This window comes from Triplophysa dalaica, chromosome 7 (genome assembly GCF_015846415.1).
Source record: "Triplophysa dalaica isolate WHDGS20190420 chromosome 7, ASM1584641v1, whole genome shotgun sequence".
NCBI lineage: Eukaryota > Metazoa > Chordata > Actinopteri > Cypriniformes > Nemacheilidae > Triplophysa > Triplophysa dalaica.
The window spans coordinates 24,617,227-24,733,593 of record NC_079548.1 but is presented as its reverse complement, the minus strand read 5'-3'; the positions used below and the strand labels follow the sequence as shown (position 1 = coordinate 24,733,593).

The following is a 116,367-nucleotide window of genomic DNA, read 5'->3' as shown; positions in this document are numbered from 1 at the left end:
TTACTAAAGGCTTATTTTTGCCTTTGTAATCGTTTATTTTGAAGAGTATTAATAACTTTGATTGCTTACTGTTTGTGTAAACGATATGTTTTCTGGCCTGGAGATAAAGTGTTGGATCCACAATGTAAAAAGTGTATGTGTGGTATACATACATGTATCCACATTGTAATGTGTATTTGTAATTATTTATGTTTTATTTATGTGTGTTCTTCTGAGCCCTGTTTATATAATTACTGTAGTACACTGTTTTAGAGCAGTGTCGGTCTCTGCCAAAAGGGAGCGCACATGGGCAATTCCGTGAAGATGCCAACCATACCACGAAAAAAATACGTTTTTACCAGCGGTTTTTACTATGGTAACAGCACAGATTTTAACATTTGGTTGTTCAAATACCCATGTTTGATCCTTCTTCAAATTAGTAAAGCATTTGTTTTGACATCCATAACGCGATATATTCATCATAAATGGACACATGAAAATGAATATAAAGTAGCCTAACTATTTCATGTTCTATAAAGAGGCATCCCTTCTCCATTCATTGGGTATTATTGGTTTAGGATTGTGCATTTTACTTTATAGAAAACCTACAAAGTTTATCGTCTCCAAAAAACCGCATCAGTTTTTGTGAGAATCTGGATTTCGTCCTGTCCTCCACAGATACTGCATCTGTGTTTATTCCAATATTCATCATATGTATTCTTATTATTCACTTCTATTCATAATATTTGCTCCTTACTTTCTTGTTGTTTAACCTCGTTGAAAGTTGTATTATGTCTTATGTTGATATAAGCATCTGTTGTTCTCCATATCAAGGTTCCTAATGATGCCTATGGACGATTGTTTTGTTATTGTAATATTAAATATGTAATCATATCTGATTGTTCAGGAGGAAAGACTAAACAGAAAGTCTGGTGATTTTCCACTGTTTTGGTGGTTTTATATGACGCCTCCTGATGCAAACTTATAAGTATTAGTCCTTAATACAATAAACTTTGGACTCTGATTGAACAAGCACTGGTGTCTGTGTCAAACTTTGTCTCCAGGCCTGAAACTCTGTGTGTTCCGTCGACTAGACTCTTCAACCGTAGAATATTGTTTAGACAAGGGGACATAAGAAGTTTACATTCTTTCAGTTGGGGGCTCGTCTGAGGGGAGACTCTTCTCTCATTGAACCAAAGAGAACAAAGACCTCTGGGGTGCACTGACGATCGGTCACAGACCTACATTAAAAGGGGTAAGTGTTTTTCTATACAGTTCTGTATGACTTACAGAAATCTAACGCTTACCCTGTAGGATTCTTGTGTGTTTAAATTCATGTTAGTGGGAGTTGATTCTCCCATTGTTGTGACAGCGAGGCTGGCGACAGTAATTAATAAAATAATTATTAACGAATATGAATAGTTTCAATTCATGTTAGTGGGATTCGACTTCCCATTGTTGTGACAGTGAGGCTGGCGACAGTAATTAATAAAATAATTATTAACGCACGAATATGAATGGTTAATGCAGTCTTGATCACACTGTAATTTGGGATCAAAGTGTTAGCTTTGAGGAGGCTTTGTTACTAAAAAAAAAAAGAAATAAAATCTGTTTAATGTTTATTCTAAAAGATAACATTCTTACAGTTAAAATTGAAAATATTATTGATATCACTGTTACTGCATGTATTGAAATATTGGTGTCAGAAAAGGACGGTGAGGAGGATATCCCCCTCTGATGACAATATAATACATGCAGCACTGTTGAAACGGTTGGTCGATTGAACACGAGGGTTTTTCTTTGTTTTGTCTGTAGGCCTACTGTACTGTTTTATCACCGCCGGGTATAAAGTGTAAGATGGGAAATTCTGTTTCGAGGCCACTGCCGGGCGAAACGCCAGTCGCATTTATGTACAGAAATAATCAAGGATTTTATACAGATCCATATGTTAGCAATATCGCAGGATGGTCGGAGGGAATAAAACCGAAAATTGATATTCCCTATCCGAGGGAAGGTTCATTTGCTGATGAGTGTATGTTACTGGCAGGGGGCATGTCAAATGGAGGTTGGGGAGACCCAACATGGGATTATCCATACATGAATAAACCTTATGCAGTATGGAAAGACATGAAAAAGGTTTGGGACCAAGGTCCGGAAAAATCTAAAATTATTGCGTATGCAAATCAAAACCAGTGGCCATTTGAAAAGCCGCCGGGATATACAAACCCTTGCCAGACACAGATTAAAGTTAATTGATAAACCTAATGTAACTACAAACCCTCAAAATTCAATGGTCTGGGTAAGAGCTGGAAACACGCTAAATGATAGACCGTTAAGAAAAGTTTGCCTTCCCCACAATTATCAATTGAAAATGATAAAATCACAAACAGCGATACAGGGCCAAACCCACATGCATTGTTTGGGAAACTTTTACAGATGTTGAAATATTTTTTTAGACAGATAAGAGTGTTTCTTGATCAATTTCTAGGGAGTCAACAGGTCTTATCTTTTGAAAGAGGCAGCAAGAGAGACTCAGCCTCATTCAAACTTGCATGATATGACTTTAGAGAATGTCATGTTTATAGGCTATCTAGGAAAAAGGAACATTGAACTAACGTCTGTAAATCCGCAATTGCCTTTTAGCCAAAGGAAGAAGTCAGAAATAATCTGCTTTCATTGCGAAGGAGGGGCCATTACAAACGAGAGTGCAGACAGTTGCACAAGTTTCGCACACACACACCACAGAGCAGACATGAGAACACGGGTGCTTCATATGCCTCCGGTGGCAACATGCAAACAGGGGTGAACACCATGATTAACCCTTTGTTATGGTCTCAGTTCAGGGATGAAACTGGTTTCATTGACATGGAACCTTATCGGGCTAAATTTAAAACAAACAAGCCTGTCTACATTAAACAATACCCTTTGTCTAAAGATAAGGAACAAGGCATTCAACATTTGATTGAAAATTTTGTCAAGCAGGGTGTCCTCGAACAAACACACTCACCATATAACACACCAATTGATCCTGTTTTGAAAGCGGATGGGAAAACTTGGAGATTAACTCAAGAATTAAGAGCAGTTAACCAGTTAATCATACCACTCGCACCAATTGTGCCTGATGTTTTGACTGTTATGAATTCAGTGCCACATTCGCACAAGTATTTTACAGTAATTGATTTGTGTGCACCTTTTTCTCTGTACCTGTAAACCCAGATACTCAGCCTTTGTTAATATTTACATTTAAGGGGCAGCAATATTCGTGGAAACGCCTTGCACAGGGCTATGTAGACTCACCCGCTGTCTTTTCTGCAGCAGTGCACAGAACTTTGGCCAAAATGACTGATCTGCCTTCATCAGTTTGTGTTCTTCAATTTGCAGATGACATCCTCGTGTCGGGGGAGACGGAGGAGGACTGTTGAAAAGCATCTGTGATAGTTTGCAATGTACTTGCTGAAACAGGTTTTAAAGCCTCGAAAGAGCACGATAGGCACCTGAGGGGTCTGATAGATCACAAAGCTCCGCCAAACACAGCATTGGAGTGGACTGCGGAAGCTGATGAACATTTCAATGCTTTGAAAGCAGCCATCATGACAGCACCAGCATTGGGCCTGCCGGACTACACCAAGCCTTTTCACTTGCATGTTAGGGAGACAGTGGGTGCAGCCTTAGGGGTCCTATTGCAACTTCATGGCTCAACATATAGGCCAGTTGCATATCTGTCTAAAAAGTTAGATAACATAGTCACAGGTATGCCAACATGTCTTCGTGCTGTGGCTGCAGCTGCTCTGATTGTACAGATGGCTGAGAAAACTGTGCTGTCACACCCTTTAATATTATATGCATCCCATCAGGTAGGTGTAATTTTACACAACATGCAAACACAACACATGACAGCGCAACAACGCTCAGGTTACGAGGCTACTCTGCTGGCAACGAAAAATCTTAGCATTCAAACGACAGCAAACATTTATCCTGGTTTGCTGGGTATTTTGGGTATGGTGGCAGATTTTGGCAGATGGCAGATTTTAATGTTGAACATGATTGCATCTTTGAACTGACCACCTTTTACTCTTCTAGGGTCGATCTGTTGGATACGCCCCTAGAGGGGGGAGAACACATTTATGTTGATGGGTCTTGTTCAAAGCCATCTGACGGTGTCTACCTCTGTGGCTATGCTGTGATTTCCGAGTCAGGAGAGGTAAAAGAAGCTTTTGCTCTAGATTACAATTCGGCTCAAGCTGCAGAGTTGATAGCATTAATACGGGACTGTGAGCTAATGACAGGAAAGAGAGTAACAATTTAGTTCTTCACCATTATGCCAGAATGTGGAAAGCGAGAAGTTTTAAAACTGCTGATGGAAAGCCAATAGCACATGCAAATCTGATAGGACAGTTAACTGAAGCAGTTCAGCTTCCGCTCGAAGTGGCCATAGTAAAGGTCAAGGGTCACGCTTCGGGGGGGATGAGAGATGAACAGGGTAGGATGGCACTACCAAAATTAGGGTTAATTATCCTAATTAGCCATTACCATGGGTTATCTCACACCAGTTGTGCAAAAGTAGTTCAAGCAATTAATCAATTGTATTGTATAGCCGATGTTCATAAAACAGCAAAGCTTGTTTTGGATGCATGCTTGACATGTGCTCAGGTAAATCCGCACAAATCAGCTAAGCACGATGCATTGACACATCCGGAAGCTCCTTTTCAACATTTACAAATTGATTTTACGCACATGCCGCCAATAGGTAACTTAAAATATCTTTTGGTAATTGTTGATCGATTCTCAAAGTGGCCTGAAGCATTTCCATGCGCAAAGGAAGATGCTAAAACAGTGGTAAAAATCTTAACGAAGGAGATTGTGCCAAGGTGGGGCGTACCGGCCAGATTGGAATCTGATAACGGGACGAGTTTCACGTCAAAGGTAACACAGCTCTTAGCAAAAACATTGTCTATTGATTGGCATTTTAATATTCCATTTCATCCGCAATGTGCAGCAGTCGTGGAGAGATGTAATCGAACACTGAAAACACGACTAACTTGACTAGCTTTACTCGATACGGGAAGAAAGTGGGTTGATTTATTGCCCGCAGTCTTGGCAGAAATAAGAATGACCCCATCTTCCACAACAAAATTGTCACCGTTCGAGGTACTAATGGGTAGACCTTTCCCGACCCTGTGGGTCAAAGGCCGGTCTGGTATTTCTTGTTTAGGTGATCTTCAGGTGATCCAGGAAGACTACGTGACCTCCCTAGTCGAAAAATTAAATTCGATATGTGCTGATGTTTCTTTGTGCCTTCCTCTTCCAACAAAGGTTGGAGAACCAAAGTACCACGGACCAGCAACTGTGATTGCCGTCACACGGACAGGAGTTCTGACGGACTACCAGCCACAGTGGATACACGCTTCCAGAGTGAAGTTGTGTTCTTCAGGAGAGCAGCAATCTCCAATTTAACATAGAATCTCAATAGGGGATAAACCTTAATACATCTCAGGGTAGAGAAAGCACTGACTAAGCTGAGGACAGAACTACCTTTTGTGTGGTAGGGGCCACCCAAAGCAAGAAGATAGGAGGCCCATTGAGCCAACAGTGCTGACTCCGTAGCTTCCCCTGAGGTGCATTGAGGGCCAAATTGAATCATTGATATTATCCTAATCAATTTCCTATGGAATTCTGGGATATCAATTCTTGGTGGTAATTAGGCATATGCCTTAGCCTTATTGCAGAGAGGAGTCTTAGCAGATGAGGTTAGAGGAGATTGTTGGGTATGTATACAGCTCCACTCAATGTGGAGAATGCAGGAGCTTACAGCAGACATGCTAGTAAATGATAAGGGTGACTGCAATATGCCAAAACAAATGTCTTTAATTGTACAAATGACTCTGAATATTCAAGAAGGAAGACCACCAACATCCGTAATGCGAGACTATAACTGTTCGTATACATGAGAACCTTTTCAAGGTCCTGCATTTTATGCTCGTCCCGCAGAATTATGTGTGTGTTCCAAATCAGGCAGACATATAGTGGGGATGTCCGATTGTAGAAATAAAATAACGGACATCATAATTGCACCATACAATATCTCAATAAAACTACTGAGGGATTTTTTATGTCCATTTTCACACTTAGACAGTTCACCAGGAATGGTGTGGGTTTGTGGTGAAACTGCATATTACCATTTAGATGCAGGGGAATGGAAAGGTTGTTGTTATGCTGCTATTTTGTCCACAGGAACTAGCATAATGGAAAAGACAAATCTGGCCACATCTTTGAATAGACATAAAAGGGAAGTAAAACTGCCAAATTATTATGCAGGCCATAAGATTAGTGATCCATGGACTACTCCTTGGGAAAACGTGGGATGGTCCCTAGCAGGTTTGTTTACAGGAACCGGTACTACTGTTGCTCTGAACAAAAGTAGTGGTCTGGCATGGCAAGTTCTTTCTTTGGAAAATGACACAGCACAAGCTTTAAACTTAATCTCTAACGAATTAAAGAAAATGAGAGATGCCGTTGTGCAACATAGACTTGCTTTGGATATATTAACAGCAGATAAAGGAGGAGTGTGCAAAATGCTAGGAGTATCTTGTTGTTTTTCAATTCCAGTTTATGCAGACAATGTCACCGACGTTGTGAAGCACATGAGAGAATCAGTTTGTGAACCCACACCGGTAGATGCAACATGGTTTCAATGGTTGGACAGCCTATCCGGGGGATGGGGATATTGGATAACCGGTACAGTAATTCCAGTTGTGATGACCATCTTAGCCTTGTTATTATTTTGTCCATGCATGTTGCAGTATGTGGTCGGATGTGTTAAAAGATCTGTTACTTCCTTACAACCAAAGGAACCGATCGAATGATGTTAGCAAAAAGAACGACTGACGTCAACCAGGCTATGCTGGTCAGACGCACATCTAAAGATCGTTATCGTCCGAAAGATCAGAATCAAACTTGGGGATCCATATTTGATCATAACAGCGATACGGACAAGGATGATAATGATTGTGTTCAAACACATGAGTTAGAACCAGAGCCAATACCGGTGATAGAAGAACCAAGAAATGTTGATGAACGTGACAATGTAATGGAAGGAGATAATGGGCTTGACGATTCGGGAATTGAGATTGGCATGGTAGATGATGAAGAGTAGATATAATTATGTTTATGTTTTCGTTTTTATTGAGGGTGATTGGTGTTGTTATGTTTTTATTACAAATCAGTCCGATTGATCTTTTACCTCAAAGAACAGCTTGCAAACCAGAAAACCACACAAAAATACGCAAATGCAACTATCCTTTATTAAAGATTTTGTATTAACCTTTTGTACTACTCTATATATATTTGTTCTTTAAAGGGACACAGGACGGCTTGTAAGACCGTTGGTCTGAAAGTGGCCATTGTGAGAATCTGGATTTCGTCCTGTCCTCCACAGATACTGCATCTGTGTTTATTCCAATATTCATCATATGTATTCTTATTATTCACTTCTATTCATAATATTTGCTCCTTACTTTCTTGTTGTTTAACCTCGTTGAAAGTTGTATTATGTCTTATGCTGTCTTATGTTGATATAAGCATCTGTTGTTCTCCATATCAAGGTTCCTAATGATGCCTATGGACGATTGTTTTGTTATTGTTATATTAAATATGTAATCATATCTGATTGTTCAGGAGGAAAGACTGTTGGTGGTGTCGCAACAATCTTTAGAGACTTTCTTACCGTTACTCGGAGAACAATGCATACATTTAAATCATTTGAAATGCTTGCGTTGAACATAACAGTTCCAAACAAAAGTAAAAAATCATTGGTCTCTCTTACATTGGTTACTGTGTATAGACCCCCTGGGCCTTACACTAATTTTCTGATAGAGTTCTTTTTAGAGGTCTTTAAAATTGCATGGAAAGAGAGTGCAAGCTGTTACAAAAAGGCACTAAAAGCAGCAAAAGCCGAGCACTTCCGTAACCTCATAGAAAATAACAAAAACAATCCAAGGTTTTTATTTAGTACAATTGCTAAATTAACAAACAAACAGACTCCACCTGACCTGGGTATTCCGCCGCACCTTGGTAGCAATGAATTCATGAATTTTTTTACCGAGAAAATCGAAATAATACGAGACAACATAGCTAAAACCAAACCTCCAAGTTTGTCGGAAGAATTAGTTTCAACCGTCACCCAAAAAGAAAAGCTAGAGTGTTTTTCTCCTATAAATCAGGAAGATTTAATTAAAATTATTGCAACATCCAAACCGACGACATGCTTATTAGACCCCATTCCGACTACTTTATTAAAAGAGTTACTACCTGCTGTAATTGAGCCCATTTGTAACATAATCAACTCGTCTATTAATCTAGGACATGTCCCAGGACCCTTTAAGCTGGCTGTAATTAAGCCTCTTATCAAAAAACCAAATTTAGACCCAAATGAACTTGGAAGCTATAGACCGATTTCAAATCTCCCGTACTTGTCTAAAATACTAGAAAAAGTAGTGTCAACTCAACTGTGTACCTTCCTACAAAATAATGACATGCACAAAAAGTTTCAGTATGGCTTTAGACTGCATCACAGCACTGAAACTGCGCTCGTTAGAATTACAAATGACCTTCTTTTTGCTTCAGATAAAGGTAACATCTCACTATTAGTCCTGCTTGACCTTAGTGCTGCTTTCGATACTGTAGACCATAAAATACTACTAGATCGTTTACACCATTATATCGGTATTCAGGGACAGGCACTGCAATGGTTCAGATCAAACTTAACAGACCGATATCAATACGTCCATTTAAATGGGAAATCGTCAAATCTTACGCAAGTCAATTATGGATTACCTCAGGGATCGGTTTTAGGACCCTTGCTTTTCTCCATATACATGCTGCCCCTCGGCAACATTATTAGAAAACATGGAATTAGCTTCCACTGTTATGCAGATGATACTCAGCTATATATCTCATCAAGACCAGATGATTCCTTTAAGCTATCCAAACTGGCAGAGTGCATCGAGGACATAAAACATTGGATGACTAGTAATTTCCTCCTTTTAAACTCTAGCAAAACAGAAATATTACTTATAGCACAAAAATTAAGTAAACAGAATATCTCCGATTACAGCCTGCAAATTGAAAGCTGCACTGTTACTCCAACAAATACAGTTAAAGACCTAGGCGTTATATTAGACGGCAACCCGTCATTTAAAAATCACATCTCAAATATCACAAAAACAGCCTTCTTCCACCTTAGAAATGTTGCCAAATTACGAAATAGTTTATGTGTTGCAGACGCAGAAAAGCTTATTCATGCATTTGTGACCTCACGGCTTGACTATTGTAATGCTCTACTTAGTGGTTGTCCTGTATCATCGATAAACAAACTACAGTTAGTTCAGAATGCAGCTGCCAGAGTTCTTACTAGGTCAAGAAAATACGATCACATAACCCCAGTTTTATCATCGCTTCACTGGCTACCCATTAAGTATCGCATTGATTTTAAAATTATTTTAATTACTTACAAAGCCCTCAACGGTTTAGCACCTACTTACTTAACCGAGCTTTTATCACGTTACAACCCATCACGCTCGCTGAGATCTCAAAACTTAGGACTTTTGACAACACCTAGAATAACAAAATCCACCAAAGGTGGACGAGCTTTCTCATACGTAGCACCTAAACTCTGGAATAGCCTTCCTGATACTATTCGAGGGTCAGACACACTCTCCCAATTTAAATCTAGATTAAAGACACATCTTTTCAGCCAAGCTTTCACTTAATGCATAGTAAATGAACAGCAGCTACGCTAATTATTCTCTTTATTCTCTTTCCGCCTCTGCCTCGGGATGCCCATCCCGAGGTAGGAAGAAGTTCCACCATGTCCAGACGACCGACAGATGCCCATCCCCAATTTGAGATTACACCAGATACAGCTGCAGACTGACTGACCATCCCAGCTCCATCTAAGGCAAATCCACCAGCTGCCAAGAGAAATATGACCATCGGACCATCCCAGCTCAGACCACTACATCCCCAACCAAGAGCAAAGACGGACTATTTGTCTTATTAATGCTGAAGTTACAATATTTGGTATTAAATGCTAAACCTAAACCACACGTCAGCAGTCTGAGTGCAGCTATGACACGTCAGAGGGGATCTGGCCCTCCCGGTTGAGCCTGGTTTCTCCCGAGGTTTTTTTCTCCATTAATCAATCATTGGAGTTTGGGTTCCTCGCCACAGCAGGGCAGTGTTGGCCTGCTCACCGGGAGACTGCATTCATTCATTTATCTATTTATTTATTTAGAAATTAGATGTTATTTATTAGAATGAACTTACTCGTTGTATAAATACCATGCACTGTGCTGTGTTTTAACTTTTCTGTTTTTCCTGTTTGCCCCTGTAAAGCTGCTTTAAAACAATACACATTGTGAAAAGCGCTATATAAATAAACTTGAATTGAATTGAATTAAACAGAAAGTCTGGTGATTTTCCACTGTTTTGGTGGTTTTATATGACGCCTCCTGATGCAAACTTATAAGTATTAGTCCTTAATACAATAAACTTTGGACTCTGATTGAACAAGCACTGGTGTCTGTGTCAAACTTTGTCTCCAGATCTGCAAACTCTGTGTGTTCCGTTGACTAGACTCTTCAACCGTAGAATATTGTTTAGACAAGGGGACATAAGAAGTTTACATTCTTTCAGTTTTTGACTGGAGTCACGCCATCTGCGGTTCGAATAAATGCGGTCACGCTATCTACGCTTTAAAATAAAGTGCATGTCTACACGGGGTTTAACGGTAACGATCGGTTAGGACCTGGTTTTACAGTAAAGATTATGTGAATTAATATGAAGTTTTCAGGCTGTTTCATTGTGTAATAATTGCACCCCAAAGTCACGACTTATACTAACAGACACATTAAAAAAAATCATAAAAATATTAAATCAAATTGTTTTCTGCAAACTCCACCAGATTCTTGTTCTACATCTCCCATAGTACCACTGTGGTGATTTTTGTGTTATTTTAATGTTTCATTGTGTAATAATTGCACATCAAAGTCTCAACCAATATTAACTTACAGACATATTTTAAAAATTCATAAAATTATTAAATCAAATTGTTTTCTGCAAACTCCACCAGATTATTCTTCTACATCTCCCATAGTACCACTGTGGTGATTTTTGTGTTATTTTACTGTGTCATTGTGTAATAATTGCATATCAAAGTCTCAACCAATATTAATTTACAGACATATTTTAAAAATTCATAAAATTATTAAATCAAATTGTTTTCTGCAAACTCCACCAGATTCTTGTTCTACATCTCCCATAGTACCACTGTGGTGATTTTTGTGTTATTTTAATGTTTCATTGTGTAATAATTGCACATCAAAGTCTCAACCAATATTAACTTACAGACATATTTTAAAAATTCATAAAATTATTAAATCAAATTGTTTTCTGCAAACTCCACCAGATTATTCTTCTACATCTCCCATAGTACCACTGTGGTGATTTTTGTGTTATTTTACTGTGTCATTGTGTAATAATTGCACATCAAAGTCACGACCAATATTAACTTACAGACATATTTTAAAAATCATAAAAATATTAAATCAAATTGTTTTCTACAAACTCCACCAGATTATTCTTCTACATCTCCCATAGTACCACTGTGGTGATTTTTGTGTTATTTTACTGTTTCATTGTGTAATAATTGCACATCAAAGTCTCAACCAATATTAACTAACAGACACATTAAAAAAAATCATAAAAATATTAAATCAAATTGTTTCCTACAAACTCCACAAGATTATTCTTCTACATCTCCCATAGTACCACTGTGGTGATTTTTGTGTTATTTTACTGTTTCATTGTGTAATAATTGCACATCAAAGTCTCAACCAATTCTATTAATTACTAGCGGTCGTTGTTGTATTAATTTGTTCATTGTAGAACATATCTTTATTATGATAACAAGGTTAATTTTTTCAAACAATCAATCGAATATTCCTTTAACAAAAAATATATTGCACCAGATATAAGGAAATGAGTGTGCATGTATACGCATACACACACACACACACACACACATGAAATCACACGCACACACACACACACACACACACACACACACAGTCTGTTCTCATCTCTCCACATGGAATAACTTAGTCAGTTATAGTTGGATTCTTGCCAGTCTTTAGTTAAAGTCCTCTCCTAGAGTCCACTACACGCCCATAAGCTCACGCTTTGTGCTTTCAATGTACACTGATTTCAACACTAACCTGTTTCCAATGCTCTCCAATCTCTGGACTACATTTGAAGAAAAACATTGTTTGTGATGTTACATTTACTCATTCTATATTAAGCAACATCATCCCAAGTACCTGAACATTTCAATGTCAGCACAAACATTTAGTATAGTATAAGATTAACTCCAAACCTCTATAGCGTACATTTTAATTAGTGCAGACTTCACAATTCCACTCTTCTGCTGTGGTGTCCAAAGCTGTGTGTGGGACAGACACACAGTTGGGGTGGTACCAGTTATTGCAGTTGCTGCACTGCACCATCACCTCTTGGCTGTGTGAGGTCCTGCAGATACAGTGAACGTACACCTGGAATGTGGGCCTTTCAGGTTTTGCTTGTATTGTCTGATATGTAAATACTGGAGCCTTTTTGTTCCTCAATGCTCTGTACAGTGTTCGTCTCATGTTTCTTTCTTGAAACTGGCACTCTTCTGGTTTGACTCCATCACATAAGACAGTTGCAAAGGCTAATGCAAAAACTCCGCAACTGCTAGATGACTGCTGCATTTGTACGGCAGGTTTTTTTATCTTAAACTGGGGGGCTTGTGGACGAATCAACCAGGACAACTTTTAATTTGTCTGCTTGGTGATGTTTGTGTTCAGGCTGTTATATAGGCAAACCTCGTCTGGTCCACAGAAAAGGTTACTTGCTGTGATCCAGTGGTTGTCATTTATGTTCAATATTTGAACAAATGGTTTCTGTGGTGTCCCAACCACACCCCCTTGGTGAAGACACTGATAGAGGAGGTTGGACTGAAACCCATCTATATGAGGGAACTGTTGAGAAATGTAAAAACAAGCTGCATCAGTTTCATCACTGCTGAGCCAAGTTTGTGGGTGCAGGATGCTTAACATTTGTCCTTCTTTGATCACTACTTCTTTCACCAATTTTCTGGCTTGGATTAATTTCTCTGGTGAGTGATCTCTCCAAAGTGGTCCATAGGACTTTTGTCTTTTTGCTTTTAGTGGTTTCCTCCCTTTCTGTGGGATAAACACCTTAAAAAACATTTAACTTAATGTGATACTTGAATAGGCATTTCCAACTCCCCTTCCTCTATATATAGACAGTACTCCCTTACAACACTGTGTTGTCAGTGTATGTTACTAGTTACCAGTATGATCAGTTAAATTATCTTTGCATACATCTGTACATTTATTATGTGTATTGTTGTGGTCAGTGGCGGTTTTAGGCACAGGCGAACCGGGCAGCCGCCCGGGGCGCCAAATTTTCACGACACGTGGGGGGCGGCACAAGCACTTGAAAAAGAAAAATAATCCGCGCCGCAAAGCAGGTTTCTATTATGTATAATATAACTGTCTGTGTGGGGAATTGGCAAATCGCCGCCCCTGCTTGCTGAGAAGCGCAGAAGCTGTGTGAAAACTGTAAAGGGGAGGGGCTGATCCCCTGATGGACAGTTCACCTCTCCCAAATGGAGCGGACAAGGAGGGGGGCCCATTTAGTGGGCTAAAATCAGTCACACCTTGACTTTCTTCTAAATAACGCACATTTCATTCATAATTTTAAAGCACAGGCCTATTTTTCCACGTTTTTTTCTGCATTGTGTGTGAAATGGCTAATAAAAAAAGTTAATCCAAAACGATTATGTGGAGGTGAAGTGGTTTAGTCTTGATTGTCGAGTGCCAGATAAACATGAAAGCGATGGAGAGAAAAAGGTTTAAGCCGTCAGGTGCCCAATATAAGAAAAAATCAAAGTAGAAGCGGAGAAAGGAGCAAAAGATAAAGGTATGTAACTACGTTCTCTCTGTATGATTACGGTGACGTTATCCATCATCAATGAAGGGCTAATGTTAATGGGTGGTAACGTTAACTCTTACGTTTGTTAGCCTTCTTGCTATGATGCTTATACAACAATAATTCGGTCTTAACTCAACAAACACGAGATCTAATTTCACCATAAGATTGTGCTTTGCAACAAAACTGTTACAAGTAAAGTTATTATTTATTTCCATCATTGGGGTTAATGTTGGGCCCTGTAATTAGCCAACGAAATTAACATATGTCTGGATGTGTTCAAAGGCAAACATTTGCTATAACTCTGTTGCGTGACAAAGAATATAATTTGAGGCAGTAACCAAGGAGCTAATTGTTCCTCCCTGAGATTAGATTAATAAAGCGTCTAATGAGTCATGACAGACATTTGGCATGTAAGGGCATGTTTATTTAAATTTGCAATTCATAAGAGTTATACTGTAGCCTACTGTCTTTTGATGTCAATTTCAATTGCAAATTCATGGGCACTTCTAAAGTATTTTGGAGAATCCTCTGTCACTGGTCAGCCATCAAAAACCATCAGCCTCCTTGAATTTTATCACTTTTATGCATGATAAGGATCTATCAGAGATCTACCCCAACTTTTGGACTGCTCTCAGGATTACACTTACTCTGCCAGTCACTGTGGCTCAAGCAGAGAGGAGCTTTTCAAAAGTTGATCAAGTCATACCTGAGGTCAACCATGTCTCAAGAACAGCTCACTGGCCTTCCTATCATCAGTATCAATAACTCAATAGGGGGCAGATTTCGTATGATGACATTATTGATGATTTTGCATTAAGGAAGGCCAGAAAGGTCAGGTTTTAGTTTGTGTTTTCTGTTCTCAGTGCAATAGTGTAATAATTAGATTTGCTTTTGTGTGATGAAGGATTTGTGCTATTTAGAATATTTTTTCTATATTTTATTTGTATATTATTCTTAATATTTTAATGTTGTTGTTCTCTGGTCGTGTTACATCATGATACATATGTACATCATGTACATATGTTGCAACATTTATGTACATAGAGTATATTTAAGTTCTGATAACTTATACTGATTTGTGCAGAATTGTGTTTTTAAAATGTTCTGTTGAAGGATTTGTGCAATTGAGAAATATAAGGTTCGTCTTACACTTATATAGTTATGGTAAAACATGGCTTTTTTTCTCTCGGATGGGTGGGAGTAGATGGGGGGGCACCCAGAGCGGATCTCGCCCGGGGAGTGATTCAATGTAGAACCGCCACTGGTTGTGGTGAATTTTAATTGTCAAACTTTTGAAAATGCAAGTGCACACTACAAAAGACAGTACCTTTCAGTTTACCTTCAAAGTATCTTTCTCTTGGCTCTCTGTCTTTGCTTCTTGAGCTAAGACTGATGGTGTTTTCTGTCAGGAGAAGGTGTGCCGGTTGTCCCCTGAGCTGTAGACACCTGGTTTATTTTTGGGAAAGACATTAGAAACTGGACATTTCATTGAAGAATGTGGTATCACTTAAGTAGCGTATCCTAAAGGCTGGTACAATCAAATTTTTTCAATATGTCCCAGACCAAAATGTACAGTTTTAACTATAAGGTGTAAGTGTACACCTGAAAAGACAGTACAGCCAAGTTCACCTCAAAAGCATCTTTGTCTTGGCTCTCTGTCTCTGGTTCCTGTGCTGACACTGATGGTGTTTGTCTGTCAGGAGAAGGTCTGCCGGTTATCCTCTGAGCTGTAGACACCTGGTTTATTTCGGGAAAGACATAACTAGTAAACTAGAAATATCTTTGAAGAAATTGGTTTTACTAAAGTATCCAAATGTGCTTCATATTACCACTGCTTTTTTAAAATGGAATGGCTTGTTGATGGCGGTAACATAGACTCCTCTCCTTCTTTGCTTTCGCTGCCTCCACTTCTCCTTTAAAATACGGTGCTCCTACAAAATGAAATGTATAGGAGTTCTTGTATATTTAAACGTTTATTTGTATGGTAGTGACATTCTTCAACATTTGAACATATTATTTGTACATATATTTGTACAACTTGATATATACTGTATGTTAGAAATATATACTTTTTATTTAAGCTAAAATACCAAAATTTGTTTGTTTAGAGTGTGTTTACTTGTTTACTAGATAATGTATATCTTTCTCTGGGGCGATGCATCTTAGACTTCTCATACCAAAGGAGCAATTTCTCACGTGTCTGCGATATGTAAAATATTATCATTTTTCGACACATAACACTTACATATATTTAAGTACAATAGACTGTTATACCTTTCGTTTAGTGATACGTTCCGCATCATTAAATTCTCTCAGAAGTGCAGTGTGGGTGTCTTTATAGGTCATTATGAAGTCATCAAGTCTGTTCAGTCGTCTGCCTCTAAAGCGAATTTTCTTCAAGTCCCACTGACTTTTTTCCATAATTCCTTGAGTCTTGTTGTCTTGTGTGAAATTCTGATAAGAAAAATAAAAAAGGGTTTACAGTACAGTACCGATTGAAGTTATAGGTTTAAACATTTAAACACTAGATTGCATATACTTATCCAAATGATATCACACCTGGCATTTTTTCTTAGACATTTTGGAAAATTTCTTTGAGAAAAGATGATGGGGGTCCTTCACCATGCCTGCCCAGGTCCCCTGAAGAGACAGTTAAACACATTAGGTTTACAACTTATTTGATTTATAAGTCTTTCCCTGAATGACTCTTTTAATCACAAAAAGTGTAACTGACCCAGCATCATGCTTGTCCATAGAACTGCATGACTCAAGAAGTGTGCAGCCAATGAGGAGATGAATGTCTCAGTATAGTACACATTAGGATCCCCTTTCTTGTTGAGGGGTGCAGTGCCTATGACCTCCATGAAATGCCTGTGAAAAGGCGTTTGACTGAAGGTGTCCTAAAATATGACATTTACATGATGTTTACATTAGTGATTCTAACCAGGTTAACAGAAAACATTATTTCAAGACATGTTTTAATGTGTTTACAGTGTACCTCAAGGTCCTCAGCAACTATGCTGTTGTCATCAACCACTGACTCTCCTACAGTGGTCAACAAAGCCTGAATGTTGTTGAAGTGTTTTTCAACATTTTCTGAGCTGCATGGGCTTGAGAAGATGACAGTGCAGCTCAGGAGCATATCATCAAACTCAGCAATGGACCTTGCTGTGGTCAGAAGTCCCAAAATATGCATGGCCAGCTTGTAGTTTTTTGGTGAACTGAAAGAAAAAAAAATTAAAACATTCATCATAAGTCATCATAAATGATGTATTGTCCTTAATATGGTTATGTACTTTAAAAAAAAGTGAGATTTTACTTATTGCTTTTTGCACAGGGATTTAGCATTTTTCATGATATGACTAAGACAGCGGTGGAGTATAGGCAGATCAAAGTCTTCAGCAGTGCCTTTCCCTGTCAGAATTCTAAAATAACTTTGGAGCAAGGCATTGAGGTTGGTTTGGCAGAAGATGAGTGAAATGGCATGCATGAGCACCAAGGATCCATCACATATGATCATAAGTGGACGGATGTTTTTGTGACCATATTGCTTGGCATGATCTGTTTGGAAAGCACTCAGATATACACAATTGATGAGGTTGTGTGGTCACAGGTCACATAGGTAGCTGCTGGAAAAGGAGAGGAACCCTTATTTGTGTTTCTGACCACTAGCTCATATATGTAAAAAGGACCTGTGCTGTCTTTACTTTTCTTCACAATCCTTCCAGTTGCGTCTAGATAGACAATGTCGCATTTAGATCTTTGGTGGAATATGTCAATGCTTTTCTTGGACCAAAGCATCACACCCTTCGGATGAAGGATAACTTTCTGGATTACCTCATCCGGTTCATCTCTTTTTTCATTTACCATCATCTGGAGACTGACAGTTTCATTTCTATGTTTCCTGTCCTTCATTCTTTGTCTCCAGGAAATGGATTTCAAAACACCTGGCGAAGGTGCCTCATCTCGACAGCCAGATTCTACCACAGATTCCCTAAGGTTTTCTATTTTCTGAAGGTAGAGTGCCCTTGGTAGTGTGGTTTGCAATTGCTGACTTATTTCCTTTTGGGCATCAGCTCTTACAGGTCGCCTTTGGAGCTCTCTTTTATTGTGCACTGACATGTCACCTCTGAAGGACACATGTGCTTTAAGTGTTTTCTCACTGTGAACAAGAACTTCAACTTCTACTGGACAGTCAGTAAACATACAATGGCCAGAGCATTTAAAAACAGGTGCGTCCCTGGTTGATCCTTGTATTTTAACCCTGTGGCCTGTAAAGGCAAAACTGCAATATGGATGGACTGTGCGAATGCCTGAAGAGATAATGTTGGTCCACTGCAATCCCTTAAAGTGATCTTTTTTTGTTTTTTTCTTAGTGTTTTCCAGGCAGTTTGAGGAATAAAAAAAAAGAATGTGGTGCAGGAACAAACTCTGTAAAGAATTCATTTTCTTTGTCAAGACTGACATCATCAATGCTGTCAATCCAACTGTCACTGTCTTCCATCATGGAATCTCTGTTGTGGACCTACAAATGAATAAGTATTCATTCATTCAAGACAATTCCATATAATTTCTCAATATAAATCATTTAGTTAGTTGTCTAAAACAGCTTACTGGTGGTACACAGTAAATGCGTATACGTTTAAAAGTAAATACTACGCTCTTAGAAATGAAATGTTGTATTTAATTAATAAAGTTATGTCAAGGGGGGGCACGGTGGCTTAGTGGTTAGCACGTTCGCCTCACACCTCCAGGGTTGGGGGTTCGATTCCCGCTTCCGACTTGTGTGTGTGGAGTTTGCATGTTCTCCCCGTGCCTCGGGGGTGAGTGCGTGAGTGCGTGAGTGAGTGCGTGAGTGAGTGAGTGAGTGAGTGAGTGAGTGAGTGAGTGAGTGAGTGAGTGAGTGAATGAGTGAATGAGTGAGTGTGTGTGCCCTGCGATGGGTTGGCACTCCATCCAGGGTGTATCCTGCCTTGATGCCCGATGACTCCTGAGCTAGGCACAGGCTCCCCGTGACCCGAGGTAGTTCGGAAAAGCGGTAGAAAATGGAATGGTCATTTTAGTTGTGGTATTTCAGGTCATATTGTTGTAGAAATTTCTGATAAGTTAATATTTAATTTATTTTTCATTCATGCTCTTACAGAAAAAAGATTAGCTGACTTAAGAAACGTTTTAATGTGTTGCTGCACAAGGTAGAGATTAATAGATAATTCATGCTCTTACAGAAAAAAGATTAGCTGACTTAAGAAACGTTTTAATGTGTTGCTGCACAAGGTAGAGATTAATAGATAATGTAATTTTTTGAAGAAGAGACAAGCAAGAAACTGTAAAATACACACTTTTTTTAAGTTGAAATATGTAGGCTATATAACTATTCTTGTTATGTAAAGACAAATTTTGAAACAGATGAAGAATTATATGTCTACATTCGAAAAGACCTGAAAAGTTAAGAATATGTTAATAAACAGACGTCGCTCATAAAATTTCTGCCTACGAGTTCTACACAATCGGGACCCGTGACATTTTCATAAAATTATATTACCTTAGATGTTTTATTCACTGGTGCAAATAAAATACTCGAACACAAAATGAGGTTGGTTTGTAATTGTAGTAGCTCTCCAACTTTTACATAGTAGGCCATCCATAACATAAAAATTAGCACTATGCCATCTAGTTGCTTTCTGTGAATATCAGGCAATAGTTATTGGATTTTCTTAATCACTTTGATGTCCAAGGCAGACTGTGGCTGCAGATCTATGCTCTCTATATAGATCAATGCTTCTCAAACTGGGGGAGACATAGATGGATCCAGGGTGGCATTTTATAAAGTATAGAAATTTATTATAGTTCTTATGCAATCAACAATATGAATCTTAAGAACACATTATGCATATTAGTATAGTGTATATAGATAAATAAATATACATAAGCAGTTACATTTACGTCATGCCAAATTTACATTTACATGTAGTCATTTAGCAGACGCTTTTATCCAAAGCGACTTACAGAGAATTCAGGGAGCAATACGCAATACAATAACATCGTAACATCGCCCAGCCCTAGTGCCCTATAGGTCTGCACTTCCTGACGTCACCAAGTGTGGACTCGGAGGAGGTCCAAAAGACCGGAGTACGCCATTTTGGACGAGGCCTATGTTGAATAACGCTCCACTAAGCCTATCCCATTATGCATCATGTTAAGGATAAAAATGGCGACACTATTGGATGAACCTGTCAAGATGTCACGGAAAACTTGTGACATGGCTAAAACAAATATTATCGTTTAAATTTTGGTGTAATGCAATGTGTATACACGATGTAAGGTAAAAAAATGCTGTATTTTCCACATACAGTTGAAAGAAAAAGTATGTGAACCCTTTTGGCTTACTTGGATTTCTTCATAAATTGGTCATAAAATGTGTTCTGATCTTCATCTAAGTCACAACAATAGAGAAACACAGTCTGCTTAAACTAATACCGCACAAACATTATACGTTTTCATGTTTTTATTGAACACAACATGTAAACATTCATAGTGCAGGGTGGAAAAAGTATGTGAAACCCTAGGCTAATGGCTTCTCCAGGAGTTAATTGGAGCCAGGAGTCAGCCAACATGGGGTCCAATCAATGTGATGAGATTGGCTGTGTTGATTAAAGCTGGCCTGTCCAATAAAAAACACAAACCAGTTTTGAGTTTGCTGTTCTGAAGAAGCGTCGTCTGATGTGAACCATGCCTCGCACAAAAGAGCTCTCAGAAGACCTACGATCAAGAATTGTTGACTTACATAAAGCTGGAAAGGGCTACAAAAGTATATCTAAAAGCCTTGATGTCCATGTGTCCACGGTAAGACAGATTGTCTACAAATGGAGAAAGTTCAGCACTGTTGCTACACTCCCTAGGCGTGGTCGTCCTGTAAAGATGACTGCAAGAGCACAGCGCAGAATGCTCAATGAGGTGAAGAAGAATCCTAGAGTGTCAGCTAAACACTTACAGAAATCTCTGGCACATGCTAACATTTTTGTTGACAAATCTACAATAAGGAAAACATTAAACAAGAATGGACTTCATGGGAGGACACCACAGAGGAAGCCACTGCTGTCCAAAAAAAACATTGCAGCACGTTTGAAGTTTGCAAAAGAGCACCTGGATGTTCCACAGCACTACTGGCAAAACATTCTGTGGACAGATGAAACCAAAATTGAGTTGTTTGGAAAGAACACACAAAGCTATGTGTGGAGAACAAAAGGCACAGCACACCAACATCAAAACCTCATCCCAACTATGAAATATGGGGGAGGGGGCATCATGGTTTGGGGCTGCTTTGCTGCCTCAGGCCCTGGACGGATTACTATCATCGATGGAAAAATGAATACCAAAGTTTATCAAGACATTTTGCAGGAAAACTTAAGACCATCTGTCCGCCAACTGAAGCTTAACAGAGGATGGACGATGCAACAGGACAACGACCCAAAGCATAGAAGTAAATCAACAACAGAATGGCTTCAACAGAAGAAAATACGCCTTCTGGAGTGGCCCAGTCAGAGTCCTGACCTCAACCCGATTGAGATGCTGTGGCATGACCTCAAGAGAGCGATTCACACCAGACATCCCAAGAATATTGCTGAACTGAAACACTTTTGTAAAGAGGAATGGTCCAAAATTTCTACTGACCGTTGTGCAGGTCTGATCTGCAACTATAGTAAACGTTTGGTTGAGGTTATTGCTGCCAAAGGAGGGTCAACCAGTTATTAAACCCAAAGGTTCACATGCTTTTTCCACCCTGCACTATGAATGTTTACATGTTGTGTTCAATAAAAACATGAAAACGTATAATGTTTGTGCGGTATTAGTTTAAGCAGACTGTGTTTCTCTATTGTTGTGACTTAGATGAAGATCAGAACACATTTTATGACCAATTTATGAAGAAATCCAAGTAAGCCCAAAGGGTTCACATACTTTTTCTTTCAACTGTATCTACAGTGTTGACAAGCTTTCGACCTGTTTTACTACACAAGTTTGTATCCTCACCATGTGTATGTCAAGAACAGTTTTACATTTCTTAAATTGTTCTTCTTTTGCAAACCTTTTGTATGGTTTCAACCTTGCATTTAGTCAGTGCAATGTTGTCAGGCATTTACACTTAAGTTTTTAGAAGTTGTTTTGTTCGTCACTGTTTTATGAATATTTACAAATGACAAATTTGATTTGATGTGTCAGTGACGTTTGTTAGCTTCATTACATGTTTTACCAAATCTAACAAATTAATCCGATGGTCGTCATTTCAACTGCTAGCCAGTAAATATAGGACAGCTTTTTCATATTCTGATATAATCTACAGAAAGTGATAAAACAGACATGGTAAGGCTACGGATTAGTATTAAATTTTATTATATAAACTTTCTCATTTTAACTTTTTCATTATGTTTTCATTAGTTTTTCAGCCTTATTTTCTTATTTTACCACTTCTTAGTTATAATTAGTTCTGTGTGATTTTTGCTAAATTGTTCAGATAGCCTTAGTTTTAAATTGTTATTTCATTTTGTACAAAAAGCTAATTCTTACGTTTTGACTTGTTCAATTGTCTTATTTTTCTCACTTATTTATCCAAAATATCTTGCTTTAATGCTGGTAAGATCAGCTGTTTTAAGTTGTCTCATTGTTTGTGCCTTGTTTAAGGGTTGGTGTATCTTTGCTTTGATTTAATAAAAACAACTAATTACATCCAAAACCTTCTTCATCTTAAATTCTCTATTTTATTACAAATCTAGTATTTTAGCTATTGAGTATGTGTTTTATTTTATACATCGGCACAATATTTGGCACAAAGCATGCATGCAGTCCTTATGATCTAATTATAAGATTGTTATGCTGTAGCTCAGTTGTATTTTACAAAAGAAAGCATCTTGATTTAGATTAGTTTTTCTTTGAAAGGAGGAAAGGAAATTTGTTAAAAGTATCAATCAGGAAACCTGTTTCCATGGAAAGTATATACAAACTTGTTATTATAATGGCAAATAAAGGAAATATATTTATTTGTCCTGAAGCCAGAAATTATTCAAAGGAAACTATCTTCCAATGCAATGTGCATTTTCCATGCCGCCGTTCAGTTTCAGGAATAGGTAAACTGTAAATTAATTCATCAAAAAGATTTAAGTAGATCATTGTCTTGCTGTTTCATTTACCGAGAAAAAACTAATTTTGATTTTTACAGACCACATTGACCCCACCTATCCAAAATCATACAATTTTAGCCCAAGCTCATCCATAATTTTTTTAAATAATTATGTTTAGTGTATGGGGGGAACGGTGGCTTCGTGGTTAGCACGTTCGCCTCACACCTCCAGGGTTGGGGGCTCGATTCCCGCTTCCGACTTGTGTGTGTGGAGTTTGCGTGTTCTCCCCGTGCCTCGGGGGTTTCCTCCGGGTACTCCAGTTTCCTCCCCTGGTCCAAAGACATGCATGGTAGGTTGATTGGCATCTCTGGAAAAATTGTCCGTAGGGTGTGAGTGCGTGAGTGAATGAGTGAGTGTGTGTGCCCTGCGATGGGTTGGCACTCCATCCAGGGTGTATCCTGCCTTGATGCCCAATGACTCCTGAGATAGGCGCAGGCTCCCCGTGACCCGAGGTTGTTCGGATAAGCGGTAGAAAATGGATGGATGGATGGATGTTTAGTGTACCTTTGATTTGTGAAGTGTCAATGAGTTGCTGAGAAGCACTTGTGAGATCAAAGATTTTACAGCTATATGTTTGTTGTTTTGCTCTTTGGCGGTATTTTAAGTTCTTGTTTTGTGTCTTTTGTTACAGTGTCTGCACTGTTAAATCAGGGGAAATATAACAACTTACTTTTCGCCTTTAGTATATTTTACTTAAATCAAGCAAGTAGCGGCAAGCGAATGAATTACTTTACAACACCAGCTAGAGGAAGTGGAGAGCTGATCCTATCTGTACGCAGGAAAGATTCACAGCATGCGTTGCGCCAGACTGCATTAGGAGAGTACATTTTTAAAAATATGATTATTTTATATGTTTTTAGTAAAGTTAAATACTTGATAGTGTTTAATGTTCACTTCTCTTAGATATTTAGAAGAGTTTGACATATTTTTTCAGTTTTGTGGTTACCACTGTTTAGAAGATAGGTGCATGTGATTAGGGTCTGCGATGCTACATGTGTTTTTTACCAATGAGCATAGTCTGTGCATTCAGTTCTGAGTTCTCCTCTTGATCATTTTGTGTTGCACAAGTCAAGGTGTTTGATTTATGCATTTTTAGAATAATACTTATGTGAAATAAATATTTGAATTCAGTGAACTTAAAAGTACAATTATGGATAAATTAAATTAAATTGGTAATAATAGTTAATTCTTAGTACTCCACACTAAGTGAAGAGTACATCTGAACTAATTTTTTTAGTTGAACTCAACAATACCATTTCACTTTACTTAGTTTTTTAAGGCAAACGGTTTGCATGCTGTTTTTAAGTATGATCAACTAATTAGATTTTACAGTGTGTTAATTTGTTGATGTCCCAATCTAAAAAATACACAAAAAGTGTGTTTTCAATTTTTTTTTGAAATGTTACTATCCTACCACATGTGCTACACTTTAAAGTACTATGTCTTAGTAAATTCCTTTTACATTTGTTTCTCTTTTGGTAGTCTTCTGCAGTTGTAACAATATAGTTCTTGTCTTCAGATTTTACAATTTGGCGCTATTTTTACACTCATTTCATTCTTTCAATTTTGACAAATTTCACAACGGATGATAAAATGCATTCAATTCTTGTTTATGTCTCATTTATGAGGAATTCTTGATTCATACTCTACAAAATGTTTATCTTGGTTTTGCACTTCCGTCTTTTTTTCTGCCATCAACGATTCTCTCACGGTTGGGCATTGCAACGTATTTACATAGCGCAATTCATACTCCAAGCCAAGGTAATTCAAAAGGCTTTAAAAAGAATTGATTCACAAAGAAAAACGATACTTAATGAATGAGTTCTTTAGAACGTAAATTTGTTAAAATCACAAGTGCTTTAGAATGCATAATAGAAAAGTTTATTTACACATGGGTATTAAAACTACCTGGTGTTACGTGTAGTCTAAGAACAAGCGCACAGCGACCTTGTAGAATATCCAAAAGAGAACTTTAGTAAACAATCCAGGAGCAAACACAGGAACATTAACTGAGGAATACATAGGGCTTAAATACATGGGGAAACGCAATCAAGGGAAACAGAGAGCAGCCTCCGGAGTCTATCAGCTGGGCAGCAATTTTTGGCGGCTGGTTAGTCGGCTCTAGAGGCCGGGCAGCAGGCTTCGCAGACCCCGGATTTCTGTGCGCTCTGTCTCCGGTGGAGGATCTTGGAGAAATCGCGAGGTGAGTCGGATCGCTTGCCACGTGCATGGATGGGATTGGATGATGATCGATCTCATCTGGGATGGTCTCGCTCAAACTGAGTTGAGCACCCAATAACCACCGGATGAGATCGATAAACTGCACAACGGGTCTGTCCTTGAACTCAGGACACAGAAGAGAGTCATAATCCAACCCAAACAAAAAACACGATTTAAGCGAGCGATCATCCCAGCTCACCTCGCGACTCAGAACGAGGAAGTCCTCCACATATCTCTCCAGAGGACGGCCGTCCTGGCTGATGTGGAACTTCAGATTGGAGAGATGTTGAGCTGCAGATAATCAATGTTTTTCTTTATGGTCGGTTATTCATTGACGTGTACTCTAAGAACAAGCGCACGAGGACCTTGTAGAATATCCAAAAAAAGAACTTTAATAAACACATCCAGGACCAAACACATCCAGGACCAAACACATCCAGGACCAAACACATCCAGGACCAAACACATCCAGGACCAAACACATCCAGGACCAAACACATCCAGGACCAAACACATCCAGGACCAAACACATCCAGGACCAAACACATCCAGGACCAAACACAGGAACATTAACCACACGAAGCATAAACAATAACCGACAAGGAACTGAGGAACACACAGGGCTTAAATACATGGGGAAACGCAATCAAGGGAAACAGAATCAGGTGAGGAACTAATTTACTAAAAAAGACATCAAACACAGAAGGCAAAAACAAACCAAAACATAGAACAACCATGAAACCTAGTAGATAGGTTATGAATTTCTTAAAAGTTAATTATGTATGATCTATAAGCTTGTTTCCTATGGGGAACAAAAAATGTCCACTACATTTTGTTCCACACACCGTTTGCCCTTCCCACACAAACAGGTTGCTTTTAAGAAATTCAAAACCTATCTACCAGGTAGTTTTAATACGCATGTGTTTTCTCAAAGTAAAGCATCTTTAAACCACAGTCTATGTTGGTATAATAGCACCTGACAAATGTGTTTCTAGTCAGATGAAGTTAGAAAGACTAAGTCTGATGAAGATAGACAGAGATGGAGTGAGCTCTAAACAGAGACAGATTAGAATGACTAAATCGGACGAAGATAGACAGAGATGGAGTGAACTCTTAACAGAGACAGAGCATCTGAACCCAACTGTGATTTTCTCTCTACAATAAACTTTGCTCATTTTATTATAGCATCACTTCATCTCCTGCCTGCTGTTCTTCCCCTCTGACATCCATGTCTGCAGGATAGTTAGATCTATCAGTTTTGGCATATGAACAATATGGAACACTACTATGGTATCATTTGGATCAATAAAAAGATAGTAAAATCTATCAGATCTATCATACCGAGTGGTGACATCTGACTTATCAATGTGGTAAAATCTTTGGTAAACTATTTGTCTTTGGAAAAACTAAACTTTTGAGGTTGAGGCTAACAATTGCAAGAATTGCCCATAACCATGATGGCCAACCAAAGAATGTTCGATTATATTTAACTCAGTACGCCCCAAGGAGTCTAAAGAGAGAATTCTGCTGTTTTAGGCCAAAGGATTCAAAGTTATAACCAGTTGCAAATTTTTTAGGACCAATAGATGAAAAGGAATAGATGTGTGTCTAGTCTACAATGACATATATGTTTTGTATCAATATGCCAAAGTGTTGGCAAGAGATGGCCTCAAGTCCATTTTGATATATAAATTTTATCTTTAAAACTTATTTTTCCCCCCAAATGACTGTCCATCATTGTAACAAAATAACATAATTTTATGCAATTAGACAAATTATAATAATCGGCCTTCTTTTCCTTTTAGTTGTGATTCTTTTTAGTACGCATTTCAAAATAAACGTAATTTCCTTTTGCATTATGCATTCTTAAGCACTTGTGATTTTAACTAATTTATTATGATATTTATTTATCATTAAGCATCGTTTTTCTTTGTGAATCAATTCTATTTAACGCATTTTGAATTACCTTTGTGTATGAAATGCGCTATATAAATAAACATTGCATTGCAATGCCCAACCGTAAGAGAATCGTTGATGGCAGAAAAAAGTATAGATGGAAATGCAAAACAGAGATAAACATTTTGTAGCGTATGAATCAAGAATTCCTCATAAATGAGACGTAAACAAGAATTTTATGCATTTTTTATCATCCGTTGTGAAATTAGTAAAAATTTAAACAGTGAAATGTTTGTAAAAATAATGCCAAATTGTAAAATCTTAAGACAAGAGCTATTGTTACAACTGCAGAGGACTACCAAAAGTGAAACAAATGTTTGAATTTACTAACTACTAAGACGTACTACTTAAAAGTAAGTGTAGCACATGTGTTATGTAGGATAGTAACATTTCTAAATATTGCTTCAAAACAAACACAAAACCAGAACTTGCAATGCCACCATAGAGCAAAATAACAAACATATAGCTGTAAAATATCTCACCAGTGAAAAATTATGGATGAGCTTGGGCTAAAATTGTATGATTATGGATAGGTGGGGTCAATGTGGTTTGTAAAAATCAAAATTTGTTTTTGCTCGGTTAATGAAACAGCAATATTATGATCTAATTAGATATCTTTTTCAGGAATTAATTTACAGTTTACCAATTCTGAATCTGAACGGGCGGCATGGAAAATGCACATTGCATTGAAAGATAGTTTCCTTCGAATAATTTCTGGCTTCAGGACAAATAATTATATTTCCTTTATTTACTGTTATAATTGCCATAAAAACTGCATACAGACTTTAAAACAATAAATAATCAGACTTTCATGGATATGTAAAAAGTGTTGTGTTGACACACACAAACACTGGTTGTTCTGAAAATCTTGTAACCAAACAAGTTTGTATATACTTCTTTCCATGGAAACAGGTTTTCTGATTGACACTTTAAACAACTTTCCTTTCCTCCTTTCAATGAAAAACTTATCTAAATCAAGATGCTTTCGTTAGTAAAATACAACTGGGCTACAGTATAGCAATCTCATATTTAGATCATAAGGACTGCATGCATATTTTGTGCCAAATATTGGTGCCGATTTATAAAATAAAACAAACATACTCAATTTCTAAAATACAAGATGTGTAATAAAATAGAGACATTAAGATGAAGAACGTTTTGGATGTTTTGGATGTCATGTTTAATGCACAATCCAGCACACAAACTGTCAGATCTGTCTGGAAAAGCATTTTCCAAACACAGGAAAATACAGTGGTATTTAAAAAACTGGCCAGCATTCTCTTTATATTATTTTTAATATGTTCAGTTGGTTTGTGTCAGAAAGGGAATTATATTCAGTGAAAAGCAAGCAACACAAGAAAAGGATGACAGTTATATAAAACATGCCCAGGGGTTTCAACTTATACTTTGTTTGTGTAAAGTTTAGAACTGAAGAGTACCGTTAAAAAAACATTTAATCATTTATTTAACACTTACAAATAAATGCCCTCAAAATAATGTGAAATGGAAACACTATCTGTTCCGACTTCTTTGCTATCAGATGTACAACATGAAATAATGGTGATGAAGATGGGTGAAATGAAACGAAACTCCTATAGTCTCAGTCTGATGCAGTCTCATGAGTTAAGCTTTGAAAAGTGGATGCAGGGGTGTTTGAGTCCCCCAAACATTATTGGACCTATTACCATAAACACATCATTAACTACAACTCTATTAACAGAATAGCTTCTATACACTGTTGTGACTCAGTCTTAACTCAACAGGATGCCAAGAAGTTATTGGACAATTCTACATTTTTTAAAGAATACAGTAAAGATCTTGAATTTTGAAAGGAGCGCTAAACAATTGTTTTTTAACCCATGGTTAGAACTATAGGACATGGCACCATCCTTCTTGAAGATCTTAAGATATCATCTGAAACTTAACATTTATTAAATAAAACATTGTAAAACTATGACAATTGAAGATGAAGATATTGACTAGGTTTTTTTTTGTTATTCCTGGTTTTAAAAGTTTAACCCTAAACCAGATGTAGTACATGTTCCTTTTTTATGCCAAAAATATCAAAAAGAGTCACTAACACAAACATGAAAGATTTTCTGTCACATTCTGAAGAATCAACTGCATTAACGTTTGTAACGAGCAAGGCGGGACGAGAGCCATGCGAACGATGTGAGCGATAATAAGTGTCAGCTGCGCCCGTATCTCTCACCGAGGATATCTTGTCATTGTAAGCACATTCTTTTTTTTAAAACATAAAATATTCTATATAAAATGTTAGTGGAACATTTTATGCAGCTCCCGTGCCCCTCATGTGAACTCTGGCGTCCCTCTAAGGGGGTCGCGGACCCCAGGTTGGGAACCACTGGTTTATGCTACAATGATAAAATGGTGACCCAAAAAATTTAATCATTTATCAGATAAAAATCTTAAACCTGGAATCAACTTACTCTTAGATGAAACATCACATAACCATTATCTCTCTCAAATTTAAAAACACAACCGTCAGGTTTTCAAACTGTGATGTGAGAACAGCAGGGTGTCATGCCAGCAGAATGAAAACTCATTTTATTGCAGGGATAGGCCTACAACAACAAAAGTTGTAGAATATAAACTGTCAAACAAGACTGACAGATCATACATTACCAACCATAACAGTAAATTCATGACGAGGCACCATCATGCCACGTAAGCAATTGATAACCCGGGAACATTACATTATCTCTAGTCCACCATGCGGTTACGATGTGTGAACCAGTAACGTAAGTGCCCAAATAAACATCCTGAGCACAGCATAATCATAACTAATAAGCTCAAAAGTACAGGACAGTAAGAAAAAATGTACATATAAGATTTGTATAGAAGGGATATAAGAGCAGTAGAAGGAAGGCTAGGTCTCCATCCGTTTTGCAATCCATTGCCTCTTGGAGCTCGCGCCACCGAGTGTAAGTCCATCAGATACTGATTCGTGTTAAGGCTCGTGTCCGATCACTCTCTCTCTCTTTCTCTTTTTTTGCTGGTTCTGCCATAGTGATGGTCTGGAGACTTGCGTTGAACTGGATTGTTCGTCTTGTTATTGTTAGCGGTTGGCTAACTTCACCCAGGCTACGAGTAAAACGTTACGAATGCCGTAAAGTAGGTGATGGGCAGGGCTTGTAAACAGTGGCGGAGCTAGAGTGTTTCACATGGGATGTCCTGGGGGTGGCCAAGGCAACTTCAGGCGGTCCATAGACCATGACAGAAAGTCAGTGTGTAATAGTGATGCGCGGATGGCGGTTAAATCCGCGGGCGCTGCGGATGATCCGCGGGACGGGTGTGTCGGGTAATAAAAAAACAAAATTTTGATTAATTGCGGGTGGATGATACCATATACAATATTAACAAAATTTCTCAAAAAATACGAATTTGTTTTAAATGCATCTTAAAGCAGGCGCTAATTTGCAGTAATTTAAAAGAAATGCGCGCGTGGTGGCGACAGAGGACGGCCTATTTCTTAAAGCAGATATGGGGGCAAAACAGATCCGAGAGAAATTTAAAAATGGAGAAATAAAAACAAAACAAAAGGTGGGAAAGAAAAGTAGCCTACCGTGTGGGAGCCTTTTAGCGAAGTGGTTAACAAGGATGAATCAAGTGCTTGGTATGTAATATGCAACGGCTGTTAGGCACTGTATGAAAGCCATAAGACTGCTTCTTATATGGTACATCATGTATGTGCTAAATCGAAAGATTAGATTTAAGCATTTACAGACAAAGACAGTGCTATAAAATTTACTGAGTAATTATTCGGGTTCGGGTCGCGTGCGAATATCTATATCACAGAAAATTAAACGTCAGGGCGGGTGGATAATTTATTTGAAGCAGCGGATGCGGTTGACATTTTAGATTATCCGCGCATCTCTAGGTGTCATGGCTCAATGGGCCAAGCAACAGTGCTAAAGCAAAGTCTGATCTATAACTGGAGCCTCTTGGAATTGCTCCCAAGTTCCTCTTTTAAAAGCAACCTACAATTGTATTCATTCATGCAGTTCAACTGTTTTAAAAGGACTTTTCTAGGCTAATTCATTTGCTAGCCTTGTTAATTACCACACACAATCATGTTGTCACAATATAGTTGAATGCAATATTTTTGCTAAGTGTTATCAAAATAGCAACTGAAGATTGCACATGATCAACATTCTAGTGTAAACTGATTGCAATTAAAGCATATTGATATAAGTTTGCAATTCATTTATGCAGATACCTTTACACCAGCTAAGATACAGACCTCATAACATATACATATGGGCTTCGATTTTTTTAATCAATCTTTGTCAATATTGGTATATATCCTTGCAGATAAAAGGTAAAACTGATTTGTATGTTAAATGGCTAGTAATTGCCAAACAAGGAAAAAAAGATTTAGTGCAACTCAAGCCCTGCAAGTGTAGTAAGAAGAATTTAACCTGATAGTTTAATACAGATGTTAAGACTTGATAAAAGGATAAATGGAAAAAGCTGATAAGCAATGATGTGTACATTCAACAAGCATCACATATTCATAACATGAGTTCACTGTAGTTGGAGAAAGAATAAAATAGCACTTGATCTGAATTAGGGCTGTCACGATTATGAGATTTGGCTGATGATTAATTGTGAATTAAATTGTGATTAAATAATTGTGAATATGGCAATTAATTGTGTTTTAAAGCTTTGACAATATAACTATTAATGACAATTAATTTATTCAATGAGGAAAATATAAACTTTAGGAATGTAATTTTTTTATAATTAGTATTTACTGAAGAGTGACCTTAACAGAGAAGACTTGAATCTTGAGCACTTAGACTAGATATGAGGGTCTGCTGTGTAGATGCAGGAAGTCCGGAAACAAAACAAATCAACCAAAAAAAAAAATACAAGAAATTATGGAGAAATGTCAGTGAGTGCAGATCAATGACGGTGGATGTAAAATGCAGAAAAACTGCAGATCACCCTTGTTTTTAAAGGATTCACAATAATTCCGGGTATCTGAAATAATTGTGATGGCTTCAATTAATTGTGATGAGACGATCATTTAGTAATTGTGACAGCCCTAATCTCAAAAGTAATATAACATCCAGAGCAGTGGTTCCCGGCAGGTTTTGCATTTGTACGACAAGTCCAATTTCAGGTTGAATAGGGAATTTACAGTGCCTATAAAAAGTATTCACCCACTAAATTTTTTCCATATTTTGTTGTTTATGCCTTTTGCTAAACTACTATACATTATATGTTTTTACATTAATATATACTCCATACACCCTATGGACAAAGCAAAAAACAAAATTGTGACAACTGAAATAATTACATTGCATAAGTATCGCCCTCGGTCCCTTTGCTGGGACACTTGTAATTTAGCACAGAAGCATTCCGCTTGTTGATGTGGCAAATTCAAGTGAATGAGTATTCAAGTTCAAGCTTTATTAAGATCCCTTGCATGCAATTTGGATGCAACGGAAAGCAGAAAATTAAACAGACTCACAGAATGCATTCCCATAACACAGAATACAAAACCTATATGGATAAAATAAAAAAAAAACACTGAAAATTTCCACCATTTATCAACCGGATTAAGTATTTGTATCGATTACAGTGTATAATATGAGCCTGAAGGGAGCATAAAGAACTCTGAATACAGAAAACGCTCAATGTCCAGAATAACGGAATGTGACCTACTCAAAACATTCCGTTAAAGAAGGATTAGAATTCTTTGCCTATAATTTTCCTATGTAAATCATTTTTATGTTTCACACAGAGATTAAAAATCCAACAGCTAATAGAAAAGGACACTACTGGCTCAATATATTACCTAAAAAACAATTTGTCACGAAACGTGTGGTGATAGAGAAGAACCCAAATGCAGGCAGCGGTACGGGGTAACAAAATATCTTTATAAAACACAAAACAAAAACCCACAATGGGGTAAAATACAGGGGATTAACAAAGACAGCCAAAACAGGAACGAAAAACTCACGTAGGGTAACAAACTGTAACAAAAAACTCTCAGGAACAGAGTGCTGGAGCAGAAACGCTGGGACACAGCGTATGGAATAAATCCTGGGTACAGCAGTTCAGACGAGCAAAGTTACAACTATGTACAAGAACAAACGAGCACAGGACAGAGAATACAAGGGGATTAAATAGGGAGACGAATAAAGGATAATTACAATAGGCAGGTGTGGGTAATAAAACACTCAAGGGAAGCTAACGAGGAGACGAGAGGGGCGGGGCCATAGACGAGACACGAGAAGGCGCATGACAGCCAAAATCTAAGCCATGCCATGTCCTTCTCACACAAAACCCTAGACTTAGTCATGACTCCGCTGCAAGAATAAGAATAAACATGACATGATAGCGGAATCATGACACAATTCCATCAATGTCCTATCTATATTAAATGATCTTAATTTAATTAAGCAATATAGGCGTTGTTGTCCCCTTTTACATGGAATCTCTGTGTTCACGTCCAAACATTTTATTATCAATTATGGTCCCCAGATATTTGATATTTTTCCACACATTCTCATCTCTAGTGAGGGTAGTCTGGTAAGAGTGTGTTGCTGCTCTAAAGTCAATAGACATGTCTTTTGTCTCCGATACATTTTGTTGCAATTAAGCATCATCACACCACTTTGTAAAATCTTCAACCACTTGACCAAAAAAATACTTTTATAATTTCTTACACAGTCATTTGTATACAAGATATATAAAAAAGGAGGCAGCTTTTCAAGGAAGGACAGCATCAAGGCACTACTAAATCCAATGTTTTCTTAACTTTCTGTCTCTTGAGATACCTCCATCAGGTCGGTTTTTAAAATCAGTATGAATATATCCTACGCTTTATCATTCACTGTCCCACCATTTTATGTGTATGCTCTAGTGATTTCTAAAAAATAATATGGCGGCCAAAAAAGCGGCTAGAGCACAGTTTTTGTGTAAATAAAGTTATTTTTCTGTTCTTTCTGTTTTTTCTAGCGAGAAATTAGTATTGTAGTTTTAACATATTCGATTAGTTAAAGGTGCGCTTTTTTACACTTCAAACAGAATTCTGTTACGCTGCCTCTGAAGGCTGTCCGAATATGCTTCTCGGAGCTGCCTTCTTGCTCATCACTGCCCCCGAAGTCCTTGCCTCATGAGGCAGTTAGGCAACAAGTCAGCTACCTAAGCTTTTGGACACAGCCTTTGACTTAAGTGCTGACAGGTGATCAAGAAAAGGATAGGTGGAAAGCTCTAATATGAAGATGGTGTTTTATGCAAATTACTAAACTTGTGCACGCGGCAGCTCATTTAGAATACAAATTCATGTGCGTACGCGTATTGGGGAATGAGACCCATTATGGGTTTAAGATACATTATATTAATGCAAGTTTTTCCTTTATGCAATGTACACTGACGAAACTTAACTGAAATATATTATTTAATTAGGTATATTTTTATTTTAAATATTATTATCAGGACTGGAAACCTAAAATTACAATATACCAGAACAATTTGGTATAATACCAAAACGTGGAGAAAGGATGTATTTGATAAAGTTAAGGTATGTTAATGCACACCTACATTGTTAAATGTAAATCGTTTATATCTATGAATTACGTAAAAGCAGCAGTCTCCCAGTGAGTAAGCTGGTGGCAAGGAACCATATCAGAAACATTTCAGAGCAAAAAGAGCTTTATGACAGAGTGGCCAAACTCGAGCCTCTCCTCAGTGAGACACATGAAAACGTTTTACATTTACATTTATGCATTTGGCAGACGCTTTTATCCAAAGCGACTTACATTGCATTATCCTATACATTTGTTTCTAAGTATGTGCAATCCCCTGGGATCGAACCCACAACCTTGTTTGTTTTTGAAAAAACAAAAAACAATTAAAAGAATCTTTCAAAATGTCAGAAACAATATTCTTTGGTCTGATGAATCTTAGTTTCAAACATCAAGCCTTCAGGAAACGAGCGCTGCTCATCGCCTGCACAACAATTTCCTACACAATAAAGTGTGGTTTTAAAAGCATCAGGCTTTTTATGTGTTTATCAGCAGCAGGGACAGGGGAACTTCTCAGGATAGAAGAAAGGCTCAAAGGCATAAAATGCAGAGATTCCCTTAATTAATGATGTTTAATCAACAAAGTTTGGGAGGTTCGCTTTCAGCAACGTCAGGATAATAGCTCAAGATAGGAACCACTACAAATAGACATTTACATACATGCATTTGGCAGACGCTTTTAACCAAAGCAAATAACATTGCATTATATTACACATTTGTTTCCGAGTATCTGCAATCCCTGGGATCAAACTCATGACCTTGGCGTTGCTAACTCCATGCTCTATCCACTGAGCGACAGGAAAGCTGTCTTACCTGCATTCTTCCAACAGTCTTCAAGCATCCCTCCAGTAACCGGCTCCTCACCAAGAGCCGTTTTCTCCCGCAGGACAACGGTGGGAGTGCTCTTCCCAGACTGAAGGTGAGTACTCCAAGTTTGGAAGAAACTGCTGGGCTCTGAACCCACTCCCCTGACAGCACGCCATATATGTATACCTTTTACTGCATTATTATCTGGATAGGCAAACTCGTGAACAACCTAGACCAGAGAATTCAGAACCTCTGACTGGGCAGAAGGTTTCTTCTTCAACAGGACAATGATCTTAAGCACATAGCTAGAACAATGCAAAAGTTGCTTAAATACAAGTCTGTCATCTGTTTTCCTTGAGGGCTCCAGAAAATGGGCTTGAACCCAACTGAACATCGCTGTAGAAACCTTAAAATGTCTGTCTACTGATGTTCCCCCACCAATTTAGCAGAGTTTAAGATGATCTTAGGAGATGAATGGCAGAAAATACAGATGTGTAAAGCTTGTCACATCATACCCAAAAAGACTTCAGCTGTAAAGGTGTTTTAACCAAAGAGTTAAGGGTATGAATACTTTTGCAATGTAATTATTTTAGTTATTTCTTTTAAAACAAATTTTAAATATTTTTTGCTTAATCATTATAGTATATGGAGCGTAGATTGATGTGGAAAAAGTTACCTGAATTAAATTAACATACGGCAGCAGTATGAAGAAAAAACGAAGGGGGTGAATATCTAGAATTCAACTGTATCATGTTCTCACAGCCTGAACTCAAAGCACAACACTCTGTTCCTAGTGAGCCCGTATTTAATGTAGCATGGGCCCATTCACCATTCACCATTCAGTATTTCAGGTTGTGAGTCACCGCTTTTGATCCAGCCCATTGCAGAGGGACAGTGATTAACCACTAGAGATGTCTTATATTTAAAGCTCTTTGAACCCTATCATCTTGAGTAGGCTACTTGTATGGGGACTATTCAGGGGGCTGGGTGGGGGGCTACTGGCTGTCCTTCTTAAAGCACAGTGAAATTGATCTCATTGCATAATCAAAGGCCACACAGAGGAAGGATAATGATGGTACAAGTAGACCTAGTGTGTGTAAGCATGACATTCATTATCATGAAATTGTACACAGGTGCAAACCCTAGAAATTCACCCTTTTGGCTTGGGGTTTCTGGCTCATAAGCTGTGATTGTAGCTAACTGTACATCACAAGGATGCACGTCATCCGATACGGTACCCTGAGAGCACTCTGTCATACCAAAAGTCTACTGGGTTTGTAGGTCATGTCTCTGGATCAGGCCATTATGCTTAGTTGATTTTCATACTAGGACTTTTGGTAAGCCAGTATGCATCAAACAGAGGTAGCACATTGCTTCACACTGACATATTAGGCCTTCCAGGTTTTGTGCTGCCTCTTTATTGTACTACTGTAGCTCACATCTCATGAACACTTGCGATTTGTAGGATTTTTCACTGCTCACTGAGCGATATGTAATTGTAAGCTCAGGTATGGTCTTGTTCTTTTGGGACTTGATTTATAAAAATGTCTTCACATGTCTTCAAGGGATTCCTCAGGTACCAAGGATTCCTTGTCCTTGGCACTGGATCGTGTGTCCGTGGCAGAGTGCATGTTAGGCAGCCAGATGTCATCCATGTTTGGCATTACAAAGATTTTCTGGGTAGGATAATGGAAGTGTCACAGAGTCAAGGGAACATCAAGTACAGATCCTGACAAAAAAGATCTCAAATTTAACCCTAAAAAACGAATAATGATATTCTCTAAATCAATTATTCCTTAACTGTAATTTCAATGATCAAATCGGTGTGTGCTTTCTGTCAAGACCAATGTAAAAACATTATAACTTCTATGTCTATTGTTTCCAGCAATGTGTGTATAATGTGATTCATGCAATGCATGTTCTTGTTTAAATCTCAAATATGTGTACCTGAAACTCCTGATCTAGTTTTTTCTCTATCCAGTCTGTCACATGAGCGAAAGTGACCTCTCTCTCTCCCAGTTTAGGTCGAGCCTTTAGTTCCAGGTGAGGAGGTCTTCTAAAGCCATACCTAAAAAAGATAAATCATAAACACACATCCATCGAAAGATCTAGCTTTACTTGCACAATGTAATACAATTTACAGTCATGACAATGACAATGACATTTCTTTTTACATTGTAAAATAAACTCTGCAATAATCCTGACTGAATAGACTGAAATCTGTACAAATTGTATTTTAATAGACTGTTTCAAAGCAACAAAATATACCAACATTACTGCGCATGAGCCCTTTTATGGCCCAAACTAACTTCTGGTACACATCCGCAAGGAATAAAGTACCTGTAGATTATTTCTGATAACATCAAAACAAATAACAAGGAAAAATAAATTAGCTAGCATTCTGATTTTAGGTGTACATCTGATGTTCACTCTTTAACTCACTCTGATTGGAATCAGCTGGTGGAGAGTTAGCGTTGATGCTAAGAATGCACGTTTATACTTTGTACTAGATTTATACTTTGTACTTGTTGACAGTTATTTTCCACTTTTTGAGAATAAACTGATTAAATGAATGTCATAGACAGTGGAGCTTTATTTTCAATATATTAATTAATTGTATTAAAAGTAATAAATGTAATTAAACATGGCAAACAATTGTTTTGTTCTCTTTCTTAAAAACTAATACAAAAATGTGACAAAATGAATTATGACATTTAATTAAACAATCCATAAAGCCACACAGTTGTAATATAAGTGTATAATATAAGTAATATTATAAACGCAGGTTATATTAAGTCAGTGTGAGAAATCGTTCACTCATTTTCATTCACTTACTTCCCCATATAGTGGACTATTTAGCATTTGCTATAAAGGGAATAGTGAATGAGTGTACAAGTGAGCGAGTTCAGATGCAATTATAGTGTGGAAGCGAAAAAACTTGGTACACCTTCCACCTGCAACACCTGTCACCTGAAGGATCCTACCTATGTTGTACTGTCAATTGAACAATAGTGAACCCTAATTGACACAAGTTTGGGAGTCCAAAGTCGGTCCTGGAGGGCCGGTGTCCTGCAAAGTTAAGCTTTAAACCTGATCAAACAAACCTGAATCAGCCAATCAAGGTCTCACTAGGAAAAGTAGAAAGTCGCAGACCAGTGTTGAAGCGGTCGCATGTGCATCAACATGAGGGGTATTACACCCGTCGAGGACGCCATGAATTGTTTCAGGGGGACTGTTGGCTGCCTGAAGTGTTCCAGGCAGTTCAAGACCTACTGGGCGCGTGCTGTGGACAGTCGCGCCGTCATTGACAGAGTTAAGTTCCATACCGAGAAAGAGGATGCTCTGCACTCGGGAGAGCTTGCTCTTCTCTTGGATGACCTGTAATCCGAACTGATCTAGGTGCCGGAGCACCAGGTGTACACAACAGATCTCACAAGTGTGCCAAGATAAGCCAGTCGTCGAGATAGTTTAGTATCCATAAACCTTCCTCCCCTCAGGGAGATAGGGCGGCTTGGGGACAGGGACAGATCGAAAGGGAGAACAGGTCGATTGCCACGAAACCAATCCTGACACCTGATAGATGTCTGGGTGTGCCTCTGCGTGAGCATCCTGAACGGCAGCTTGTGAAGGTGATTTGTTCAGGGTACGCAGACTTATGGGGTGCAACCCGCCGTTTTTCTAGGGAACGATGAAGTGCGGGCTGTAACCCACTGAACATCTTGGTTTTGAGGGACGGACTCGATACCCGTTTCGCCAGAAGGGTGGTGACCTCTACCCGAAGTACGGAGATGTCTCTGCCTCTGACAGAGGGAGAGATGATGCCCCGAAACTTGGGAGAGTCTCTGGCGAACTGGATAGAGTAACCTAGATGAAGTGCCCTCATTAGCCACCAAGATAGTGTGGGCAGCTCTCGAGCTTCCAGGGACTGTGACAGGGGGACCAAGGGGACGGTCTGCTAGATCATTCCCACGGGGGGTGGTTCGTCGGCTGGCAGAGCTAACCATATGTCGCGGGGGGTCCCCGGAGGGAAGGTTGGCTCCGCTTTTTTGCCTGTCTGGCGGGACAGCTGCACGCACTGTCGGTTTGAGAGTGGTGGCAGCTGTCATGTGTGTACGACCCTACGCCTCGCCAGGGCGTGAGGTCGGGTTGCCGGGCACAGTCCAGTGGAGTGTGCGATAGGCTACAAGTACACCCGGGGAGAACAGAAAAACTCTGAAAATGGTCCGGCTTTGGTGACGAGGCAGCAGGCGTCCCTTACCGACCGATCAGAGCCGTGGCTGTGAAGGTCGGGCCCGATGTTGTTCTCCCTGGTGTCTTCCCGTTAGTGTCCCTTCTCGCGAGAAGGTTGCTGATGGGGTGGATGTCGAAGGGGTCCTGGGCTGCCGGGAAGCAGACGTCACGCGGGATCTCGGAGGCCTCTAGGCGGGCGAGTCGCGGCGCGGAAAAATTGCCCCTGTCTGCTTCATCATCAAAAACTGCTGAGCGCAGTCCTAGACGGCGTTACCAACAACCCACCCTGCGATATGGGTGCATCAAGAAAGCGGACTTTCTAGGGTTTCACTCTTCTGTGCAAGGTACAGCCGGGGGTGTCTCTCCTGGACCACTACCGTGGACATCGCCCGTCCCAGGGCCCGTGCCGCCACCTTGGTCACCCACAGAGCGCTGTCAGTGGCAGCACGGAGATCCTGCATTATACATATAGTTTGCCCACTTACAAAGAATTTAAGGGTCTATAAATTGTTATATTACGTTTATTTTGACAGAACAGAATATCAACCAGAAAATCCAGAAAAAAAACACATGATATAAGTGTTAGAAATTGATTTGCATTTCATTGAGTAAAATAAGTAGGGTGCAATGGTGCTAAAGGTACACCTTAAAGACTTGAACAGCGGGACGATAATCACACACGCTTTTCCCTGCGTCTTATTAGACGAAGTTCGTACCCCAGCGATTTTCACTGCCGATGGAATCTATTGAACGTGCAAATTCACTCCCTGACATAGATAGCACTTAATGAAAAACAGAAATACCCGGTACACAAGGTGGCACTGCTCAACTTTATGCTTTTATCATTCACTTGTCACACAGAAGAAGAATTCATCTGGCTTCCTCTTTGTCTGTAACATATTGGTGTGTACCAACAGCACACCAAGGGGTATATTCCAAAAGAGCTTTCATAATAAATCCAGACAGAAAGAAATCCAACAAGAGTAGCAACAACCAAACGTAACTACTTAAAACTCGACAATGTACACAGGCAAACACAGAGCTTAAATACAACGGATAAAATTATTAGGGCGACTGAAAACTGAAAATCATTCACAAGACCTTAACCTCAAAATATATTGAGTAATTTTAGTGATTCTCATGTACTGATTGAATCTACAACATTTGGAAAGATTCTAATATTCAATCAAATTAGCAATAAATCATCTTCAGTGTTCTGGTTGAGGGGAGGAGGTTCTCATCCAAGATTTTATGGTACATGGCCCTGTCCCCAGTCATCATGTACCCGTAGCAGGGAAAAAGGCGTCTTAGGCGTCTACTCTTGAGTGTATGAAACGTCTTTGGTCCAGCACCTGGACTCATTTTGCCAACTCAAATCAAGATAACAGCTAACAGCATCGTCTTTTAAAGGTAAGTGATTATAAATGTCAGCATTATCATATGTGTCAAGTATTGAAAAATGTCACGTGAAACAAGAGCTTATTCTGTTGGTTCAGTGAGCTATTTTATTTCTGCAGGTACTCCTGACAAGAGGCTTCCGTAAATGTACCCTCAAGTACCGACATTGAGCACCCCTATGACCAGCAGATGGTGTTGTATCAAGATTACGCATTACTACAGATATGATCTGTATAAAATAAAGTTGCATTACTGCAATTTCGACAGGATCTTGTAGAATGTGTTATTCATACCATATCCTGTCTGTTGGAGGAGGCGGAATATTGACAGCGAGAGTCCCTCGGCACTCCTGCACCTCCACAGTGAGGAGCAGTGGGGTGTTGGACACCTCCTCCATCTTCTTTTTGATAAACTCGGTCTCTGTGGCTTTCTGAAAATACTTTGACTTTGCGATCTTGTCCACAAAGCGCATGAGTTTGCTGGGACGGTGTCCCCCAACATAACTGTGAAAACAATATTATTGAGAGTATATATTACCTAGTGTGTGTTTAGAGATATTTGCCTGTAAATCTCACCCTTCCACTCCTGGAATTTCAGGCACTTCTGCAGCGTCTTCTTCATCAGATGATCCAGCACTGGATGATTCCTCATCACTATCGGCCAGGAAGTCAGTGCGTGGTCTGGGTCTGTAACATGCACACACAAACATATGGTGCTTTTACAACATATTCCTGCCCAGTTAACGACACATTGGTACAATTTGATTTAGACTCAGAGGAAATAATTTAACATTCCAACAATACAATGGTGAGAGAATTAAATCTTGATTATAATTGTATTTTATTGAAGGAAAGTTGTTAAAAAACTATTTGTTCAGTGATTTAAGTATTATGCTAAAGTAAACACATGTAGCATGACTAATAAATGAAGTAGAGGTAGGCCTAATGGAAATATTTCAGATAAACCATGACCATCAACTCACCATTAAGTTCACATCCACAAAGACATCCAGAGAAACCAAGAACAAAAAAGAAGTGATAAATACATCCTATAGTAACAATAATAGTAAAAAACACAACACCTTACAGGATAGAGGCTTAGATCAGTTGAACAAGGGATACAACATCAAAAACACTAGATACACTATGTGCAGTTGTCAAATAACTTTCCATAAGCTTACCCTTCTTTTCCCTGTTCTCCAAAACCTTCTCCTTCCTTTCCAAGCCTAGTCAGGTTCATCTTTGTTTCAAGGGTCATAAGAAAGGAACCATTGTAGAAGATCTCCAAGTCAAACCAAAGGCCTAAAGGGGTTTAAACTGTTAAATACTCTCTTTAAAATGAATACAATTTTGTCTTGATTTCTAGTTATGAACATCTTCCAAAGATAAATACTGTAGAATACATGCAAACTGCAAAATGTACTAAAATGCGTAAAACAAGAAAAAAACATCAGCCAAAGGGTAATTGTTAGGGTGTGACAATACACTTATTGAGACGAGACACAAGACTGAATTCACAAGAACGAGACGAGATTTTGTGTGTTTTTTTAAAGAAATCCTCAATGATGAAATATTTTATTCCCTTTTAACACAAAATGTGAAAAACTGTAGGCATTATAAAATTGTCTTGTCCTTTATGGAACAAATGAAACTTGTATTTTAATGAAATATATTATGCAGTAATAAACAATATGAAAAAACTGCAAATGTTTATTCACAAACTCAACTGACAAGCAGTAATTGCACAAAAAATATGCTTTGTTTCTCAACAGGTGCAGTTTTAAGTAAAGAGCTGTGGTTGTTTTCTCTTTATGCTTTTTGCATAGTGCTGTAGTTAGCAGAGGTGGAGATCATATCACAATCTGGCCCTCACTGACTGAACTCTCACAGCCTTTAGTGAAACAGTTAAAACTACATAAACACATGATGTTTTATGATCACATTGCACATATGTTAGACACGGATGATCCGTTTTTGAAGAGGTTTGCAGGTGAATGTATTTAAAATAACATAACAGCGCCCCAAAGTGCTGCTGGCAGCGTGAAACCGCTAAAAACACTAGTGTTTAATGCGCAAGGCGGTGCAGACACAAGAGGCGCGTGAAGGTTGAAACCCTAATGTCTAGCACGTGTTAACATGGAGAAAATACGTTGTCTATATGAATGGCCGGGACAGTCAGCTCACAGCAGTATGCACATACTTTGTACAGTTATTACGTGTTCTGTACAGTTATGAAAACAGGTCGCACCACAACAAAATATGTACTCACACAAATGCTCCCAAATATATCTAAAGGTTGCACAGGTTAAATTTAGGGAGCATATGCAACTAAAACGGTCGCAATTTTCAGCCCAGCACTCCATCGTGCCAATTGCGTGAGGATATTGTGTTCCGATTGGTGCGATCTCGTGCCTAAGAGATAAAATATGTTATATATAAAGTAATATATAAAGCATTAAAACAAAAAGAAACATGAAAACATATTGTTTAGCCCATCAAAAACATAATAAAGACTTTGAAAAATAGGCAAAATAGGACCCCTTTAATGTTGTCAGCAGGGTTTCAAATTAACACCCACCTAATGAGGGTAAAAATTGACGAAGGTGGAAACTACGGTCAAATCACTAGCATATTTGACAATTTACTTATGTTTCATGAATAAAGTTACACTATGATTTGTGTAAAGTTTATATAACTTGAAATTGTCAGGGATTTTCTTATAGTAGTAAACAATTTGTTGTCTGGACTCTGTCCGTCATGTCACGGTTGTTCTTGCTCACTGGACAGAGTCATGAGAGTACCACGTCTTTCGGGTTTCTGTTGTGTTGTGTTTTGTGTGGAGTCACATGGCTTTTGTTTTGACTTTGCGCCCCCTTGTTTCCGCTCATGCTTGTCCCGTTAGTGCTCATTCCCTTCACCTGCCCGTCACCTGCCCTGAATCATCATCCTTCGTTAGCCTTCCCATACTTAATGCCCCTTTGCTCTCTGTCCCTTGGCGGTTTTTTTATCATCTATAACCTTTTTTTATGATCCTGTTGTGCAGTAAGTGATAAGTTATTTTTCTAGTGTTACCCTTTTCATAGTCTTGTCTGGTCAAAGTGGTCAAGCGGTTTTTGCCTCAGTTTGTTTTTCCCCTAGTGGGAAGTGTTTCTTTTGGTAAATCCATATTTTTTTGTTTTCCCATCGTAATTTTGTTTTTGTTTACATATTAACTCATTCTCCACCAGCCTTTAAAAAACATAGTTGCCAGCCTACGCCAGCGATTTTTTACATTTTCACCCAAGTTTAATGGCTCACAGTAAATATTCTGTAAAGAAAATATGGATAAACAATATCTCATATGAAAGAACAGAATCTCAGCTTTTAAACAAAAGAAACCATATTGTTGTATCTTCATTTGTTTGTTTTTTATCACTCCGTAGAAGTGGGTAGGTTTCTTCAAAAATGCTTCACTTTGATTAAACAGCCGAGATAATTAACGTTTTTTGTCAAAGATTCCGCCCAGATTCCACTAAGAACAATCATTGCAAACCTCTAAAAGATATACATTCTAGGTTCTGGGATTCTGTACTTTTTCCCAAAGGTGTGTAATAGCGCAACCTGCTGTACAACAGTACACACACTGATTGCCGTAATAACTCGTCTTTGGCGGGGAACCGTTTTTTTTGTAAATTACGAGATAACACGTCAATGGCAGTGAAAGAGTTAATAAAGCATTTTTGTTAACCGTTTCCTGTCATGAAATACAGGGGAGATAACCCAAATGCAGGCAGGCGGGGTGGTAAAGGGGTAAACCAATATTTATTTTACAAAAGACACTACAAAAGGACAAAACAAAACCCACGATGGGGAAAACAAGACTGGATAAACTATAAACAAGAACACAGACTAACTAAAGTTAAAAAAAAACTACTGGTACAAACTCAAAACTAGACTTACTAAAACTATAGGAAACAGGAACTTGGCAGACAAGGTAACTTTTACAGGGAACAGCATACATGTACAGACACAACATTGCATGCACGTTCAGACAGCTTACAATAACAGACAAAACAATGACCGACACATGACGACGAAACATGAGGTCTATTTAAAGGGAAAAACACAGGATAATTCATAAGGACCAGGTGATAGGGATGAAACACTGATGGGAAAGCTAACGAGACGAAAAGGGCGGGAAACACAGACGAGACTCGGAGAGAGAGTATAGTAGTCCCCTAGGGAAACTATCTCTCCCTCCCCATAAGGCTATGCCATGACTCCGCTGCAAGAACAAGAATAAACATGGCATGATAGCGGAATCATGACAGTTTCCTGCCAGCACTTGGGGTCTGTCTTTAAAAAAAATCCTAGAATTGCCCTGGTGTAGATTCTTTAACTTGGTTGAAACTTTTAATTAATTTATGAGGTACAAAAACTCTATCAAAACGAGAGAGCCTGGTCTAGCAGCCCGTCCTGTACATAATCTACTTATCGACTTAATCATACACTAGATTTGATTATATCTCACGGAGCCGATCTAACCAATATCGATATTATACCTCAATGTGACGATGTTTCCGATCACTATCTTATATCGTGTACACTGCGCACTGCAGAAATCGGTTGTATATATCGTTATCGACAGGGTAGAACAATCACCTCAACTACTAAAGATAGTTTCATAAGGAACCTGCCAGATCTGACTCCTTTAATAACCATGCCAACCAATATAGAATCGCTCTACGACATGAACAGCAACATGGTTGCTATTTTCTCTAATACATTAGAAGCGGTCCCACCTATGAAGTCAATAAAGATTATTGAAAAGATCATGGCACCATGGTACAATAGCACCACTCGCGCCCTAAAAAGAGAAACGCATTAACTGGATCCCAAATGGAAACAAACCCAATTAGAGGTCTTTAAAATTGCATGGAAAGAGAGTGCAAACTGCTACAAAAAGGTACTAAAAGCAGCAAAAGCCAACCACCTCCGTAACCTCCATAGAAAATAACAAAAACAATCCAAGGTTTTTATTTAGTACAATTGCTAAATTAACAAACAAACAGACTTCACCTGACCTGGCTATTCTGCCGCACCTTGGTAGCAATGAATTCATGACATTTTGTGCAGAGAAAATCGAAAAAATACGAGACAACATAGCTAAAACCAAACCTCCAAGTGTGTCTGAAGAATTAGTATCGACCATCACCCAAAAAGAAAAGCTACAGTGCTTTTCTCTTATATGTCAGGAAGATTTAATTAAACTTATTGCAACATCCAAACCGACAACATGCTTATTAGACCCCATTCCAACTACCTTATTAAAAGAGCTACTACCTGTTGCAATTGAGCCCATTTATAACATTATAAACTCGTCAATTAATCTAGGACATGTCCCAGGACCCTTTAAGCTGGCTGTAATTAAGCCTCTTATCAAAAAACAAACTTAGACCCCAACGAACTTGGAAGCTATAGACTGATTTCAAATCTCCCTTACTTGTCTAAAATACTAGAAAAAGTAGTGTCCACTCAGTTGTGTCCTTCAAAATAATGACATACACGAAAAGTTTCAGTCTGGGTTTAGACCGCATCATAGCACTGAAACTGCGCTTGTTAGAATTACAAATGACCTTCTTATTGCATCAGATAAAGTTAACATCTCACTCTTAGTCCTGCTTGACCTTAGTGTTGCTTTCGATGCTGTAGACCATAAAATACTATTAGATCGTTTACATAATTATAACGGTATTCAGGGACAGGCACTACAATGGTTAAGATCTTACTTAACAGACACATTTCACATTTCACATTTTAGTCATTTGGCAGACGCTTTTATCCAAAGCGACTTACAGTTCACTTATTACAGGGACAATCCCCTGGAGCAACATGGAGTAAAGTGTCTTGCTCAAGGACACACTGGTGGTGGATGCTGGGATCGAACCAGCAACCTTTGATTTACCAGTTAAGTGGTTTAACCCACTAGACCACCATCTCACCAGATCTCCAGACATATCTCACCAGACAGATATCAATATGTCCATTTAAATGGGAAATCGTCAAATCAAGTAAGGTAAATTATGGATTACCTCAGGGATCGGTTTTAGGACCCTTGCTTTTCTCCATATACATGCTGCCCCTTGGCAACATTATTAGAAAACATGGAATTAGCTTCCACTGCTCTGCCCAGCCAACCCCCAGGGGGTGCTTGCTTTAGTGATGGATGGAATGCCTGTTCTTAACCAGTGTCTGGGTAAGAAGGAAGGTTGGTGAGGTACCAGTTTCTTAGCCATGTGTTTGGGTAAGAAGAAAGGTAGATAGCACACTGACCCAACCTCTTGGAGGGTGAGAAGGTGCTTTCGCAGGCATATGCCCCCCCGGATGCCAGACCTACATGTCACCACGCAGGACGTGGGCTGACACCGGGTTTACGCAAAGGTTGTTAACCCTTGCGAAGGTGTTTGGGCGTAGCCCAACCTGCAGCTCTACAGATGTCTGCTAGAGAGGCACGTCTGGCCAGTGCCCAGGAGGCTATACCCCGTGTGGAGTATGCCCTCAGTGGGCATGGGAGATTCTGAGATCGGAATGCCGTCTAACGGCATCCACGAGCCAGTGCGCCAGCCACTTGATACTCTGGACAGCAACTCCCCCTGAACCATTGCCCTGACAGAGGACCTGCCTTCTCAGGGGAAGGACACGTTCTGGCATCCCAGATCAGACCTCTGGAACACCCATGTCTGGTCTCAATCCTTTTCTGTTTTTCCTGTTTGCCCCTGTAAAGCTGCTTTGGAACAATGCACATTGTGAAAAGCGCTATATAAGTAAACTTGAATTGAATAATCTGTGTCTCAAATCCCAAACGATCTAAAAATGTGGCACGGAGATCCTACATTAGTCCCGGGTCGGCCTTCCCCTCGTGGAGCTCTCTCAACGCCCTTTTCTACAGGAGTCAGAGTTGATTGGTTCTCAAGGGTCAACCCCATCTGTCGTTCTCGACAAAACATCGAGAGACCGACAGAAGGGAAGCAAAGTTAATAGCCAGATAAACAAACTGTAACACCCCAGAAATAATGGTACATGCTACTGTTAGCGTTATATGCATAAGCTAAACACAGACATAAGGTACGAAAATATTTCTTGAAGTTAAGACAAAAATGAATAGTCACACTTACAGGTTGTGATTCGGTGGAGCAAACAGCTCCAAATAGAGTTGGTATTGGCCGCTCTTTCAAGGATAGTCGTTTCACATACCCTGCAGTGAACGCGCCAATATTATTAAAGCAATCTTCGGTGAAATGACACGCGCACAGTTAAACCCTGGGGTTATACTCCTTTGGTATCGTTCGAAAAATGAAGTGTAACCATTTTTCCCTCAGACGTTCTTCCTTTGGTAGTTGAAATAAGATGGACTTAGTTTCACACCGTAGAACACAGGCTCTAGACATAATACACACGTATCACTAACGATTTTCGTGTCAGTCTCAGCAAAACCTAGGTGGGGACTATGTATAGGGACGTAGATATGCGGGTGTACTAGTTCACGTCTCGTTTGTGTGATTCAGAGTCGACTCCCATTTTTACAAGCAAATAACTTTGTTATTTATTCACCTTCGGACTTACAACTTGGCAGACAGCTTACTTTCGAACACGGCAACATAACAGACTGCATAAATGTCATTTTCATGGTCTCATGCTACCTACTCTTTAATGAGATATTATTTATTAGAATGATCTTGCTTGTTCTATAAACACCATGCACTGTGCTATGTTTTACCTTTTCTGTTTTTCCTGTTTGCCCCTGTAAAGCTGCTTTGGAACAATGCACATTGTGAAAAGCGCTATATAAATAAACTTGAATTGAATAATCTGTGACTCTCCTAACTGTGAACGGTTTACGAAACAAAGTTATACACGTTTAAAAGCTTGCAAAATGTACGTTTAAAAAAAAAGCTTATCAACAACTAAAAAAAGTGGCTGGTGTAAACAATGGTGCTGCTTATATTTGAATGCTGACCGCCACATGCTGGTATAGAAAAGTTACACTTTTAAAAATAACGGTGCTTCTTGATGTCATATAATCTTTTTGTCTAAATGGTTCTATAAAGAACCTTTAACATCCAAAGAACCTTTCTGTTTCACACTTCGGAGTTCTCATTCTCTCCGACAAGCCCCGCAGTCGATTTGACCTGCAGAATGTTTGTGGAGTTCGCCCGCCGTCTGCCCTGTTATTGTCTCACTGGTCTTACTTCTGCCTGCCCGGTAATCAAGCTGTCTCTTCCCCAAGGATACCATCTGCGCCTAGGAAGACTACTGCCTGACACCGATCTGTCTCAGCCCTGTGAACCTGCGAACTGCCTTAGCCCTGCCGCTGGACTTCCTCAGTTGTAGTGTCTAGTCTTTAGCTAATAAACTTTTCAAGTATCCGTCTGCTCTTGGGTCCATCTCTTGTATCCGTGACAATATATATTAAAGTGAATAAAAATAAGAATAATTTAGGGCATGACCCCAAGGGGGTCCTCGGCGGAACTGCAAGGCGTCCAAAAATTACTGTTTACTCATAGGCAACCTTTTGTTTAAAATGTAGCATGGGTACAGAAATTTTACAACCAATGTTCTCTCTAAGCTGCGCACGTCCTCGGCCGCGCAGACTCCTTGAAGGACTCGCTTATTGCAATTTTAACCTGTGTGCGGACAAAAACATCCATTCAGGATGCAGAAGCAATAGAAGAAAGTTAACGGTGTATCTGCTTCATTGTCTCCCTTCCAATAAATTCAGAGTACACATGAAATGAATTGCGTGAAAATAAAGTGCATTCTCATAGATTTCTGAACTTTTGTTAAAATTTGTTACAGCTAAGCATTAATTTGACAGGCAAATGACACCACACTGACAAAACTATTGTACGTGTTTAATATAAAAGAAACACCCACTGTGTACTGATGGTAAACATCAAACACGCTTTGCCAAAAATAACACAGAATTTTTGCACGTTGCTCTCCTTAGTCTGATATCATGCTCTGCAGAAAAAAAAAATGTTAATTTTCGGCGCTCAGAATTATAAAATAGCGGTGTGTTCTAGAACACAGAGAAGTGGAAGAAAAAAAGAAATACACTAAATAAAATGGCCTTCTTTTTAACAGAAACCATGAAATCTGCACTGATTTCTTTCGTATCCAGAGACAACCTCTACCTCAACTCTCAACTCAACTCAACTCAACTTTATTTATATAGCGCTTTTTACAATTTTCGTTGTTACAAAGCAGCTGTACATGAGACACATTTAATACAAGTATAAATTCTAAAGCAGCCCCCCCGGCCAGGCAGATAGTGCAAAACAGGTGGTGAGGAACCCAAAACTCCCATCGTGAAAAAAACCCCTCTGGCAAAAGCTGCTGCCTCTGCACAAGCTCAACAGTGCTTGCACAACAAGGCTTAATAAAAATATAAAAATTAAGGATTTAAGATTATCATTAACAATCTAATAGCATTTGAAATGTTGTAGGAAAAACAAAGTTGTCGCGTCCTTTATCCAGCTCTATCCTCTTAGCTCTTGTCAGGTCACCGCTTCCCATTCTCAGCTCTGCCATTTTACCTCTACCTCCCCTAGAATAGTCTTTGTGCCATTAACCAAGGTCAGTCATCTCATTGAAGTCTTAATTGTACAACAAAAACAAGAAAATTGTCCATATCACAGTAAAATTAAAACAAATGATGCTGCTCATCCCTTAAAATAATAAAAAACATCTATATTAATAATACAAATGATGTGTATTATTGCATAATAATGTGTATGAAAAAAAATATGATTACAGTGTTTGAAATCAACCAATCACATTCAAACTTAAGTTAATTATGAAGTTATACACCCGCCATCAATTCAAGTCACTAATTTATCCTTAAATTATGAATGTATGAAACGGGAACTTAGCAATGTCACAAGGGCTCGAGCGCTCGGCCATGAAAAACAGGGGAATTCTCTCAGATGTGAGAATCAGCAAGGGAGTTCAGTCAAGGTAATCCACAAAAAAACGGAGATAAATCCGCCCAACGAAAAACCTCCTGCTGATGGCAGGTAAAACGAACGTAATTCCGCCCACGAGGGCCAAGTAAAATCAACCTGCTGTGGGCAGAAAAACAAACGTAAATCTGCCGACGAGGGCCAGGATCTTCCAACTGTAGTGATGTCCCTTGAGCAGAGAGATAGTCACCCTAAGTGGCTCTCACGAAGTCTCTGAAGTTTAGATCGACTCCCTAGGATGTTGAAGTGAGTTCCCTTGAGTTAAGAGATGACATCCAGGATTCCTGGAGTTTTGACAGTGAGCAAGACAGAGGTAGGCACTTGGTGCGGTCACACAACTCAGCAGCCTAGACGAGACAAACGGGTTACTGACATGCAGATCGGACAAGGCAGGACAGGGCAAGACAAGACAACCTTCGGTAAGAACCAAAACGGACTGACACAGGACACAAGAAAAACTGGGTATATAAGGGAAAACCCACGTAGAGATAACGAGGAACAGCTGGAGAAAAGAGCGGGAAAATCAGAAAACCAGGTGAATCAAAGAACATAGTAACAAGGTAACAAGAGGGCGGGGTAAACAAGGAACTCAGACACATGGCAAGCAATAACAAAGGACAGAGAAAAAACACCACAAGCACTAGACCCGAGACCCGAGTATCCCCCCCAGTGGCCTCTGCGAGTCTGTCTTCCGGTTTCCACCCCCAGAGCAATGGGCAGTGCGAGCGGGCCAACCAGGATCTTGGTAGAATGCTCTGCTGTCTGACATCCTCTTTCCCGAGTTCCTGGTGCTCTCAACTCTCATGGATTGAGTACGCCCACAACTCCCTTCCGTCGGCAGCCTAAGGTATGTCCCCTTTTGAATGCTACTTTAAGTTATAATCGCCCTCTATTTCCGTCACAGGAACCCGATGCTGCGGTTCCGTCTGCTCTGGTCTTCGTCCAACGCTGTCGCTGCACTTGGGAGAAGGTCAGGGGGGTTCTGCCCAGATCCGCAAGATGGACAGCTGATCGTCACCGGTCCAGGGACCAAAATTGAGGACCCCTATCAGAAACCATGTCCACCGGCAAACCATGGAGGCGAAAGACGTGGCCCACCATCAGTTGGGCTGTCTCTCGGGCGCAAGGCAGTTTGGGTAATGGGACGAAAGAACCGTCTTGGAGAAGCGATCCACCACCGTGAGAACCACAGTGTTACCATTGGAGGAAGGAAGCCCAGTGACGAAATCGAGGGCGACATGGGACCAGGGGCGGGAGGGAATGGGCAACAGACGGAGCAGACCAGCAGGAGCGCGATGAAGGGACTTGCTTTGAGCGCATATCGGGCAGGCCAACACAAACTGTCTGACATCGGCGACCAGTGACGGCCACCAGAAGCGTTGACGAATGGCAGCCAACGTTCCCTGATTACCTGGATGACAGACCAACTTGGAGGAGTGACTCCAGCGAAGGACTTGGGAGCGCAACTCAGCCGGCACAAACAGCCTGTTCGCCGGACACTCAGTTGGTGCTTGCACCCCTCGTTCCCCCTTAACCACTCACCGTTCGATTCCCCAAGAGATTGCCCCAACCACCCTTCCCTTAGGGAGGATGGTTTCTGCCCAAGGCTCTCTTTTTGGGGCCTCGAACTGGCATGAGAGAGCATCTGGTTTAAGATTCTTGGAACCAGGCCGGTACGAGAGGGTGAAGTCGAAACGACCAAAAAAGAGTGTCCAGCGGGCCTGGCGAGAACTTAACCTCTTGGCTGAACGGATGTACTCCAGGTTCTTGTGATCCGTCCAGACCAAGGGATGCGCGGCTCCCTCCAACCAATGGCGCCACTCTCCCAATGCCAGCCTGACCGGTAACAACTCTCGGTTACCAATATCCCATGGATCCCAGGAACCGTTGGAGCGCCTTGCCACAGTCGGGTGTGGATCAATCAGCAACAGCACTGGTTTTAGCGGAGTCCGCCTTTATCCCGCCAGATGAGATGATTTTACCAAGGAACGCAACCGACTCAGAGTGGAATTCGCACTTTTCCGCCTTGACAAATAACTGGTTCTCAAGCAACCATTGCAGAACCCGTCTAACATGTTGGGTGTGCACCTGGAGAGATGGGGAGAATATAAGAATATCATCCAAGTACACAAAAAAAACTGATTAATCATGTCACCCAAGACGCTATTAACAAGGTCCTGGAAGACAGCGGGAGCATTGGTCAAACCAAATGGGAGAACCAGATACTCATAATGCCCCGTAGGAGTGTTGAACGCTGTCTTACACTCATCGCCCTCTCGAATGCGGACAAGGTGGTAGGCATTGCGGAGGTCCAATTTAGTAAAGACCTGGGCTCCCTGCAAAAGTTCAAAGGCAGAAGACATGAGAGGTAGGGGATACCTATTCTTAACAGTAATGTCATTCAGACCTCGGTAATCAATACAAGGCTGCAGGGAGCCGTCCATCTTCTGAACGAAGAAGAACCCCGCACCCGCAGGGGAAGATAAGTGCCGTATGAGACCAGCCCGGAGGGATTCCTGAATATAAGTGTTCATGGCCTCTCTCTCTGGTCCAGAAAGTGAAAAGAGCCGCGCCTTGGGCGAAAAAGTGCCAGGAAGGAGGTTGATGGCGCAGTCGTAGGGGCGATGTGGAGGAAGAGAGGTGGCCCGGGACTTGCTGAAGACCGTGCCGAGATCATGGTACTCCACTGGGACGCCTTTAAGGTCTGCGGGCTGCACCTGCGGAGAACAAGGAACAGAGAGAGAGGAGGCAGGAACCAGTCAAGATGCATGCTTCATCCCCCTGAGCTGTTCGAGCAAATATGTTAATCATCTCCTCGCGGCAGAGTGGAACCGGAGAGAAGCGTGATTACATATGCCACCTTAGTGGCTTCCGAGGTATAACGGCGAGGCTGTAAGGCAAAGACCAGGGCGCACTGTGACAAGAAGGCTCGACAAGACAAGGGATCACCATTATAGATAGGTGGGTTGTTAGCATGGGGCTCTGGGTCAGGGATTCAGCCGGCAGGATCAGCCTGAAGCTCTCCAAGGAGTGACGTGGGTTCAGCCATACGATTGTTCAGAGCTCCTATCTCCTGGGCGGTAGCATGTAATCGGGAAGCCTGTTGTCCTAACAACGCCCCCTGCTGAGCTAGAGCCGAGCGAACGGGATCAGATCCTGCTGACTCCACTTTGGTCAGTCAGTTCTGTTAGGAATGACTCACGAGTCAAGTGCAGGTTAGCTGAAGCTTTATTTAGATCCCCGGTAAGGAATACACAACAGTAGATATGACAAGAAATAAGGAATCTGAGGAAACGGGAACATAGCATATCACAAGGGCTCGAGTGCTCGGCCGTGAAAAACAGGGGAATTCTCTCAGATGTGAGAATCAGCAAGGGAGTTCAGTCAAGGTAATCCACGAAGAAACGAAGAGATAAATCCGCCCAACGAGGGCCAACGAAAAACCTCCTGCTGATGGCAGGTAAAATGAACGTAATTCCGCCCACGAGGGCCAAGGAAAATCCACCCGCTGTAGGCAGACAAACAGACGTTAATCCGCCGACGAGGGCCAGGATCCTCCAACTGTAGTGATGTCCCTTGAGCAGAGAGATAGTGACCCTCAGTGGCTCTCACAAAGTCCTTGAAGTTTAGATCGACTCCCTAGGAGGTTGAAGTGAGTTCCCTTGAGTTTAGAGATGACATCCGGGATTCCTGGAGTTTTGACCATGAGCAAGACAGAGGTAGGCACTTGGTGCGGTCAGACAGCTCAGGAGCCTAGACGAGACAAACGGGTTACTGACATGCAGATCGGACAGGGCAGGGCAAGGCAAGGCAAGACAAGGCAAGACAAGGCAAGACAAGGCAAGACAAGACAAGACAACCTTCGGTAAGAACCAAAACGGACTGACACAGGACACAAGAAACACTGGGTATATAGGGGAAAACCCACGGAGAGATAACGAGGAACAGCTGGAGAAAAGAACGGGAAAATCAGAAAACCAGGTGAATCAAAGAACATTGTAACAAGGACACTAACAAGGTAACAAGAGGACGGGGTAAACAAGGAACTCAGACACATGGCAAGCAATAACAAAGGACAGAGAAAAAACACCACAAGCACTAGACCCGAGACCCAACAGATAGAATAATGAACAGCTTCAAGTACCAGTCAATTTGGGCCCACAACCTTAAGGCTTAAGTGTCTTAAGTGTGTAGTGCATTATACTTCCTCTTAAAATAAACGGCAGAACTTGTGTTCTAAAACATATTTAATATTAATAAAACATTTCTAGCGAGACCAATGATCAATGGCTTCACAGTTTGATATTATTGTGGACACTGCGGAATCTGGTGGTGGAGGGTGTAACGATTTTAGCTGCATGTTAAAATAAGGATGAGTTTAACTCACCAAATAAGATTCTCCACCAGATCTATCAAGATCACATACATGAAATGAGTTATTTAAAACGTCAATTTCAGTTTAGCTCAAAGGAAAATACGTATAATAATCGTCATTACACATACATATTTTACAATTCTGATTAGCAGTATAGTGATAAAAATCCTATATGTATTCGTACAGCAAATGCATTGATGATTTTGACACTAACTTTGTCTCATGACCATAAGTAACGTGACTTTACCAAACAGAAGTAAGAGGAGAGGTAGCATAGATCGAAACACAGTTTAAGTGACCAGTTTTGAGCGTGAACACAGAGAACCCATCACAAATGCCTTTATGGTTTTTATTAAACTCTACTCTACATGGTAAACATAATGACAACACACAAATACATGAAACACAAACGCGTTAGGACGTGCAGAGAGAGAGGGAGAGGGAGAATGAGAGAGTGGCCGAGAGGCAGGTAAAACATGTCTGAAAACCAATAAAAACCAATAAAATCATTAATAACAAAGAGGCACACTCTTAAGCAGCTATTCTAATATATAATCGGATACTTGCAATCTCGATGTTGGACCAATATCTGTATGCGCATGGATGGGAACCTATTTTTTTGTTTTCAGAATGCAGTCCTGTTGAAACGCTGAGTTTGGGTTCTGAGTCCAAAGTTCCATGGCCTAATCGGACTCCCCAGAGGGGAGCCCCAAGCGGGGGTGTCTGTTGGAGTGTTCTCCGTGTCCTTTCCCTTCCAATTCCTAATTCCAAAAAGCTATATTCCGAAGTTGATCGGTGATGGTGTTTTAAATGCATACATGCCCTGCCCCCAGATGGTCTGCGGGCGAATGCCATGAAAGTGATAAGATTGCCAGAGAAAGTTCCTTTGTTTCTCATGGCGCCTCATTTGCATAGCTCTGACAGGATGGTCAGTTTGCAGTTAATACCTAAACTTAGTTATGGACATAGTATGATGCATCCTATGTTTTTATAACATAGCTCATCATATAGGGAATTCAAAGCAGAGTAGTAAAATATGAAACATGCAAGGCAAGGCTGTGAATCATCCTAACGTATGAATACATCAAATGAACCCTAAATCAAAACTTGTATATCTAACAGTTATAGACTATTTAAAATGGCACGAGCGCCAACACACAACCTAGACATTTAGATAGATTTACAGAAAAGGATAGTTTAAATCACATAAGTTCCTATTTGTCAGAGAAGTTTCTCTGGTTAGCCTCAGATGTTAATTTAGAAATGACACAGAAACTTATCACCACTGCTTTGAAGCCTATGAGTCGTAAATATCCTACAGAGAAACCAAATGGTTATCACACTCTCGGTCCAGGACAATAGGGAGTGAGGCTTTTCTCTCAATGATCCAGTCACTACAAGGGGCTCATTGGTTCATAACTTCCACATGTTTTGTCCCATGTTTGGAGTATCATCACCCACACTCACGCTGCTGAGGTGACCTCTTACTGTTTAGATTGTGTGAATGAGAAGGAATTCTGGCTTCTCCCTTTCCCACTAGTCCCATCCAGCTCTCCTTCATTGGCCCTGGGTCCACTGGCACCTGATGTCACCTCAACTCTCCCTCAACATTTCAAAGATGGTGGGTCGGATGAGCTTCGGGATCTTCAGCAGCCAGCTACCTCGGGGTTGGTGGATCCCCTGTCTCTGCCTACAGCCCTGGAGACCCGGAATCAACCTCGGACCTTCGACACATCGGCTCTACCTTGGCTCCTCATTCCCTGGCTTCCACCGTAGCCATCCCAGCAGCTCCACCAGGGCTCCCTTGTCTGTCCGGCTCTGCCTTGGTCAGTAGTCGACCGTCCATCACCTTGGGACTCCACTCCTCCGACTTTGACTGGTCACTCCAAACTCTTTGGCTCTGTCAGGGTCCTACTTCCCTTTGGCTCCACCTTCATCCTTTGTCACTCCGGATCGCCACGGTCGTTCGGATCCCTGAGCCATCGGCTCCGCCTTGAACCTCTGGAACCTTAGCTTCACCTTGGCTCTCCGTCTGTCTCTATCCTTGGCTTCACCCTGCGATCCTGGTTGGTCTCTGGGTCTCCACCTTCCTCCCCCTGTCTAGTTCTTTTGCCTTAGACTCATCTTCATCACCTGTCACTCCCTCATTAGCCTTGTTTTATGTAATCCCCGTTTAGTTCAGTTCATTGCCGGTTATTGTTTTTTTTTACCCGGTGTGTGTGGATACTCCTTTGTTTTCTCCTTGAATATATTTGGAATAAATGTGTATTGTGGATTATCTTCTTCATCGTATACTTTCTATTGCACAACGTACAGTGACATACAATGCAAGTTTGCAATGGAGCTTTAGATACATTTAAGCAATGGTTACTATAATAAAGAGAAATAAATGTGAAATTATGTAGAATACAGGGTATTAAAATAATAATGTAATAAAGTAATAATGCAATTTTCCTCAATACTGTAAAGACTAGAGCTGCTAGTCAAAGAGCCACCCATCAGAGGGAGCCATCCCCTGAGTTCTAGGATGGATCTTCATGCCACACCCTTACTTCCTGTATCAACCATACTTAAGCAAACCATGCCTAACATACCATGCGAAGTATTGCCAGTTATACACTATCTGCCTTACCGAGCGTTTATACCATTTGGATTACCTGTTATGACCATTGTTCTTGTTACTGGATTTACGTTTATTAGATTACCCCTATTGTCTTGGTTGCTTATTTCGATTGACCTACTGTTACGGATTTACTGCCTGGAATACAACTACGGAACTACCTACTGGATTGTGTTACGTTTACACTTCAATAAACCCCTGCATATGGATTCTATCCAACTTGTGTCGAATACCTTACAAATAGCATGTACATTAATGGACATGAACTGAAATAAATGCTATGTTGGATTTTCAACAAAATGCAGACAATTGTTCAACTGCAGGATTACCATTCCTATTAATTTCCAATGTGCATATTATTTACATGATATAAGTTATGATGGTTAACAAGACGCTGGGTAATTTACATAATTATAATGTAAGTATCAATCCATAAGTATCAATTAGTCCTCATGACAAATAATGTTAGAGTTACTGTCGCAGGGCCATTTACAATATTTTGATGTTCGAAATATCAACACGATATGAGAAATAATGGTTAATAACATGTAATAGAAAGGTAAGTGGAGTTATGGCAACAATAATTCTGCCTTAATGATGTTTCCTCAACCGAATACCATGACAGAGCAAGATAGCAAAAGCGCTTTAATACCTGGTACTTGGAGCATTAAACTAGTAAATTGTTCATTTTGATGAAGTAACAGCCAGTACAAATCAAACCACATCAGCAGCCACAGTGTTAATGCTCTTGTTAGTTTGGCCTTTCTTAATATCATGCAGATCGTAAGAGACGAAAATCAATTTTCACTGGCAGAGTCATTGAAAATCAGAGTTGAGACACTCCCATAGATGTCGTTTGAAGAATGGAATGTTTTTGAACAAAAAAATAGTTTAAAGGTGGCTTTTGTTTCTGTGGTTAAATTTTTTTATAACGACTGCTCATAAAATAAAAAAAATTATCCACCCTCTCCCAGTATAAATGATTTAATAAAATGTCCAACTGACTTCAATTGGTTCAATTTTCTTTGTAGTGTATTTACTTGCAATCAATCTGTTAAAATACTTGTGCAATTTTATGTAAATGTTTTAACATAATTTAACCTTTATGTTATTATTTAATTTAAAACAAACACTGATTAATACTGTCTCTCATCAGACAAAATGTTACTATAAATGTGATCAACATAATAATCACTGCATATAATGTCTTGGTATTTAGGGCAAATTGCTGCAAAAACCGCTGATTGTAGACTGACAGTTAGACCTATTGAGAGGTCCATGAATCACGTGATCACGCGGCAACAAGATCCCAACTCTTTTTTTAGCGGCTCTGCTATTAAGATGTGTAGTATTTTGTCTCCAGGACATTTTTCTGCATTATATGTCCATACAAAGATGTGGCTTATTTTGTTAAAAACGTCTTGGTAACGTATGTAACCTCAGTTCCCTGATGGAGGGAACGAGACGTTGTGTCGAGAACGACAGATGGGGTTCGCCCTTGAGAACCAATCAACTCTGACTACTGTGGAAAAGGCCAATGAAATTTGGCGAATGAAATTTGCATGCCGGGCTCCGCCCCCGGATATCCCGTATAAAAGGAAGCCGGCGTGCAGCATTCATTTACCTCTTGTTCTGAAGAGCCTGAGAGCCTCTCACGACTGCAGCAGAAGACGATACGTGTTTGTGGCATAAGGGACACAACGTCTCGCTCCCTCCATCAGGGAACTGAGGTTACATACGTAACCAAGACGTTCCCTTTCTGTCGGTCTATCAACGTTGTGTCGAGAACGACAGATGGGGGTGCCTATGGAAAACGCCACAACGCTGTATCGCGTCACAATCTCAGCGAAGCGACGGAAACAAGCCTGGGCGTGTCAGCTCGAAGCTTCGTGAAACTGTAACCTTCCAGTGTGGTGGTCGGGTGGTCCCAGAGTTTTCTTGGAGAAAGATGGGTACAGCCCTGACCGGTAACCTTTCACGGACAGGGCCTTAGCTCTCTACTGGCGAGAGGCCGTCCGGCTCGGGTTTACACCGGGTGAGCGCAATTCTTAATCGGAGAAGCGCTGCAGAGGCCACCTCCTCCCCGTGGGGAGGAATATGGTGGAGATATATAAATGGTCTCGTCCTTGGAGGAGAACGCATGGAACCTGCGGACTGGGTAGTTAACCGCGAGGTGGAGGTCCACCTGGGGAAGCTCATGGGTTACCATGTGTGGGAACCATTGTCATGAGGGTATAGGAGACGGAACAGCCCACGGGGGGGGGGGGGGTGTTACTGAGTCTGATAGCACCAGGCCGGTTAGAACTATCTGTGATAGGTCACATGGTATCCCGGCCTAAGGGGGAAGGCTGCTCTGCCCAGCCAACCCCCAGGGGGTGCTTGCTTAGTGATGGATGGAATGCCTGTTCTTAACCAGTGTCTGGGTAAGAAGGAAGGTTGGTGAGGTACCAATTTTCTTAGCCATGTGTTTGGGTAAGAAGAAAAGTCTTACTCAGGTGAGGAAGATCGGAACCTCCGAGGGGCTCTCAAGAGGGAATGGAGCGGAGATGAGGCCGATTCCGCCCTCTCGCGCCTGTTAGGAACCTGGTGACCAGGTCGTGTTGCCCTAGAAACTTTCCATCAACTGATTCGTGATGAGTGGCAATAGCGACTACATACACTTCCAGTGTGGAGGGGAGATGTTAGTCTCCAGTTTCGTGAGAAGGGGAACACAATCCTGGTCAAGCACCTCAGTGGGTCTTTCTCGTTGAGAAAGACACCAGGACGAGAAGAGGCACCGTCTAGAGCCGTGTAACCGCCTAGTAGATGGGGTCCTAGCCTGGGTGATGTTCTCAGCTGTATAGGGGGAGCAGCCATCTCAGGATCTTCTCATCCCGTCTAGAGACCAGACATGGGAGTTCCAGTGGTCTGACCTGGGATACCAGAACGTGTCCTTCCCCTGAGAGAGCAGGTCCTCTGTCAGGGGAATGGTTCAGGGGGAGTCGCTGTCCAGAGCATCAACTCTGAAGCCAAGTGTGGTTAAACCAGTGCGGTGTAACCAATAACACTTGGTGCTCCTCTTCCCTGACCTTGCACAGTGTCTGTGCAAGGAGGCTCCTGGGGGTGAAAGTGTGCTTCCGCCCACATGCTGAGCGCCAGGGCATCCGTGCCGAGGGGGGCCTCAGTCAGGGAGTGCCAAAGCAGACAATGGGTGGTGTCGCGGGAGGCAAAGAGGTCTATCTGTGCCTGTCCGAACAGCACCCAAATGAGCTGGACCGGGGATGGAGTCGCCACTCTCCGCAAGGCCTAAATTGACGAGAGAGCGCGGCGGCTGTCTGGTTCAGTTTGCCTGGGATGTGTGTGGCCCGCAGGGAGCGGATCACCTGCTAACTCCACAGGAGGAGGCGTCGGGCAAGTTGTGTTAGCTGCCGTGAGCGTACGCCACCCTGGCGATGTACGGTACGGCTGTCATGCTGTCCTGGAGCACCAACACGTGCTTGCCCTGCACTAGAGGCCGGAGCCGCACAGCCCACAACTCTAGGCAATTGCATGCCAGCGCAGACGGGGGCCCATCCAGTTCCCCGCTACTGCGTGCCCGTTGCACACTGCACCCCACCCCTGCAGCGAGGCACCTGTCGTGCAACGTGCCTCGTAATCTGCCCGAGGGGAACCCTGCCCGGAGGAATTACACGGAAGACCAAGGGGTTAGGGTGCGTCGGCAGCAGGGCGACATCACCATGCGCCTGCTGTCGGTGTGCCACGCTGTCCTAGGAACTCAACTCTGTAGCCAGTGTTGAAGCGGTCTCATGTGCATTAACCCGAAGGGTATTACCCCCGCGGAGAATGCCATGTGTCCCAGGAGCCTCCAGTTCCAACACTGACTGGGCGCGTGCTGCGGACAGCTGTGCCGACAGAGTTTAGTTCCATACCGAGAAAGACGATGCTCTGCACTGGGGAGAGTTTGCTCTTTTCTCTGTTGACCTGAAATCCCAATCGATCTAGATGCCGGAGCACCAGGTCCCTTTGTGTACACAACAGATCCCACGAGTGTGCTTGTTCAAGGTACGCAGACCGGTGGGGCGCAACCCGCCGTCTTTCTTGGGAATGATGAAGTGCGGGTCGTGACCCACTGAACATCTTGGTTTGAGGGACCACTCAATGCCTGTTTCGCCAGAAGGGTGGTGACCTCTACCCGAAGTACGGAGGCGTCCCTGCCTCTGACAGAGGGAGAGATGATGCCCTGAAACTTGGGAGAGTCTCTGGCGAACTGGATCGAGCAACCAAGACGGACCGCCCGCATTAGCCAGCGAGACAGTGTTGGCAGCTCTCGAGCTCCCAGGGACTGTACAGGGTGACCAAGGGGGCAGTCTGCTTTATCATTCCCACGGGGGGTGGTTCGTCGGCTGGCGAAGCTAACCATCTGTCGCGGGGGGTCCCCGGAGGGAAGGTTGGCTCCGCCTTTTTACCTGCCTGGCGGGACGAAGGTACGCACTGTCGGTTTGAGAGTGGTGACAGCTGTCGTATATGTACGACCTCACACCTCGCCAGGGTGTGAGGTCGGTTCGACGAGCACAGTCCAGTGGAGTGTGCGATCGGCTGCAAGTACACCCGGGGAGAACGGAAAAACTCTTTGAGTAAGTGGGCGCCAGGCCCTGAAAAGGGCCCGGCCTTGGTGATGAGGCAGGAGTCGTCTCGTACCGACCGATCAGAGCCGTGTCTGTGAAGGTTCGGGCCCGATGTTGTTCTCCCTGGAGTCTTCCCGTCAGAGTCCCTTCACGTGAGAAGTTTGCTGACGGGCTGGAGGTTTTCCCCCACGACCTCTGCTTCCGGGGTGCCGCCTGTGGGGGCACAGGAACCGGAATCGATGTCGAAGGGGTCCTGGGTTGCAGGAAAGCAGACGTCACGTGAGATCTCGGAGGCCTTTAGGCGGCCGAGTCGCGGTGAGAAAAATGTGATTAATTGCCACTTCCTGCTTCACCGTCAAAAACTGCTGAGCGCAGTCCTCGACGGTGTTTACCAACAACCCACTCTGCGAGATGAGTGCATCAAGAAAGCGGACTTCCTTAGTCGCCGGTAGAGCGCTGTCAGCGGCGGCACGGAGATCCTGCATTATACCCAGGTCGGCCTTACCCTTGTGGGGCTCTCTCTACTGTCGAAGAGAGAGGACCGGGCCCGAAGATGTTTGTATTTGTATTTTTGTTTTGTTTTGGCCCGTCACGGCCGACTGCCGGCGAACAAAACAATAAATACAAAAATGTTCGGGCCCGGTCCTCTCTCTTCGACAGTCCGGTCGCTCGTTCTCTTATATGCTCCCGATCTCCTACGTGATTCGAATCACGGCCTCGCCCCGCCTACTCCACTACAGACACGATATAGCGTTGTGGCGTTTTCCATATGAACTCCATCTGTCTGCTCGACACAACGTCGAGAGACTGACAAAAAGGGAACGTCTCGGTTACATCTGTAACCTCATTTCCCTGATCGAGGGAACGAGATCGTTGCTTAATATCGTAATGAATTTTGGCATAAAAGAAAAATCTATAATTTTGCCCCATACAATGTATTTTTGTCTTTTACTCAAAATGTTCCCATGCTACTTAAGACTGGTTTTGTGATCCAGTGTCACATTTGAGATAGCATAAGGGTGAGGGAATGATTTTCATTTTTGAGTCTTCAAATTCAGCAATAGTACAAAGTCATATTGGGTTAGCAGTTCCAGAAGAAAACTTCTCTGACATATCAAGAGCCGTGCACCAGAATCTCATATAATGCAGAGTAAATCATGGGAACAGATATGCAACAATTATTTATAAAAAAAATACTCATGCAAATGTGTAACTAATCTAGAGCAGAACATTTTTTTTACCAAACCCTGGCTAAAAGTTAAGTAACCAACGGAAATAAAATTAGGGTGCAATGGAAGAAAATTCATTATTTTAGGAATGTAAACGTCTCGGTTACGTCTGTAACCTTCGTTCCCTGCTTGGGGGAACGAGACGTTGTGTTGATAGACAGACTGGGGTTTGATTCTGAGAACCTATCATCTCCGAGATAAAACTAAAAGGCCAATGGGGATTGGCCAATGGCCCGCCCACGCCAGTCTCCGCCCCGTACATACAGGTATAAAAGGAAGATGGCGGCGGTCATTCATCACCCTTTGTGCTGAGGGACCTGAGAGGTGCTCCTTGCAGCGGATCAGCAAAGCGTTGTGGCATGAAGCGTCAGGGAACGAAGGTTACAGACGTAACCGAGACGTTCCCCTTCAGTCGGTCTCTCGACGTTGTGTTGAGAGACAGACTGGGGACTTATCTTAACAGGCCACGGCGCTGAGCCGTATTACGACCTCAAGCTGAGCGACATTGACTAGCTTGGCGAGTCACGAGTGAGCGGTGCAGCGAGATGTAACCTTCCAGTGGATAGTAGTGGACATACTGAGAAGCCAGTACTGACAGTCATCACGGACAGGGCGTTCGCCTTGTAAGTGAGGCGCCATCCGGAGCCGTCACACTGGGAAAAACACTGCTCTCCTCATGGAGAGTGTGTTACGGAGACCACATCCTGCCGTACGGGAGGTAACATATGAAATACTGACAGGGGATGCAGTCCCCACTCTCCGAGGCATTCACTGACGAGAGAGCGCAACGGCTGTCTGGTTCAGTTTTCCAGGGATAACGTCACGTCATTGCGGAAGGCAGCAATATCACTGGGGGGAAGCCCGGAGAGAGAGTGTACTCTCCATCCCCACAGCTCTCCTGTCAGGGCCGCTCTGAGGCAGTTACCCAACAGGGTAGAGGCCTCCTCCTGCGAGGGTCCGCATCTCTGACGGGCCATCCTTGGAGGGCCCAGTATCAGAGGGACCACCGTGGGGAGGCAGGGCTGATGGCTGATATTCTTCTTCACCATAGAATATCTCCACAGTGTCACCATACAGAATACAGGTAGGCCCAGGGTGTAGATCAGGTCTTACCTCTGTAATCTATTGATGGTTTGGAGGATCTGAGGATTTTGGGAATAGATATGCCCATGTCCAACTCGGTGAGGGTTAGCTCATTCATAAAGTACGGGAGCTGTAAAGTGACAAAAGTACACAAGTTACACTTTCGCAATAAATATTTGGTTACAATGTCCGACCTGACCACACTATGCTCACCCTAATCTTACTCAGCTTCTTCTGAATCTTTTTGGACACCATGTCTGCCCAGTATTTCTCTCCAAGAAAGTCCCAAAAGATGCGGCCCAAGAGAGCATTGACCCAGGCTTCTGACTCGGACTCCTGGCCATGACTGGCTGGAAACTAAAAGACAAATAGTTTCTTAGGCGTAACTTCAAAAAGGACAAAAAAGCACAACAAAAGAATTATAAATGTAGCACATAAAAGCGACACATTTGTTTCACACTACACATGGAAGAATCTCAACCATTACAAAAGAAGAAGCACATTGTGCGTTCAGAATTTCAGGTGTGTACACCATTCATTGAAGCGAACATTTACTTCTAATAAATTATGAAAAAACCTTAACATACATAGCCATGCGGGAATCAGTCAATCCGCTATATTTCTTCTTCATATGACAGAAGTTTTGTGCATTTTCCACATAATAAAAGAAGGTTTGGAACCATTATTTTTGTGTGAAGTGTCCATTTAAATGATGAATTTGTTTTGTGCAAAATAAGTCTGTTTAAAGTAAAAAAAAACATACCTGTGAATAAGACAACTTTTGATTAGACTGTTCAATTACTTTTGATGCCATGAAAAAGGGGGGAGTGACATATTAAAGGCTGTAATTCCTAAACCCTTCAGTTAATCTACATGTAAGTACACTCATAATAAAGATGAGAGTATGCCCCTTAGGTCAATATCCATTATATAACTGTAACTTGAATACATTTGGGTACACAGCTAAAATAACATACTGTTAAACTGTTCTAAGCTGTTTGACAATAGCCATTCAGAGACAGCCTATGTGCTTGTCGAGATTTATTGTACCACATTTTAATTGGCTAACTAAAATAATAATTAAAACATTCATGTAGTTCACTATAAGTAATTACGGTAACACTTTATAATAACTGCACGCTATGAATCATTTGTTAAGCATCAGTACATAGTTAATTAATCATTTATGAAGCATTGGCCCCACATTAATAGACTTTAGTAAGCAGTTTATAAATACAGCTATAAATGCTTTGTTCTTGATTTCTAAGCATGTATAAAATAGGCTTAATAATCAAATTTTCATACTTTATTAAGGATGAATTCATCATTTCTAAATTAAGGATTACATTACTTACAAACCAGTTAGTTAGGAGTTGTCAGTGGTTCATGAGATCATTTAGAAAGTGTTAGTAAATGATTAATAAACTCTTCGAATGCACATTTATACATCTTATTATTCTGACATATAGTAACAGTTACTTAATTGGTTAATGAATGCTTTTTTAACACACATTCCTGCTGTAATTCATGATTAATTAAGGTAGTTATAAAACATTTACTAGTTGTTAGAGAACAGTTTTTTGTGAGCTCATCTAAAGTGAGGACTATGTATGCCTTGTAAAGCATTTACAAATGAGAGTTGCATATCACTTCACAGTTATATTTTTTCTGGAGGTGTGCAGGAATTAAAACATTTTCATAAGTTTATTTTTCATTTTATATCAATTCATTTAATGTTAATTTATATGTTCAGTTGTACAATTTTAATATTGCAGAGGTTCATTTTTTATTTTATATTAAATCGTTTTATATTCATTAATATGTACAGTTGTACAGTTTAATTTCTTTTGCATCTTGAAATAAATATTTCTATGTTCTGTATCCCTCTGTGTTTTTTTTCCCGATTTCTGTTTAGAAGAACTGAGCCTTTAACTCTCATTTGTAAATGATTTACAAGGCATACATAGTCCTCACTTTAGATGAGCTCAAAAAAATAGTTAACTGACAACTAGTAAATGTTTTATAACTACCTTAATTAATCATGAATTAAAGCAGGAATGTGTGTTAAAAAAGCATTTATTAACAAATTAAGTAACTGTTACTATATGTCAGAATAATAAGATGTATAAATGTGCATTCAAAGAGTTTATTAATCATTTACTAACACTTTCTAAATGATCTCATGAACCACTGACAACTCCTAACTAACTGGTTTGTAAGTAATGTAATCCTTAATTTAGAAATGATGAATTCATCCCTCTTCAGGGTGCTGGAGGGTTCATGGGAATTTGCCCAACCAATCCACATGTGTTTTGTGGATTTGGAGAAGGCATTCGACTGTGTCCCTCGCAGCATCTTGTGGAGGGTGCTCCGGGAGTATGGGATTCGGGACCCTTTGCTAAGGGCCATCCGGTCCCTGTACGACCGGAGCAGGAGCTTGGTTCGCATTGCCGGCAGTAAGTCAGACTTGTTTCCTGTGCATGTTGGACTCCGGCAGGGCTGCCCTTTGTCGCCGGTTCTGTTCATAATTTTTATGGACAGAATTTCTAGGCGCAGCCAGGGGCCGGAGGGCGTCGGGTTTGGTGACCACACGATTGCATCTCTGCTCTTTGCGGATGATGTCATCGTGCTGGCCCCATCAGACCAGGACCTTCAGCATGCACTGGGACGGTTTGCAGCCGAGTGTGAAGCGGCTGGGATGAGAATCAGCACCTCCAAATCTGAGGCCATGGTTCTCAGCCGGAAAAGGGTGGCTTGCTCACTTCAGGTAGGTGGAGAGTTCCTGCCTCAAGTGGAGGAGTTCAAGTATCTGGGGGTCTTGTTCACGAGTGAGGGAAGGATGGAGCGGGAGATTGACAGACGGATCGGTGCAGCTTCTGCAGTAATGCAGTCGCTGTACCGGTCTGTCGTGGTGAAGAAGGAGCTGAGCCGCAAAGCGAAGCTCTCGATTTACCGGTCAATCTACGTTCCTACTCTCACCTATGGTCATGAGCTGTGGGTCATGACCGAAAGGACAAGATCCCGGATACAGGCGGCCGAAATGAGCTTTCTCCGCAGGGTGGCCGGGCGATCCCTTAGAGATAGGGTGAGAAGCTCGGTCACTCGGGAGGAGCTCAAAGTAGATCCGCTGCTCCTCCACATCGAGAGGGGCCAGCTGAGGTGGCTCGGGCATCTTTTCCGGATGCCCCCTGGACGCCTTCCCGGTAAGGTGTTCCGGGCATGTCCCACCGGGAGAAGACCCCGGGGAAGACCTAGGACACGCTGGAGGGACTATGTCTCCCGGCTGGCCTGGGAACGCTTCGGTGTCCCCCCGGAAGAGCTGGAGGAAGTGGCTAGGGAGAGGGAAGTCTGGGCATCCCTGCTTAGACTGCTGCCCCCGCGACCCGCCCCCGGATAAGCGGTAGAAAATGGATGGATGGATGGATGAATTCATCCTTAATAAAGTATGAAAATTCGATTTTTAAGCATATTTTATACAAGCTTATAAATCAAGAACAAAGCATTTATAGCTGTATTTATAAACTGCTTACTAATGTCTATTAATGTGGGGCCAATGCTTCATAAATTATTAATTAACTATGTACCAGTGCCGGCTGCTGATCTTTTAAAGAGGGGAAGCTCATTTCGGCCTAAATCATAAAAATTGTCCATTTATTTATATGTAAATTCTGCCCTTTTCAAGAAAATGCTCTGTAACCCATGTCAAGAGACATGGCCAGCAGTACATTTTCTTTTTCACAGCACTTCCAGTCGGCCAGCTAACTTTGTCATACCAGGAGAGCTGAAAAGACCTGTTACTTTTCCCTATCTTTTGCACTAAATCAATCTTAGGTGTTGATCTGCCCTGCTGTTTAATTCTAAGTTTCTCCTCGTAAGGAAGACTTTCTAATGGCTTTGCCAAAATCAGGTCGACAATATTAGCACTGTCTGCCATCGTGTGCCGTTTGCTAGCTGGCTAGTTCAGACTATATGAATTAATGAACAAACAATCTAATATATATATATATATATATATATATAACTCAACGGGAGGAAATGTGGGAATTATGTTAAACTGAAACAATGAATGTGGTGTGAAATTGTGTGAAATATACGATGAAGGTTGCAGCAGTTTGTCTTTCGACTACACATGCAAAATCCGCGATGGGACTGAGTTAAAAATGGAGACACAGAGTGATACGCGGCATAATCTGAAGACCACGCCTACACCCACACCAACCGTCTCTTTGCATTGCGAGAAGCTGCCGCCTCCTTGTCATTTATGATTTATAAAGAAAAGGTCTAAAAGCTGATATGTGACAATGTGTATAGCAAACAAGCTAAAAAAAAACAAGAAATACGTTTTTATAAGCTGTCGACCCCAAAAAATGAGCGTTTTAGGACATAAAAGTGGATTAAAAAGAGATGACAGACCCTCCAATCATCACACAGACGCTCGGAGTCCGGGCCAGCCCACTCCTCCATTCATCCCAAAGACGCTGAGCGTCCGTGGGCGGGACATAATCGCAGCATTATCCAATGACCGTCTTGTTTCTAAGCACTGAAAAAAACTGTTTAAAGCAGCCCCATTGAAGTCAATGGACGCTCGGCTTCAACAGAGTAATGCACTGTACGCTACGGGAATGAATGAGAAGGAAATCGAGTCAGCCGACCTAAGTAGCTGATTCTGAACGAAATTGTTTTCGTTCGAGATGAACGTGTTTAACGCATTTTTAGTCAATAAAACGTTAACATAATAGTACATATATTTGACCATTCATTTTTTGACAATTATAGGGGAAGCTGAGCTTCCCTTGCAGTCTTAAAGAAATCGCGTCTGCTATGTACTGATGCTTAACTAATGATTCATAGCGTGCAGTTATTATAAAGTGTTTCCGTAATTACTATATTTGATATTATACTCGACACAACATTTACATTTACATTTATGCATTTGGCAGACGGTTTTATCCAAATTGACTTACATTGCATTATCCTATTCATTTATACTTAGGTATCTGCAATCCCCTGGGACCGAACCCACAACCTAACGCAATGTTCTTACCACTAAACTAGAGGAAAGCTTTATACAACAATGCTTTATGTTTGATAAGCATTCATTTCTCATTCTTTCTGATCTTTCATCATCTTGTCAAAGCACACGCATGCACTTATGCAGAAACAGACACTAACATTGGTCCCTCTGTCAACTGTATCCACCTAAAACTTTATATATGTTGATAGATTTTGTTCCAGACCTTCTTAACCGTTCCAGGGCTGCTCCCAGCACTCTGAACAGGGCTTGTGACAAGGCTTACTGTAGAATGACTAACATATTTGGCCATGTAGACGTTGTATTCCAGAACTTTTTGTTTGACACTGGCACCAAGGTCCTTTGGTCTGGGATGAGAGTGGATCACTTGATCCAAACTGCCTTGACTACTGCTGCGGCTGTGAGTCAAACCTGCTGACAAGCCTTGTAAGACCAAACATGAAAATAACATTGGTGACTAGGCCATGGGTTCAATTCTCAGGGAACATGGATGCTGATATAAAAAGTATCAAAATCTAAATGTAAAACACTATGAATAGTAAACACTTTACTTAGGGTGGTTACAAAATTTAGTTGGACACAAACGAAAATACCAACATTGTAAATGTGACTACAATCTATAAGTGCTCCATTTACATATTTTGTTTGTTTGTTTGAGAAACAACTTGCAGTATAATTAAGTGAATAAGTTTCACTCTTACTTGTAGGCAGGCCCAAGGGCTTTCTGGCTTCTGATTTCAGTTTGGATGCAAACAGCATCCGATGGAACCACTCCTCCTTGTCCCTGCCTGTCCTCCCAAACAGGTAGAGAATAGGTTCTGTGTGTGCCCTCTTAACTTCTACGACATTGCCCACCCCCTCACTCTTGTCTCCTACTGCAGGGGTCTTTTCCTCCGTCCCCTCAGTCTTATCTTCCTGGACTTTAGCCATGAAGTCATCCTGCACGTCCAGCTCAATGCAAATAGGATACTTCTTATTCCACACTCGTTTCCTGGCCAAGCCGTGAGGCACCAGGTAGATCTGTTACACAAAACCAGAACTTATATACTGTATACCTTAATAAGTATCTTTCAAACCTGCCTATACTCTTTTTTTTCAAGTAGTATGTGTTTAAAAGGGTTTAGGGAGTTGATACGAATTACAATTAATCCTGTATTAATTCTATTTTATGTGTCCATAATTTCTATCTATGTTTACAAACATAATAAAAGCACACACTACCATCAAAAAGTTTCCTACCTTACTGTTAGTGAGGTCATAGATTTTCTGGCTAACATAGGTGACATCAGGTTTGGGCTCGTTAAAAGTTGCCCGGCGGGGAATATTGCGATTTGGTTTTGACAGTCGCAGGATGGAGCCCTCCAGACGCACATACACAGAGTGAGTGTGTGTGGCGTGATACGTCTCTGGGTCGTAGCTGTGGATATCATTCATCCAGCCCTGTATACGCAAGGTCACATTTAACAGTAGAAAATAATAGACACAGGAACACAGAATGACAATAATATCTGAATCTTGAGTTGTGAGAAAAAGCCATGCAAATGGTGAATAGTGATGGTAATGGTGAGAATGCATTTTTCAGTTCAGAACTATTGCTAAAATGAAATATTTTTTGTCTGCTGCTGATCTTGAGGTAGTGATTCATGCATGTATCTCCTCCCGCGTGAACTATTGTAATACCCTTGGGAATAAGCCAATCTCTAATTACTAAACTGCAATTGGTTCAGAATGCAGCTGGGAGTCTTAATAGCACCAAACAGGGAGCACATTACTCCAGTTTTTAAGAAGCTGCATTGCCTTCTGGTAAAATATTGCATTCAATATAAGGTGTTTCTGTTGGTTTTTAAAGCACTACTATTGTTGTTCCAATTGCTTCTATTGTTTAACTCATTTGTAAGTCGCTATGGGTAAAACTGTCTGCTAAATGACTAAATGTAAAGCTGTCAATAGTATGGCTCCAGAAATATTTAGAATGTGATTCATATAAATATTTGTAGACCTAAAAGATCACTTAATTGTTTATTGCTTTCAGTTGGTTTCACAATTGGTTAATGCATTTGCTAAAATGAACTAACAATGAACGAAACTAATGAAAACATTTTTTATGTTAGTTAATTTTTAATTTCAGCATTTACTTGTACATTAATGAAATCAAACATTGTCACTGTTAACATTAGTTAATGCACCATGAATGACATGAATAACTGTAATGACAGGAACTAACATTACACTCTAAAAAAAGGCTGGGTTAAAACAACCCAATTTGGGTTATTTTGGTAACCCAACATTGGGTCAAATATGGACAAACCCAGCGTTGGGTTATTTTAACCCAGCCAGTTGGGTTAAATCTTTGACCCAACATGCTGGGTTGTTTTATTTAAATCAACTTTTGCTTAAAAATTACATTGATGGTTTAAAACAAACCCGAAATGTTTAAAAATAATAATAACAAAATCACAGAGAAATACTCGAGGCATCAGTAAGAATCAATAGTTTTATTAAGGATCAAAATGCAAGACAAAAGGAATTCATAAAAACATGCAATATGTTATGCTCAATGAACAATAAAATGGCATACAAAACACTTTGATGAAATGTATGTTTATACATATTTAAAGAAAATTAATTTCAATAAATTACATTAGTTTAGATTTTAACATATACATTTAACAAGGTTATTAAAGTGGCACAAGTAAATATAAATAGTTAGACAACTTAACACTTCAAAACACTATAAAAAGTATTTTACTAAACCCTTGTTAATAGAACCGCATTTATATGTTAAAATATAAGTCTATGCACAAGTTTTCTATAAAAAAAGAAATAAACAAGCGTTATGGATGTGAAAAAGGGACACCGTAACTTTCCTCTTCATATAAACTCACAAAACATTTTAAATAGTGTTAGTTCTTTCGGTTTCAGCACTGCTTAACCTAAAATATCCACGGAGCAGTCTTACTGAAGAGGATTCTTTTCCTGGGAGTTGTAAACAACAGTGTGGTGTGCACTTTTGGAAGTGGATGTCCAGCAGGAGGGTTTCTTTATCAATTTTTTCATCTATAAAGAGACAAGAAAAGAGACAAGAGAAGAATGTAAGGAAACTGGCCAACCCAGAGCACAATGGATTATAATAAACATATAAAGAAGTACATTAACATTTTACCTAAATAATGTTTACCTTTAAGCCTGTTATGAAAACATCCAAGTTCCAGTTGACATTCTCTTGAATAGAATGATCCATTAATATTAGCTGTTATTCTGCAACCTGTCAGTGGGGGAAAAAGAAGAGTGGGATCTAGTACAGAAAGCGAAATACAGTCTTAAAAAATAATATTATAAACGTTAAAACAACCCTTCACTAATTCGACACACTCGGGAATAAGTATAAGTCTAAAAAGAGCAACAATTGTTCGTCTCATATACCCAAAATTAACTATATCGCATTGTTAACCACTAACGTTATAAGAGCCAGCGGCTATTCCCGAAGCAATGGCCGAGATAGAGCTGCTCTCCACGGAGACACGACCGCTGACAGCCTGAAGCTCACACCTCCGACAGCGTCTTAACAAAATCTCAAAGAGGCGTTATGTTTATATATAATTCACGTATTTGAGTTCTTAACAACAAAATTCTCGTCTAAAAGACTCTTAAATCTAAGTTCCGTCACCGAACATTAGCGGTATTTATAAAAAAAAATGAGCTGGATGTTTGCTTTTGACACGACGCTCTCGTGTCGACCTTAAACTAATATCAAGTTGCGTAAGTTACTGAACTAAATTCCTCACACAAGTCACACATTTCAGAGGAAATGTTCACCAAAAAGGAAGTTTAAATGATTAAAAAGCTGTAAATTAGAACAACGTGGGCATAACGTTACAGACTAGCTATCCAAAGCTAACGAAGCTAGATTGTAACGTTACTTTCAAACCTAATGCGAACAGCCGAATTTTGCATACTTTTGCATTTTTTTGTACAGTTATAGTTTTATACATTAAAAACTCGTAAAACATACCTTTTATTCTCCGAATAACAGCTTTTCGAGATGAGGTGGATCAAAATGCCCGCGAAGGTAAAGTTTGTCTGATGCGTAGAGGAGTGGGAGGGGTTTACTCTCTCAACTGTCACTCAATTGGACCAGACTGGTAACCCAGCGTTTGGGTTACTCAAAAAATGACCCAACACTAAGAAAATAACCCAACAAAATGACCCAACAGGCTCAACCCAGCTGTTGGGTTAAACAAATAACCCAGCATTTTTTAGAGTGTAATAGGGATAAATAAATATAACCTAATGTTAGCTAATGCATTTACTGCTGTTAACAAATAGCACCATATTGTACACTGTTTTTCTGCTGAAATGTGAAGTTTATTGTGTTTTTGATTTTTTTTAATGTTTCCTTTTTCCTGTTACTGTTTGTTTTGTCTTTTGTTTGTCCAGTCTTATTGTACTTTCTTTATTGAAAAACCCTTTAGTCTACATTGTAGAGACTGAAAATTAATTGGTAGGTGCCGAAGGTATAGGGTAATGTTAATACGGTCTGTCCGTGAACAAAGAACTTTTACATCCTCCAGTTTAGCTCTGTTAAATAATTTTTTTGTGATATAACAGTTGCCTTAGAATTATAAGGTTCTTTCTGACATTTTGGTCCCAATTGAGCTGTTTGCATATTCTTATTTTGTGACAACTTATTTACATTATGCCATGTTTTTTTATGTGTACATTTTGGAAGTTTTTTAAGAAAACAAAAAGGTTCTATCTACATTAAATAAATTATAATTGCGTTCTACAAGGTTCTATCTGTGAGAAAATCAGCACTTTGAATGCAAACAAGAAGACCAATTAGGATCAGCTTTCTTTGTCATGTGACCTGGCTCCTCAGTGACAGTGGGAAATATCTGAGGAAACAGTGCAAATCAAAAAAAATGTTAAGAGAATCCTCAAGGTTAACAGTTTTATTAATACTCTTTTCAAGGAGAGCAGCTCAAACTAGAGTATTCTTCATTTTGTTTCAGGTTTTGTTGAGAAGATTTTTTTATATTTATAGAACACAACACTAGGAAGCAGCACTTTCTTCCTAATTCATCTGTTTACACTATCATTATACTATAAATGCCACACATTTTACAATGTTTTACAACAATTACCACAGCCTTTTATGCTTAACTTGAACAAGAAAAAGCATCCTAAAGTATGAAATAAGTGTCATAAAAACCATGTAAATGTAACTTTTTACATATTATTACAACACTAATTTCACGTTTAAACAAAAATTTTAAGTACATTTTTAAGCTTTAAAAAAAGCTTTAATTAAAGTTTAATTAATGTTTTGTAGATAGAACGTTATGATTCTAAGGTGAAAGTGATTTATCAGAATTAGAAAGTTCTATCTGCGTTTGACCTGTTTCAAAAATACCCATTTACAAATTTCAGATGTTGATAATTTACATTTAGTGTACATTTAGGGTCTCTGTCGTTTTCACGTATGAAAGAGATTTGTTCCTTAAATCAGTTTTGCTACACAAAATGCAAAAACTTTGAAGCTCAATATCTTAAAACTACTCAGAACGCAGATAGAACCTTATACAGTTGAAAGAAAAAGTATGTGAACCCTTTGGGCTTACTTGGATTTTTTCATAAATTGGTCATAAAATGTGTTCTGATCTTTATCTAAGTCACAACAATAGAGAAACACAGTCTGCTTAAACTAATACCGCACAAACATTATACGTTTTCATGTTTTTATTGAACACAACATGTAAACATTCATAGTGCAGGGTGGAAAAAGTATGTGAAACCCTAGGCTAATGACTTCTCCAAGAGCAAATTGGAGCCAGGAGTCAGCCAACCTGGGGTCCAATCAATGTGATGAGATTGGATGTGTTGATTAAAGCTGGCCTGTCCAATAAAAAACACACACCAGTTTTGAGTTTGCTGTTCTGAAGAAGCGTTGTCTGATGTGAACCATGCCTCGCACAAGAGAGCTCTCAGAAGACCTACGATCAAGGATTGTTGACTTACATAAAGCTGGAAAGGGCTACAAAAGTATATCTAAAAGTCTTGATGTCCATGGTAAGACAGATTGTCTAAAAATGGAGAAAGTTCAGCACTGTTGCTACACTCCGTAGGCATGGTCGTCCTGTAAAGATGACTGCAAGAGCACAGCGCAGAATGCTCAATGAGGTGAAGAAGAATCCTAGAGTGTCAGCTAAACACACCAACATCAAAACCCCATCCCAACTGTGAAATATGGTGGAGGGGGCATCATGGTTTGGGGCTGCTTTGCTGCCTCAGGCCCTGGACGGATTACTGTCATCGATGGAAAAAATGAATTCCAAAGTTTTATCAAGACATTTTGCAGGAAAACTTAAGACCATCAGTCCACCAACTGAAGCTTAACAGAGGATGGACGATGTAACAGGACAACGACCCAAAGCATAGAAGTAAATCAACAACAGAATGGCTTCAACAGAAGAAAATACGCCTTCTGGAGTGGCCCAGTCAGAGTCCTGACCTCAACCCGATTGAGATGCTGTGGCATGACCTCAAGAGAGCGATTCACACCAGACATCCCAAGAATATTGCTGAACTAAAACACTTTTGTAAAGAGGAATGGTCCAAAATTTCAAAAATGCATGAGAACATTGTTGAACCTTTGCAAAATGAGAACGTATTTGTGTGGGGTTGTGTAGATAGATGATTGTTCTGAGAATGTGTTTATAGTTGTGAGAAAATGGGGAATTGTTTCATGAATTTTGTATTTGCAAGCTTGGAAATACATAGAGTTGATATAGTTAAAATAATATTTACAATATTTACAGTTAAATAATTCATAAAGAATTGACACTTTTCATATATTAATGTCAGGAACCTCGGATTGAGACATGGCGTGAGAACCCAATTGCAGGCAGACAAAGACGGTGGTGAAGATATATTTATTACAAATAACAAGACACTACAAAACAGGCAAAACAAAACCCACGTGGGGGAAAACAGGAATGGTATATATAAACTTAAACAAGGAACAAGGACACTGACTAACTAAACTAATAAAACAAACACTTGAATTACAACACACTAACACTGACTAAACTACACTTACTTTGACAGGCAAGACAGCGACAGGAACAAGTACAGCGACAGGGACATGTACAACAAGTAATGCACGAGCAACGAGACAAAGAAACATGAGGACTCTTTATAGGGAAGGTAATTAACAGAAACAAGGAAACAGGAGGGTTGGGCAATGACGCGACCTGAGGAGAGTATGGAAGACCGCAAGGGTCAAAAATATCTCTCCCCACATGAAACAGAGGATTCTGTATGATTCCACCTCTAAACCAAGAAATACCTGACAAGGAGAGGTGGAACCATGACATATTAATAAATAGATGTATAAATTATGATATAATGTATTATATTGCATTACATATTTATGTTTAATAGTGGAAGGAATTTGTTATGGATAATAAAGTTTAACAAAGAGTAACCACTTTTAATTTTTATTTGCTTTTACTTTTGTGCTTTATGTTCATTTGTATGCAAACAATGACTCTTCTACTATTGTAGCACAAAATTGTATACAATATATATGTGTATTTCTCAAAATACACCTGACTAATGCATTAAACATAAAAATGTGATAGTGGTACAGATAGTGTTCTCGCAATGATTTGTGCAATGTTTTGAATAGGGCTTGTTAATCGACGTCACGCCACCTTGAATGTTGCGCCATCTTGTGAGCGTGTTGTTCTTCTTGTTTGATTAGAAAATGATAACTATGGTAGGTCGGTCTTGTTGTGTTAAAAACACTTCGAAAGCATTACGCAGAGTCGTTCAGGAAAAGCCCATCGTTCTTTCACGTTCGATTTCACCATATATCAAACAAAACAAGTAACAGTACAAAAAAACCTATAATAACAGTGGAGTATTACCCTCCCAAGATGGCGGCGCCACTGCAACATGCAACAAAGGGCGTGACATCAGCTTCACATACTCTATACGCTTCAGAACCATTCTCTATAATATTACTTTAAATGTATGTATTTGTACGTACAGGACATGTCTCTGTATGTTGTTCACTCTGTGCCCCCTCAGAAAAAATAGGTGCATGACGCCCTTCTGTATACCATTTCTAATTGATTACATTGTGTGTACCTCAGCATCAGACATTAGATATGGAAGAAAATAACTGTTGCATCGTCTAATAAGTGTTCATGTCCGGTGAATTAAATAATAAGAAACCGTGAGCCCAATGCTGTTACATTTACATTTATGCATTTGGCAGATGCTTTTATCCAAAGCAACTGACATTACAATATCCTATACATTTATACTTGGGTATGTGCAATCCCCTGGGATCGAACCCACAACCTTGCATTGTTAACGCAATGCTCTTACCACTGAGCTACAGGAAAAGCTGTTGATGGTTGTTGAGAAAGCTGATGCGAACGGCAACCTCCTATACTCTGATATGCTCAACTGTCCACCCGCGGGATCTGGAAGCAGCACATTGTCTTTGTGATAAGTGCTAATCGGTCCAAAGAAGACAAAATAACAAGGAACATAAACCACTACTAATAACGTGAGTACATTGAACCTACAAGTGCTAACATGGCTTCGCATCTACCAATGATGAACTGGTCCGATCCTGATCTGAGTGAAGCAATGTCGTTGATTCAACAAAAAAATAATCTATATTTGGAAGATGAAGAAATATCAGATGCAGAGAAACAAGCGAGAAAAATATGCAGAGGCATAGGAGATGAAGGATTAAAGCGACTCAGTGCAATTGGACTCAGTGATACAGACAAGAGAAAGCTTGACACTTTGTGGAATTTATTTGAAGGACAATTAAAGCTAAATGTAAACTTCAGAATACACAGGCTTCAGTTAATGCAGCACAGAACCTTACCACTGAAATGCCAAGTCACTGATGAAGAGTTTAATGAATGATTAGTCGAGGTTATTATTGCCAGGACAGCCCTTTGATACATTAAGAAATTACCTTTACAGTAAGCCAAAAGGCTATCCCATTGCTGATGTACAAGCAGAAGGAAGAAAGTATGGAGCCTTATAGCAGCTGGAAATATACAAATACATCAGCTCAGCTTGTCACACACAAAAAAGTCGGAAGAGGATGTAGGAAGAGGATGAACATGTCAGAAATGTGATATTAATCACAAGCCACGGAAGTGTACTGCATACAACGAAAAATGCTCAATGTGTGGCAACAGAGGTCATTGGGCAAGATGCTGTAAGAAGGGCAGACAACAGAGACAGCCATCCAGCCAGCACAGAAGGAGTAATCACGAACATGCTACAAATACCACGGCCACTCCGACCAAAGAAAAGACCACAAACATCAAGAGCCCAGCATCAACACTGTGGATTGCACTAAGGATGACGATGAGTATTCATACAAAAAACATGTTTACTCGATCACCATCAGCGAAAAATGTCAGCACAACATTCACATAAAACAAATCTAGATGAGTCTTACACAACTCTGAATGTCAAACCAACCCACTTGAAAGGATATGGATAAACGCTTCGTCTGAAAATTGATACAGAGGTACCAGGGAATACACTACCACAGCACACATTCAAACAGTTGTATGGTGCATCACCACAGTGCATGGAACATCTAAAGCCATCTCCAAAGTAAACGTCATATACTGGTGATGAGAGTGCCTGCTTTGGAACTATTAACATGCCTTGCCAGTACAAAGAGTCCAGATGGATAGATGCAAAATTCTATGTTGTCAATGTACCAGGACCAGCTGTAGTTGGATTAGCCACAAGTGAGCTCCTAACCTCGTGACTGTAAATGTTGATGCAATGGCTAAAGGGGAAGACAAGGGACATGCGAAAGAACAAACAAAATTGAACATTCCGCAAGGTATTGTAAGGCAGCTGGAAAAGTGAACGACATTGGATTCCGTTGTTGGGCCGATGGCTGGTCTTTTACAGTATAAAAAGCATCAGCGACCTAAAGGAGAAATAACCAGACAAATTTGACAAAATTGGCAGTTTCGAAGGAACAGCAAAGCTTATTCTGAAGGAGAATGGCAGCCTATTCATCGACCCGCCACTTAAATGCAGCATCCACATCAAGGACAAACTACAAAATGAGTTAAAAAAACTTGTAAACCAAGGAATCCTGCGAAAAATAGATGAGCACACAGACTTGTGTTCCAGTCTCGCCTTTAGCACAAAGAGAGATGGATAACTACGAATTTGGCTGGAAATGCAAGCTTGAAGAGGTGTGAAAAAAGTACAGAGGTCCATGTACGCCCATGGACATGATCGCTAATGCTTGCACAGAATCATATGCACAGGATTAGTGTTACCTGGGGACCTCTAGTCATTTGTAATAATCGTTTTGGTTTATTTTCTTTATCTTCCACTTTTCTTGCATTTTGATTTGGGCGATCTAAGTCAAGTCATGCTAAGAAGTGATGTTCATTCGCCGGGGTGTGGTTACATAAGGCATTTCAGGCAGGTCTGGGTGAGCATTTGCCTTTAGATAGAATGCATCTTTTATTCCGACACTTCAATTTTTGAATGTCTAATACATACATGGGTAACTTATAACACACCAAAGACACAGAAAAACACGTATTCACACCATATGACCCCTTTAATACGTTTCTTTCACACACCTACAATTTGATGTTTCATTTTAAAAAGCATTTATGGAATTATGGAGTTTTATGTATTACTGTATGTTCTTTTTGGAGCTTCAAAATCATAGACCCCATGAAATGGCATTACAAAGATAGAAAAGCTGGGATATTTATAATTTTTTTAAACTCGACCTGTGTTTATCTAAAGAAAGAAAGTCATATGCATGTGGGATGACATGAAGGTAAACGGTAACATATATTTTTTTGAGTAAAAAATGAACTTTTACTTTAAAACTTGTGTACACTTAGAATTAAAAAAACATAAAAAAGTATAAATATATATTTATATATATGCCTGATTGAGATAAAATTGTCATATGCACAGATAAATGCCACTTGAACCTCTGTTTCAGAATCATGTTTAGTAGCAGTCTGGGACCCACCTTGTAGATGGATGGTTCTTTGATATCCAGAGGAACTCTGTTCCACTGCTCTTTTCTGATCCAGCTGGCATGACGACTCCACCGAGATTTGTGACTTGCGGACAACCACACAACCATTATCGCCAGCATGAAGCCTGTTGCCATGCCCATCAACACCCAATCCATGTAGCTAGGAAGTGGCAGCACAAAGTAACCATAGACTATAGATATGAGAAGGATCAGTCCATTGTGAGGTACTCCAGGAGACTCATCTTCTTCTTCTTCCTCCTCACCTCCTTCAGTTGGTTCCTCACTGCATCCACCTGTACTTCCTCGTCGGACCTGGTATGCATGAGGCTCTTCTACATCCAGCTCTGTGTCAGTGCAGATCTCGATGTCTTCATTGTAGAGCTCACAAAACTCTTCATCTTCCTGACGGGAAAGGGTCGACATGAAACACTTGTCTAAATCTAGCGAGGGTGATCTGTGAAGAGGCAACTCAACAGCTGTCCCCACTAGAGGACTGTTACACTCTAAGTCTTCTTCTTCCTTGATGCAGTAGTTGTTGCTACTTTCTGAGTGGCTGCTGAAGGCAGATAGGTTGGAGAGTTCAGAAGCGCTGGATGAAAGGTTTCTGGACTGGTAGGAGACTCCTGCTGTTGTTGACGTGAAAGTGTTTGTGCTGATACTATCAGGTTCCTCACGAATGATTTTGCTGAGGAGCTGAAGTGGCTCACACATGACCTCCGATAGGCAGCGCTTTGTGTCTTCAATACGTGCCTCAACCTCCTGAACCTTAAAGAATGAGCGGCTGTCAGGAGAATTAATGGCGGAAGAGGGGGCAGTTTTAGAATCCCCACAGCCAGGGGGAATGCAAGGTTGCGTGAAAGGTTTGAAAAGGTGTAAATTGAGCCCGGAATCTGGGGCCCAGTTAGTGGATGAAGCCTTTGCCTGAGGGCGGGTCGTGTCGGTGGCTAAAGATTTAACCAGGGTCTTCATCAAATGCCGGTGCTGCATTGAATGGGGTGAAACAGCTGGAGCCTCATGAGATTCCAAATCAATGGAGAGGGACTTGACCACGCTGAAGAAGGGCTTCGATGGTAGAGCAGATAACTTGGCTGGAGATGAGCTGAAGGAGGATGAATGAGAAGAAGACACAGGCATAGTCAACCTTTGTTCTGAGGGCCATGAGAAGCTAACAGGACTCAAACTGGATGAACAATCAAGGGTAATGGAGGAGTGCTGGATAGCCAAGGCAGAGCTTTGGGCTATGGAGGATGACACTTCTGCAAATATGTCTACCCCTAAACCCTCAGAGAGGAACTCCTCACTGGCCTCCTGACCAGTGATTATACTCTGACCTTCAGACTCAAGAACAGAAGGTGAAACAGCCAGCCTGTAGAGCTCTTCTTCCTCCTCCTCCTCATTTCCCTTGGCGGAAAAGTGTATGGTAATGGTATCTCGGGAGAGTGAGCGCTGCACCTGCAGCTTAGGGGCCACTGCAGGCTGACAAGAGGATGAGGAAGATGGGGGCTTCAATGTCTCTGCATGGCCATCCCCTTGACTGGTCATTGCTCCATTCAAAAGAGCTCACAATCTGTGTGCACAGAAAAAGAGAAATTAGAGGGCAAACTAGTTTTCGTATATGTAACAAAAGCCAGGCAACAACATGTTCTCTTTATGGAACATTGCATTCTGAACATTCAAAAATCCTCACAGTGTTCTGTTTCACAGAATAATGTAATTGATATAGGTTTGGAATAGGGATGCATGATATTATTGGCATGCAGATATTATCGGTTGATATTTTCTTATAAATTAAATATCCGCATCGGCCCGATATGAAAAATTGAGCTGATATGCTTTGCCGATAAAAAGGACGTGTTGATTATACGTAGCACATTCTGAAATGAGCGCCATGAAAAGACACCAGCTGTCACATAGCACATACAATTCTTAAGTTCATTTTTGTATCTTTTTGTATCTGAAATGCCATATAAACATTGGGTTTGCGTATCAGATCGTACATTCATAATCGCCCCCACATACCTTTATTATGATACTGCACATTATTCAGAAATCCAGACGAGTTAACACTGCTAAATCCCCCATGCCAACCATTCCCAATATAACATTTATTTGCACTTAACTCTGTCAGTTTAAATCTTGACTAAAGACGCATCTTTTTAATCTTGCATACACTACACTTACATAATATTAATCCTCTGAGGGTTTAGGCTGCATTAGTTAGATCAACCGGAACCCTAGGAACACTACCAACAACAACTGATGTTCTTGTTGCATCAATCAAATAGTGCAGAACAGTACTCTACTCTCAGCCAGTCTTATCTCATTGTTCCAAGGTTACCACAGTGAGCAGGATGCAGTTCATGCCCAGACCTGATGGTAGAGCGGCGAATGGGAAGCAGCGACCTGACAAGAGGTGAGATGATAGAGCTGGATAAAGAAGGCTGCAGTGACTCAACACGACTTCACTACAAAATTTCAAATGCTATAAGATTTTTAATGATAATCTTTGTGACGAGGAAGGCGGGACGAGAGCCATGAGGTAATGAGGCGGGGCCGGTGGCGTGAGTGCACAACTGATTCCCACAATCACTCACGCCACCGGCCCCACCTGATTGCCTCACGGCTCTTGTCCCGCCTTCCTCGTTACATACCCCCATCGCCCCTCACAGGTCAGGGGTACCACCGAGACAGTGCTTACTCCCTCACTGGGGAGCCCGTCTTGGCATCCACAGCCCCTGGGGGTATGCACTGGCGAAACGAGAGAACAGAAACGAAAGCACCAGGAGCGACAGGAACGAGAGAGGGAAAAAAAAATTTGTCCGGTTCCCCGACATGCTGTCGCTCAGTCCTCGGCCCAGCAGAGAGGCTCTTTCTCACGGTGCTATGCGGTGGTGCTGGACGTCTGGTGGATGGCCCGATCTCCACCACCTGATGGTTGGCGATGGATTTTTCAAGGCAGACGGCAGCAGGCTCGATGTCTGCCTCAAGAGTCTCCAGCACGCTGAGGCAGCATTTGTCGACACATCTTGCCCACACTGCGGGCGGATGGCGATCTAGATGTTGCGGTCATGGGTGGCTCTCTTCTTTCGAGAACCAGCCTCCATCTCGCTTGCTTCCTGGGCCGTGACGACAGTGGCGAGCAGCGGGGGTGATATGGGGAATACTGCGAGCGTAAATCTGTCAGCCAAGCACTTGTGATCCCGGAGAGGCACCTCTGGCTTAAGGCCCTCCGGTGGCTTAGCGCCCACATTCTCACAAAAAACAGTTTTTAATCTCTCTGGGTGTTTCTCACTGCCGCTCTTACCCTCTACACGATGGTGTTCAGCAACCAGACTCTGAAACCAAGGGTGCGTTGAGCTGCATTGCCAGGCAGGAAAACCAACAGAGCCGATCTCCTCCCCGGAGAGGAAAAGCGCATCCTGGCATCTATCAGATGTTAAGATTGGTTCATGGCAATTGACCTGAAGGACGTTTACTTTCATGTTTCGATGGTTCATGCAGATGTGAATAGCTGTTTGTAATACTGCCACTCGTCGCTTTATCTATTTCTTTAATTTCTTTACTGATATTTGTTTGTTAGCGTTTGTTATTTGTTAGTCAGTCGTTTTGTTTTCCCTTTTGTGACGGAGAAAACAACGACACGGAGACGAAAGTTACAATAAATGGCCCCAGAGGGTACTTTTATTGAAGGCTCCTGGGGAGACAGGGAAAAACACAGAAGTGGTGACGGTCGAGGGTGCTGCTGTGCCTCGGGGAAAGTGTCAGTCGTCTCTGGGTCTCGTGAACGAGTACATCGAGGTATCATCCGGGTCTGTGCTATATCCCGCAGTATGACTCAGGTGGTTCAGGCCGTCGTTCAGCCCTCGGATTCTAGGGGACAACAATACGAGGCGTCAGTACGTTGCTCGGTAAGGGTATGGAGATCAAGCTCACCTTCCCTCAGAATGCCAACAGCTTTTATAGCTGTTGGTTCCCTTTCTGTCGGTCTCTCGACGTTGTGTCGAGAACGACAGATGGGGTTCGCCCTTGAGCACCAATCAACTCTGACTACTATAGAAAAGGCCAATGAAATTTGGCGAATGAAATTTGCATGCCGGGCTCCGCCCCCGAATATTCGGTATAAAAGGAAGCCGGCGTGCAGCATTCATTTACCTTTTGTTCTTCAGAGCCTTCGCTCATGACTACGAACAGAACGAATTCAACGAATTCTTCTTCTTCTACATTGCCGGATCTACGACGTATAGCAGTCCCTACCTGCAGCGACCTTCCCCTGGGCGTCTTGGCAGTCCGAGGTGTGTGAGATTTTATCTAAAAGTCCTTTTCAGGACTGACTGAGCATTCTCCAGCGCGGATGTTCTATTGGGTGTGGCAGGGGATTGAAACGATCGCTGCATTAGGTGTGTGGGCGTCCAGCACACTGAAGCATCGTTCGTTGACACATCTGCGTGCACTGCGGGCAGATTGTCATTTAGAAGTTGCGGTCACGGGTGGCTGTCTTCCTACGGGAACCAGCCACCATTTCGTCTGCTACTCGGGCTGTGACATCTGTGGCTACGGCCCCGATGACCACCCACGTTAGCAGCGTTAGTGATATGGGGAACTCTGCGAACGTAAACCCGCCAGCTAAGTGCTCACGGGCCGATCGCACCCCGATTCGCTCTTCTGAACGTTCCCAACCAGCGGTGGCATACTGTCCGGATTCTCACGCACACACATCGGGAACGATGTGTGACGTAGATGAGATGTCGCTCGCAGCATCGGAGGGAGACTGACATCAGACGAATCTGAGCTCCACCCCCAGTGGTCGAGTTAGGATAAAGCAGAAATTATGTCATTCATGCTAACCCGGGTTTCCGGAGGTGCATGAGGAGCTGTGTAAAACTTGGAGCGCTCCACTCACGGACCGCTCCAGTAAAAACCAGCTCCACCTCCCTTATTTCCCTCGATGGTGGGGCAGCCAAGGGATCTCCGTGCCGCAGCTGACAGCGCTCTACGGGCGACTAAGGCGGCGGCACGGGCCCTGGGTCGGACGATGTCCATGGTAGTGGTCCAGGAGTGACACCCCCGGCTATACCTTGTACAGAAGAGTGACACCAAGGAAGTCCGCTTTCTTGATGCAGGGTGGGTTGTTGGTAAACACCGTCGAGGACTGCGCTCAGCAGTTTTTGACGGTGAAGCAGGCAGTGGCAATTAACCACATTTTTCTCACCGCGACTCGGCCGCCTAAAGGCCTCCGAGATCTCACGTGACGTCTGCTTCCCTGCAACCCAGGACCCCTTCGACATCGATTCCGGTTCCTGTGCCCCCACAGGCGGCACCCCGGAAGCAGAGGTCGTGGGGGAACACCTCCCCCCTGTCAGCAAACTTCTCACGTAAGGGACTCTGACGGGAAGACTCCAGGGAGAACAACATCGGGCCCGAACCTTCACAGCCACGGCTCTGATCGGTCGGTACGAGACGACTCCTGCCTCATCACCAAGGCCGGGCCCTTTTCAGGGCCATGCGCACACTTACTCAAAGAGTTTTTCCGTTCTCCCCGGGTGTACTTGCAGCCGATCGAACACTCCACTGGACTGTGCTCGGCGAACCGACCTCACACCCTGGCGAGGTGTGAGGTCGTACACATACGACAGCTTTCACCACTCTCAAACCGACAGTGCGTACCGTTGTCCCGCCATGCAGGTAAACCAGAGCCAACCTTCCCTCCGGGGAACACCCCCGCAACAGATGGTTAGCTTCGCCAGCCGACGAACCACCCCCCCGTGGGAATGATGAAGCAGACTGCCCCCTTGGTCACCCTGTACAGTCCCTGGGAGCTCGAGAGCTGCCCACACTGTCTCGCTGGCTAATGCGGGCGGTCCGTCTTGGTTACTCGATCTAGTTCGCCAGAGACTCTCCCAAGTTTCAGGGCATCATCTCTCCCTCTGTCAGAGGCAGGGACGCCTCCGTACTTCGGGTAGAGGTCACCACCCTTCTGGCGAAACAGGCATTGAGTTCGTCCCTCAAACCAAGATGTTCAGTGGGTCACGACCTTCATCATTCCCAAAGAAACGGCGGGTTGCGCCCCACCGGTCTGCGTATCCTGAACAAGCACTTTCACAAGCTGCCATTCAGATGTTCACACAGAAGCGCATCATGACATCTATCAGGTGTCAGGATTGGCTCGTGGCAATCGACCTGAAGGACGCTTACTCTAATGTCTCGATCCTCTCGACACCGCCCGTTCCACGGTTCGCGTTCGAGGGGTGGACATATCCGTACAGAGTCCTCTCTTTCGGTCTGTCCCTGAACTGTCTCGACGACTGGCTTATCCTGGCACACTCGTTGGATGTGTTGTGTACACAAAGGGACCTGGTGCTCCGGCATCTAGATCGATTGGGATTTCAGGTCAACCCAGAACAGAGCAAACTCTCCCCAGTGCAGAGCATCGTCTTTCTCGGTATGGAACTGAACTCTGTCGGCGCAGCTGTCCGCAGCACGCGCCCAGTCAGTGTTGGAACTGGAGGCTCCTGGGACACATGGCTTCCTCCGCGGGGGTAATACCCCTCGGGTTAATGCACATGAGACCGCTTCAACACTGGCTACAGAGTTGAGTTCCGAGGACAGCGTGGCACACCGACAGCAGGCACATGGTGATGTCGCCCTGCTGCCGACGCACCCTAACATCTTGGTCTTCCATGACCTTCCTCCGGGCGGGGTTCCCCTCGGGCAGAATACGAGGCACGTTGTGGTGACGACGGACGCCTCGCTGCAGGGGTGGGGTGCAGTGTGCAACGGGCAGGCAGTAGCGGGGCGCTGGACGGTATGGAAGTAAAATAGTGACTAATGTGTTTGAAGCAAAGAGACGTGCTGAATAGCACTAACTGAAAAAAAATGCATTGAATTAACAGTTCTTGCATTTTAAGGTTCTGCAATTCAATATGGTTGTACATTTAAGCTGTGAATATTTCAAATTGAAAAATTTCACACTCGGTTTCACTGTCTAAAAATTAAAAAATCAAAATTCACCTTTTAAATTTCATAAAAAATGTTTTACTTGTTTTTAAATACAACCTTTAATATTCGACGGATAATTTTTAGTCCATATTATTTCGATTTAAAAATTCGCTTCCACAAATTCAGCGGTTCAAATTCGGCTTGAAATTCAAAGTTTCACATCCGGGAATCCAAGGAAAAGCAATAGAGCGCCGATTCTACAAATGCATGATCTCTTCCTGCTGCCTGACCGCTTCACCAACAGGTGGTGTAAGTCGGTTCTGACGTAGATCAAAGCAAGAAAAACAGATACTCTTTAAATGTTTGCCACGGAGTCCTTTCATCTGCTCGATTAAGTGAATTTAGTTCTCATATATAGCTTCTTAAACATCATCAACATTTTTAGAAATTTAACTGAGTCTATGTAGAAGTATGCTGTGGTCAATGGTGTCAAATGCAGCACTGAGGTCTAGCAGCACCAATAACGAAATACAGCCACGGTCAGACGCTAAAAGCAGATCATTTGTAACTCTGATCAAAGCAGTCTCTGTACTGTGACATGCTCGAAATCCAGACTGGAATTCATCATTAATGTCATTCCTTTGGAGGAAGGAGCATAATTGAGTTGAAACTACTTTTTCCAGAACTTTAGATATAAAAGGTAAATTCGATATAGGCCTGTAATTCCCTAGTTCTTTAGGGTCGAGTTTGGTTTTTTTTAAAAGAGGCCTTATAACAGCCACCTTAAATGCTTTAGGCACATGTCCTAATGTCAGAGATGAGTTAATAATACTAAGAAGAGGATCTATAATTTCTGGGAGCATTTCTTTCAGTAGTTTTGTAGGTATAGGGTCTAGCATGCATGTTGATGATTTAGATGATCTAATGATTTTAGACAGTTCATCGTGATCTACTGTAGAAAATAATTGCAATTTCTCCTCAGGGGTGCTGTAGTTAGTTTGTTCAGCGGATTTCACTACAGGTTGCATTGTTATAATTTTTTCTCTTATATCTTGGATTTTACTCGCGAAGTAGTTCATAAATTCATCACTGTTATGCTGATAATCAGAATCTGACGTCGATGACAACTTATTTTTTGTTAATTTAGCCACGGTGTTAAATAAGAACCTAGGGTTGTGATGGTTTTCCTCTATTACTGTTGAAAAGTAGGCGGATCTAGACGTTTTTATTGCATTCCTGTAATTTCGAGTACTATCCTTCCATGCTATACGAAGATCTATTCCATGCAAGATCCTACATATTCCCCCCTTCGGCCGACGGGGTTCGCATAGAAGCTTAGTCGGACGATGATTGTTTGGATCGTAATAGTCAAAGTGACAGGTGGGTCTTATTGGTCCTCCATGCTGTGGCGCACTGGCAGTGGGTCGATCTCGATGAGGTAAGTTTCACAGGCATCGCTGCCTTCTGGATCGTTAGACGGGCATGGTCTGCTCCAAGGTCTCTCGGGGCATCCTATCGGATGCATGGTTGGAGCACCAGTGTAATCAAACCGTTCCCGACTGGTGATAAAGTCCCTTGCCTCTCTGTTGACAGGCCTGTCATTGTGATGCGGCCGGGTGCCCTCTAGAGTCAGCTCTGGGTAGTGTTCAGAGACAGGGAGAATAAAAGGAATTTTAACAGTCTTTTCAGAGGCAGTCCTGTGCTTTACATAGGCCTTATGGGCTAGATCCCGCAGCTGTTGAGTGGTCATGGTGCGGGGGCATGCCGTGACTCCTAAGTGGTGGCTCACGCTAGGATGCAGGTTGCGCAGGAAAAGAGTTCTAAAGTTAAAATCCTCCTCCATCTCTGGCTCATTTCTGGCACCAAAGTAGGTTTGTCTCAGTCTGTTATAATAGGCCTGTAGGGTTTCGAGACGGCCATGTTTTAGGTCCATGGCAGCAACCAATCCCTGTTCAAACTCTGGGTCTGAAAACTCCTTTATCAGAGCCTGCTGCAGTTGCTTGTAATCCCCTTTGACAGTGTCTGACTGCCGGTCCAGGAAGCTGCGCACCTCGCGGCTGGAGGTAATCCTGAGCAAGTACAGAGTGTCTCTGGTGGAAACTTTTGCCATGTTTTGAAGATGAAAGTTAATATCCTGCAGGTAGCCGTGTACGTCGTGTCCTCCTGCAGGGTTTGGGGTAAACGTGGGGATGTTCCTGGCTAGCTTGTCAAGGTCCTTGGGAGCCATGCAGTGGGTTGTTGTAGGGATTCTCTGGAGATGCTCCCATCCCTCAGTGGCGGTTAAGGGCTCTTGGATACTGGTAGGTGATGTCTTTAACCGCAGGCTATCAGCTTCCTCTTTCCCAGATGATGCTTGGCTGGGAAGTCTGGTCCTGCTTATCGGGGGAAGTTCAGGAAGTTTGGCTCTTCCCCCCCTTGGTTCAGCTTTAAACATGTAGAAGTACTTTAGCTCTCCGACTGGAGTTGGTCATGTTGCTGAGCCAAGGCTTGGGCTTCTGCTCGGGCTGCTTGAAAGCGTTTCTCAGAGGCTTTGAATTTTTCCTCCCTCTCTTTCAGTTCGGTTTCAGCCCGTCGTAATAGAGTCTCTGCTTCCCGGAGCTTGCATTCTTGGTCCTCGCAGGCCTGCTTCTCCAACCGTTCTCTGTGCTCGATGTCTGTACGGAGGTCGGTTACGGTATCCTGGAGCCTTTGCACCTCCTCCTTTAGCTCTGGGTGCCGCTCATCCGTTGCCAGCTCCTGGACCTCCATGGTCAGTTCATCTAGGCGGTTCTTGGTGTCTGCCTGGTTCCTGCGAACCTCCTCAGCCTGAAGCTTTAGGGCTGCTGTCTCTTGCTCCAAAAGGGTGACGTTTCCGTCGCTTAGCTTCAACTGGGCGATGAGGTTGTGGGCGAGGGCACCGCTGATCCTAGCCAGCTCCTTGTGGGTGTAGCTCTTTGTTGGATCGGGGGCCATCAACCGGTTCAAATCGTCATCCAGCTGCTCACGGCTCAGGTCCTGTAGATCCCTGGTCGCCTCGGGCAGGAGGGCCTCCGTCATTGCGGTCAGCCAGACCTCTAGCTGGTCCCAGTGGGTGACAGGGCTGGATACTCTGGACATGCTGGCACACTGGGTCGAGAGAGAAGAGCACAAAAGGCCAATGCAAGTCCCTACAAGTTCAGTGAGCTCTATAACGCTTCTATGCTATGTGTTGTGCAGCTAACTGGGTGAACAGTCAGTGGCGTAACTCAAACACCTATTTAACCTAGCGGTGAATTGAAGGTGTGAGTGAGTGTGTGGGGGCCCAGGGAAATTGTTGGAGTAAATGTTTCGATGGGTCTAAACTTAGGGTGTCATTCTAATGACCGGTGAGTTTACTTCATCAACATATTACTGAGAATTCCCTGATGGCTCATGCAGATTCAGTCTTCCAGAAAACAAAAAGTAAAACCAAATTAAATCAATAACAAAACAAAATAAAGAGATAGAAAAGGGGCTAGAGAGGGTTGCTTAACTTGGCTCCGCTGGTTGGGAACCCTAGGGTTATGACAGGGCCTGCCGGTAGGGGGCGCTATGGTGTCATCTAGCCTAGGGAGGCAGCTAAGCTCAAAAACAACAGGGAAAAACTAAACAGTTTAAACGCGGGGGAAGGGAGCGTTCCTACTTCTCTTTCTGCCTATAGAGAAATCTGTAGGGGCTGTACCTTATTTGCATAGACCTGGCGTGAAATGAGGGCTTCCAGATGGGTCCCAGGTAAACAAATCCAACTCTCCAGCATCTCCGGACACACAGCAGCAATCACCCAGACCCCTCGCCCTACACGCCACTCAGGTGCGACCACTCAAACAGTCACAACTCTCAGCCCAACCTGACCGTACCGAGTGGGTTACCGACTGGTGGGCACAGAGAAACCTGGGATTTTACCCGGGGGTGCCACTCGCAACAGACATAGCCCGTAGGCTTTTCTTCCCGCTAAGTGGCACTTCCCGGGGTTATGTACCCCAGAATTTACTGCAGTGCACCACCCATCGGCCCCCACTAAACATAGGAGTGTCAGTGGCTGAAAGTCTCCCTGCGTGCCGTCACCTAGAGCCGGGGACAAAGGTATCTGAGAAATCCACCACCAGTGCCAGGCACGCCAAGAGAGCCGGATCCACTCACAAGGTACCACTGAGGAGAGCCGTCACTTCGCTACCCAGGTGTGCTAGGGGAAGTGCTACCTATAAGGAAACACAAAGGCTGAACAGGGGTAGAATTAATGACATTTAATCCTTTAATCAAATCAAATTAATGATGTTTCTAGGTAGGGGGCTGTATAGGGAGTAATGAAGAAATGAAAACAAATAAACCTACAATGTTGAAAACTGAAACAAAATAAAACAAGTAACCTGAAAACTAATTATTATTATAATTAGTTAAACCAAAACTCAAAATCAAATAAGTAAATAAATAAAAATAAACTGAGAAGTCAAAACAACAAAATGGAAATGAGTGAAGGTGAAGAGACTGACTGAGAGGACCCACAAGGTGGACGTGGTCGAGCCACGCCAAAAGGAAGTCAGGGAGGAAGGGGTGGAGTTAGGAAAGTGTTAGTCACCTACAACACGCTACACTGCCCTCTGGTGTTAGTAAGTCGTAACACCATATCCTCTGACTTCAACGTGATTACCGTGTCGTTTACACAAAGACTTTAACAATCACTTTAATCTGAACATTCAAGCGGCAATTGCTGTAGAAAAGAATTTACATCTAAAATATACGTCAAAACACAAGTCAACCAATAACTTTCTTAACTGGGTCTACAAGACAATTATGCTACAGAATTTGATGTCAGATTGATATAAATTCAAATCAAATCGCCCGCTTTGGGGGGCGTCACGGATGGTGACGTTCGATCTCGGCGGATCTAAGCTACGCGTCAGTTCACTACCTGAACGCGTGCTGCAGGATTTCTTCGCTGCCCAAACTGAGTTTAAAGACACACAGTAACATTCAAAACAAACACACAACGGGATTTCTTCGCCGTCGTACAATTAACTTGATCAAGATTTTAAAACACTTCCCTTTTAACGTTCGTCATCTATTGTTTAACTTCACAACATCCAGTAAAGTAAAGCACAAAAACAATATCCTTACACCTTGTCTACGAGGAAACAAAAAGCACGCATTAGCTAGCTAGGCTAATGGTTCAACTTCGGGAAGGGGTGTATATTTAGCTGAACACTCATTGGAAAATGCATCAATGGCTCTTACATCAGTCTAAAATACACAAAATTCGGCCGTATACATGAAACAGGGAGGAAATCCGCTCCACTATTTCCTTCGCGCTAACAGAGGATTTCTTCGCTCAGATTAGGGCGGTCAACAATATCGTGACTCACTATAAAAGATTTATTCGTTTTATAGGGTCAAATTTGAAATGGCAGTTAGCTCGACCATCATTAACAGTGACTGGAGATTCCTGGAATGAAACTCAGAGTGTGTTTCGGCGCAGTAACTTAACCATTCAATCATTCATACAAAGAGCGAGTTTCAAGTTTCGCTCAGCGCGCATTACCGTTACACACAAATGCCAACACAAATGAAACTGAAACTGGGCTTTGCTCACAAACAACGTTTAAAACTGCCCGCGCATTCTCCACCAATTATGTAGTGTATTTCGGGGGAAACTATGAGTTTGATCACAGTAAAAGACGTATAATTAATGATGACTAACTATACCTGTTTTATACACTTTATCGGATTCGGCAGACCTGATAATAGCGACAAACTAAATTCACTCGTCCAGCGAGTGATCCGCAGATCGTATATCAAATCTAAGAAATATTACTTTCCTGGCCTTGGAAACATAACACTCTTACTGTATGTAGTACAGTACCGCTCCAGAAATTATAACGAAATCAAGCAGTTTAAGTGACGTTAATATGTGATAAAGAAACACAGCAACAATTCGAGCGTGCAGACAAAATCAGGTTTATTGACCACACTAAAGGGAAAACAAACTGACTAACTAAGAAATAACAAATACTAACAAACGAAACATAAAAGCAGTAAAGAAATGGAAGAAATAGACAAAGCAAAGAGTGGCAGTTTTAACAAACAACTATTCACATCTGCATGAACCATCGAGGACAAGTATCCTTAGTTAAAAGGGGTTACAGCTTAAACGCACCTATTTAGGAAATAGTTGATACTTGCATTGGTTTCCTTTTGAGTGTGCTTGGACAAGGTTTGTGCCCGTGGAAAAGTGTTCTCAGAGTCCTGATGGTTTCAAAGCAAGCGGGTGAGTCCGTCTACTTCTTTCTTAGAGCCGGGATTGGCTGACGAAGTTAGCCAAAGTAATTCTGCCGAAAGGAAAAACTGTCTCCGAAGAGAGAGACAGGTCTCAGGAGGTGTTCTTGAACTGAAACGCGCGAACACACGGAAGAGCTGAGCATTGTTTGCTCTGTTCCAGGATGTTTTATGGAAGGCGGGTTCCACGACTTCCAAAGTGAGTTATCCAATGTGATGAGCTGATTTTGGAGCGAGGCCAAGTTTCTTTGTTTTGCTTAGTAGCTCATTTGCATTTAGGATGACTTTAGAAGTTTGGCGCTGTAAAACTCTTAGAATGACATAAAATCGATAGGATCTAAAACACGTTATTGTGCTATACGTTATTGTGAGAAACATTTAGATATAAAACATGCCAGGGTTATAAGTACATTGACAAGAAGTTCGTACAAGAATGGTAATATAAGCAGAATACAACTAAACACAAATGCTTTTGAGGTTATAGGCGAGGCCGAATAACATGGGGACAAACATACAATGTGGAGATGTAGGTTTGAATTATTTTAAACTATTCTTTTGTGGTTAACAAGAGGGAGACTTCAAGACTTGACTGACCATTTGCCCTCATTCCTGTTAACACATCTGGAGTCCATGTTAGTGTCAACGACCCCATCCACCCTGTTGGGATTTCTTTGAAGTCCACGAGTGTTGGTTGGGATTTATCCTGGTCAATTGATGGATGTGTTACAAGAGGACAGTTGGATCAGACTTGCTGGCACCGATTAGAGTTCCACTGAGAGGTCATGTCTTAACAACCCTCAATGGTCCTCTTTATTTCAACACCCGGATCTCTAATCAATGGTGCGACCCCTATTGAGAGGTCAGGATATTTTACGATGTTCCAAATGGTCACCTTTGATCTGGGCAAGATCCTACACTAGTAACATGCAGTTTTTGAGCTCCTCAGAAGACATTTGTTTTGTTTGGTGCATGAATCGTGAATTTGAATAAATGATGGAATCAATTGTAGATTTTGTTAAAGCTCCGACAGAGGAGTTATTAAATGTGTTCCTTAAAGATCAGTTGTGGGCTCTTGTAAAACATTATGAGATGTGGCAGGCAGAAAGCACAACAGACACAGTACTGGTATTTAACACACCCCGGAGGGAGATTTATTAAGAATAACAAGCGGAGTTTGGGCAGATTACAACCAAGTGGGGAATTGGCTCCTCCTTTCTCCGTTCGTGGGGTGTGCGTGAATGTCCCGTGTGAATAAAGTCCCGTGGTGTCAATCGTGCAGTAGTGCAAAAAAGTGTCTGCTCCTCGTTCAGCCACTGGAATCTAAGATACAAAGAACATAAACAACGTTAGTTGGTCAGCTGCTCTCAGGATGACAAGTCCTGCTGCTTCCTGTTTCTCGGCTGCTTATATAGTGTTCTTGATATGTGATTCAGGTGCTGATGACGTGCAGGTGCGGCGTGATTGCGTCGTTTCCATGGCGACGCTGATTGATCCTTGGCCTGCTCGTCACACTCCCCCCCCCTAAGCGTCGACCTGGTACGACTTATCCTATGGGAGTCCCAAGGGTTCTGGGGGGAGAATGTCCCTGACCTTCTTACCAAACCTGACCACATCCTGGAAAGTCCGTCGGCATTCCCGTGTGAGGCCCCTGCCCGGTGTCGGACTTCAAAATGGAAGTCCTGGAGTGCAAGGAACCACCTAGTCACTCGGGCATTCGTATCCTTGGCTTTGGCCATCCATACTAATGGCGCATGGTCAGTGACGAGTGTGAACTTACGACCTAGCAGGTGGTACCTCAGCTCCAGGACTGCCCATTTAATAGCAAGGGCCTCCTTTTCCACGGTCGCATACCGAGTCTCCGCGGGGGTAAGCTTCCTGCTTATATAGACCACTGGGTGCTACTCACCGTCCTTTGTCTGCGAGAGGACGGCTCCTATCCCAGTGTTGGAGGCGTCCGTCTGCAGGGTGAAGGGGCAGCCGAAGTCTGGTGTGTGCAGAACTGGTGAGGACGACAGCGCCTGCTTCAATGTCTGGAATGAATTTTCTGCCTCTGTGGTCCACTGAACTTTCTCCGGCTGCCCCTTTTTGGTCAGGTCGGTGAGGGGACTGGCTATAGTGGAGAAAGCAGGGATGAAACATCGGTAGTAGCTGGCCAATCCAAGGAAAGCACGCACCTGGGTCTTCGTTGTGGGTCTTGACACCTTCTGGACGGCCTCCACTTTCTTGGGCTGGGGTTGAATCATTCCGCGGCCGACCCGAAACCCCAGGTACTGTGCCTCGGCTAGACCCAGGTGGCACTTCCCCGGGTTTGCGGTCAGCCCCGCTCGTCTAAGCTCCAGCAAAACCTTCCGGAGCCTCAATAAGTGTTCCTCCCAACACCCCGAATGGATGACCAGGTCATCAATGTACGCAGCAGCGTACTCTTGGTGAGGTCGCAACAAGATATCCATCATCCTTTGGAATGTTGCAGGTGCCCCGTGTAGCCCAAACGGCAGCACTGTGTACTGCCAGTGACCTGACGGAGTACTGAATGCCGTCTTTTCCTTTGACTCTGGTGACAGGGGCACCTGCCAATAACCCTTGGTAAGGTCTAATGTGGATATAAAATGTGCCTTACCCAATCGGTCCAATAGTTCATCCACCCGGGGCATGGGGTAGCTGTCAAAACTGGAAACCTCATTGAGCCGCCGGAAGTCATTACAAAACCGGAGTGAGCCGTCTGGCTTTGGAACCATGACAATGGGGCTAGACCACGGGCTACGCGATGGTTCAATCACCTTTAGGTCTCTCATTCTTGTCACTTCCTCCTCAATAGCCAGCCGACGAGCTTCCGGGACTCGATAGGGCCGCTGCCGGACAATTACACCTGAAGGTGTTTTTACTTCATGTTGAATAACATGAGTCTGCCCGGGCCGTTCCTGAAACACATCAGAAAACTGACGGACCAGGGTTTCCAGCTCGGTCTTTTGTAGGGAGGACAACTGTTCTCCCATGTGTACCACTGGGACCTCTGTTGCTGCGAAGGCGGCCATCTGGGGAGCTGGGGCAATCCATCTCTTTAAGAGGTTTATGTGGTACAGTTGTTCTTCCTTTATTCGTCCCGGCTGACGGACCCGGTATGTAACCGGCCCCACCTTCTCTAAGATGGTGTAGGGACCCCTCCAGGACGCCAGAAACTTAGAAGTTGCTGTGGGGGTAAGAATGAGCACTCGATCTCCGGGTTGGAACTCTCGGGGTTGGGCGGGCCGATCATATAACCTTTTCTGGGCGCGCTGGGCCTCTACCAAATGCTCCCGTACGAGGGGCATCACCCGGTCGATTCGATCCCTCATGTGTTGGACATGTTCAATTAAACTTCTATGTGGGGCTGGTTGTTGTTCCCAAGCATCCCTAGGCACGTCTAACAGCCCCCGTGGCTGCCGACCGAACAACAGTTCAAATGGGGTAAAGCCAGTGGACGCCTGGGGTACCTCTCTCACTCCGAACAGAACATACGGGAGCATCAGGTCCCAGTCACGCCCATCCTCTGCCACCACTCGCCGCAACATCCTCTTCACTGTTTGGTTAAACCTTTCCACCAAACCATCCGTCTGGGGGTGATAGACTGATGTGCGGAGATGTTTGACTTTCAAGAGGTGACAGAGGTCGGCCATCAGCCGGGACATGAACGGTGTACCCTGGTCCGTCAAGATTTCAGACGGGATCCCCACCCGGCTGAACAACATGAACATCTCCTTTGCGATGGCTTTAGTAGTTGCTTTCCGGAGGGGCACGGCTTCTGGGTACCGTGTGGCGTAATCCACTATCACCAGGATGTGTTCATGGCCACGGGCAGACCTCGGCAGTGGTCCCACCAAGTCCAGACCAATCCGCGAGAAGGGTACCTCTATTATGGGTAAAGGGATGAGAGGACTGGGGGGAGGTCGTTGTGGGGACGTCTTTTGACAGGTCGGACAAGACTGGCAAAACCTCTTTACTTCTGTCTCTAATCCAGGCCAGTGAAATCGGTCACGTATGCGCTGGGCAGTATTGGTGGCACCTAGATGTCCTGCCCTCGGATGCATATGGGCCAGCTCCATGACGATGCCAGTCTTGCTCTTGGGTACCACCAGTAACGTTTTCTCCTCCCCCCGTCTCTGTGCGACACAGTACAACAGACCCTTGTTGACTATAAAATATGGGGTTGGGTGGGGAGCCGGGAGCCGTATTTCTCCATCTATCACTCGTACCTGGTTCCAACAGTGTCGGAGTCGGTCGTCTTCCCTTTGCTCTCTCCCAAATGTTCCTCCTTCGGTTATACCTTTGAAGAGATCGACAAATGGATTAGAGGGTGGGGGACCCGACTCACCTCCAGGGTTGCTTCCGGATGCCAACAGTACGGGCTTCGATCTTGGCGTGCGTCGTCGTCGGGGATAACTCGGTCTCCTGGGGCCTGACTGCACCCCCATGGTAAGGAGCTGATCGAACCCCGGCCAATCGCTGCCCAACAGGACCGGAACCGGCAAATCCTCAATAATCCCTACCTCCACCGGCCATGATCCAGGTGTAGCCGCGATCTCAACTTGGCAACTCCAGACATCTCGGGTCTCACCATGAACGCAGGTAATGGGTAGCCAGGAGGTCTTTTCCTTCTCTCGGGGTAAAATGTCCGCACGGAGTAGCGTCACCGAGCTACCCGAATCAAGGATGGCTCTCCTCGACTTCCCGTCGACCCGTACCATTCGTTCTGGAGCTCCGGAGGGAAGTTTCTGGTGAGCACTACACCCTGCTAACCAAGCTCTTGGTGCGGGTGAGGCTGCCTCAGTGGGCATGGGTTCATCCCGTGGGGTGAGCGCTGGGGTTATGTTGCCTGGTCGCGAGGTACCCTCCTGCGGTCGCCATACCTGAGCTTCCCTCCGGGGTGTGCTTACCGCTCTCTCTCCTCCATCCCGGGCGAACGCGGCATCTGCTACTTTCTGCCACCTGTGCTGCTGTGGACTCCCCCCCAACAGCCAGAGATTCGCCAGTCGAGCCAACTGTGCTGCTTGGATCCTGACGGGGCGATGCTCGTCATACGACCATTGATGAAATTGCTGTGCAGCTGCTATCGGTGACAGACCCACCCGGGCAAGAATCTCCGCTTTCAAGCTGTCGTAGTCCTCACTTTGTGGCGGTTGGAGAGCATAGTAGGCCTGCTGTGCTTCTCCCGTGAGGAAGGGCGCCAGGATCCGTGCCCACTCTCGTTTATCCCAAGCCTCCCATGTTGCAATTACCTCAAAGGTATGGAGGTAAGCGTCCACACTGTCCAGCTCTGTCAGCTTGGTTAAATGGCGGTGGGCGGTTCCTCTGGCTTCCGGGAGTGGGATTTGGGCCGCGGCGGTAGTCATCGTTTCTAGAATTTGTTCCACTCTTTCCTGTCGACGGTTGATCTGCTCCGATACCTGCGTCTGTCGGGCAGAGATCTCTGTAAGGCGCCGAATAACTTCTTCCATTTTTCCTGGTCGCTGAAGTCCAGGGAAAAAAAAAAGGAAGTGAGACAGCGGTTTTCCTGAGGATGAAATAGCAGACAAAATTAGCTACTGTGCTGTGCATGCCCGCATTCTCCACCAACTGTGGCGGGCAGAAAGCACAACAGACACAGTACTGGTATTTAACACACCCCGGAGGGAGATTTATTAAGAATAACAAGCGGAGTTTGGGCAGATTACAACCAAGTGGGGAATTGGCTCCTCCTTTCTCCGTTCGTGGGGTGTGCGTGAATGTCCCGTGTGAATAAAGTCCCGTGGTGTCAATCGTGCAGTAGTGCAAAAAAGTGTCTGCTCCTCGTTCAGCCACTGGAATCTAAGATACAAAGAGCATAAACAACGTTAGTTGGTCAGCTGCTCTCAGGATGACAAGTCCTGCTGCTTCCTGTTTCTCGGCTGCTTATATAGTGTTCTTGATATGTGATTCAGGTGCTGATGACGTGCAGGTGCGGCGTGATTGCGTCGTTTCCATGGCGACGCTGATTGATCCTTGGCCTGCTCGTCACAGAGATTAGAGAATTGGATAAACGCTTGAGAAAGAATGAGTTAAAAACTATTTGAAAAGCTGAGTTGAGTGAGAAAAACATTTTGTCCCTTTCAAAGAATTTGAGTACTGCGGAGGAGATGAAGGAATCGGCAGACCTTTATTCAGGTCTTTCGTTTGAGAAAAAACAAGAGATTTTGGGTATGCAACAATTGGGTGATAGGGAAATGGCTAAAGGTAGCTTGGCAACATGAATTAGAATTGGAAAAGGTGAAAGTTGAAGATTTTCTTAAAAACAAAGTGAAATTGAATTACTTATTGAGTTAGAATTAGAAAAGCAGTCCCAGGAGTTTTAAATATACGTTCAACTGTTAAAGTTAATTGGTGAAGGTAAACTATTAACTGAAGGTGCATAATCAAGTAAAAATTCCTTGAGTGCATTTGATTTGGGAGGTAATGTGGAACGCGATCCTCGTTGTTTGAAAGTATTGCAGAGGAGCGTAATTGGCCAAAGACAGATTTTGTAGTAATGCTCCAGAGTCTCATTTCAGGCCGAGCGCAGGAGGCTTATATGGCCCTGACAATGGAAGATCGAAGGGATTACGATAAAGTTATATTTACTATTCTGAAGGTATATGAATTGGTGCCAGAGGTGTACCGCCATCATTTTAGAACATGGGGAAAGGGGGAGTGCAAACTGGGGAAGTGTGAACGTCGAAATGTAGAAGTATGAAGAGAACTGACACCCCACTTCGATCTTTGGTGCACTGCTTCCAACGTGAGTACTTTTGAGGAATTCAGTGTTCCCCTTCAGTTGGTCTCTCGACGTTGTGTTGAGAGACAGACTGGTGTTTGATCTTAGATCCTATCATTTCCGAGATAAATTTAAAACGGCAATGGGCTTTGGCAAATGGCCCACCCACGCCAGTCTCCGCCCTGTACATACAGGTATAAAGGAAGATGGCAGCGGTCATTCAGTCATCCTTTGTTCTTCGGAACCTTCTCGGCGTAGGGTGTCGAGATTATCTCTTCAAAATTCTCTCCTGCTGGACTTACGACTCAAAGCAGCAGAATTCTCCTCTGCGATCGAAACCTGTCCCTCTAAACAAAGATGTCTTCCGGGCCCTGACTTCATAGTGCCTTAAAAGGGCCACTCTGTATCGACGCCTCCTGAACAAGCACCTACACAAGCTGCCGTTTAGGATGCTGATACAGAAGCGCATTTTGGCAACAAGATTGGTTGTGGCAATCGACCCGTAGGACACTTACTCTTACATCTCCTTCCTTCCACGACATGCATTCGCGGGAAGAGCGTATCAGTACTAGGTCGGGCCCTGTCTCCACGAATGGTCATAGGGACCTCATGCTTCGGCACCTAGGCCGTCTGGGCCTACGGGTTAGCTGGGAAAAGAGCAAGCTCTCCCCAGCGAGGGCTCCTCTTATCTCTGTGTGGAACTAGACTCTGCCCTTATGCAGCATGTCTCATAAACAAGCTTCTGCAGTCGGAGCTGAACTGAATGAAACTGATCAGTTGGACTCCAAGGTCCCGCTGAATCACTTTCAGAGGCTCCTGGGGAACGTGGTGTCCTCGAAAGGGGTTGATGCACATGTAGCCACTTCAGCACTGGCCTCAGAGTCAGGTTCCATGGATCCAGGCGGATTATGATACGCCTCAGTGTCTGGGCACCCCATACCCTGGTCAGATCTGACCCTTCTCCGAGCTGAGGCCCGCTCGGGGAGGTCCGAGACGCGTCTTGACAGATGCCTCCCTGCGGGGTGGGGTGCCGTGTGCGTGCACGCAGTATGGGGCAGTGGATGGGTTCCCAACTGCCTACAGTTTTTTGGCGGTCGGACAGCACGATTGCCGTGGTGTACATCAATCATCAGGGCATACGCTCGCCCGATACCTCCTCCTATGGAGTAAGCAGGTGATCAGTCCCTGCGGGCCACGTTTTTCCCTGGCAAGCTGAACCTGACAGCCGTTGCGCTCTCTCATCAGGGAATGCCCAACGGAGAGTGCCGACTCCATTCTTGCGCATGAACAGATCCTTTTAGGAATAGATCCTGTTGCCTCCCAGAACTCCCCTTTTGCCCGCTTTGGTACCCCCTCACAGAGGGTCCCCTCTGCACGGGTGCTGTAGTGCACAGCTGGCCCCGGGACAAGCGGAAGTAGGACTTCCCCCCCAGTGAGCCTCCTGCACAGAGCCTGTGCAAAGTCAGAGAAGAGTGGCTTCAGGTACTGCTAGTTGTGCCTTACAACCAGACTTCACTTTCAGACCTCTCTGTTCTGACGCCACTCCCTCTGGCCGATTCCCCTGACGAAGATCTTCTCGCAGGGGAAGGCCTCTTAAATCTCCATGCCTGACCCCCGGATGGGACGAGGAGGCCTTGAGTGGCTTGCCGCTGGCGGTCAGACCATCCTCCAGGAGACCCCACCACTAGGCATGTGCACGCTTATAAGTGCCAGCTCTTCTCGTCCTGGTGTTCTCCCCACGGGGAGAACCCACGGAGTTGCTTGATCCGGTCAGTGTTGACCTTTTACAGAGACCAGAGAGTAACCTCTCCCCATCCATGTTGAGAGTGTATGTAGCCGCTGTTTCCGCTCATCACCAGGTGATCACTCATCCTCAGAAGCGCGATTTCGGCAGCGCTCCTTACCCTCTTAGGACTATAAATGGTCCTACAGGGCCTTGGCGGCCTGCGAGCCCCTCGGAGACGTCTCTCATCTTCATTTACGCTGAAGACTGCTCTTGATGGCGCTCGCCTCTACAAGAGTAGGGACCTCCAGCATTCTTCTTGTCCCATGGGTGCCTAGAATTGGGCGGTAATCTCACATCATCCTCAGACACCGGCCCGGTTACGTGCCCAAGGTTCCCAGAACTCCATTCCGGGAGCAGGTGGTGAACCTGCAGGCGCTCCCCTCTGGGGAGAAAGACCCAACCTCCTATATGTTGTGTCCAGCGCACTGCGTCTCTACTTTGACCGCACACAGAGCCTTTAGCTCTGAGCAGCTCTTGTCTGTTTGGAAGACAGCGTCAGGGGAGGGCTGTCTTCAAACAGAGGCGGGTGCGTTGGATTGTGGACACCATTTCGTGGCGTACCAATCCCAGGTCGCCGTGCCTACTCGCAGAGAGACCCCACTCCACCGGAGTAGGGCCTCCTCGTGGGCACTGGCCCAAGGCGCCTCTCTGGCAGACATATGTAAGCTGCGGGTTGGGCTACGTCCAGTACCTTCGCGAGGTTTTACAACCTCCGAGTGGAACCAGTGTCTTACACCCTACCATGTAGGACAGGAATCTGGCCTGGGCATAGTGCTGCGTAAGCGCCTTCTTCACTCTTCAGGTAATTACAGTGTTCTATATAGCCTCCATACTTTCCCCCATTGGGTGTAGTATAGGCATCCCATCCATCACTAAGCATTTTTTGGTAACAGACTGGGCGGAGTGGCCTGTTGGAACCAAGTCCAATACTGGCAGAGTACTACTCAGGTGGACCCCTTTACTAGGACTATTGCTCAATACGTAGTGACTCCCCCGTTGGGTAGTCCCGTGTGTTGTATTCCTTCCCTCCTGATTCCCCTGTTGGTGAATCTGTGACCTCCCCTCACAACTTCGAGAGACAGACTGAAGGGGAACGTCTTGGTTACGTCCGTAACCTTCGTTCCCTGATGGAGTGAACGAGACATTGTGTCTTCATGCCACAACACTTTGCCGATCCCCTGCAACCAGGAGATACCGCTCAGGTTCCTTAGCAAAAAGGGTGAGTGAATAACCGCCGCCATCTTCCTTTTATACGCGTATGTACAGGGCGGAGACTGGCGTGGGCGGGCCATTTGCCAAAGCCCATTGGCATTTTAAATTTATCGAAGAGATGATAGGTTCTAAGATCAAACCCCAGTCTGTCTCTCAACACAAAGTCTCGTTCCCTCTATCAGGGAACGAAGGTTACAGACTAACTGAGATGATTTCATTCTTTTGGAGCAGTTAAAAAACATTATTATTGACAATATTGCTACATACATAAACGAAAATAAGACTATCAGAGTTGCTGTTAATGATGTTTGTGATGTTAATTACCGAGAGAGTTTGTCTCAGCACTCCCGTAAGTTTGATGGTGTGTTCTTATTTGCTTACTGTCATATGTCAAACAACATGTTATCCCGCAGCATATCCCTTGCGTAAAATCACTACTTAAGCTGTTTTTAAAGCCCAATGCAATTTATATCTGTTTTTGGTATACCAACAATTGTTCAGAGCAATTCGAAGAAGTTAGGGTTAGGGTTACTGTACTGTATGTGGGGAATGTTTGCTAAAATTTTAAAACAGCTTGGGGTGAAACATGATCAGTCAAGTGCGTATCACGCGCAGACCCAGGGCGCTATAGAGCGATTTCACTAATCCCGGAAGGCACAGCTGCACGCTTATTGTGTTGAGTTAAAAAGGGATTGGGAGGACAAGTTGCCCTGGTTAATGCTTGCGGCATGGGAGGTATTTCAGGAGAGTTCGAGTTTTAGCCCAAAACCAACTGTTTTTTGGTCCCAGTACGAGGTCCTATAGACGTATTTGCAGAAGGAATTAAAGAATGACACACTGCATCAAAATGTATCCGATTATGTTAATGGATTTCATAGACTTTGTTTTTGGAAGGGCAGAAAGTGAAAAAACATCTTGCTAAGGCTCAAGCTATAATGAAAATATTTTTTGATCGCACAGAATTGCCTGCCTTTAGTCCGGGAGATTAAGTTTTGTTTTGTTTTTACCCTCCCCTGGATCTCTTATTTGGTCAAGATTTTCTGGCCCATATACAGTCCTACGTCAGGTCTCGGAAACAAAACTATATAATTGCCGCTCCTGACCGTAGGAAGTCTAATCAGCATTGTAATGTTAACCTGCTTTGGCCATATTTTACCCGCACCTCGGCTATTGGGTTAAAAATAAGACCTGTTTCCACTGTAGTGGGAAAAAACTTGAGACTGTTTGCTTGCTACTGTCACATTTATGTCTGTTTCCCGGTTAAGTATTCTCCGTTTTTACCCTTCGACTATATTTGGCCATGATCCCTTACCTCAACCTCGAATGTTGCACCCGCACCTGATGATGTTTCCCTTGACAGTATTTATACCCTGTGTTTTGTCTTGTTCTTTGTCGAGTATTGATGTTAATTTTGTTCTTACGTGTGTCTGATTCCTGTTCTAGACAAAACCTGCTTTTGTGGATCTCGCTTAGTTTTCCTAGACACTTTATTAAAGTCTGTTTACTGGAACTTTAAGGTGTGCTCTCCTGTTTTTGACACAAAGTTTGACAGCTTCAATCCACGTAACATTGACACTCCGCCAACCACACTCCCAAGACCTGCCCCATTTTACTTCTTATTGGCTATTCATGTTTGTTTCGTTGAGTGAGAGTTGAGCTGTGTTCCTACCATTGGAAAATGAAATTATGAACTTGAACAGATATCAAGACACTTTATAAAATGTAATATTTTAATAGTAAATTACTTTTTTAAAGAACCTGTAAATCAGAACGAATAACTTTAAAATAGGCAAATATAGAATGTTATTTGAAATACAGAATTTTCCTTTTGTAATCAAACACAAAAATGTGTATGTGTTTTGCCCTACATTACACCTCCTATGTTGGGACTATTTTAGGACTGGACAATAATTCAATAACTATCACGATAGAATTAATTTCGATAACGTTTTTATATGGTTTTTAAACACATTTTCGATATTTCAATAGTCATCATACGTCTGGGTCTGAGCCCTCGCTCTGCTCCGCGGCAGTGGCTACTGGTGTTATGACAATCTCTAGTTGAAGCCCTTGTTCACACTTTAGGCCATGAACAAACTTGACGTGTTTTTGACAAGAAAAAGTTGACAAAAGCGCTTTTTTAGTAAAAAAACGCTGGCGAGGTCTTACACGTCTTAAAACGTGTAAAACGTCATGTAAAAAAATACAACATTTTGAGGATCACATTTTTGGGTGATCTATCCCTTTAACGTCATTTGTCAATTACTTGCATATTCATTCGATGAACTGCGCTTTGCATATTTTTTTAATGATGACAACTATTTGGCCTGTACTACAAAACTTTAAACCTCTGCAGCACCCGTGCTATGTGCAAAAAAAGTTGCCTTTGTTCTATAGCAATCACTGAGAGTATAACCAAATTCAGGCGGCCGCTGCGGTCACTAGGTAAAACTTGATTAATCAGAATCCGTAACAATTATATTGACACTTCAAATGAAATGTCATTTTAAATCTTCAGACAAATGAAAAATGTAGTCTTCCGAAGGAAAACCACATGACAATGCTTAATTTCAAGCCCTGATGTTATGTTAATATTATACCTTTACTGTATGTACAGCATATTAAGAAAGCATATGTAATTTGGTTGTAGGTGAAAAGATCCTTTTTCTCAACTACGCTATAAAATGTACTACGCTAACCACTCCATTCCCATTGCAACTGCAGTTATTATTGCTACTGTACAAATATTATAATGTAAACCAATATAGTATCTGCTTTAAACAGTGTTTAAACTACTGAATAATAATCATCATTTGTAAAATACCATTGATTGGAAGCATCTGATGCTTATATTTAAACACCTTCTCAAGCTTTGATCATCATCTGTCGAAAATGAACATCAGATTATAAAACACCTTTAAAAACAGACGATGAAACGCACTGTATGTGCGGTTGCTATGATACTCGTCTGTCTCGAAACAGGGATGGATCTCATAGCAACGACACATAGATGATGATGATGATGATGATAATGTTCTTACCAGTACACATTTTCACTATCCTCATCCTCGTTTCATTAACTGCACGCACACTTTCATATAGCAGGACATATATTAACCCGAGCTCATGAGTGTCTGTGTTTATTATCCAATGACAACAGCAGACAGAGCGTTCAGACCAGACGCATCACACACTGAAGCGCGCACGGCTCTGACATCTATTAAAGCGTCTGATATGAAGGGCGTTTTCTGTTTGTTTTCATGAAGCTGCGGGTCACAGGCGCCCTCTTCTGGATGAAAGATGACAGTGAGAAAGGGCGAATAGACCGATTAAACCATACCTTGACGATCGATGTTATCCAAACATTTGTCCTACTTGTTTTATAATTTATATTACAAAATGAAATGAAATGAAATGAAGAAAATTATTGAAAAATGTTTTATTATGGATGAATTTAATCAAATAACAATGTAAAAAAAACTTACAAGGAAGAAACTGCCTGCAAGAGAAAGTGAACAAACACTGATTTGTAGAGGAAGTTTTGAGTTGACAAAACCAGACAAACTTAACCTGGGGCATGTACCATGAAGCTGGTTTAGGTGGCTAGCCAGGTAAGCTTAGGATTAGTTTGGGGCAAGCCTTGGTTTTAGGTACCATGAAAGTAACTCATTTTTAATCAGTGTTCATCGCCGTGGAAAGGTACGCTTTACAGCTAACCTGCTCCGGAGCAGGTAATGATCTAGATAAGAGATCTCACATCGAAAGTGAACCCATCAGCGGCGAGCAAATTTACATATAAGTGACGCAACGAACTCACATGTGTTACAATGGGTCGATTTTTTAAATAATGTACAATAAAATAAAAATACTAATATAAAAAGATCTAAATATATATTACAAAATAAAATCAAATAATGGTTACTATATATGTAAAATCAGATTTTAGAGATAAGATTTGCTGGCATTCTCTTACACTTACATGAAATTAAATTAATTTATATTCCAATCTTTTATTGTACTACATGGGATATGCTTTTTTGCATTGCTTTATTTACCTTCTTGTCTGTGGTGAAGAACATCTAGAAACACTTTCAGTTTCATTGTGTATGGACATTTATTTTCTTTGTCCACTACAGAAACCTTCTATTAAACAGTAAGAAACCATACATTGACAGGTGACAAAACATATATTTTACTTCTGCTATTTTATATCTATTTATCAGGTTACATTAAGCAATTAAGTACATTAAGTAATGTATCAATAGGCCTACATTTTAGAATGTATAAGAAGTTTTTAATACTTTAATGCCTACATGTCACGCCCTGTGTCTCATTACCTGTTTGTCCCTTAATGTGTGTATATATAGCCCTTGTGTTCAGTTGTTGTAAATTCTCCCATTGTTTCCTTTGCCTGGATTTACCCCTTTGTATGCTTTTTGGATTTTGTACTTAATACATATTTACTGAACGTGGATCCGCTCCTTGTTCCCTTTCTGTCGGTCTCTCGACGTTGTGTCGAGAACGACAGATGGGGTTCGCCCTTGAGAACAAATCAACTCTGACTACTTAGAAAAGGGCAATGAAATTTGGTGAATGAAATTTGCATACCGTTCTCTTCCCCCCGGATGTCCGGTATAAAAGGAAACCGGCGTGCAGCATTCATTTACCTTTTGACTACGCTCATGACTACGAACAAAACTACGAACAAAACAAATTCAATGAATTCTTCTTCTACATTGCCAGATCTACGACGTAGAGCAGCGGATTGTCCCTACCTGCAACGACCTTCCCCTGGGCGTCTCGGTGGTCCAGGAGGTGTTAGAGATTTTTTCTAAAAAGGTCCTTTTCAGGACTGAGCATTCTCCAGCGCGGCATGTCCCACTGTTCTCTTGTGTGCGGCACCCTCATCGAGGAGGGGGATGGACACGATCGCTGCATTAAATGTCTGGGCGGCCAGCACGCTGAAGCAGCGTTTGTTGACACATCTTGCCTGCACTATGGGCAGATTGTCATTCAGAAGTTGCGGTCACGGGTGGCTGTCTTCCTACGGGAAACAGCCACCATTTCGTCTGCTACCCGGGCCATGACATCGGTGGCTACAGCCCCGAAGTCCGCCTGTATTAGCAGCGTTAGTGATGTGGGGACCTCTGCGAACGTAAACCCGCCAGCCAAGTGCTCACAGGCCGATCGCACCCCGATTCGCTCTTCTGAACGTACCCCAACCGGCGGTGGCATACCTTCTGGATCCTCAGGCACGCTCGCAGCATCGGAGGGAGACTGGCATCTGACTCTCCACCCCCAACGGTCGAGCTCAGGAGGAAGCAGAAGTGATGTCAACCATGCTAACCTGGGGATGCGTGGTTCCTGAGGTCGGAGCGCGGTGCAAACCATGCCAAACCCGGGTGCCGTTTTTTTCCCGGAGGTGCATGAGGAGCTGTGTTAAACTTGGAGCGCTCCAGTCAAACCAGCTCCGGCTCCCTTACTTCCCTTGATGGTGGGGAAGCCAAAGGCTACGTCGAGATCTCCCGGTCGGAAGGTGCGGCTGCGGTGGCACCGAGGCGGGTATAATGCAGGATCTCCACTTTCTTGTCCACTTTCTTGATGCACCCATCTCGCAGGGTGGGTTGTTTGTTACACCGTCGAGGACTGCGCTCAGCAGTTTTTGACGGTGAAGAAGCACCGCGCTGCACCGCGCCGCAACGCAGCCGACTAGAGGCCTCCAAGATCCTGCGTAACCTCTGCTTCCCGGCAGCCCAGGACCCCTTCGACATCGGCTCCGGTTCCTGTGCCCCCACAGGTGGCAACCCGGAAGCTGAGGTCGAGGGGGGAAACCTCCACCCCGTCAGCAACCTTCTCGCGAGAAGGGACACTGACGGGAAGACCCCAGGGAGAACAACATCGGGCCCGACCTTCACAGCCACGGCTCTGACCGGTCGGTACGGGACGACTCCTGACTCGTCACCAAAGCCGGACCCATATCAGGGCCTGGCGCCCACTTCCTCACAGAGTTTTTCTGTTCTCCCCGGGTGTACTTGAAGCCGATTGCACACTCCACTGGACTGTGTTCAGCAAACCGACCACACACCCTGGCAAGGCGTGAGGTCGAACACACACGACAGCTGTCACCACTCTCAAACCGACAGTGCGTGCCGTTGTCCCGCCAGGCAGGCAATAAAGCGGAGCCAAGCTTCCTCCGGGGAAACCCCGCGACATATGGTTAGCTCCGCCGGCAAATGAACCACCCTCTGTGGGAATGGTGAAGCAGACCGTCCCCTTGGTCCCCCTGTCACAGTCCCTGGAAGCTTGGCAAAAGTTGCCCACACTGTCTCGGTCGCTGATGCGGACGGTCCGTCTTGGCATCTCGATCCAGTTCGCCAGGAACCCTTCCAAGTTTCGGGGCATCATCTCTCCCTCTCTCTGTACTTCGGGCAGAGGTCTCCACCCTATTGGCGAAACAGGCAATCGAGTCCATCCCTCAAGCCAAGATGTTCAGCGGGTTTTACAGCCCGTACTTCATCGTTCCCAAAAAAGACGGTGGGTTGCGCCCCATTCTAGATCTGCGTACCCTAAACAAGCACCTTCACAAGCTGCCGTTCAGGATGCTCACGCAGAGGCATATCCTGACATCTATCAGGTGTCAGGATTTGATCGTGGCAATCGACCTGAAGGACGCTCATTTTCATGTCTCGATCCTCCTTCGACACCGGCCGTTCCTACGGTTCGCGTTCGAGAGGTGGGCATATCAGTACAGAGTCCTCCCTTTCGGTCTGTCCCTGTCTCCATGGGTCTTCACGAAGATCGTGGAAGCCGCCCTTTCTCCCCTTCGGGAAAAAGGTGTGCGCGTACTAAACTATCTCGACGACTGGCTTATCTTGGCACACTCGCGAGATCTGTTGTGTACACAAAGGGACCTGGTGCTCTGGCATCTAGATCGATTGGGATTTCAGGTCAACCGAGAAAAGAGCAAACCTCCCTAATGCAGAGCATCCTCTTTCTCGGTGTGGAACTAAACTCTGTCACAATGATGACGCAGATGACGCAGCTGTCCGCAGCACGCGCCCAGTCAGTGTTGAACTGCCTGGAACACTTCAGGCAGTCGGCGGTCCCCCTGAAACAATTTCAGAGGCTCCTGGGACACATGGCGTCCTCCGCGGGGGTAATACCTCTCGGATTGATGCACATGAGACCACTTCAACACTGGCTACAAATTTGAGTTCAGAGGACAGCGGGCAGATTACGAGGCACGTCGTGGAGACGACGGACGCCTCACTTCAGGGGTGGGGTGCAGTGTGTAGCGGTCACGCAGTAGCGAGGCACTGGACCGGCCCCCGTCTGCGCTGGCATATCAATTGCCTAGAGTTGTGGGCTGTGCTGCTTGCGCTGAAAAGGCTATGGCCTCTAGTGCAGTGCCAGCACGTGCTGGTCTGCCTGGACAGCACGACACCCGTAGCGTACATCAATCGCCAGGGTGGCGTACGCTCACGGCAGCTAACACGACTTGCCCGATGCCTCCTCCTGTGGAGTCAGCAGGTGATCCGCTCCCTGCGGGCCACACACATCCAAGGCGATCTGAACCAGACAGCCGACACGCTCACTCATCAGTATACGCCATGCGGAGAGTGCCGACTCCACCCCCGTGCAGTCCAGCTCATTTGGGTGCTGTTCGGACAGGCACAGGTAAACCTGTTTGCCTCTCACGACACCACCCATTGCCCGCTTTGGTACCCCCTGTCCGAGGCCCCCCTCGGCACAGATGCTCTTGCGCACAGCTGACCGCGGGACGGGCGTAAACACACCTTCCCCCCCAGGAGCCTCCTTGCACAGACACTCTGCAAGGTCAGGGAAGAGGAGCACAAAAATGTTATGGGTAACACCACACTGGTCTAACCGCACTTGGCTTCAGAGTTGATGCTCTGGACAGCGCGTCCCCCTGAACCATTCCCATGACAGAGGACCTGCTCTCTCAGGGGAAGGACACGTTCTGGCGTCCCAGATCAGACCTCTGGAACACCCATGTCTGGTCTCTAGACGGGACGAGAAGATCCTGAGTTGGCTTCACCCAGGGTAGGGCCCCATCTACTAGGCGGTTACACGCCTCTAGACGGCGCCTTTCCATCTCTCAACGAGAAAGACCCACTGAGGTGCTCAATCAGGATTGTGTTGTCCTTCTTACGAGACTGGAGATTAACATCTCTCCTCGACACTGAATGTGTATGTAGTCGCTATTGCCACTCATGACGACTCAGTTGATAGAAAGTTTCTAGGGCAACACGACTTGGTCACCAGGTTCCTAAGGGGCGCGAGAGGGCGGAATCCGCCTCATCTCCGCTCCATACCCTCTTGGGACTCTGGGACCGGTCAGGGCTGTACACATCATTCTCCTAGAAAGCTCTGGAATCCCCCGACCTCCACACTGGAAGGTTACAGTTTCGCGAAAGCTTCGAGCTGACACGCCCAGGCCTGTCACCGTCGCTTCGCTAGAGATTGTGACGCGATACAGCGTTGTGCCATTTTCCATAGGTAACCCCATCTGTCGTTCTCGACACAACGTGAAGAGACAGACAGAAAGGGAACGTCTTGGTTACGTATGTAACCTCAATTCCCTGATGGAGGGAATGAGACTTTGTGTCCCTCATTCCACAAACACGTATTGTATTCTGCTGCAGTCGTGAGAGGCTCTCAGGCTCTTCAGAACAAGAGGTAAATGAATGCTGCACACCGGCTTCCTTTAATACCGGACATCCGGGGGCGGAGACCGGCATGCAAATTTCATTTGCCAAATTTCATTGGCCTTTTCTATCGTTGTCATAGTTGATTGGTTCTCAAGGGTAAGAGCATTTCATAACTGAAGCAAAATTGTTGGTTCAATGCCAGGGGATTGGACATACCTATCTATAAATGTATAGGATAGTACAATATAAATCACTTTGGATAAAAGCGTCTGCCAAATGCATAAATATAAAAATTTAAATGTAAGAACGACAGCAATGGATACAAGTATGAAGAGACATCACTAATGGAGACATTGTTATGGTGGTCGATTCCAATGTCCAATTCCTCGAAGTTCATGGATTCTATGAAGACAAACAGACAGAAATACTTTAATAATCCAAAAGGGAAATTATTTTTGTTACAAAAACTCCAGATATACAAACAACATATTATGCACATGACAGAGACAAGGTGTCTGACTTTCTTAGTAAGCATTTTAATGTTTAATTACCACAGGCAGGAATGATTTCCTGTGGTGCATCTGGGTGAGAGGAGTCTTCCACTGAAGGTGCTCCTCAGCTGGGACAGTGTGTCATAGAGAGGGTGTGGTATAGTATAGACTGGTGGGCGAACTGTAATGCATCACTGAAGAGCCTGACCATGGGCCTTAGCTGCTTCAGGATTAGTCTCTCAAGGGTCTTCATGATGTGGGACATCAGGGCCACTGGTCTGTAGTCCTGAGGGCCACTGGGACGTAACGTCTTTGGCACATGAACGAGGCAAGATGTCTTCCACAGCACATGGACCCTCTGGAGGTGCAGGCTCCGGCTGAAGACTTGACTTAGTACTCCACACAGATGTGGGGCATAGGCTTTCAGTACCCTTGGCAATACACCATCAGGGCCTGCAGCTTTGCCGGAGTGGAGACTCATCAGCTGTCTTCTCACCATGTCAGGCGTGAAGGACATTGTAGAGGTGACAGTGGGGAGGTCCTCAGGTTGTAGAGAACATGCAGTAATGCAGGGGGGGAGGGGTGGAGTTGGGGGGTGTGGACTGAGCTGGAGAGGGGCAGACAAGGGGTCTGTAAGCTTTCCTGTAGCTCAGTGGTAAGAGCATTGAGTTAACAACGCAAGGTTGTGGGTTCGATCCCAGGGGATTGCAAATACCTATGTAAAATGTATAGGATAAAGCAATGTAAGTCGCTCTGGATAAAAGCGTCTGACAAATGCCTAAATGTAAATGTAAGGAGGAGGAGTATGGGGAGGAGTAGACCTTTGGTAGACGCTTTTATCAATGTCCTCTCTGTGAGGCTCAAGGCCAGCCTGTCACTTCAAAGCAGCACTGCAGTGCCTCATAAGTTTGCTCTGACCACCTCCTCACAGTCCTTGTGGTCTTAGGCTTCCTCTTCACCAGGGGCACATAGCAGGGTTTGAGGTAAACCAGGTTGTTATCTCACCTGCCCAGAGGGGGACGATAAGAGGAGATGTATGCATCCTTAATGTTAGCATACATCAGATCCAGGGTCCTCTCCTCTCTGGTAGGACAGCTCACATACTGTTTGAAAGTCGGTAGGACTCTATCCATGGTGACGTGATTAAATTCTCACGAAATGATGATGAGGGCACTGGGGTGTTAAGTCTGTAGTTTGGAGATGGTGGTGTGTGTGGTGCTGCAGGCAGATGTATGGTTTGCAGAGGGAGGGATGTACAGAACAACGATGATGACGTGAGGTATCTCTCTAGGCAGGTGGTATGGATGGAGACCAATGGCCAGTAGTTCAATGTGGCAAGGGGGGCGTGGTTCAGCACGGTCTGCGCCGAGAGGGAGAGACGGGAGAAGAAGGGTGAGTAAGCAGATCACTTTGAAAACATCTACTTTTTGTTTTAGTAATTGGCGAGGAGATGCTTAAAAGCCTGGGCGAGGAGATGAAATATTGAGAGAGATCGGCTGGGAAACCAGACGGGAAGGAAGCCTTGAGACGTTGCGTCCAGGGTTATCAAAGAGAATCTACTACTGGAAAAGTTGTTAAACCTGTTTTTTGTTACGGGGCAGATGCACCCCGGAAGTGATTACGAATAAAAATAATTTTATAAGGTTTCCCAGCCACGCCGACCCCGCCTCCTTTCTTTATAGCGAACTATGTAAGATTGGTGCTGAAACCTGGGAAGAAAGGAGCCAGCCACCGCCAACATGCAGTCCCCTCCAGGCTCGCCATTTGCGGAGTTTACCAGGAGAACCATCAGGCCCTTTTGGGACTCAGAGAGGACCAAGAAAGACGTTTCCAGGCCCTCGTCCAGAACCAATAGGAAGACCGCGAGTCATTACGGAGCTGGTTGAGCCAGGAAAGACGCACGGGATCGCCATCGGCCGCCCCCCAACGATCCCGCTGCATAAGATGGGAGCCCAGGATGATCCTGAAGCATTTCTGGAGCTGTTCGAGAGGTCCGCGGAGCTATCGGGGTGGCATCCATCGCCAGTTGAGCGAGACTGATTCCCCTACTGACGGGAGAAGCCCAGATGGCCGCCCACCAGGTACTCATCTTGAATCTGCTCAAATATGCGGACCTCAAGAAGGCCATCTTGGAAAGGGTTGGCCTGAGTCCGGAGCGGCACCGGCAACGCTTCCGCTCACTGGAGGTCGGGGACCGCGGCCAGCCTTTTCCCTTTGCCCACCAGCTCCTGGATGCCTGCGGCAGATGGCTGATGGCCGATGCTAGCACAGTCGATTCCATCGTGGATAAGGTGACAGTGGAACAGTTAGTGGGGCGGCTGCCCAAGAAGACCGCCCAATGGATCTAGTGTCATCGACCGAGGTTGCTGGCCCAGGCCATCCAGCTTGCGGAGGAAGAGTTGGTGGCGTGCCCAGGGGTCGGCGTAGCCCTATAATTGTTCTCTCTGCCTCTGTATCTCCGAACCTTTCTCCCAAACCAGCTCCATTTCCCAGGTCCAGAATTTTTTCCCACTTCCAGCCCCGTGTGCCCGGACGTCACCAGAAATGGGGCCGCAAGGAGCCTTGAGGACCCCGGAAGGAGCCGCCAGCCAGCAGGGCATCGGCTCCAATGCCTCTCCTCGCCAATTCGGGGGTCTACTTCCTGCCACTAGGGCGGCGGGGACTCCTGGGCCGGCCTGTTGGCGTTGTGGGACCCCGGCCATTTTATCGATCGCTGTCCCATGATGGAGGTCGGTATGATGGTCCGGGTTCCGGACAACCCACAGGCTGCCCTCGGTCAAGACGGGCTGTACCAGATACCTGTGAGTATTAGGGGGGTACATATCAGGCTTTGGTGGATTCAGGGTGTAACCAAACCTCAATTC

The 116,367-nt window shown here is 42.9% G+C and overlaps 1 protein-coding gene across 3 annotated transcripts; it reads right to left on the bottom strand.

The window, feature by feature from the left end:
• Nucleotides 1–28,394: 28,394 nt before the first annotated feature.
• tex2 (testis expressed 2) lies at nucleotides 28,395–107,517 on the bottom strand. Of its 3 annotated transcripts, none has more exons than XM_056752659.1 (12): nucleotides 107,382–107,517; nucleotides 81,389–82,964; nucleotides 71,560–71,760; nucleotides 71,022–71,340; nucleotides 70,526–70,743; nucleotides 65,502–65,645; nucleotides 65,319–65,418; nucleotides 42,558–42,678; nucleotides 41,953–42,057; nucleotides 41,671–41,880; nucleotides 37,697–37,817; nucleotides 28,395–37,425 (listed from the first exon to the last, which is right to left on the bottom strand). In XM_056752659.1, exons 2-12 carry the CDS (start codon nucleotides 82,937–82,939, stop codon nucleotides 37,300–37,302), a joined length of 3,216 nt encoding a protein of 1,071 aa, XP_056608637.1. In that variant the 5' UTR covers nucleotides 82,940–82,964; nucleotides 107,382–107,517; the 3' UTR covers nucleotides 28,395–37,299. The 3 variants fall into 3 exon arrangements, 2 of the variants coding, with proteins under 2 accessions (XP_056608637.1, XP_056608638.1); XM_056752660.1 differs by having other exon boundaries at nucleotides 37,367–37,478; XR_008907151.1 differs by lacking the exons at nucleotides 28,395–37,425; nucleotides 37,697–37,817 and having other exon boundaries at nucleotides 41,854–41,880; nucleotides 41,953–42,063; nucleotides 42,360–42,678.
• Between the last annotated feature and the right edge of the window lie 8,850 nt (nucleotides 107,518–116,367).

Bases quoted from the DNA above. Each gene is read 5' to 3' on its own strand.
- tex2 (XM_056752659.1), bottom strand. From the start codon at position 82,939: ATGACCAGTCAAGGGGATGGCCATGCAGAGACATTGAAGCCCCCATCT. The intron at 42,679-65,318 runs GTAAGACCTGAT...AAACCCCTTTAG, and splicing joins ACCATCAATAGATTACAGAG to GCCTTTGGTTTGACTTGGAG. The intron at 41,881-41,952 runs GTGAGATTTACA...TTGTTTTCACAG, and splicing joins GAAATTCCAGGAGTGGAAGG to TTATGTTGGGGGACACCGTC.